The 144,179-nt window shown below is 40.0% G+C and overlaps 1 long non-coding RNA gene across 1 annotated transcript; it reads right to left on the reverse strand.

Moving 5' to 3' along the window:
* Positions 1-4,648: 4,648 nt before the first annotated feature.
* LOC120372338 lies at positions 4,649-99,712 on the reverse strand. Its single transcript, XR_005584905.1, has 3 exons — positions 99,585-99,712; positions 17,724-17,793; positions 4,649-4,774 (listed from the first exon to the last, which is right to left on the reverse strand). It is a non-coding gene; the product is annotated as an uncharacterized LOC120372338 (long non-coding RNA).
* Between the last annotated feature and the right edge of the window lie 44,467 nt (positions 99,713-144,179).

Genomic DNA, 144,179 nt, shown 5'->3' on the forward strand with positions numbered 1-144,179 from the left:
TTAAAAAAAACTTTGGGAAGAGAATGTAGAAAACTGAGGGATATCATGGCTATTTCCATATGAAATTGCAAATTATTTCCATTTGCCACAAATGTAACTCCCATTCTAGAAAGAAAGAAGCTATTTTAAAATTTCCACATACTTGCTTAACAAAAAAAGCAAGACCTCACAAGCTGTGATAGGTCTCTTAAATGAATGGATATCTGTGTCATGGATTTGGAGCTGCTTAATTTTTAAGTACTGTATATTGACTATATTATTCGGATGTTTACTATATGAATATATTGATTTAGTTTAGTAGGGGGCTATCAAGAAAAATGAGCAGGAAAGGAAAGAATAGCTCTTGATACCATATATCTTTGCAAATAGTTGAGGGTTGTTAAGAGACAATGCCAGGACGAGACGAGCCCCCCCCAACACAGGAGATCAAAAGCACCATGGCAAGTCAGAAAAGGAACACTCTCAAGAGAGAAGGGTAGTATTCAAAAGAATCTGGCTGAGATACAGGGACCTGATGAAGGTGTCTGAAAAAGCTAGGCCTGTGTAGGTTACCATCAGGGCATGGTATGCCTTTAGATCAGATTGACATGTAGGTGGACTGCTGTTTTTAAAAGATTTTTCCCTAATTGCTTTATTCCTACTATTAAAATAAACAATAATTTGTGTTCAGAAGGCTGTCTGGTCCCTGTGTACTACTGGTCACAGACTCACAAAGGGAAGAACCCATACTCCGTTGGACCTGCTGGGTACAAACCGTCAATACACAGGGTACTATTACCCGGGGCCTGGTCTAAGACTGGGGAAAATGCAGAATTCTACCCAAGGGAGATAAAGGTACAAGACTGACACCTGAGGGTGCACCTAGAGAGACAAAAAATGGGAAAGAGTTGCAGGCCTGTAACTGTGACAAATCTGTAAGATGACATTAAGGCATATTAATTCACTTACAATGTCATCATTCTTGGGTTTAACAAACAAAAAGGTTAAAACCCTTTGTATCTGATTCAATTAGTGATTTGTTTATTTTACAAAATGAATTGCACTTTAAATGTACCCTATATTTTGCTCAACATACTATTATTTGTGACCTGGTCCCTCTGATCTGGTAAGCTGCCATGCCATAATGTGTCTGAAGAAAAGCTTCATTTTTTAACCAGAAAGGCTGAGGGATAGATCTGCTCATCATCACTATTCAGAGACTGTTGAAAATTGTCTTTCCAGAAGAAAAACATAAATACTTGGAAGACTCATCATTTAGTCTTAACATAGGGAATAGTGTGGATGGTGTAAATAATTTAAAAGATCCACGTACTCTAGGGAGCAAGAGAAGGCATTCAACAACATTAAGATTCAATACATTATTCAGTCTTTCACTTCCTGTTTTATCATTCTTTTCATGTGGCTTTCAAATGTGCAGGCCCATATTCTTGTTCTCATTGAAAAGATGTTACTGTCGTGTCTCTATACTACCAGAACTGTAAAACTTAATGAAACCCTAGGATCACTTTTTAAGAGTATCATTTTCTATAGCCTTTCAATGGTGACCAATAAAGAACACTAGAGATTTGACTCTGGAATTTTTACAAAAAACTGTTAACACATTATGCCTATTAATGACAGTTCAGTGTTGGGACTAAATGCACATTTCAGTAAAATATTAATGTCTAACATAATGCGTTTCATTTAAAACCAATTTCACCTAAACTCTCAGACAGAGAATACAGTAATTAAGGTATCTGGGTGGGGAGGGGGGAACCCTTCATACTGATTTATCTTTGTTACTCTGATTTATAAGATTTACTCTGATTTATAAGAACCCCAAGAAAAGTCTCATTTTTAAAGCATATGATAATATTTACTTTAAATAGAGGAGACTAATTTACAAAATATATGGAACATCAGAAAGACTGGACAGTCTCTAAGGAAAAGGATAAATGGACACAAATCAGATATTAGGAATGGCAATATACAATGGATCCTGTGGGAGATGGTCCCAGCTAAAGCCCCTCCAACGCATCATCAGATCTACAAGGTGGCCATCCTGGACAATGATCCCACACTTTAGGCCTTGGGTGGCACCAGTCTTCCACAGAGAAACTGCCAACCTGAGCATATTCTCACCAGTAACTGCACACCGCACCATAGTAACTCAGCTCAGGATTAAACCAATCCATGCAACAAACCTCGATGCCAACTCTGCCCACATATCTACACCAGCAACACCATCACAGGACCTCATCCTCCAGATTGATCTAACCATCACCGGTTCATTCACCTGCACGTCCACCAATGTAATATATGCCATCATATGCCAGCAATGCCCTTCTACTATGTACATCTGCCAAACTGGACAGTCTCTAAGGAAAAGGATAAATGGACACAAATCAGATATTAGGAATGGCAATATACAGAACAAGACTAACACGGCTACCTCTCTGATACTTGACAATAATGCATATGGTAGTCCTAATGAAGCATTGACTGAATTTGAGTACAGCCAGAGAACTACTGTTCCATGATGGATGAGAATAGCCTCAAAGAGAAAAATCCATCCTGATGTAAGTCCAATGAAGTCAGTGGAGTGGTGCCTGCAGTGAATTGTCACCCCTCATCCCCAACATGCCCTAGTCCTATTGTTGCTCCCTTTCGGATGTACATTACATTGGTTTGAATTAAGAATGAACACTTATCTTCTCCTGTGGATGTAATCTCAGAGTTCGAACTATCGTGTCTAATCTGGACGCGATAGTTCGAACTCCAGAAGCACTGCGGTCGACTCCGGTACTCCACCACTGCAAACGGCGGTGGCAGAGTCGATTTTGGAGAGCGCGGACTTTCGTCCCGCGCGTCGATGGAAGGTAGTTCAGGAACTAGAATTCAGCTACGCTATTCACGTAGCTGAATTTGCGTACCCTAGTTCGACCCCGCTTCTTAGTGTGGACCAGCCCTTAGTTGGGAGTATGTGGAATTGTTACTTTAGAGTGCAGCTCTATTCTGAGAAATGACTATGTCAAAATGGTAACTTCTTACTCAGCAGATAAGCTCCTTGTGTGCATTAGTCAGAGCTACTTACTGAAGTAATAAAAATAAGTCTTTACTGTCTCTCTTTTTAGTTAATCCTGTTAGGGTCTGTCTACACTACATGTACTACAGTGGCACAACTGCAATTACACCACTTTAGTGTAGGAGTTTTTCCATCGTTTTGATAAATCCATCCCACTGAGAGGTGGAATCTAAGTTGACAGAAACTCTGATCACCTTAACTAGGTCACTCAGGGTTGTGAATTTTTCACTTTCCTGAGCAACATAGCTAGGTCAACCTAAGTTTTAGGTGTAGGCCAGGCCTCAGTCTTGCAGAACCAACACGACCAAGTGAGGGGTATATTCTTTTACATCTGACTCTTCCACAGAAATGTGTACAAAGTTCCATTCAGCTACAAACCCATTGTAAGCAAAGTGTCACCAATAGCATAATTTGGCCCACAGAACATTTTTTACTATATTGATGATACATGAGACAGAAAGAAGCTAGTTTGATTTTCAAATCCCAGCTTAAGTTTGCAGGTTTGGCAGCATGTTAGAAAGTAAATTGTCTGGCTAGTAAATCATTGACAGTGACATTAAACATGGAACCTCACAATATCATTGTTACAAAGTCACTTTATCAGAGTAGAGCCATGTTTTAATGCTCTGGGCATCCTCTGATTCACAGCAACAGGGTTTGTTTTTTTTTTTTTTTTTTTTTACTTCCCTGACTTTTTGATTCTTCTGCATCATAACTAGCTGCCCTTATGATGGTTGTTTACAAATAATAAGCTTATAAAAGAGGGGGCAAAGAGAATAACCAATCATATAAAACTGGGAAGAATGAAAAATACAGTTATTAATGAAAGCAACCCTAGCTTCAGCTTCTACAATTTCCATACGAACTAGGTATGGTATATTTTTGCTTATACAAACACCACAAGTATCAAAGAATGTTATACTGTGCTTATAAAAGGCAAAGCCACTCCAAAAAGACAGTACTTTACGGAACAGAAAACATATACTCTCTCATTAGCACTCACCCCCCAACATACACACAGCTCCTCTAAGATACATGCATACCACAAGGGATTAACTGATGCCCTGTGTCTTTTCATTGGTTCGCAGTTTACCTTGCCCCTTGGCAGCTGTAGGACTCATTTTCCCAGGTATTTCCCACATGGTCTTTGCCCCGGACCCTCATAAGAGATTTTCACAGCGAAGAAGGGAAAGTGAGTCAATTCATACCTGATGAAGCCCCTTAGACTGTGAAGATTGTCCATCCCATCCCGCTCCCACCATATATCTCGTACAGCACGGAGAGTCTGACCTGCAAGAGGTCACCATATAGGACCTTCCATGAGGTAGTATGGAAGCTGGAAAGCTGTCTTAGAGGTGTCAAGCCCCCATTCATTACCCATTCTCCCACCCAGAGGTTCTGTTAGATTCAGTGGGGATAATATGGCCTAACTCTTTTAGTGATTTATGCAACTCTGAGATGGTAGCTGGTATTTCTACCTCTTATTTTCATTCAAGCTAAGCAGTCCCATCTATCCCATCCAGGCACTCTAACTATCCAACAAAGAGCCCAAAGAACCTTTCCTTACTATTATTTTAATTATGACTTTTTTTCTTGATAGTTGGAAAATGACAAAAATATTTTCAATTAATTTTAAAGGTAGAAGATGAGTATTGAAGCTTCATTCTTAAACCATGACCCCGTCTCCTCTCCTTCCTGATGGAGAATCTTCTGTTGATTACAAAGGGAAAAATCATGAACATTGAAGAAGAGAAGAGATGAATTTATAAACTCTGGATTTATGTGGGAATACTCCTGGATAACATTTTGTAAACTGTATAGGAAAGGAAACTCATTGCCCATTACCAAATTGCTCATGTCACCAATAATCATTAAGATTATTAGTCTCATACAACTGAGGCACAAATGTAGGAAGAATATTAATCTTTTGGGAATAATCAGATTTATTTTTTCAAAAAGTAGAGCACATTATTTTCAAATAACCACTGAAAATAACTATTGCAGAAGGACAAAAACAGTAATGATTTTGAAATCAATGGCATAAAGGGGTCCATTTCAAATTGTATTATCAGCACTGAATTACAGTGGCAATCTCCTATACAATCAGATAGCAATTACTCCATCTTAATTGTTTCTGAATTTCTAGAGGTGACTGAAAGAGATAATACATAATACAGTAGGTGTCAACTTTTGGAATTTTGTGAGATTACTTCTAAAAAGTTTGAAATGGCAATATATAAAATCATAAATAAAGACTATAAAATAGCATATCAAAACTGTAAATAAAGAAAACAAAAAAGCTACAAGAAAACCAGTATAAAAACCCTTCAGCTCAACTGCTTTGAATGGATATTCTGAATTAATTTAATCCATTGTTGTAAATTGTGAGAAGCATGAGTTTTCAAGTTTCTACACAGCTCCCATGTAACCAAATGGTCAGTGGGAGTTACAAGTCCCCATCTGTGCCCAATCCAGAGGGTCTGTTAGAGCTGACAGCTTTCAAACTGGCTCTTTAGTTTAAACTGTAGACTCTCATGCTTTTTATCCCTGAAGGCACCTAGTTCAATCCCTGGTATCGGCCAAGATTCTGGTTATCACACCTAACATTTTTGATCCAGTTACTTACCGAGCCTCCCATAACCCCTTTATAGAATCATAGAATCGTAAGGCTGGAAGAGCCCTTGAGTGGTGATCTAGTCCAGTCCCCTGCACTCATGGCAGGATTAAGTATTATCTAGACCAGTGGCTCCCAAACTTGTTCCGTTGCTTGTGCAGGGAAAGCCCCTGGCGGTCCGGGCCGGTTTGTTTACCTGCCGCATCCGCGGAACAAGTTTGGGAAACACTGATCTACACCATCCCTGACAGGTGTTTGTCTAACCTGCTCTTAAAAATCTCCAATGATGGAGATTCCACAACCTCCCTGGGCAATTTATAGTGCTTAAACACTCTAACAATTAGGAAGTTTTTCCTAATGTCCAACCTAAACCTCTCTTGCTGCAAATTAAGACCATTACTTCTTGTCCTATCCGCAAAGGTTATGGAAGATAATTTTTCTCCCTCCTCCATATAACAACCTTTTATGTACTTGAAAACTGTTATATCCCTCCTCAGTCTTCTCTTCTCCAGATCAAACAAACCCAGTTTTTTCAATTTTCCCTCATAGGTCATGTTTTCTAGACCTTTATTCCTTTTTGTTGCTCTTCTCTGGAGTTTCTCCAATTTGTCCATGTATTTCCTGAAATGTGGCACCCAGAACTCCAATTGAGGCCTATTCAGCGCGGAGTAGAGCAGAAGAATTACTTCTCATGTCTTGTTTATAACACTCCTGCTAATACATCCCAGAATGATGTTTGCTTTTTTTGCAACAGTATAACACTGTTGACTCATATTTAGCTTGTGATCCTCTATGACCTCACAGATCACTTTCTGCAGTATTTCTTCTTAGGCAGTCATTTCTCATTTTTGGGGTGTGCAAGTGATCATTCTTTCCTAAAGTAGAATACTTTGCATTTGTCCTTATTGAATTTCATCCTGTCTTCTTCAGACCCTTTTTCCAGTTTGTCCAGATCATTTTGAATTTTAATACTATCATCTAAAGCACTTGCAATCCTGTGCAGCTTGTTATTGTCCACAAACGTTATAAGTGTACAAGTGTATGCCATTATCTAAATTATTGATGAAGATATTTAACAGAACCAGACGCTTAACAGATCCCTGCAGGACCCCAGTGTATATGTCCTTCCAGCTTGACTGTGAGCCACTGATAACTACTCTCTGGGAACAGTATTCCAATAAGTTAGGCACCCACCTTATAGTTGCTCCATCTAGTTTATATTTCCTTAGTTTGTATATTAGAAGGCCACGCAATACAGTATCAAAAGCCTTTCTAAAAGCAAGATATACCATATCTACTGTTTTTCCCCCCACCCACAAACTTGTTATCCTGTCAAAGAATGCTATTATATTGGTTTGACATGATTTGTTCTTGACAACTCCATGCTGACTGTTACTTATCTTATTATCTTCCAGGTATCTGCAAATTGATTGCTTAATTATTTGCTCCATTATCTTTCCAGGTACTGAAGTTAAGCTGACAGGTCTGTAATTCCCCAGGTTCTCTTTATTTTATTTTTATAGATGGGCTCTATATTTGACCATTATTGCCAATATTTGCAATATTGCTCCTCCTTATATCAGATGAGAGGTTGCCACTGGCAAGTTACCGGAGAAAGTACATGCCAACTCAAGCTTGCCACCGCATGATGACCTTTTTAAACCACCAGCTGCATGTTTGCCATCACGTTGCTCATTATGGTCTCATCTGCCATGCCAATATGTTAGGGCAGGCCAGAAACACTCTGGCTAGAGGAATGGATATCTGTTATCATCCTCAACCAGTCCCTTGTTGCTGATCCCATGATTTTCCTGCCTGGTTTGGACTGGCCCATCGCCAATGGTCCCTGTTGACAGGTTCTGGACCGGGCAAAGTGTCTGTGCAGCCAACCAGTATCGCTGGGGCCTTTGTGACAGCCCTTTGTGAAGCTGCGACACAACATTGTCAATGAATGCCTGCTGACTAGGTCCAGCCGTGGTCTAGAAGAACTGCATCACAACACTGAAGATGCCATCGCTTGACTAGATGACTATGCACAAGCTAAATAAATATTTGCCCTTTTCCAGTCCTCTGTAATCTCTCCACTAATGAAGCCAACCCCTTCATCTCCTCTACAACTCTCATGCTTTCTTAGATGATTTCCTCTTTATCTACCAAGTGCCTACTCCCACTTCATTCAAAATCCTCTTGAAGACTAACTTCTTCCACAAGGGTCACCAATCCCAGTCCATACTGGAAGATAAAGAAAAGAAACAAAGATCCCCGTAAGAAAGCATCATTACCTGGTTCTTGTGTGGTCTGTTTGTTTAGGTTCCTATACAGCAAATGGATCTGCATGATCAAATCAATGAGGCTCTGGATAGGCAAAAGAATCTGTCCATGTAGATCAAGTTGCACAGTTGATGTTTAAATCTATACACTTCTTAGGGCAAAGGTAATATCTTCCAATTAACATATTGTCACTACTTAACAAATAAACATATGTACAAAATATATGGCTTCTACACAAAAGCATATGCATATAAGTGCCAAAACTCCTTGCTGTAGATTATATTGTTTTGTATTGCAAACTGAATGATAGGTTTAAAAACCCCTCAGAGACCTTGTTAAGAAGAGAGAGATCTAATTTAAAAGAAGACATCTATTTGAGATGTGCCATTGAATCTAAAGACCATTTTCCCGGGTAAGCTGATGCAGTGTGTTTCAATAAAACAAAGATAAACCTCTACAGTTAAATATATGAGGGAAAAGAATGCCTCTTGAAAAATGTACATATATATTGTAGTTATTGTCAAAAGTATATCATCTTCTCTCCAAAGTACACACAATCCCATCAACATAGAGCAGGACTGAGAAACACAGTCCCTGAAATATGAACAAATATAGCAGACCAAATAGTATTCCATCATTGTAAAATATATACGTACACACACACACAAACAACACATATGTACACAGACACACTGTGTGTGTGTGTATATGTGTGTATATATATATATATGGTGATTTGCTTTATAAGGAACTCCAGTAACAGACTAATGGTGAGTGCTTTCAGGAAATCTGCCTGGTCATACCCTCTTTAAAAGAAAATCACCAACTTAGAGAAAGTTTAATTAAAGCCCAAAGAGAAATGAAAAGTAGAAAGATTATAGTAGGGGGGGGAAATAACCCCTGGATGAAGGGATACAAAAGAAGAGAAAAATACTTTTTTTTTTCATTATGCCTCAGACTTTCTTCTTAAACAGATACATCTCATTCTCTCTGTATATTAGCAGTGGAACATATACAGCTAAACACAGAAGCCTGGGTTTGGGTAGCAGTCAAATGTAGCAAGTAAATGGCTGGTGTAGTGGGTTTGGAAGACACCAAAACTGGAGAAATCGTGCTGTTTGGCTTCATTAGTGGAGAGATTCCAGAGGACTCAGAGGAGGAAAGAGCAAACTTGTAGTGGAGGATGGCTGCGTGTTCACTAGGCTTCCTCTAGTGGCATTCAGCAACAGGGGAGCAGAAACCAAGGAAGGAGATATTGGGTATGAGCAAACTTTGATACTATGCATGCTTTCCTTTAAGAGCAGTTCCTTAGAGAAGTTTTTTTATTTCTGTCATAAGAAATGAGCAGCAATCTCTTGCATCCATTATTAAGCTATGGTTGATGTTCCAGAAACTGCAAAAGATGTGAGAGCCTTTAATAGTTGCTATGGCTTTTAACTGTATCATCTGTAAATAAAATTGTTTTGTTCCCAACTAATAGTCCAAAGGAAGTAGGCTGGGGGATGCAACTTGATTGTGATATACAGGAGCACATGAATTGTAAGTACAGTATGAAGAAAAAATAGGAAATTGTAGCATTTGCAACTTCTTTCACAGTGAAATAAAATTCCTTTCAAATATCTGTAGTGGAGCGATCCCTTCCTCCAGACTGAGCTCAGTAAGAGTTTTAGACAAGTGAGGACCATAGAATTGGGTCCAAGGTGCCTAAACATAAGAATATGGAATTTGCCACATAAGCTCAGACCATTTGTCCATCAGTTCTGTGATGATGTTTCTTAGTGGCCAATAACTGATGCTTCTGAGGTAGGTGAATCTGCCCTGCCTCCTTTGGATATATAACTATCAAACTGCTACAGTATATATGGCAGGGCCAAGGGAAAGGATGTTTTCCTGACCCTTAAGGTGGTAAGTTCATGATCTGAAGCATGAGATTTGGTTACTCCTATGACAGCTTGCATAATTAGAAATGTTATTAGTGGCCATAAAAATTGTCCAGCCTGTTTTAAAATCCACTTACAGTATTTAACTCTGATCTGCTTTGAAGGTGAATTACACAGGATGACTATATCTGATGAGCCAGATTGCTACCTCAGTTACATCGATGCAAATCTGGAGTAATTTCACTGAACTCAACGACATTACACTGGTTTGAATCCAGAATAACTGAAATCAGAGTCTGGCTATATCCAAAAAAATAGTCATTAGGGCTGTGCAAAAATAGTGTGTGTACTTTAATAGGGGCAATACCAGTTCCAGTAGCTTTTTCTATACTGGAAAAAAGGCATTATGTTAACCCAGGGGGTCAGGACCCCATTTTAATGGGGTCACCAGGGCTGGTTTTAGACTTGCTGTTGCCCAGGCCCAAAGCCCAAGCCCAACCACTCGGGGTCGAAGCCTAAGCTTGAGGGCTTCAGGCCTGGGCAGTGGGGCTCAGGTTACAGGTCTGGGGCTAAAGCCCTTGGGCTTTGGTCCTCCCACCCGCCCAGGGTAGTGGAGCTCCAGTTTGGCTTTGGCTCCCCACCGGGAGTGGCAGGACTCCGGCAGGCTCAGGCTTCGGTCCCCCCTCCTGGGGTTGTGTGGTAATTTTTGTTGGCAAAAGGGGTCGCAGTGCAATGAAGTTTGAGAACCGCAGTGTTAACCAAATACATTTTAACTAATACAATGTTAAACATGATCTTGTCCTTAATGTGGACAGGTACAGTCAAGTTGTAAAACATGTTAGCTGATCTTGGTTTACATTTTTTCCCCTCAGTATAGATAAAGCTGCTTTATTTTACAAGTAAGCAAACAGTTTCCCCTCTCAATCGGCCACCTTTTTGCGTCCCTATCAGTAAAGTTGACTACCAAGTTCATATGAGAATTGTAGCTACAATAATCTACCCTTCCTTCCACCATTTGAATATGAAACTAGCTATTGTGATAGTCCAACACTGTTGTGTTTGCAATGTTGTTCTAGTCATGTTGGTCCCAGGATATTAGAGAGACAAGGTGGGTGAGGTAATATCTTTTATTGGGCCAACTTCTGTTGGTGAGAGAGACAAGCGTTCAAGCTACACAGAGACCAGAAGAAGAGCTCTGTGCAGCTCGAAAGCTTGTCTCTTTCGCCAACTGAAGCTGATCCAGTAAAACATTATTGCCTCACCCACCTGGTCTCTCCAACACTGGTATGGAGATTCTAGCATTTGTGTCTCTATAAAGTTCCACATAAAGCTGACAAACAAATGAAATTAAAACAAAATTGCAGATGACCCTGAGAAACATGAGGGTTTGGTATTTGCATCAGCTCTGTAAAATACTGGTCAAATGATGGACTATATGTCAGCAAGAGAACACAGAGCCATTTCCATTCAAATATCCCCTCTGTCACATCCCCCAAAATGGAGTATAATAAAACATGCAGCTGCAGCACTATATAACTAAACAAGTTAGAGGTGGCACCCCCAAAAAAAATATTCTGTACAATTGATGCTGTTTTGTCAAAGGCAGAAAAACTTGGCAGATCTGGAGCAGGAAAATAATTTATCGTAACACTGATGAAGGCAAGACGTTCCAAATCATCTGTACTCCAGTTACTCTACGTTCAAGTGATTTTTGGAACACTAGACGAACAGCTATAAATGAATATTTAAACATGCATCAGAAAGGCAAAGCATTGACATTCACTGGAACTGGAAGTCAACAGTAAAAACAGTCTACATGTTAGTTCTTTAACCTCTTTATACAAACTCATTTGGAAAGACAGGAAAATGCTGCAGTGCCACTGGCAGAAGTCATGATTTCCATGGTGATGCAGATCCCAGGTCTAACAGAGGAAACTATATTTGGAAATTTGTACTGCAAATGTAGATTTAGGCTGAGAACCAGTCTTGCATCCCCCTTGATAAGTGTTTGTGAAACAAAAAAAAGTTACTATGAAAAGACTAAATGTTAGGCGCCACCCATTCATGTGTAATTTTAAATCTGAAAAACTCTAGCTAAATGAATTGGCAGCTGGCACTTATGGTGTTGTCAGCTGCCAGCCATCGTACATTGTTTTAATTGTTTTAAATGATTGATTATGCAGCTGAGCTACTGAAAAAACAGAGGTAGCTGAACAATTTCATGACAACCCCAACACTAGCAATGCCATTCATTCTCAGATACATGGTGAGATGGACAAAACACTAGTGTTAAACGGTGCTATATTAGAAAAGCTATGTGCTGAGCTGTTATTTCCTCTGACTGAGACTTCCTGTTTGTTGGGTTTATCTGGCTGCATGTAGACGGAGTCAGTGGACAGCTTAAGCCCGATATCACCAACTGGAAAGCATTTAGAGTCGTCAGATATCTTTGTCATACATTTTATACCGCACACAATCACAGCTTTGCAGAATAATTAGGCTTCAACATATTAATGATAGAGACACTTGTAAAAATATGTTTTTGGGAGACTTTGGGATATAGCCATATTGAGTATTTAATGCTACTGGACACTGCTAAGGAGTTAAATTCTCATTAAAGGCAGCGAAGCAAAATTATTCTTAAATTAATAGGATCATGTTCTACTTGCCTCAACCATGCAAGGAACCTTGTTAAAAATCAATGGGAATAATCAAAGGAGTAAGGCAAGACAGATTTGGTCCATAAGAAATAAGAAAACTGTCGAATATTTTTATCTTTGAATGTCTTACAGAGTCTAGCACATCATGAGAATTGTCTGTTACAGATTTCATTTCCCTTCCTAACTCTGAGCGTATGCACAGTGTGCCCAACCATTTGATAGCATTGTCATCAGCCAGGCGAAGAGCCAGTAGCCCGCCGTTGAAGTAAGTCAGTGAGCAATCGTCAAGGATATGCGACATAATCTGAAATTGATCACTTTTAACATCACAGGTCATTAGAGAAATCCCATTTGAAGCTTGGCCACATACTTGCCCAGTCCTGTTCGAAACCAGTGCAGAGATGACCACAGGTGCCTTGGCAGATCAAAACCTGGTGGGCAGATGGTTGGGTCAGTGATGAGAGAGTGATTAATGACTGTCATCGCTGACCCATTGTTACACCAAGCAGATTACACTGTCATGTCCTGTGGTGGCATAAGTGACTATAAAGGGTGTCTAGAAGACAGGCGAACTGGCAGGTGGTTGAAGAGGTCTGAGTACAGAAGCAAGTTGCTGTTCTTATGGATCTTGGCCCGGAGCATGGTGGAGGCCCCCTCATGGTGAATATGGGGTGGTGCTATGTTACTAAGTATAGGTAGCCATGACAGCAGAGATGTATATAAAATCCCAGAAACAATGTGCATAGTTATATTAAGCTCTACATCAAGCAGCCTCCTGTGAGATGAGCGACACTAGACAGGAGCACAGTACTCTGCTGTTGAATAGCAGAGGGCAAGGACTGATGTTCTAAGCCTCTCACATCCCAGCTTGAGCCAGCCAGTTTTCTGAGCAAATGATTCTGAGTGCTAAATTTGACTGCTGTCTTCTTCAAGGGGTTGCAGTATGTCAATGATCTATCCAACATCACACCAAAGTAAACCAGGTTTGGCTCATGCTGCAGGGATTGGCCATTTAATAAAATATTTAACTGATGGCTTGCACTTGCATTATGCAGATGAAATACACTAGAAACCATCATGGAAAAGCTCATCAACCACAGTAGTCTGCCATGAGCTTTATACCATCATTCAGGACCTTGTCAATTTCTGAGGAGGACTGAGCTTGATAGCTGCAGCAGATGTTGTCAGCATAGATAAATTTGCTAGAGAGAGTGTTGCTGGCAAGTTGTTGGATGTACATGTTGAACAGTATTGGTGAAAGAACTGAACCTCGAGGAAGACCATTAATCTGACATTTCCAGGAACTATAACGGTTGTCCATGTCTATTCTGAATTGCCTATTTCAGAGGAAGAGCTTTACTACTTTGACCACCCAACATGGGGTAACTTGACAGAGTTTATACAGAAGGCCTCTGTGCCAAACTGTGTCATAAACAGCAGTCAAATCCTGTCTTTAGCTTTTGTTGAAAACCTTCCTAACAATAAACTATCTCAGCAGGTAGCAGGAGCTAAAACTAATTCAACAATCTTGTCATCTCAATTTTTCCTCATACTTAATATTTTGTTCCACACCTTGGCGAAGTCTCATCTCAGCAGCCCAGAGCCAAAAGCTAATGGTTTATTATAAAGCTCAGCCTCCAAAATGTCAAATATAAAGAACAGCATGAAAGAGAAAGTTGGCCACAGGCACTTCTGTTAGATGCAGGCTTACAGGCTAGGTTCTGTAGGAACTTCTCATTCATCAACCAAATCTGAGTCAGAGAGGCTTGCTGATATGATTTCTGCTGCTAGTGGTTCACTGTCCACCATCTGTGGGATATATCATGCATCAAAACAACAAGGACGCGATACATCAGGCTGTAAGTATGGCTGGCAGCTGGAGAAAAGTCAGTCGTATTACTGAAAAAGCTAATGGTGGCACTGTGAGCCTGTCCTTTCCTCTTCAAATCTCCCTCTAAGACTGAGACCAAAAGCTGCCACAGTAACACATTGAACGTGCCTCATGGGTACCATCCAGCTAAAACCCTTCGATAACTTACTTTGCACAAAACAAAGAGTCAAGAAGGAGAAGACAACAACACTAGGTTTAGTCAGGCAATTTTTGACGGTTTTTGCTGCTGGTTGGACAAGCTCTGATTGTTAATGTGAAGAGGTACATTATATATTACACACACACACACCTTACAGTGTAATTCTCAGGGAAAATGTCTTATGTTTTTTAAATTTAGCAGGACTCTGCATCTGACTTCAGAAATCCTAGTGCTTAGTTTATGAGCTTCCTTTCTTCTTGACTTTACTCTAAATGCATGTGCAGGACAGTGAACTGCAGACAGAAAAATAAGTAACTAAAAACCAACTTATTGAAAACATGCAAAGATCTTTAATATTTTTAAAAAGGAGGAGAGGTGATAAGGACATTTCCCTTGTTCCTTCACCCCAAGTTGTAGGATTATGTTTAAAAGAGATAAAGCTCACATTATTCATAGTAAAAATGAAAAATAAAGTTGTGATTTCATTTCAGTAACAAATCCATGGAAAATCCTACAGTCTCTCCAATACTGAAAGTAAACAAAAATGTTTTGGTTGGTTGGTTTTGTATGTGTTTTTCTGCATGAATCTACTGTCAAGTTAGGGGAATATTGGCACTGTAACATTCAACCACCCAAATCATCTGGGTTAAATGACCATGGGCTAAATGCTAGCCCAGCTGAAGTCAGTGGAAAAAATGCCCATTAATTTCAGTGTGACTGACATTTAGTCTTAAATATTTTGTTTTGGATGATTTCTAAATATTCAGTGGGGAAAATTTAATTTTGATTGATGAATAGTTTGTACTGCAAATTCTCATGATGATTAAACATTTTATAATACATTTTACTACCCTTCTTTCTCTGAGAAGATATAAAACTTCCCCTTGAACTTCAGAATAATTTCACACAGTGGAACCAAATTAATAAAAAGACTTCCGGATACCTTACTTTTTTAATTCCTGCACTAATTTTTAACCCTAAGTTTCCTAGTTCTTGTGTACTTTAGCACCATTAATATCATCTCTGTTTTTAACTCAGTATAATGTTAGCATCATTTCTTGTGTACATCTATAGCAATGTGTTAATACAGAGTTCAGCTACAGAGTGAATTTGCCATCAGCATATAGCATGTTTATTAAGGGCTAACGTGGGAGTTAGCTTTACAGCATTTCAAACAGTGCTGGCACTTGATGATAACAGGTTGTCCCTGTATTGCTACTTGGAACCCAAAAAGCTGCTGCCTTTGTCGCCGCATGCTACTAGACAAAGTGAATGATCCAGATCTGAATATGCCAAGATGAAAACCAATTTCAGAGCTCAAAACAATCATAATACTCTGCACTTACATACCATTTTTCAACCAAAGATGGCAAAGTGTTTCATTTAGATGAAAATGGGTTACTGCTGTTGTGCGGATAGAGAAACCAAAGCAGAGAGCAGCTGGATGAATTACACAAGGTCATGCAATGAGCCAGAACTAGAACCCTAGTCTCCTGAGACTTTCTCCTCACACTCTATCCACTACTAAACCATGCTGAAAGAACTATGGCACTTATACAATGTGGTTTGCGAAATATTCTGTTAAAACTTGAAGGTTGAAACTTAGGATTTGGGTTCTAATGGCCTGTATTGGTAGGAATTATTGTGCAGTAACCTTTTGAATCAACAAGTCATTCAGGGATGTAGTATACTTTTTAACTGATAACATTTTCTTAATAAAACTATACTCAGCCGAAACAATTCCATGCACTATTGTGAAGTAGGGCAAAGGATCTGATAGTGTAAAGGGAGAGGGACTGTATTGGGCTTGGCTCAAACCAAGAGTCTGCTGTAAAGAAAGATCAATAAATTAATTATGTTCTCTGTGCGCCCGTGTCTACAATTGCTCACTTTTTACACTGCATCCTGCTCATGTTTTTGTTGTTTTCCTCCATCGTAAAGTCACAGTGATGAATAGTAATGACACATTGTTTTGCCCTGCCCTTGGCAATCATTTCCAGGTAAACCATTTGAGTATGAAATACCTGGTTCCTTGTCTACCAGGCAATTAGTGGGCACAGCAGCCCTCACAAAGGTTAGTGGTAGCAGGATTTTGATTTCAACCCACCTCTATTTTTTCTTGGACTGAAAACTTCCCCTCTTGTGGGAATGTAAATTTGTAGGCGCGAGATGGAAACGGGAAGGAGCATGGGAAGAAAACATTTTGAGATTTCCCTTGCACATTTTCTCACAATTTTTCCAAAGGGTTCAGGCCCAAATCCTGTAGAGTTCAGGGGCCATGAGAGTCACAGAGCCCTCTATGCCAATTCCAGTATTCTCTGCCCTTCTTTCCCCCTCCCTCCAAACTCTGGTTCCCAAAATCTCTACTCCACAACTGTCCCCTTTAATTCCCATTGATTTAAATGGCAGTGTAAATGTTGAGTGAGAATGTTTGTCCCTAACCTTTTTGTAAACAATACTAGCCCATTCTGATTAAATAATACGAGCCCTGATTAAATAAGCCTTGTCTACATTACAAACATGTGTTGGTATAACTATGTCGCTCACACCTCTGAGCAACGCAGTTATACCTATACCTAAATCCCAGTGCAGACAGGGCTACGTCCATGGGAGGGCTTCTCCCATCAACATAGCGACCACCTCTCAGAAGTTCTCTGGTCGGCGAAGGTAGCATCTTCAGTAAGCGCTACAGCGGCGCATTGTGCCACTGCAGCACTGTAAGTGTAACAAGCCCCAAGTCTGTTGAAGCTAGTGAATTAAACCAGTTCAAAATTGTGGTAAGTGAAATTATATTTAGTCCTACTATGAGTGCAGGGACTGGACAAGATGACCTTTCGAGGTCCCTTCTAGTCCTATGATTCCATTGTTAGATTCAGCTCCCGTATCTTAACTTATATATTATGTATTGGTCAGAAATACGGGGACTAAATCCTGAGAGGTGGCGAGCATCCACTTTGAGGGAAACCTCATATTGCTCTAAAGCCAGTTAAGGTTCCAGGTGCTCAGCATCATTCAGGATTTAGTCTCTCTCTCAAGTCATTTTTATATTTCTGCTTCCCATCCTGACTAATCACAAAGGGCCTGATTTGCAGCTGATATAACTTCACTGACTTCAATGGAGGAGAAATGCCAATGTACACCACCTGAGAATCTGGCCCAATACATGATAAAGGTGCAAGCAAAGGAAAATAAAATTTTTCAAACCTCAGAGTCTTGGCTCAAAGTTGGGTCAAAGGTTTGGTTCAATTCATTCTTGGTTCAACCACTGCTGGCCCTGTGTAAATGAGAAAGCAGTTTAAGAACATGTGAGTGCAACCAAAGTTATATTTGTGCACTCTCTAATAAGATATGCATTTAAATAAAGGAACTGATTGATATTTTAAATACCATTAGCTCCTTGGTTTGCACATCTAGATCAATAAGAAGTGCAATTATCAGCACAGAATGACCTAAAGTACTGCTAATATAATAAATCTTAGTCATCTACCTCAGGAACAATAGTCAGAATTATGAAGAGAGAAAGTTTTTATGTCTGTGAATCAGTTCTAACAGTACATGGTCTGAAATGAGTGCCAGTTGAGATGCATCATGAAGTCTCATAAGCCCCCCATTTCGTTAGGAGTAGATAAACATTAAAACATTTGATTGGTCTTGGATAACCTGGTATACACAAATAGAGCAACTGCAGAAAATAAAATAACCCAGTATGCCTGGTACCCTAAAGTTATGCAACGGCCATTTGCTGGCTCAGAAATATAACCTGACGATGGAGACCAAGGGAGTAGATTCTCAGCTGTTATAGCTCCCTTGAAGTCAATATGGATTGTGTCTAACAAATTCCTCCCAAAGCACTGTAAATCTAAAAACAATATGTAGCATATTTTGTAGGTGGACCACTAGCAGCCTGGGCATACTGTATGTGGCACAAAGATGTATTTCTAGGTATCTTGGTAGTAGATAGAGGGGGTGTTTTGGTTTCATTTGTTTGTTTGTTTTGACTTTGGGGAAGCAGGTAGAGAAAAATCAATCACAGTTATTTCACCGGGGAAAAAAACCTGAGTAATATATACTGTTACTTTAAACAAACAATTAATTGCTGCATCTCTCTCTATCCTGTCTCAATCTCAGAGATAAAAGATAGAAGGCTAAGGTTATACATTGTAATATTTTACACTTGTATACTTTACATTTTACAAAAGGGCTGTACACATCTTAACTAATTAAGCAACACAACACATTTGGGTAGTAGTAATCTCCATTTTACCGATGTTGAAACTGAGGTACAGAGAAGATGACTTGGCTTATCACCAAGAAAGTCAATGGCACAACTAAGATTTCCTGATTCCCAGTTTTTGGCTCAGTCCATTCGTCCTTGATCTTTCTCTAGTATATATGATCTATTAAATAGTGCTTCTTTTAACAGACATTTAACAATTGCTGGATTGAAAAGGGGCTATGAATATCAAAGTTCCACCAACACAATTGCGGATACATACCTAGCAAAAATGTAGGAAATGGCTTTGCAGCATTTGAAAAGAAATAAGCATTATTCAACAGCTTTCATGACTGAAGATGACATTCCAGTTTCCAATCCACTAAAGGATTTTGTACTCATTTATTCTGACCTGGTGAATGTTGGCAAATGGGTAATTGCTAGAGGAATCTACAATCTGAAATGGGGAGACCAAGCCTTTGAGAATGATGTTAGCATGCTTTCAAGGAGGGAAAGAAGTTATGACCCACAGTAAGCATACTTAAAGGTATTCCCTTTGACTGATACTTGATCACATTTGCTAGAACTGTCCATTATTGAAATATTCTTCTTTATAAAAAGATGTTGGAAGATTAATTGCATCTGCTTTTTAGACTCATAAAACTAGTAATCTATCCAAAAGAAAAATGAAAGATATGTGAAAGTAAGTCAAAAGAACAACATAATCCTCTTTCTCTGGACAAAACTATAGATTACTCAAACAGCAAATTTAGTGCATCTCACTACAAATGTTATATGTACTCATATTATTTAAAACTCTGGAATTCCTAAATTCGACTATTGTCTCAGTAAACAACCTTATAGGTTTGTCTTGGTATAGTGCTTTGTCCATCTCATTTGCTTTCTTTTATTTTTTTCTTTTCCTTTAGCTGTGTCATCAGGCTAACAGTATACCCGTTAGGGTTTAGATTCAGTGAATATTCTGCCTGACTCTCACACTACAAAATACTGACTGTTTCTCCTGAAAAAAAACATTTTTTGTTTGATTTAAATGAACCATAATCATTGTGTTCTGATTTTCTTCTCTTCATTTCTCTTTTATTCTTCACAATTTTGCAATTCACTGAGTGTCATAAATTTGATTCTTAAAAAGGGGTGTTGTCATTTGGTTTTTACTCTTAAGAATCTTTCTAGGGCACTTCACAGCAGGTTTCCTTTATTAGATGAATTCATTATATCAATCTCCTTATAATGTAGTGTCCTTATTTTTCCTTTATTACTTCCTTTGATGGTTTGTGGGTCTTTTACTAGTATTAGGTATTTTAAGTACTCTGATAGTTCTCCACTCTAAAGGAGCTTAATCCTGATTTTAGATACACAGCCATATATGGTCCCAATCCTGCCAGATGCTGAGTGAAGTCAGTTCGAGACTGTACACCCTTCAAGACTGGAGTGACAAGCTTTTGAGCCACACAGAGCTCTTCTTCTGTTCTAGGAAAGGTACTCCAAGCATCACAGCTAAATGCAAAGTAGAACGGATTGTTTAGCATCAGCAGAAACAGTGCATATTCTAAAGGACCATTCAAGGTAGAAGAGTTAAGGTGCCACATCCTATGACTGCAGAGGTGTTAAGGAGCCAATCTACCTTGAATGGTCTCTTAGAACATGTACTAACTCTACTGATGCTAAACAATCTGTTCCACCTGGCATTTAGCCGTGACGCTTGGAGTACATTTCCCAGACTGGTAGAGCTCTGTGTGACTCGAAAGCTTGTCTCTCTCACCAGCTGAAATTGGGCCAGTAAAAGATATTATTTCACCCACCTTGTGTCTCTAATATCCTGGAACCAACTGGCTACAACTATGTAACTTACAGAATGATTGTCATTAGAGTAATTTCTACCCTATTACGTTCCCATAGAACACTCAAGGGTTTCATCACTAGACATTTTCATAAAGATAAAATCAGTCTGTGAATACTAGACATATTTGGTGAAAATTTTGCAAATATTGGACAATGCAATCAAAATAACTATTCACTGAAATATTCAGATGTTTTCTTTAATTAACCATTTTTGTTAACAATCCAGGGTACAGAGGTAGCAGCGTACATTTCTACTTAGCAAACTTCTTAACTCCTTGCACCACAAGCAGGTGTTGATTTCATTAAAAAACAAAACTAGCGCTAGCTGCTTTCCAAACAGAGGAAGATAGTCCCTTCCCAGAAGAGCACAGTTAAAGAAGTACTTCCTCTTCCTATGTGAAAGCAGAACCTTACTTTCCCAAAGCTGACAAAAATGGACCAAATTTTCTGTCAGTCTGACTCCACCACTGCTAGTATAATTTGGAACAATGATGATGATATACTTTATAACTAGGGCTAACAATTAATTGCAGTTAACTCACACAATTAACTCAAAAAAATAATGCAGTTAATCACAGTTTTAATCGCACTATTAAACAATAGAACACTAATCAACATTTATTAAATATTTTGGATATTTTTCGACATTTTCATACATATTTTAATGTATGCTGTAATTGAAATCAAAGTGTATATTTTTATTACAAATATTTGCACTGTAAAAATGATAAACAAAACAAACAGTATTTTTAATTCACCTCATACAAGTACTGTAGTGCAATCTTTGTTGTGAAAGTGCAACTTACAAATGCAGATTTTTTTTTTACATAACTGCACTCAAAAAAAAAATGTAAAATTTCAGAGCCTGCAAGTCCACTCAGTCCTACTTCTTGTACAGCCAATCTCTAAGACAAACAATCACTCAAACAAATGTATATTGTTTTATTGTTGAATGCAAGGGGTTTTGTACATAATTCTACATTTGTAAGTTCAACTTTCATAATAAAGAGATTCTACTACAGTACTTGTATTAGGTGAATGGAAAAGTATTATTTATTTTGTTTTTTTACAGTGCAAATACTTGTAATAAAAATAAATATAAAGTGAGCACTGTGCACTTTGTATTCTGTGTTATAATTGAAATCAATATATTTGAAAATGTAGAAAACATCAAAAATATTTAAATAAATGGTTTTCTATTACTGTTTAACAGTACAATTAATCATGATTAATTTTTTTAATCTCTTGACAGCCCTGTTTATAACTCAGCTTAACTTCAGAAAATTGCAGTTACAAATTGAAAAAAACATTGGTAACATTGCCAGCATTGTCTATAAAATATTAAGGGTCTACATTTTTAGAAATATGTGTGCATAAATTGTATGGACTATCACCCAGGGTGGGATCGTCAGTCTAATTCTCCTCCTGCTGAAGGGTATGTCCAAACTCCAATAGTGTGGTATGAATGCAGCTTGTGTAGACATACAAGAGCTAGTGTTAATCCAGCCAGCTCAGGTACCGAAGCAGTGAAGCTCTGGCAGCATGCACTTCAGCACAGCTGTTCAAGCCTGCCTGGAATTCTGGGTAATTACTCATGCAGCTAGCCCATGTGGAAGCATGAGATGTCATGGCTTCACTGCTACTCATACACAACCTATCTAGATTGTGGCAAATTGCCAGCACTATTATGATGAGTCTCGCGCTTTCTCTCCTTGGGGGGGGTGTTCAGGGCACCATTTCTTGCCCCTGAATTGGAATATTAATTGCTCCCCTAGTGTCCTTGAGGAGGGGAGTGGAGAGGGAGGGACCTGGGCCCGCCCTCTACTCCAGGTCCCAGCCCAGGGGCCCTGAGGATAGTAGTGAACCACTTGAACTGACGGTTCCTTCCCCTGGGCTACTTCCCTCTCCTGCCTTGTGTGGGGCTTCCTGCCCTCCCTCTGCACAAGCCAGGTGCCCCTTCCCTAGGGTCTTGGACTTCTTAGTCCACCGCAGCACTCCTCCAAACTTTCCTCTGCTTCTCTTCAAACTGTTCTCTGCTCCAACACCAATCTTCTCTGCTCCAACTCCTTCAAACTGTTCTCTGCTCCAATACCAATCCTTTCTGCTCCAACTCCCACATTGTCTGATTGAAGCAGGGGTTTTTATCATGTGACTGGCTTCAGATGCTCTAATTGGCTTCAGGTGCTCTAGTTAATCTATAGCAAACTTTCTTCCCCTTACAGGGAATAAGGCTCCCTTCTAACACTCTCCTGCTGCCCTCTGGCCATGTTGTATCACAAGATTAAACCTAACTTGCGTATCTGTACACGAGCTGCAATCACATCCCATGTATGTATGTAGTCATACCCAAAATCAATGGTAAAACTCACATGGGAGCAGACAGACCAATGCTAAGAACTTTTCAAAACCCCATGCTCCATGAATGCATGCAAGCCTGGTCTATACATTCTGAAAGGTATGTGTATGATTAAATCTTCAACTAGCAGTTGTCTGAGGTACTTTGTGCATACGAAACTGCACATATACTTATAAGTAGATCTGGGTAAAATTCTATATGAATACTTCTGTCAAAAAAATGTAGGTTCAGCAACGAGAACCTTTCATGAATTTGTGTTGGCAAAACTGTTTTGGTAAAAAAACCTGAACCAAGTTCAGAAAAAAATTAAAACATTGTTTCATTTCAAATATGTCAAAACAAAATGTTTTGTCATTTCAAAAGAACTTTTCATTTAAAAAATTTCTTTAATTTTATTGATCAAGCATTTTTAAATGGTTGAAATCAAAACAAAAAAATTTAGCTTGACTCAAAATTAGTTTTTTCGACTTTTTTTTTTATTTGCCAAACATTTTTAATTGTTTTTCAGTTACAACCAAAACTAACTTTTTTTTCCTCCAATTTTTCAGAATTGTCAGGGAACCAAACATATCTGTTATTCTCCCAGCTCTGCTTGTAAGATATCAGCCCTTAACTTCTTGCTAAATTTGTGACACTGAAACTAAAACTTCTTGGTTTAATTGGGTATTTTCTCTGCTAACTGACTCAAATACCTGAAACTACTTATTCTACCACTCTGAAGATTGAGTGACATGACAATACCTAACTTTTAATATCACTTGTGTGCCTTTCCCAACACTGGCTTATGCCTCTATCCAGAAATAAATCTTAAGAAAACCTAGATGAAAAGTTGTAAATTATAACAAATTAAAAAGCAAATTCAACACTAATGCATAGTACTCTAGTTTCTAGTCATATTACATTTATGTAAATCAGTATCTTAGAGAGGCTCAGAAAGTGCAACACTTTTAGCAATGTACAAAGTGGGAATAAGTTTTCTTATATTGGTACATTGAGTATTTTGCGAGTTGTGAAAAATCTGTTAGTGTAATGGAGAATTGTAGATGCAGTTATATGTCAACAGAATAGGCCCCTAAAGATATGAAAGCAAGCAAGGTGCAAATCAATTTTTTTCACAACACATCATGTGATTTAATATAAGCTAGATATCACCTAACACAATGAGATTTAATGTTATGCATCATAATTTCAACTGGATGCTTGAATGACTGGAAGCAGCAGGTTTAACCCATTCCAACTGCATAACAGCTTTTTTTAAAAATACATGTTTACTAGTAGAGACAAACTATTCATGGATAAAACTCAATAGCTGGTATTCTGTTGCTTCTTACATATTTTATTTTAGGCTCAGCAATTTGCCAGCTAACTGTACAATCTGTCTTAGAAATGTGTGCAGTTTAATAAAATTGTAGTTAATTCTGCTCCTTGAATTGTATAAAGGTCTTCTTATTCCATATGAATCCATTAAACCTCAGAGAATAGCATACATCATGGCTTATGATGACAATATCTATACACTATTCACTTAACAGAGATAGAAAATACAAATTTTTATTATTATAATTATTTTTTTTAAATGAGGGAAAAATTAAAGTAATTTTAGTAATGAAATTATTTAGGACGCTGTGCCAGGGCCTAATATTGATAAGTGCTGAGCTCTCAAAGCTTTACATTTAAGACAGTGATCTATTGCACTTCTCGGAATTTGCCTTAGTTTGACAAATATGAACTTTTTTCTGCTCATGGAATATCGTGATCAGATCATGGTTTCCCATAATGTATTTGTGATGTTTTCTCCCAATTCTATGGACTAAACTGTGGCACTAAGAACACCTGTATTCATGCCCTATATGCTATTGTAACAATCTTTGTATAAAGTATGCCTTGTGAGTTGCCATTTGAAAACTAATAACTTGTTGATCATTAATATTCTTGCATGATATAAGTACACAGTAGGTATTAAGAGTTATGAATATAAGCTGGAATTATGACTAAAGTGTGTGTAAACCAAGTACATTGGGGGGATTTAGTAAACAAGTCTTCCCAAGAAAAAGGAATAGGTTTTTCCAACCTGGGATTGACTCCAAAGTACTTTGAAAGACAATGAGAATGTATTATCACATAAACAGACCCATCAAGCTAACAAGGGGTGGAGACAAACATCATACTGTCAGCAAGGTATCTACACCCAGCAGGACAGAGAAGCGTGGTCAGAGCTTTGCATTTTCATATAATACACTGCAAAGGTTTACTGGTCTATGAAGATGGCAGTTGGAGAGGGCTGATTGAACCTCAAGTGATACGCAATTGAATCAACTGATTGTATACAATATTACTGTATTCTAAAAGTGTACACATTGCCGTCTTGGCTAAAAGTCAATGACACTCTGGTTATCATCATTGTGAAATGTACGTATTAACACAATATTAGGAAATATATGGATATATAAACTTAATGATACTATGTTTTAAAGTCTGTGGCCAAACAGGGAGAAACACTTTCCAGCCCTGGCAGGAGAGAAGGCAACTATTTAATATTATGAATCATTCACAACTACCTGTGTCCTATGTAAATTAAGTATGGTGGAATCAAAACAATGAAATCCCCATTCACATAAAGGGGGATGGGAAGCCCATGACCAGCATGAGGTCATTCTGCCTCTTGAAACAAAGTCATTGAACTTTGGACAATATAAGCAAATACCAAAACCATCTTTGGCCTCCATCAATAGACAGAAACAGGAGGCCAGAACTCTTGCAAGCTGAGAAAGATGGGTCCTTTCACCAAGGGGGTTGAAGTCTCTGGGAACTGAATTTAGGTGAGAGAAACATCTTAAAGCCTGCTTCTTGCTAGGTTAAGTTTTAGACTTTGAGATATGTGTTTTCATTTTTGCTTTACTCATAACCCTTTCTAACTTTATTCCTTTTACATGGCATCACTTAACCTATATCCTCTTATTTATGCATTTGTTTTATTCTTACTATAAACCAACTCAGTGCTGTGTTTAAATGGAAGTGTATATTTACCCCAGTTAATATGTTGTGATGTGTTTTTGTTTCTTTAGAGGAACAAAAGAACCATATTATTTCTCTGAACTATCCAGAAGAGGATCAAACATTGCAGAGCACATGAATTTGGAGAAATTCTGAACTGGGAGTGTGTTGGGGTCCCCTTGCTGTTTGTAACCAAGGCTGGTGGAAGCTGGAGCGGGGCTGTAGACAGGCTTCTGGGGTCAGAGAGGCTGAACCAGGACTGTCTAAGCACACAGACACCTGGGTGTGAACTGCATGCTTGTAGGCTAGTTATGAGTGTCCTAGATTGGGAGCTACAGCCAGGGCCAGCTCTAACTTTTTTGCTGCCCCAAGCAAAAAAGAAGAGTTCCGCCCCGCCCTACCCCCCCCGTGAGCGCTGCCCAAAGCCCCGCACCCGAGCGTCACACCGCCTGAAGCCCCGCCCCCTCAGAGCGCTGCGCCGCGCCAAGCCTCCGTCCCCCCGAGCACCGCGCTGTGCCAAGCCCCCACCCGCCTCCAAGCGCCATGCTGCTCTAAGCCCCCGCCTCCCCTCTGAGCGCTGCCCTAAGCCCCCGCCCCTCCTGAGCGATGCACCAAGCCCCCAGCTGCCCTCCGAGCGACACGCCAAGCCCCCACCCCGCTCCTCCAGTGCCGCCCCAAGCCCCACCCCCAGTGCCCTCCAAAGCCCCACCCCCTGAGTGCCCCGCACCGTGCAAGCACCGTCCCGCCCGAAGCCCCACCTCTCCGAGCGCTGGGCCGCAGAAACAAACCAAAAAAACCCCTCCAGCGCTGCCCTGAAGAACCAAAAAAAAAAAAAACCCCACCAGAACGCCGCTCTGCCCCAAGGTGCCGCCCCAAGCACATGCTTGGTCAGCTGGTGCCTGGAGCCGTCCCTGGCTGCAGCAGTGAGGCACTCCGAGACACTCCACAGGCGGTGACAACCCCTTACTTGTCTGGATTGTACCACAAACACCATCACATAAGCACAGACAGCTTTCTGAGAGTGTTCATTCTCTAAGTTTTGCTTGTTAATGAAAGTGGTCAGTTCCTTGGAGGGAGTTTCTGTTCTCTGATTAAAAGTGCATCTGTAGTCATCCAAAGAGCATTTGCCCCTGCTAATTTACTTTCCATATACTCTCACATGATTGGAGAGTGAAATTCACCACTGTGCAGAAGATCCACACAAAATGTATCTATGCTATTCTTTCCGCAAAAATTCATACCAATGAAAAATCACTCATTCCACTGTTCAGACAAAATGAACACAAAAGCCCCATAAACACAGCTAAAGCAAATTCATTTTAAAGTATTAATGGGGAATTTTTGTGACATTTGTTCAATCCTACCAAGAATATACATTCTCATATGTATGTGTGTGTGTGTGTGTGTGTGTGTGTGTGTGTGTGTGTGTATTTATTTAGAAAATAAATTGAAGTATTTTGCTTTCTTGCTCTAAAACTTTAGATGTAGCCTGGGATGCACATAGGTATATGGGTTATGCCTATACTGCAATCAGAGGGTGTGATTACAGCTTGAGCAGACTACAGCAGTGTGCACTTCAGTGAAGATTGTACAAGCTCATCTAGATCTGGATAATTACTCATGGAGCTGGCCCACAATGAAGCACACGTTGGTGCAGTTCCATAGCTCCAGAACCTGAGTTTGCTACATTAATACTGGCTTGAGTATGACTGCTCAAGCTGCATCACACACTGTGATTACAATATAGCCCTAACTTTGGAGATAGGGCACTAGACTGGGAATCAGGAGACTTGGGTTCTATTTCTAGTTTTACTATTGACTATGACCTTGGGCAAAATCACTCACGGCCTGATTCTTGAAGTGCTGTGAATCCTCAAAGCCATTAAATTCATTAATGACCAACATTTTCCTATGCTAGGTTAAATTCAAAGGGTACTGCCTTTTCATTGCCTGCGGTAGTTGCAGATTTTAAATTAATTACCGTGCTTACCAATAGCTGAAGTTTTGTTAACACATGCTGTCAACACTGATTTAGCCCTTCCCACGCTCACAACAGTCAAGTTGTTTTAATAAAAAGGCATATTTAAACAAGGAGCCTGAATACATTAGACTATAATAGCATAGCTGAGTGTAAATTGGAAATTTGTGTGATGTAGAACATCAAACTGCATTCCACCAAAAAGAAGAAGAAGAAGAAGAAAAAAAACACACCCGTTCAAGCTTCAAAACAGTGAATTTCAAATTTAATTGCAGTTTCATAGTAGTACATTCTTTTACAATATTTTGGAATTTTCCTATAAAGTACAGTACATAGAAAAATAGCAATATAATAGGCTTTTCTTCCATTCATGAAGGTGGGAATTATGCTTGTACATCAGGGCAAAATGTTAGCTTACTATACATAAGAATATAAAATCCATGATTGTGGATCATAATGTGATTATTAGTACAGTAAAGAATACATCTTCCATCATTCAGATGTAATGGAGAATAGTCACTGAATTATTTCAGAGAACTGAGGGAATTTTCAAAGTAATTAAGGGAACTTACAGTGCAGATATTGTGCGACAGTTTTCTTAGATAATAAAGGTTGTACTTAGAGCTGGTTGAAAGTTTTCTGACAGAACAAAATAAAAAACCCTCAAGAAATTAAAAGGAGTTTACGTCTTCCTACATCAAGATGCTTTAAAAAAAAAAAAAACTATCACCAAACCATAAATCAATTAGTATTGGCCATACCATTACTATTAATTAAACAACTCTTATCACATTATATTGCTTGTTTGTACCATCCTTATTTCATTAGTGCTAATTGGAAATAATTACAACTGATATGTGAAATACTTAATTAAAAGATTTATCTAGTACTGTTGCCATGATTCCTTGGAGTCATGTATTTCATTGCCAGGCACCTTGCTGGTATCTGTGAAGCTTTTGCAAGGTTTTTGACAAAATCCTGTGTTTTTTTTCCTCCTTAGGAGCCAGGCTATCATCATTCAGGAACTAATCTAAATCCTAGGACTCACCTTTGCTTCAAAAAAATCAACACACACAAGGCAAGCGCTGACATGGGTTTTAACATGGACTTTCACTATTTAGTAAATACATTGGGTACACTTGGACTTCTGCAGTATGAATATACACATTGGTTTCAATTGAACTATACAAGAGAATACAGTGCAGTTCAGCCAGTGAAAAGGCATTTTTTTTCTTATAAACATTCTGCTATAACTTATACTAACACATTGTAATGGTTCTTCCCCCTCTAGTTACTAGTCCACTTACAGAGACTGTCCCTAAGCTAACCAACCTGGGGTAGAATTTTGGCCCCATTCACAGCAATGGCAAAACTCCCATTAAATTCAATAGGGTCAGGATTTTCAGACCAAGCAACTCATGATCACTCCATACAGATGACTTGTCCAGGGATATTCACACACTCAATTCTGAACAAAAAATAAAAGTTGCTCAGGCCACTGGTGGAGATTAAAAATCCATCATCTAGAGAATAAAACTACATTTTCCACATATTCTTTTTGCTTTTTAAATTCTGCCAGGTGGAGACTCTCTCACTGCAACTATAGTCCCTTTCAAATAGGGCAAATAATGGATTGTTTTGTTAAGTGCCAATTAAAAAAAATAAATACCCAGCAGCAATCGGCTGTCAGTCAATGGAGCGTGACTTAGCCACCCCCTGTAAATGGTATGGTGGTCAAAGGGGAACACTGAACAGAGTTTTTCCATGCAGGTCTGCAGGGTTGGCATCCCAGATACAATGGATCGCTGGCCTCCATTTTTGTTATTCCCTCTCTCTGCCATTCTGAGCTGCACCTGATCCCATCGACTAGAGCTAGGGAAAGGGGTGCATTTAGTTGCCAGCTCTTGCAGAGCTGAGTTTATCACCTGGTTCCCCTTCCAAGTTTCCACCCAGAGAGTTAACTTTTCCTCATTTGGACTCATGTTACCTCAGACAGCAGCAGAAGGCATTACGTTTTGCTTGATTAAAAGGCCTACTGTCGGCACAAGGACTGCTGTGCTTCCCACATAAATGCCCTTCCAGCCATGATTTTTTTCATTAATGCATTCTGGTAATTACAATCACAATGATAAATGAAAGCCTGCTCTCCTCTTCTGTCCCCCCAACCTGTAATCACTAGCATTATTTACACTGAGAGCATTTTAAAGCTTTGGACCAGGTTTTTTTCACTGATATATTTCCAGCTCCTCTGAACCAAAACCGTTTCTCTCTGCTGAAACATATTGTCTAATCTGGTCACAAGGTTCTATTGAGGCTATATTCCGTTTCTGTCTCAGTTTCACAGTGATTGTCCTGAATTACAGAACACATCCATTTCAACACTGACATGTGTAAAATTCCTTTTTATACAAAATAGCAGGCTAAGATCATCCTAGCAATTGTCAAGCATTTTTTATATATTGCATCTCATCAGGCACTGTTCTAGGATACTAGCCAATTGGAAACTGGAATGTAACTCAAATTTATATATAAAAAGGAATATTCACAAACGGGAAAGTTAATTTTCACATACCTTGGAGAGACCTGTTCCTATATATACTGTAGGTTTTCTATCATCAACAAAATCCTCAAAGGAGAAAGAAGTTACTCGGGAATGATTTGTTCCTGATTTGTTTCTTGTTTGTCCAGAGTCACCGGATGTAGCCCATAGGGCTAACCTGCTGGCTTGCTTTATTATATTCTGCCTTTATCTATTAGTTTGCGTTATTAGATTTGGCTTGTATTTTTATATTGGATTATTTTATTAAGTTTGGCTGTAATACAAGGAACCTACAGGCCTGTATCCTGTATGATTACCTTAAGCAAGTTAGCCTAAGTATGATAAAGTAGGCTTGTGACCTTTGGCCCAGATAAATGGCCTAATGGTTACCCTTTTAGGTTTTGGGAAATGACACATATTTACTTAAGGAAGTCCTGACTGAACAGTAAGCACAGGGTACACCGCAGAAACATGGAAGTAAAAATCAAACCAGTTTGGGCAAGAAATAAGTCTGAAAATGAGATAGTTGGCATTAATATGTATGAATAAGCTAACCTATAGAATAAGTGTACCCTAATATTATGTGGGTGAGAAAGTTTGATTTGGACATGAAAGGTTGGGTATTATCATGAATATTCACATGTTGAGGCCCAATAAGAGGGCAAACCACCATGTGGAAGCAGCTTTTTCCATCATCTTCTTTAGCTTTTGGGTCTCTACGCTGTTTATTGTTAACTTAGCATTTGACCCTTCAGCTCTATTATTCACTATCCATCTCGAGAGCACTGAGGAACCTGGATCATTGGACACATTTGATGTGCCAGGGGCGAGGCTGATCCTTTGTCTCTTACTACCAGGTTACCAAGGAGGGGTGTGAGTATGTTATTCTAGGAAGCTTTTGTGAAGAATGATACCACATATACCTCCAGAACTGTATTATTCCTTTTTGGTTGTATGGTTTGGAGCTTTGATAGCTTTTCATTTATTTTAATAAAAGTCTCTAAGGCTGTGTTTTATCCTCAGCATGAGTGTTGTCGCCATACACTCCCAGGGTCCTTACAAGATATTGAACTCACTACATTTAATTCTGTGTAACCTGATTCCAGGACAAGAACTTTACTATCTTCTGGTCACATCAATTGGCAAGCCTCAATTATAATATTAACTTCTAAAAAATCAGGCAACACAGGGAACTGTTCAATGAAGTCTCCTGAAAAACAGTAGGCTTCCAGTATTGGTTTCCAATGTGAGAAAAACATAGGTACTGATGCCTATTCACTGGTTGTATAGCATTCCAAGGGACTGAAAAACACTCCTTATTGTTCAGGAAGTTTTTTTAATGCCTCACTTTTTTATGCTAGATATGGAAAACTTCCCAGATTAATGCAGTACAACCTACTAACACTCTGCTTAAGTGAATCAAACTGATAAGAGGAGACAGCAAGGATGATAAAGTTATCCAAGGCCTTTCTACTAGAGCTGGCCAGGAAAACAAGTTTGCCACTAAGATTTTCAAGTGTTCAGGAAAAGGTTTTGTCTTGAACTGAGACAAAAAAAGCAAAAACTGAAATCCTGCAATATTTTGTTTTGGGAACACTGAAATGTGCTGCTGCCAAAACAAAATAGGGTGCCCAAGATCTGGTCAGTTTCACCCCCGCTATACAGTGATGGGCAACAGTGAAACTAGCAAGATTTATCTCCATTTCACTCCACAGCTGCTGGGGTCCCTGGGTGACCTGTTCCATGGCAGCCAGCCTGGCAAGCTGCAGGGATCCCAAAGGCCCGGGAAGCCCTAAATCCTTGGTATTCCACCTGGGGGACTGAAGAAGAGTCCTGGGAATCATAAATAGTACTAATACTTTGTTATTTTAAAGCCACTTCCATCTTAGGATCTCAAAGTACTTTACAAACAGTAATGAATTAAGCCTTGAAACAATATTCTCAGCTTTCAGAGAGGGGATCTATGACAATGTGTCCAACATCACAATGCAAGTGTGTGGTAAAGCAGGAAACCGGACCCAGATCTCTTGATTCCTGTTCCTATCCTGCTGCTTCTTTTCACAGTGCAGCTGTATTAATGTGAACTCCTACACAGTCTGGCAAAAACTGAGAGGCATGAGGTGGGGATGATCAGTTTGGATTTGCACTGACAGCAACGAGATGTAGGTCTGATACCCACTCTCTAGGAATCCAGGGAAGAGGTGGGGGTAGGAAAGTACACAGGAAAATCTAACATCAAAGGGTGAAGGTCAAACTGTGTGTAACAGATAGTTCTGGGGTAGGGAAACTCTGAAAGATTTTGTGATTCTTGTTTAAAAGCCAACAATTCTTTCCTGGGTGTCTGGCTGGTGAGTCTTGCCCACATGCTCAGGGTTTAGCTGATCACCATATTTGGGGTCAGGAAGGAATTTTCCTCTATGGCAGATTGGCAGAGGCCCTGGGGGTTCTTCGCCTTCCTCTGGAGCATGGGACACGGGTACACTTGCTGGAGGATTCTCTGAACCTTGAAGTTTTTAAACCACAAATTGAGGACTTCAGTAGCTCAGACATAGGTCAAGGGTTTGTTACAGGAGTGGGTGGGTGAGATTGTGTGGCCTGCGTTGTGCAGGAGGTCAGACTAGAAGATCATAATGGTCCCTTCTGACCTTGAAGTCTATGAGTCTATGAATGCTGGCTCCCAACCTAAGTGGACTGCTTAGGAGCCAGGTGGGCAGTCAGGAAACAAGGCAGGTTTTCAATAGAAACATGCCTGACATCCATTGGAAGTTTGTCAAAATTGAAATGTTTCTTCAAAATGTTTTGAATTCAATAAATACGCAAATAAAAAATGTTTTGATGGAATTTTTCCAACCAGCTCTACTTTCTACACAGAGAAATTTCATGTGGGATCTGTGTGTCCTAATGAAAGCAGAGCATGTGGGATTTAGATTTCGTCTTTAAAGTTCATAATGATGCTTTTCACAAAAGTTGGTTGGGATTTTCAAAAGCACTCCACATTGGCTTTACTTCACTCTGAGTGAAGCCAATGGGGAGTTTTATATGCCAGAGGTCTAAAGCTTGTTTTTTATTATTTAATATAACTTTAATTAAATTAGCATCAGGTCACTATAATGCTCTGAATACTGAAGAGGATTAATAGCATCTATATGCTATAAGACAACTACATGGGTTCAGAGCTTGTTTAGCCAGTCAGATTACTATTCTGATGCAGTTCACTTTATAAATGGGAAATTATCTTTATTTACTAAGAAATTATCCTGCCAGGACTTATTAGCTAGTGTAATAATAATATTTGAAAAACTCACTAGAAAAGTTGTACAGAGCAAGTTTGTATCTAACTGAAGATAAATTAATATTGTCCAACCTGAATTTTTCATCACATAATGGAGTTCACAGAATGCAAGGAGGGAATGAATTAGCTGAGGAGAGAGGTTAAAATTAATCAAAAGCACATTAAAAATATTCATGTGTTTTGGGAAAGAACTTTTTATGTAAAGCTACCAAAAAAATGGAAAAAGTCAAGCGGGCAAATGTTAACTGATCAGAGTTTTATCCCATGCAAGAAATGATTTAATGGCAGATACATCCAGAAGACTCTGAGCTTGGCCTCATCAGACGTACAGAAAGAAAATTAAGTAATAGAAATATTTCTAAGAGAAAAATGTACCTACAGGACATTTGAAGGGACGGTGTGTGCATGCAAACCCACAAATATATTTACTCTACAGTACAAGTTCTTTGACTCAAAGATATAATGACCTACTTGACAGAATTTCAAACTCTAGTGAACACCTGTAATCTCAGGTGAAATATATAAGCTTCCTCTCCATTTCCCTAGTAATTTCACATGTGGATTGTTTTACTTTAATATTAAACTTTCAGATAGGCCCTTCTCCTGCATCTAGTCCAAACTTCTATTCTGATATTGCCTTGAAATGTTCTTGCTTTCAGTAACAACAGGGACTAGTGAGAAATTATTAAAAGAGATTCATTGAGAATGACTGAATGCTCCAGGGTACCACAATAGGAGGTTCAGACCTCAGAACAATTTTATTTAGCACACTGAGGCTGTTTAGAGTTGCAACGTCAAACTTTCTCCTGATTCTATGCTGCTTTGACACAACATCAAAGGAGAACCATCTTAAAGTGCCAGTGCAGAAGAAGCAGTAGCATTTTAAAAAAGAACTTAAGCATTGCCAAATAATTTATAACTGAGCCTAACACATTGGAAGTGGATTTTGTAGCATCTAATTGGCCCCAGTAAATTCTTTCAAATCCTTCAAGAGAGCTGCACCCAGAGACTATATAGTGTGAGCAAGTCTATTTTACAAGGGCAAGTTATTTTGGCCAAAATCTTCATAAAAATATGTTTGCAGCTGCATGTATTTTTTTTAAAGTGCACACTTGTGTTTGCCCAGTTTGTTTGCACACTTAATCATAGATTTCTTACACACATTTTTCTGAAAGCATTAGGGCTCTAGGTCCACACAATTAATTGTGGTCCACCAAATCCATCTAATGCAAATCCAATGTAATTCATGTCACCAAATTAAATAACTTTGTGCACCAAACAAACATCTGTATTTACCAACTGGCATATATATATTGGCCTTTTTGAGTGTTCTGTATGATTCTTATTGACCCAGGAGTAAGTCCTAGAACTATGTTGAATATTCAGCCAACACAGAGCAGAAGGTGACTGAGAACAAATAGTTGCCATGTGAGCTCACTTCCGATATTTTTATGGGTCACTCCAGGAAACTACCAAAAGCTAGTCAATTGCACATATGATCTAATTTGGTAGATTCTTACCAATATTCTTTGCTGAGCTGTATCATTAGTATTTTTCATTATGTTTCTTTTGGGAAGGAAGGGACATAGAGGAGTCTAATTATATCAGCTCTAATGGAAATGTAACTGGGAAGTGAATTGTATGTTCTTCTTGGGGTTTCAAATGCCATGTAAAATTCTCTTTATATTAATGCTAGTTGCTCTTTTGTTGGTGTTTTCTAAAGCTATTTTATTTTATCTCAGCCATAGCAGTAAATTAAAAAATATATATATTTTTTAAAAAGCTAGCTTGTTCATGGTCTGTCAGCTTTTATTATTTAAGTTATGCTCTCCTCCTAGCTTGTCTATTTCAATCTAATTAATTTCAGCATCTCTCTGGTATTTCTGCAGAGAGTTTTCATTCACCCCCAGTGATTTATGATGAAACTTTTGGTTTACAGTTTCCTTTTATGAGAGTCTTTTCCTCAGGCCATGGCAAAACTGCTTGCTTCCAAAATAGGTAGAAATTGTGCTCTGACATCCCCCGCACCATACAACCTCAATGGGACTGTGTGGGGTTTAAGTCAGGACAGAATTTGGTCCCTATGCCTTAAAACCAAAATGTTAAAAATCAGATACCCACCCATATATAGATAAAATGACCCATTATGACAGGTTGGAGAGGGAGGGATCAAGATCATACATTGTGGCTTATGCGATGCAAAGAAAACATTCTTTGCTTTTACCATAGCATCTGCAAAATCTCATACAGTAGAACTGCTTCTGGCTGGTTAAATCCAGCTGCCTCTACCTGGTTAGAGATTTCTTGCTGTGAAAATCTTTCATGATGCCATGAGAAAGATAAGCCTGCATATAAAATACTGAACCCAAAGTACGATCTTAGGAGGAAGACACCTTTTACTTTTACTCGCTTCTTTGCCTGCTTTGACTGCTGGTCTCAGGCTATGCAATGCAACCATGCCTGAGGAAGAGACCTTTGCTTTCTCCACCCTCCCAGCTGGCCACTGAATGGTAGGATTCCCACAACCTGGAACATCTAAGATTAAAGATCTGCCGTCAAGCAACCTCTAGCCAGTCAGCAAGTCGATAGGTACTAAACACCAGAGCCAAGAAGACCACCAACTAACCTTCTCAACCACATACCAGCTTCCTGAAGCTGAATGACACCACAAGAATTGTGACAATGACTCTGCAATCTTTTTGGTTTTGTTGTGGTTTCCAATCAGTAGATACAAGCTGCTACCTCAGCATTCCTACACTTGTTTTTACTTCAGCAGATGGCTGGTAGTGAGGATGTGTGCACGGGAGTTTTGCAAGGCTTGAACCCACAGAACTTATTTGAGAATGGTGCCTATAGAATAGTTCCTCAGATATCTAACACAGCCCTAGGTTAAACCACCAGACTATCTAAAAGATCATATATGCATATATTTCATGGAGTAGGAGTGGTATGCTTAATCTTGAAAAGTCCTGTTATTTTCACCTATGTTTGTCATTGAAATATTAAATAAAACTTCTTGAATTATATTGGAATGTTTCATTGAACCTCTATGTTTGGGGTGGGGAAAAAGAGAGAAAGAAGATTGGCCTGATACCAGCTATTTGGGCATACTGCCTTAACTGGCATCAGAACTGTAGTCACAACATTACCTCCAGGTTCAAGCTAATTTGACCCTCCCTGTAACAGCTATTGGGCTGGAACAAATATATTGATTGAGATTGATAATGCCCTTTTACTTTTGAGGTTGATGACTAAACAAGACTACTGCCTTCTCAAATTGTTATACAGAACTTATAAAGAATTGTAAAATAAACTATAGTTTAAATCATCCTGTTAATTACATTAATACAAACCCACTTGATTCTAATTTGAGTTGTTTCTACCTTATTTTATATGGTTCCCTAATTATGTAGTTTAATTAATAAAATATATACAATTGAAAAACTGTGTGGTTCAGATGTTTCTTCCCCAGACATTAGGATTCTGAACCTGAGGAGTCCCCAGAGTAAATACAAGAGAGTCAACTCTGGGACTCACCTAGTGGTGATCCATAGAATTGCCCTGTAACTGGTGCCTAAATATGAACACTTGGCTTTTGAGGAAAAGTTCACTTTTGTGTTGATCATTTCTTTCAATAAACAACATGGTTTCCAGAACCTTTGAGGGCCTGGTGCTGTAGATATGAGCCAGTCAACCTAAAGTCTGACCATTTTCCTATAATAAGTCTGTACTCTTCATAATACTTGGCAGATAAAACCACTCAGATATGGACTAAGCTACCTAGTAACATGGAAAACAGAAGAGCAAACTGAAGGGCAAATACTGAGTCTTCTCTGAGCGAGTTTCTGTCAGTGCTGCACATGCTTGCACAAATTTTCTGCTCACAGGCAAGTAGACGAATGGATTTAATTTTACATCCTGATCAAAAGTCACCAAAATTGTGATACATAAGGTTCAAGGTCAACACACATGCAATAGGGGTGCAGAAAATGCTAAAACATTGGGAGCATTTTTTTCTACAGGAATATTACATTCCTAACTCTGTTGTCTGAACTAGATGAATATCCCCTGTTCTAGTACGGGTATATCACACATCTCAAAGTACATACCCACATACAAAACAGAAATCTGCGACGATAAATTTAACTCCAAATTATGCTTCTTCAAAATGCACACTAACTTCTTGTTGGAAATTGACTAGCTGATCCTAAATTATGTAAATTATAAAATTTGATGCTTATGTCTATCCAGTAGTAGTGTTGCAACGGCTGACAGGAAACCCATTAAAAGATAACTCACCAATATACTTTACAAACATACAGATTTGCAATGGCTCAGATTTTCATCAACTTCCATCAAGGCAAAGTTTAATTGAGGGTTTCAGAAATAAAAAGATTCTTCCTTGCCTCCCCCAGCTCAGGAGAAGACAACTTGTGCTACTGTACTCTACATGCATGCTACTTCGACGTCTTTCCAAGATTGCACTAGATTAAATGCGACTACAAATTAGTTCCCAGGTTTTGACAACTGATATATATATTTTGATATATTGGGACTTTTGGGACTCTGCGCTGTCTGCTGCAAGCTATTGTAAGAAGCATTTAGGATTATCTGGACATTTTGAAATTTGTTCTCATCTTCTAACTGCATTTGAGTGAAATAGGCCGAGTGAGACTGATTGAAGGGAAAGCTCTTGGTGTTTGTTAGCTTCATTCTGAAGTTTAACTGGCAGAGTGAGACATTTCCCAGTATTTGTCACTTACGTTATGAAATCCTTTTGGTTTTGAGCTGCTAGCTGCAAATTTGCTGAAGCGCACAGGAGGAAAGTTGGTGAGAATCCTGCAGCTGAAGACTTACCGTGAGCTGACAAACTTTTGGTACACTGACCCACATTTGTTACAGGTTTCATATAACTGGAAGACATTTACTGAGTTATAAGGAACCATAATTCTGCAAGTGTAATCAGGAAAGCACAGTACATGCAGTTCTTGAGTTATGACATTACATTACATTTTTAAAGATATCTTTGTGGACTTCCATGGAGTATACATATACCACACACTATATAAAATGTTCTGTATTGCATGGATTTAGTGAGAAGGGAGGGAAAATGGCATTGTGTTTAAGGCACAGAAAGATCCCAGTCATTGAGGTTCTGTACCTAGTTCTGCTACAGACTTCCTGTGTATCCTTAGTCACAATCTCTTTGTGGTTGAGATTCCTCTTCTGAAAACTAGGGATAATAATCCTTGACATTAAAATACTATAATCTGTAGGATACATATACTGATCATTTGACTTCAGTCACTATATCATGACCGCTGTCCCCATATTATTGCAAGATCAGATACCACAGTGCTAAAATTGGAGAATAAAATATAAATACCAACAGAAGGCAACTAATCTTATGAAGCAGAAACAGGCTCAAGGTAAAGCATTTTTATCTGGATCTGGATTTTAAACAGCTCAAGGTTTGGGATTTGAAACTGCCCCTGCCACCACCACCTCCTCACCATACAAAAATAGAAGCCATTTTAAAATTCATGTAACTTTCCCTAACATGCACAGGAAAATGGAGGGGAAAGCCACAGAGCTTCTAAGGTCCAACACCCTAGAATTCAGAGTCAGGTTTTGAAGCTGCTGTGCTTTTTTGGCATGCAAACCATGGCTACATAACAGTGAAATTTCTTATTCTGTCAAAATTCTCAGTGGGGATTTTGCCTGTGTCAGGCCACAGTATTTGGTGCCACTTCTTTTTATACAACAAAAATGCAGTTAAAAGGTTTTGTTTTGGAGTTGTTGCTTTGATTTTGGTTTTTAAATATAATATTGATCTTAATGAAAAGTGCCACAGCAATGTATTCCCTTTCAACAGCTCTTTCTACAGACCTTAGCATTTCAAAACTGGACTTGAATTGCTCCTAAATTTCAACCTTATTTTCTTTACCTGATTCACTTCCAAGCATTCTGTCTAGAATAATATGATCTCTGTTTCTGACTGACCTACAGCTTGGAAAGTGCTACTGCATGTTTCTTTGCAACTTTATTTTTCCTTTAACATAGGCGATATGTAAAGATAAAGATATATAGTGGTGTGTCTGTTTCTGTGCCCCCTTACCTGGATTATGTGTCAGAACTGATTTAAAATAGATAATTAAATCCACTAAAAACTGAAAATACTTTTTTGCTGAATTTCTTTGTATCATGCCTTTTCCAGCAAAACTCTCTACTGATTTCAAAGGGGAGCTCTACTTAAAAGACTGAAATGACTCTTTGAAGGCAACGTTGTCGAAAGTGACTGCCGTTCATTTACTTTATTTTAATAAACAAGGGAGTAATGTTGAAAACCTTGTATGTTTAGAGAACCAATCCACCTCCCACTGAAGTCTGTCAAAAGACTCCAAATGACTTCAATAAGAGCTGCATTGGGACCTAGCCAATTACAATTTCCTTTAAATGTGATGCCCAAATGCATAATTATTAAGGATTATAAAATTAAACACAACAATACATATTTATCAAGCAAAATCCAGCAACAGATGACTCAGCTTGTAAGCTCTTTGGGGTGAGGACAGTCTTTTCGTTGTGCTGTACAGCACTTAGCACAATGGGGTCCTGATCCATGACGAGAGCTCCTAGGTGCGACAGTAATACTACTAATCAATAATAATTAAAAAGCTACAATTTATAGTTTAACAATGATGGCAAAATTAAACCATTGTTTCATTTTAAAAAGAACTCCAGTGGAAAGTTCTGCTCAAAGCTTCAGTGGCATAGCATAGCATAGCCCTGTGAGATGGCAACCTCACCTGTGATGCCCTCTTGCGGTAGGCTGCAGCACAACCAGTGTTTCCCTTTCTTGACAGAGTTCCCTGTAGCCCCATGCCATGGTTTTCCATATATAAATAGCTGTTAAGGGATGGTTTCTTACAGAAGTCCTCCAAACATAATCCAGAATTCCCCAGCATTCAACCTTTCCAGCAGTCCATCAACAGACCAAGTACAGCCTTGGCACCTCTCATCACCCCTCACCCCGTCCCCTCTAGCTGGGGTGCTTCTCTGTCCTGTTTCATCCTCAAGTCTGGTTCTAGCTCTTACCTGGAGAAATCAGCAGGCTGACCCCTCCATCATTCCCCAGCCTTCAGCCCTCTCTGGCCCTTTGGCTTCAGCTCTCCAGCTCAGAGCATCAGCAGGCACCTCCCTCTGCTGTTTTCAGACTTCAGCCCTCTCCAGACATGGCCCTCTGGCCTGAAGAAGTTTGTAGGTGACCCCTTGACTGTTTTCACCAGCCTGATCTGACTCCACTGCTCACTAGAGAATTCTCACCGCTTCCTTCTTTCAGGGGCATTCCCTTCCTGCTGTTCATCTGAGCTCTCTCTCTCTTTTTTGGTCTTTGGGGTCAGAACTTTCCCTTGCCTTTGGGCAGTCTCCCATTTATAACCCCCAGGGTAGCCCCATCCTCCTCATTATACCAAACTAGGGCATATCTGGACTGCAACAGGAGAGCTGGGCCACATTTCATTTAAGGTGCCAGCTACCCTGTTACCAGCCCCATGTTAATAATGGGATGTTAAATTAATAGTTTGGAACTTTTAGCATTAGAAAAATCAAATTCATTTATAAAGCCCCCCCTTTCTCCCTTATCCTGACAATGAATCACTTGGGACCATAGACAACACGTTAAACAACAAACAACATTTTTAAGAGCCAGATTCTGCCAGCCTTACTCAGGCTGAATAGTCTGTTACTCAACAAGTAGTCCCATTGAAATCAATAAGACTAGTCATGAAATAAGTTACTTCTCAACTAGAGTAAGACAATAGAATATGGCTCTTACTCATCATAAAATAAACCATACAAAAACAGAAAGACAAATAAATTAATTTAGGTTCTAAAATATCCACACCCCTGAGTGACGTAGTTAAGCCAACCTAATCCCTGGTGTAGACAGTGCTAGGCTGATTCTTCCATCAACCTAGCTACCACCTTTTGGGAAAGTAGATGACCAATGCCTACAGGAGAACTCTTCCTATCGGCATAGGTAGAGTCTACACTGAAGCACTACAGCTGCACTGCTGTAATGTTTCAAATGTAGACAAGCCCTAACTTTTCATACGTAGTATTAGGCTGAGCAGGATCCATGGTTTGTGTATAAGGAAGCAAGATAATCATCTGAGTGTTCATAGTCTCACTTAGCCTTTCACTGTCCTCCATATGAAAGCATTTGAACATAAATTATCGAAGTTCCACCATTAGGTAAATCAGCTGATTGCATAAAAGTTTTAAGCACACTATTAAACAATAGAATACCAATTGAAATGTATTAAATATTTTGGATACTTTTCTACATTTTCAAATATACTAATGTCTAGTACAACACAGAATACAAAGTGTACACTGCTCACTTTATATTATTTTTCATTACAAATATTTGCACTGTAAAAATGATAAACAAAATAAATTGTATTTTTTCAATCCACCTCATACAAGTACTGTAGTATAATCTCTTGATCCTGAGAGTGCAATTTACATTTTTTTTGTTTGTTACATAACTGCACTAAAAAAAAAAAACAATGTAAAACTTTAAAACCTACAAGTCCAGTCAGTCCTACTTCTTGTTCAACCAATCGCTAAGACAAACAAGTTTGTTTGCATTTACAGGAGATAATGCTGCCCACTTCTTATTCACCAGAAAGTGAGAACAGGCATTCGCATGGGACTTTTGTAGCCGGTATTGCAAGGTATTTACATGCCAGATATGCTAAACATTTGTACGTCCCTTCATGCTTCAGCCTCCATTCCAGAGGACAACTCACAACACCCTTGCATGTATAGTCCCCTTCCCCCACTGAAGGCTTGTCTACATTACCAGCTGGCAGAGATCGATCCAGAAGGGGTCGATTTATCACGTCTAGTCTAGATGCAATAAATCAACCGCCAAGCACTCTCCCATCGACTCCGATACTCCACCGGAGCGAGAAGCGGAGTCAACGGGGAAGCGTCAGCCATCAACTTACCACAGTGAAGACACGTAGCCGGAGTTGCTTAACTTAGATCGATCCCCAGTACAGACCAGGCCTGAGTTTTGGGTTATAAGTTTGGCAGGCAATGGGATAGTTCACAATTAAAGCAGCACGGTCCATAGACTGAGTACTCTCAGGGGAATGAAGTGAAGATTGTATGGAAGTTGGAGGGGCAATAACTGTCTGTCAGGGCAGCTTCTGACTGGTGTGTGAAGGCCTCAGGGCTGCCTGGAAAACAATTTTGACAATTGTTTCTGATCCAGTTCCAAAGAACCACCCAACCCTTTCAAAACCATGTGTGAAAAACCAGAGTACGACCCCAGAATAGCCAGAGTGGGAGACCCATTTCAACTCCTTGCCCTGCTTGATTCAGATTAGGGATCTGAACTTTGGTCTCACATCAGTGCTCTACATTTTTCACTTTGTATTCTCACAATGGACTTTAGCCTAAAAGTGAAAACCTGTTCATGTTCTCTTCATTAACCCATCTGTCTCTCTGTGTTCAACAGGTGTGTTATCAACTTTTTTTCCATTAAAGAATTTCTTTATTATTTTAACTCATATTTATGCAGCGGGCTTGGAAGGATTTGCTCCACAACTAAGGTAAGAGCTAGAGTCCAGATATTATTCAAACCTAGCTGGGTGGTGTGCAATCTGCTCCTCTACTATACATGAGCAGTGAACTCTCCTCCCTCCCCTCCAATTATCTCAGCTAGACTTTCAGTTATTGATGGGTCTGTTTAAATAGGATCGGACTGGGCTGTACAGTGAAAAGGGACAGAAAAATTAAAAGGCTACAATGTTGTCCTCTCTTTGGAACATCATTTGATCCTCCAAGTTCTTCAGCCATGACAGCCAGCACTTTCAGGGCTTAGATGTGTCCTAGAACCCTCACCCCTGGGAAAGACATACTTAGAAGACTGCTCTGTTTAGCCTCGGAGAAGATCTTGCCATGTATGAGCAAAAGGAAGTGCTGTCTAATGGATTTAGAACATGTAATGGGGAACTACTGTGACTGAGGGTGTTTCACACAGCAACAGGGAGAGAAACATTTAAAAAATAGGAAACATTTTGTTATGCAACATCTGCTCCTACATTCCACTGCCAATTTTTACAAAACTTTACACTCTGTTTTAAAATTGGCTGGAATTACTGTGTCCCTCTAAATCTGACAAAGCCACCTTCAATTCACAATAGATTGTCTCTATACTCTGAGAGTAAGGCAAGCTTGACGTAACATCAGCTTTAACTTTTGAATTTCTTGGCTTTCATTGATCTGTATCACAACCTCATCGTTATTTAAATGCAATATTTTTAAAACTGAATTTAGATCAGCACTGGCCATCCAGTCCAGGGTAAATTGATGGAACCTTGTTAGTCTATGTCAAAGGTGCAGTAATGGAAACTTGAGAAGGACTCAGTAATACTGTTCTGCTTGATAGACAAAGTCGGCACTCAAAGACAGTGCATGCCAGGGTATTTCTTTGGGACACTTGTTAAAATTATTTGTCTTAAGACGATTAAGAAAAAATATTTTTTAGCAAAGTTGCCATTTCGTGGGTGCCCCCTCATGACCAGGGGTGCATCTGCAGTGCCCTTATCCTATTTCTCCTCTTAGGGGCCCCTTAGGAACATCCCACAGTCTCTCACTTGGGACTACCACCAACCATCACTGGCGGCTGAGTTAATAGCTGAAAACAGTTCAAAACAGCACTCAAGTCCCCAAAATTAAATCCATTTCAACTCAAAACTTCATTCCCATTCCCAGTTCTTCTACCACACATGGAGCTCTTATTCTGACCCAGACTATCCTGCATGGAGCCACTGATTCAGTCATTCCTAGCACGAGTTCAGCCTTCTGACCCTGGGTACCATCCCCGTCAGCATGCTCCCTGTTCTGACAGAGAAGGCAGCATACATACTGGCCTTCTTTGGAGCTCTTCCTCTGATTGGTTGGGAGAGAGGAGAGTCCTGCCCCACTCTACACTATAGCATTCCTAGTCCCAGGCCCTTTAAGAGACAGTGTCCTGGTTTTTCTCATCCAACTACTAATTCCCCTCTTTTCCTGATATCTGGACATTTCCAGGGCCTGTATTTATTCCAACATCCCTGGAATGGGGTGTTCTGGTACCCTCTAGTCTTAAAAGGGCCAGTGTACCCCATTACAGATTTCCGCAAGCAAATCAGCAGCTGATATTCTAGCAGAAAATTAAAACACATTAATTAGTCAGGTAAATGGTCATGACTGCCAACTAAAACAGCCAGAAACATTCCTAAACTAGAAACTATAGCGTCAAAGTCTGTTGCCAAATCCTATGCTTCTGGTCAAGAGCAGATGATGTTTAATTAACATCAGAAATATTAAAATACATTTTTAGATGAAAACGAGTCAAAATCCCAGACAACCATCTGTAACAAAAATGGCCAGTTCCACACACTGTATTGGATTTGCCAAAAAAGGAGCTGCAGGTTCAGAATCCAAATGAATGACTTGAAAATAAATGACTGAGGTTTGGACCAAATATTAACTCATTAGCATCTCCAGTCTTACCGAGTTCAGATTTTTCATGAAAAATTATTGTCTTATGGGCTGGGATTTAATGTCCAAACACAAGCTAAGGGGAAGCAGTGCCAGTGGAGGTCACTTGTTCAGCCAGTGAATCAATGGTTTATTATAAGCTAGAAACTCCAGTAGATTTATATTTTAATACAACTTCCAAAAAATACTTCCCACCAAATGACAATTATCCCATTCCTCCTCTGCTTCTTGTCCCTCGCTATCCTGATGTTTCCTATTCCCCTATCAGGGCTGCCACCTTGATCTTCTTTCTACTCTACACCACACTGAGCCTCCAGATACAGCAATTTTCCTGTTTCCTTCTGTGCTCTGTCAGGGCAACTCATCATGCTGGTATATCCCAGGATCTTTGCTGCATGGCTCAGATAATCCACCCCTCTTTCTGATTTTCATTCACTGTACTCTGAGGTTGAATTTTGTATCATGCTCTTCTTTCTTCTCTGGAACCAGCCTTCACACCTCCTGATCTACTTGCATCAATCTCTTCTGCCCCTCTTCATTTGGAATCTTCTCCATCTTTGGGCTCTTATTTTTATTCTGTGCCCCCTTTAGATCTAGTAGCTCTCCTCCATCCTGCCGTGCTGTGTCTCCCACATTGAGATGGCCATTCTCTGCTCCAATATGTTCATAAAAAGACATCTTTCCAGATGTAAGAAACATGTTGGTTCTTTTAAGAGTGTGCAGCAGCAGCTATCATATTTGACTGCTCCTAGGGTATAAAGCCATCTAAATCCAGCACCGCATTAGAGATTAGCTTTTGCCAGATGTTTGGTGCCTGAAACCTGTTAGTTATCTGACCTTCCGGATAGAGTGGTTAAGGATGGATGTTAAATATGAGCTAATAGGTCAGGTATGCATGCACTTAAGTTGGGCATATGCAGCTCTGAAAATAGCCTGGATGACCCAAGACCTGTTTTACATATGTACAACTTTTACACTCCCTTGTCCTCTGTGAGTATGCAACCCCTTCTTTGGGCATACTCTTAACTCCCTTCTGATCACCTTACATCTGTGTACGCTTCTGAAAATGAAGCCTGGAACAAATACTTCTCATTAGTCCCTGTTTCAAAAGTTATATCAGCATCTGAAGGAGCAGCTGCATCATATTGATGAAAAATCTCCACTTGCGCCTCTAGGAATCAATTATTCAATATTTTCAGTATTCAGTCTTAAGCCCTGCCAAAGGCTCTACTTGTAGAAAGAAAATGACAGAATTTGGCATTTCACCAGTTCTTTTCTTTTCTTTTTTTTTTTAAAGTACACTACAACAACCACCCAAAAAACCTAAAGATAATTTGCTAACACAGTTCAAGAGTTTTGAGCATAATTACAAAGCACACTTTGCCAGGAAAACTTCCTGAAGTTTAAAAGGGACACTGCAGGTCAAACAGACAGAAATGTAGGTTTTAGAAAAAGTGGAAAAAAAGCTTATACAAAATCCATCCCTCCATATATATAAGTGCTCGCTCACAATGTTATCTAGGTGCTATCTAAAATGAAGGCTAACGTTCCCATGAATACTTTTTTAAAATGCCAGTGAGAACTACTTTAAAAAGAATTGACTGCACTGTTTGCAACCTCAATACTGTGGTATTACACGAGAGCAAAAGAACCCAAAAGGGAAACTGCTAGAAAACTATAAACAAAAGTTTAATGGATTAGCCTGTTTTCATGGTCCAAGCTGAAAGAAGTGCGATAAACAAACAAACTGTGTAAATGGTGAAAAGTAATTTCTATTTTTGTTAAGTTGTTTCAATTATAATAATCTAGAGTGTTTGAGATACAGGCCCAGATTTTTGAAAATATTTTGCTGTTGCTCTTCTGAGTGTTGCCCAACTGACTAAGTGAAGAGCTAGGATAGAGGCAGCCAGACCTAGTGATGAGGATGGAGTGATATGTTGGGTCCCCACACCAGGTTCAGAACTGGAGACCAGGAGCCAAGGTGAGGAATCAAAAATCAGAGACCAGGAATCAGGCCAAGTCAGGAAACCAGATGTTCAGGATCAGGAAACAAGAGCAGGTAGCACTGGGTGACCAGTCCAAAGCAGTGTGGAGCTCAGTTGTATCGGTAATTTTCCATTTCTCCTTCTGGTTTAAGTAGGTGGAGCAGGCCAAACAGGAGCTCCAGAGTTCCATCCATCAGAGCCCAGGGGTGGAGCGTTTATCTGAGCTGATCTTCAAGAAGTCTCAGTTCTAGCTGATGCCAGTTAGCCATCACGTGTAGGACAGGAGTGTGATGACCCCCGGGAACCCTGCAGATGTGGGTTTGAGACCCGGGGTGACACACTCAGGGAGTCTAAAGTAGTCACTTTCTTCACCAAGCAGCAAGACAGCAGAGCAATGCCTAAATTAAAATAAAAAAAAAAAACCCTCAGTCCCCATCTGAGTGAAATGAATAATATAGCACTTTCTTCTCCACAGGGTCTGTATATATATATATATAATAGAGAGAGGGTGAGCTCAATCAATGTCATGGAAGTCATGGAAGTAAGGATTATTAAATAGATACTTATTAAAAGTACATGCATTTCAGATCATCACTGTTTGTTGTTTAGTAACTTCTGTGTCATACTGGAGGATACTGGAGGCAGAGCCATTTACCTTACATTTTGGGTAGTTAGAGATTCTTGCCTTGTGCAGGCCTGCCTTTCTCCATGTCCATGCCATGTCCATGCTGGGATATAAGGAGACAGAAAAGGAAGGGCATTTTTGTGTGTGAGAAAGATGCAAAACGTTTTTGAAGAATCTGATGAATGATGAGATGAATGATGTAGAGTGTATGTGTGTCAATGTTCAGCACACCTCTTTTTTTTTTTTTTTTTACTTTTTTTTTTTTTCTTTTTTTTTTTTTCTTTCTTCTTTTGCTCCAGGATGTTGGGTGAAGTAATTTTCCTTTTTTGTTATTTCCTTCCCGCCTCAGGAGAAGCTGTCCATTCAAGATCTAGCCAAGATGGAATAACTGGCAAAAGCGTATGCAGCTCCTGCCCCATTAGAAAATCTGCTGGACTGTAGCCTTTAAGGCTCCAAGAGCTAGAACTTCGAGCCACCCTCTGATTTCAAAAGATAAGATAATTTCATCCCACATTCAGCTTCCCCATTGCTCGACAAGGAAGATGACTGGCAGTAATACTGCAAAGTTACATGTTATCTGAAAACATTTAGAAGTGCATGGAACAACTGGCATTCCATTGTTTAACGTGACTTGTCCTGTCATGATGCCTCAGTGGGTGAACATCACTGAACACTTTGTATCTTTGATAACCACGGGAAACAATACAGGTAAGAGTTTTGGTGACTTTCCACAGCTATAAAAGAAGTCAGCCACAAGACAGTAAACTGCATGATTTAGCTGAAGTCTACCTGGTCTTATTTTCTGCCAAGGGCAATCAAGTCAGACTGAAAGGATTAATGTCTCTGCGCAGCTAAACCTCTCTTTGGCATACTTGTCAGCCTTCCACCAGATCTTGCAATTGCTTCTTAAGTCCTGGCCATCAGACAGAGTATTTGGTGCTCTCTCTCACTCTCTCTGTCTTTGCATTTGAGATCCCCTTGTGACCCTCATATATCTTAGTCAGAAACTCCTGTCACATTGATAAGGGAATAGCCAGTCTATTTACCTTGATTATTGATCCTTGCAGTGCTGTCACTGCACCCACTGAATATTTGTCCTAAATTAGAACCACCTTCTAAGTCTGCCAATGTGTCCAGTTAATATGCTGTCTGTTTATATTATAAATGCCACGTTTTCTTCAGTGTTTCATTCAGTGTTGACTATATAGTTGACGCTTAGCAAATAAAATGACAATAGTGGCCTGAATCACATCCTCATGTGAAAAAGACCAGTAGAAAGAAAAATTCAGAAATTCCCTTTATGGCATTTCCTTCAAATACTTCTGTCAGTGTCAGGACTTTCCCTCCACAAGAAAGGAACAGGACCCCAAACCCAACAGATACGGAGAACCCAGGGCCATCTACTTGGTGTGGGAACACAGGGTCTCTGTTACCTCATCTCCTCACTGCTATAGAAATCCTGCCCCTGAGCTTCCTCTCCCGCTAGCTGCTCCATGACCATCATGAAGGGCATTCCAAAACACCAAAGGGTATCTTAAAAGTTAACACAGCCTTATGCTTTATTAAGTCTTTCACTGATACCTCACAGGGCTTGAAAGGAAAGAAACGTGTCTCCCAAGAACTCCTCGGCTGGGGATTGCTGATTATTGTGATTATTGGGTCTACCAATTTACTCTAATTGTAAGCTCAACTGTAAAAAGTTAGTGAAAGTTTAAAAAAATGTCACAATAACCTAGATGCAAAAAGGGAAATAGGAAGACTGAATAAGTCCAAACAAAAAGGCCTCCTGATATAACTCAAGGACTGTGTTCAAATCACAGCTGGTACACAAGAAAAGTGTGGGACCGTATATCAATGGATCAAAATTGGTGTGTCAGAAACTTGGCCTAGCTGGTGAACAAAATAATGAGGAGGAGGAGCTATTCTCCCCACCACTCCCTTTTAGGGTTCTTAAAAAGATTTGAGTGGGACATTGGGCATTGATGCTGGCTGACTAAAACAGCGGGAATGAGCGAGCTCTTCCATCATGGCCACCCCCCTGTTATCTCCTGGGACCCTAGGATCTTGCTTGCTACCACTGGGCCTTCTTCCTGATCCTAAGAGGTCCTGACTGTTAGTCTTTATTATTTCAGGATTTCAGGACCCTACTTCCAGAAGACTGCGGTGAGCTAACAGAAGTCTCCCAAAATTCCCTCAGTATAGCCCATCTAGCAGAGCTTATCCGAAATAATCAGAGACCACAACTTAAACAATCAATTCTTTATTAACTAGGGAATTAGAAATAGGATAGGCAAGAAGGGAATGGGGAGGAGGATTAATAATACTGAACAGATTGTATAACCCTGCACTCTTTCACACACGGATTACAAAAGGGTAAATGATGGCTGTTCTATACTGTGTCCAGATACTGCTGCTGCTGCCGAGACCAGGATTCAATGGATGACTCACCGGACCACAATCACCACTAGAACAGGACGGGACTACCACACCGGAGAATGACGGTGAGGAATCAGGTAAGAGGCCTAACTAACTTCCCACCCTAACCCCTTTTGCAACATCCTGTCTGTAAGAGCCCTAGCCACTTGAGGTAGAAACCCAGTGGATGGAGGTATGCTTCCCTTAAAACAATAAACCCAACAATAAACCAGATCATTTCCCACACCACTAGAGTTGAGCTGTTATCTAGGCAGATAAATGGTGTCAGATATCTTTCCAAGCCACAACTCTGGAAAGAACCTCCTCTCTTCTCTCCAAGGTAAGAGCAGAAGATCCACCCCTTCCCGCTCTTTTCCAGCCTATATGATCCCTCCCATTGCCTAGCAACAAGCCACTAGATTTCCCGCCTTTCTCTCCTAAGGGAATAAGAAGGCTGTCTAACATGGTGGACTACTTGTCCTTTACAAGCCAAAACGGCAGACAATAAACTAAACCATATTAAACACCATTACCAAGTATCATGTCATAATTTGATTGGGGTGGAACTCACATGACCAGGCCAAAGAGAGAGACTCAGATGACAACGCCACCTCCACCAGCTTTAGTTAAATCCCAAATACCACCTGGGATGTGAGACTTTTTGTCACCCCACTCACTCATGTGTCCTTTTCCTTCCCCAGCTTATCTCTTCTCTATCCCTCTTCTTTTGCCTTCTGTCTAATAAGAGTCTGGTGTAGCTGACCAAGTCTGTATATTTTGCAACATAGCTATAAGCCTGTGACCAGAGAGGCAGATAAAAGCAATGTCCTAAGCAGCCTGATGCTGATATGAGTTTACCAGGTCTCAGAATGGCTAATAAAACCATGTTCCACGACTGTGTTTTTCCAGGAGTAAAGTTGCAAGAGACAGAACACCAGAGACAGAAGCTGCATTTTTCTTTCTTTGCTATTCTCCCTTCCATGTGTTTTTTGTTTGGTCTTCTAGGAAACAGGATCAGACTTTAACAGCAGCAAAAATGACAGCTCCAGCCCATCTCAACTAATGTTTCCTCTTTTCCCCCAAGAGGACAGTTATTACTGTCTAAGAGACTGTCAAGCATGGAGGGGTTGGCCTTTAAAAACTCTCTCCAGCTAAAGGGAAAAGGAAGATGGGAGGTTGTTTAAATGAAAGCCTTACTTATAAATTTACATTTCAAATGCTTTATATTTAATAGAAAGTTGAAAAGATTTTTAAATCTTGCCAGAGTGCTAAGCAGGCTGAGGTCTCTGTACACCAAATCCTAAATACTGTTTAACACTGTTTAATGTTGGACAGCAGCAGGGTCACATTAACACCTTTGACCCTTTGGGCCCTTTATTCCATCTAAATTAATACAACACAACCCAGCAATGTTGTCTCGATAGAGGTCAGGGCAGGCTAGGATGGTGCTATAAGATGGCCAACCCCATCACCCATGAGTACAGAGTGAGACCCTTACGGTCACATGCTGATTTCAGGAAAGCTCTAGGGCATATTACTTCTGTTTGTATGAACACTCTGCACTTACACTTTTAACATTAATAAGCCATCATTTACCAACTGTTACCACATGGGGGTACCTAAGAAATTGTAGGATTTCCCTATATTTAGAACAGAAAATAGCTGCACTGTCTCAGACCCCACTGCAGAGTTGAAAGTATTGGAAAATTGTGATTTTCAATAGAAAACACTGAAATGTATGAGGCATCATATCTCAGACTCCCAAATAATTTTACAGCCATTAATTAAGTCTGACAGCACGTTTATCAGAGAGGTAGGTCAGTCACAGATATGTTAAGTTACTTGCTCACGGCCAGAAGGGGTGTCAGTGTCTTAAGACTATTAATATGTCTTTTATGGTAATGCTATCACCAATTTACAATATTAAAAGGATAATTAATTATATTCTTAGAATTCACATTAGAATTTAGGGAGGACAGCAGTTTGACTCTTGAAATTAGATGTTGATCCTTTAAAAATGACTTGGTTATTGATATCTCTCTATTTTCATGGGCCAAATTAGGATTATTCTTCAGAAATGTTAATAAACTTAAGAAAACTTGTATTTAACATTAGAATTCAAGATTTGGTTTAGTTTAAGTTAATAGTCATCTATGCCAAATATCAGTTTAAAACATATCATAATATATGGAACCTGCCTTGCATTTCTTCCATACCCAAGTCTCTCACAGAAGCAAGTAGTATTTGGGAGTCCATGCATTTTGTATTATGCAAGATCCAGAATAGTAACTGTAGCACAATTAACAAGAAATAATTAGATCCTAGTGTAAGCATGTCATTATTTCTCTAGAAGGCTTTAGTAGTACTTTTTCTTTTTTGTATTCTAAACAAAAACCTAAAAAGTGTACAGATTTCACTCACATTCAACTATAGTTTATGGATTATTTACTAATATTGTATGTTCTCTTATTCTTTAAGCTATAAAAAGTAAATAGTTGGTTATGACTCACTGGTCATACCAATGCAAATTCTGCCCTTTAAACATGGCATGATTAATTTAATAGTTCATTTAGGCTGCATGAAATTAAATGTTAGAAATAAACAAGTAGTTCAAGTCCAATGGAATTTAATATTGTTTTTATAAACAATTTACAGCAATGAAAGTTCTCAAAAACCGATTTTAGCAGTAATCACCATTTATTGCTATTAAAAATCTCCTAATTCTTAGTCAATTACAATACTATGTCATATTTCAAAGAAAACTATAACATTTTTGCATTTAGCCTGTAATTTTCCCCCTGTCCTTATGCTGTGATTTTATAAGTGACTAGGATTTTGACATTCATTTTAAAGGTTAGCAGGAAGTATGGAAATCAGGCAAATGTAAATAGAGGAAGAAATTGGCATGGGAAAAAATAAAAATAAATTAAAAACAAATACACAAGTAACAAGAGTGGAATCAGATACTTTGTTTAAATACCTGTCAGTGTTTTTTCTCTTGATATAATCTGAGCATGCAGCAGATGATTAATTATCTACAGTGAAAAAAGATAAACTAACATTTTGTTTGTTCATCTACAGAACCACGGATTTTATTTTCACAAATCTAAATTCCCACTTCTGGTTAAAATTACAGTGGTCAATATCAGCTGTATTAATTTATAGAATGGCAGGCTGCTGAATAGGAGAATTCAGATTTGTGATACAGTGCAGCAGAAGAAAGATATATAGGCCAAATTTGTCAGCCCTTACTCAGGACAAAAATGTGTTCCCATGTTTCATATCCACCATCCATTGGGGAATGAGGAGCTTGCCACCTCTTTCCTCCAGGACAGGGTATCATACTTCCTGGACTGTTGAATATGGCTTTGGGGTTCTACCATTTTCATCGGGTTTAAAAGAATGACTGCTGTAATCAGGATGGGGGAGGTGCTCCACAAGACAAACACTTCTTCTATTCACAACCACATACCATCTATATGGCTGCTACATGGAAAAGTAATGTTGGGAAAGAATTTAAGGTATTTTTTGCTATGTTGGAAAGCAATTTAGTAGTTGGGAATGAGGAGGAGACCCCCATCGTTTGATCATCTGGCTCTTCGTGAACCACATTTTGATATAGACTAAATATTCTGAAATACTATTCATGCAGAGATATTTAATGTAACAAACATTATTACTTCTGATTACATGTGCCCACAAACTGGAGATCTTGTTTCTTGATCAACAGAACCTGTTTATGGAAAGGTGGCCTCCATTAATGCACACACACACACACACACACACACACACACACACACACACACACACACACTTTATATAACTACTACCAGCACATACAGGTACCACATTACCATGAGATTATCAAGCTAAAGACAATTAACCCTGAAGAAGACACAAGAGAACAATACCACAGGCAAGCTACAACAGAATAAACACTTCAGCAAGAATCCCAAACAGTTACCCTCATTGCAAGTAAGAGAGAACATTCGATTTCCAAATAAAGTGGCTGGCAGCCAACCAAGGTAACAGGTATCCCATGCACACCATGCTCAGACATCATAGCTGCAGGGGAAACCGAACACATTTACACAAAGCCTAGGCTTTAGCTGGCTGGCTGTTTCTTGAGGGCACACAGAACACTTCTAGCACTGCTTGTGCACTGACAAAGTCACATGTGCCCACCCAGTTATAAAGCAGTAAAACAGACTCAAGAGGGCATGTCTACCTTAAAGGCTGAACAAGTCACTGCAGGAAGAAATGTTCTGAAAACAAGATGTGGCCATGTGTCAGAAACCTGTGTATGTTGTTCACAAATCTCTCTTATTGACAGCTGTCCAAGATGAGGCAGAAGAATTCACTCATCTGTTAGGGGGAATTCAGATTGGCTTCACTGATTCTTCTTCCTTGATGCCACTGTGCATTTTTTTTTATTGGCTCATTAATTTGTGGCTGCTGCTTTTGGCTGAAATTAAGTTTTATTTGATTTTCTTTTTAAACTAAAAGGGAAGACATAACAGCAGTCACTGGAGTCTGGATATCGACCCCTGCATGTGATAGAATATAAAGAAACAAAGTCAAGTTTCTTACTAGTACGCCTGTGTGCCATCTTTTGTCAAACGAACACTGGAAAAGAACAGAGCATGAGACTAGAGAAGAGAAAGGCAGGAGCAATTGAACTAGGCTCTGGTCTCACACCAACAAACATCAGGAGTAACTCCCTTAGGTCAGTAGTTACCCTGGAATTAAACCAGTGTGTGATCTCAGTCAAGCCCTACACATTTCCTTTGCAATGATCTTTTCCTAAATCTTAACTTTTCCCATGTAGATTAGTAACACAAAAACCAAAGGGACAGATTTTAATCTCAGATGCATAGCATGTACTGATGATCATTTCAAAAATAAATAAAAATGTCTGCTGTGTTTTCACATACATGCATAGCAGGGGATTTTCCAAGCCATGTAATGAGGTCTTCTACTCATCTAAGATTAGAATCTAGTCCAAAGTATACCATTTGCAGTGTATCTCTCAAAGTAAATTACCTTCATTCTCACTACTCAGAAGCCCAGGCAAACAGGAAAAAAAATATCCTTAATTAAATTCTTACAATAATCTCTTGTACTGAATCCAAAATTTCAGGAGCCATATTGAAAGCCAGATTTAATAGACTTCTGTACACTTTTAAATCATCCTAAATTCCACACTAGGCCCTCATGTATCACTCCTAGTATCTAGATTTCTGGAAAAAGTTTCCACAGAAAAGCAGCAAAAAACTCACCTGGTTTCAGGTTTCATTGCTAAGTTTATTCAGGGAAGAGGGAAATGCATAATAGGTCAAGTTTCCCAAAACGTTCAGGTTCTTGTGAACCCAAACAGAAGTATACCTGGACCCTGACAAATAAACTCCACTGGTTTTGGCTCAAGAAAGTCATGCGAACTGAAACCTAGTTGTATGAATATTTCAAACCACTTTGGACAAATATTTCAGTGACTCAGTTTCATGTGTACTAATGTCTGCAGAAAGCAGTCTTGGAATGTGGAAGCTCATAGCTAAGCTATTGTCACAAAAAGTGGAGTATTTTATATAGGATGCACTAGGTCACTTTTTAGCACAAGGAGAGGTGCTTAAAATCCCTCTCTGGAATTCCTGGCACAGAAGTCATTGAATTACAGTTCATCTTCTGACCACATCCTTGGCAAGTAGGACTACATACATGATTACTTTTTGTGACCGCAACAAGAAAAAAAAATCAATTTAAATTCTGCACCTACCCAATCAAACTTACAGTTTCCCGATACTTCTAAAAACAATGCCTCAGGCAACATGTGTGTGGCTCAGAAGGGAAAAGGTTTCAAATATTTTAAAAATTCCCTAATACCTCTACCTAAACTGTTACTGGTCCCTGGAAAATTCAAAGCCTTTGTGACTTCAGCCTCTTACTCTCTTGATTATGGACCTGATCCAAAGTCCATTGAAGTCAAAGACTTCCATTGGCTAAAAAGAGCTTTAGATCAGGTCCTGTAAGCATTATCACTCAACATTGCTCATCCAATCAAAGAACAAATAAGACTACTGTGCCAATTGTGTGCAGCTATGCAACATAGCTCAAATATGAAATATCATATATTGGGAAGTCAGAACTGGTTACCAGTATATTTAAACAGTTAAATCCTGGTGAACCATGGTGTAACTCAGGGGTAGGCAACCTATGGCACAGGTGCCGAAGGCGGAACACGAGCTGATTTTCAATGGCACTCACACTGCCCGGGTCCTGGCCACCGGTCTGGGGGACTCTGCATTTTAATTTAATTTTAAATGAAGCTTCTTAAACATTTTAAAAATCCTATTTACTTTACATCCAACAATAGTTTAGTTATATATTATAGACTTATAGAAAGAGACCTTCTAAAAATGTTAAATGTATTACTGGCACGCGAAATTGAAGACTTGGCACACCACTTCTGAAAGGTTGCTGACCCCTGGTGTAACTCAATAAGCATTCAGTGAACAATAACAAAAAATTCCTTGAGTAAAATATTTGTAGCTTTCCTACAGCTCTAGTTCCATCCCTCTCTGAATACCTTAATAGATACTGACCACAACAACAACAAAACACATATATGTACCCATTAAAACCAATCTGCAATATCCTCTGATTCCATTTCCAGAGCACTGCTACTCAGCAGCATTTTCTGAAGGTCTTCGCCTTACTCCAAGAAAAAACAAAAACAAATGTCAGACCACCTTTGTAGTAGGCAGCAATTCACAGGCAGCTGCATATTGCAAGTTGGATATTTCTCTCTCTCTCACAAACACACACACACACACACACACCCCTACTGGTATGGAGAGATTTCTCAATGGACCTTCACTTGCAGTTAATTTCTATACATTAGTCATTTTAAAAGTGCAATTTTTTTCTGGGGAAAATGAAGAATGAAAAATGCTCCTCCTAGCTAAAATGAATAGTTTACGAAAAGATTTTAACCCATTATTATGTCAGTATTATTAAAATATTTAATCCTTAACCAAATCAATTCTAGAACAGTCTTAATCAATAATATGGCTAGCATAGGTTTTCTTACCTCTCTTTGGGCATGCAAGGAAAAAGCCTGGGACGGGGGGACCAAAAACAACAACAACATGAAACTGGTTTTGTATTCTTGGGGTGTTAAGCAAAAACAGATTAGACGAAAAACAAAGCCATGAAATTGCTGTCCATACAATATTTTCCCTTGTTATTTTCAAAGGATCAAATTGTTTATTGATCTTCACACTGAAATCTCACTACTCAGTTGTAAAAAAATTAATTTACATATTTTCACTGTTCAGACAAAGTAACGTTTCAACACAAACAAGTTTTTAAAAGATTAATGCTATGTACATGTGCACATTATATGTTTGTAATTGTACATACACACTACTTATGTTGCACTGACAGTTATTTGATAAATACATTTAGCATGCAATTTTGACTACCTCATATGTATTCTGCCCAACAGTCCATTTCCATCTGGTCTGTTTTCAATATTCCAAATCTTTGACAGCTTCTAAAAGTGAAAAAACCCTGCTGAAGAAATGTTTACTTTTCCACTACCCTTATCTTATCCTGGTTTGAAGTGCAGGATATGCAATATTAAAATCCTGCCCCAGTGATAGATTAATTATTAGAGAAAATTCCTATAGAATTTAATAGGGATGACACCACTAAGGTCCTATAGAAACGTAATACATAGTTTTGAAATTACTCTGAAGTCTTATGGGCTAAATAGAAAGTAACTGTTCCATAGGATTGTGGAACTCTCTCATACAACATAAAAATACATACAAAATTTTAAGGCATTCCACTGGATGATGCAAAACATTTTTTACTGAAATCTATAAGATTCTAAAATATTGTCATTCTTCTGCAGGCTGTTGGGGTCACCTGCAGGGCAGCATATGTTGGGGTCATGCAAGTTAGCATTTCCTTTGGAAGGAGAAATCAGCGGCACACAATCTGGGTATTTTCTTATTATAGGTTTCAGAGTAGCAGTCGTGTTAGTCTGTATCTGCAAAAAGAACAGGGGTCCTTGTGGCACCTTAGAGACTAATACATTTATTTGAGCGTAAGCTTTCGTGGGCTACAGCCCACTTCATCGGACACATAGAATGGAACATATAGTGAGGAGATATATATACATACAGAGAACATGAAAAGGTGGGAGTTGCCCAACCAAGTCTAAGAGACTAATTAATTACGATGAACTGTTATCAGGAGAAAAAAAACTTTTGTAGTGATAATCACGATAGCCCATTTAAGACACACACACGTCTGCTAGTGTGAAACCGAGGTGGCCACAAAGAGCACGCTGCTAAAGACTTCTTTCAGGACCCTCAGCCCCAACACCAGTGCTCAGTTCCCAACAAGCAACTCTAGCTCCAGAATTAGAGAGAGACCTAAGCAGGAGAACAAAGTCTCCTGCTGTTTGCAACAGCTCCTCCAGTGAACCCACGTACAACAAACAAAACACAGCATTTCTTCAAAGAAAGTACCCTACTTACTCACTAGGGCTGTGTTTGCACTTCATGATAGGGGTGTGATTTCTAGGTTTATGTACAGATACTCACGCTAGCTCTCCTTGAGCTAGTGTGAGTAGAAATAGCATTGTAGCTCTGGTCGCACTGACAGCAGAAACAGAGACATGGCTGAGCTATGCCAAGTACAAACCTGCCTGAAACTGATAGGTATGTACTTGGCACAGCTCAGCTGTAACTCTGCTGTTGCTACCCCTGGTACTGTGGCTACATTACTATTTATACTTGTGCTAGCTTGATGAGAGGTAGCATGACTATGTGTATACAAGGAGGAGAATCACACCCCTTGCTTGTAATGTATGCATGGCCTTAGAAAATAACTAACAGGACTGTGTACCAGTGCTACCTGGGGATGCCTACCATAACAATATAGTAATCTACTAGACTGGAAACTGGATCCTTTTTATCATCAGCTAGGGAATATTTCTAATTTACCAATGGGGGACACAACACTCACTTCCAACCCTAGAATGTCCTAGGATATCAGAACATAAACTTGCTAAGCATTATGTACAGAAAAGCTATTACGAGGTTTCATACTAGTATTAGTTTTCATTGGTATTTAGTTCTCGGAAAACATCCACTCAATGTGCAGTGGCAGTCAAAAAAGCAAACAGAATATTGGGAATCATTAAGAAAGGGGTAGATAATAAGACAGAAAATATCATATTGCCGCTATATGCATCCATGCACGCCCACATCTTCAATCCTGCGTACACATGTGGTCGCCCCATCTCAAAAAAGATATATTGAAATTGGAAAAGGTTCAGAAAAGGGCAATATAAATGATTAGGGGTATAGAATAGCTTCTGTATGAGGAAAGATTAATAAAACTGGGACTTTTCAGCTTGGAAAAGAGATGACTAAGGGGGGGATATGATAGAGGTCTATAAAATCATGACTGGTGGGGAGGAAGTAAATAAGGAAGTGTTATTTACTCTTTCTCAGAACACACGAACAAGGGGTCACCAAATGAAATTAATAGGCATCAGGTTTAAAACAAACAAAAGGAACTATTTCTTCACACAACACACAGCCAACCTGTGGAACTCTTTGCCAGAGGATGTTGGGAAGGCCAAGACTATAACCGAGTTCAAAAAAGAACTAGATAAATTCCTGGAGGATAGGTCCATCAATGGCTATTACCCAGGGTGGGTAGGAATGGTATCCCTAGCCTCTGTTTGCCACAAGCTAAGAATGGGCAACCGGGAATGGATCACTTGATGATTACCTGTTCTGTTCATTCCCTCTGGGGCACCTGGCACTGGCCACTGTTGGAAGACAGGATGCTGGGCTAGATGGACCTTTGGCCTGACTCAGTATGAACATTCTTATGTTATGTTCTAATTTTTCTCCTGCTCTGAACCCTGAGCAGTTTGGATTAATGAAACTAAAGGACTTTGGTTTCTCGGGTAGATGAATATGAAAAAAACTCATCTTATTAAGAAATACATTGTTAAAATATTTCTTTAACAGCTACTTTGCAAAATATGACACATGCAGAGAATACAGTCTGGTATAATGGGAAAAAAAGGATTAACTGAGACTTATTTAGAGTGACCCTACTGAAGAAGGCATACCAAGATAATTCCAACAGATCCTTTATTCCAGTCCACCATGTATTCTCTATATAATCCCAACACGTGATCCAAAGTGAGAATTGTGAACATTATGGTTTCTGAGATTTTGCTGCCATCTTCTGATGGAAAAACAGTATATGGGGAGAAGTCATGCTGCTGGATTTAAAGCATCACCTTGTCCTTTATATTGCTCTCCCTTTCAGATGTGTTACAAAAAAGACAACTGTCCTTTTTTTTCCTTTTTGGATTCTTGTATTTGGTTATTTGCTGTAATTCAGAGGCATGATACTTTGTTACATTCCTACATGCACCCATCTCTTCTGGGGTCTTTTAGATTGTAAACTTTTCTAGGTAGAGCTTGTGTCTTCGTATGTGTGGTACAGAGCCAACCCCAATGGAGTCCAAACCTCTATTGGGGCCTATAAGTACTAACAAAATATAAATAACAGTGTTAGTATTGTGTGAAAAGCAAAGAATCTAACTTGGTTGTCAGAGGCCAATGTGAGCTTGGGGGGCTGGCAGTTACAAAGTGAATTTGTATATTGAGTAAATTTGCTATAGAATCACATGTCCATGGTAGTAATCTTAATTCTCAAAAACATTAAAGATGTTCTACAAATAACCCATTTCAACTGTTTTTACCTTGTAACTGTCTCTCTTCTCCTTTGACAGTGGGTAGATATTCATATAAAGGTCTAATTCAGTTGAACAGAACTTTAAATAGTAAGTAGGAATGACAGCATAAGAAAAAACATAATTCATGTTATGATAATATTGAACATCCATTCTGCATTACACAGATTTAAATCCTGAACAACACCACAGCCATCCACGGGGTTACTACATATTTACACCAGTGTAACTAGAGCAGAATTGGAGGCAAGACTCCATAACGGTTTTCCTTTAGTGTCTTTATCTGTAAAGCTTTTTCTGGATATCAGAAAGGATTTATGAATTTCCATGCCAGGGTATAACCGTTATCTTTCCATTTCTATTTTAGTTATATCTTTTTCAAGCCATTCCCTATTCTTCATTTCAGATGGAATCAAATGAAATAACCTTTTTAAAGCCACTTCCCTTTACTCAGACAAATATCACGTTCATAGTATTTCAGCATATGAGTAGGAGGTTTTGTAATTCATTTCACTTTGGATAAAACTTTAAATTCCTCTATGGATGCTTACAAATTATTATTATTTCTGAATCAGCACAGTGTCATGTGCAGTAGCCAAATAACTGAGCATTTGTTATCGACATTAAGGCTTTCACCACCACTCTCCAACCTATTCATAAATTTGATAACCACCTGCATATATCACCATATTTGTTTCAGGCTGCAACCCATGCAGGCCACCCCATATCCTGGCACTATAGTCACCCTACTCTTAGTTTCCCCTCTTTTTATTTAATCAACTCATATGCAACTAGGGGTTTTAATAATAGACCCTTCCCCACCCCATTGGGGTCTGCTTTATTAAGCCATTTTGATTCTAAAACATCAGCTTAGCACTCTCCCGCAGCGTGCCGCCCTGCTTGGGGTGGCGCAATTCTTAGAGCCACCCCTGCCAGTGCATTCCTTTTTTGTGAACTTTGCTCCCCCACTTTGCTCAGTCATCTGCTTACATGTGTATGCAATACTATACTCAGAGCACATCGTTCTCTGCTGAGTGATTAGTGTTTAATCCAGGCTCCTTTTGTGCACCTCTATTATGATGAATACTATAAAAATATACAATATCAAGTAGGAATTGTAAAAACATTTTCAATGTATCCGTTATCAACAGCAAAGTTTATTTAGTGCAAGCTCCTGGCCCCTTGTTCCAAGTACTTTGTACTGCTCTCTGAAGTAGAGCACTGCAATTCTCCGACACGTCATGCAGAATCAATACAAAAATATATTCTAGAGCGTGGCATGGTTTGGGAGCATACTTGCATTTAAATAAATAGGACTTTTCCTATGCTAATTAATACATTTGGCTTCTTGTATGATTTTCTAACCAGCTATTTTCTACAAGGTTTGATCAGAGATGTCCTAAATTAGGATAATCACCTGATAGAATAAATCACTCCTCATTCACTTCATCTTAATGAGCTCCACAAAATTCAGACGGTGGGAAAGATAGGAGTTCCATAATATCCGGAGATTATAACTGCAGTTTGTTTGCTTGGGAGAATCTAATACTATCTGATTAAGTTTTGCAATATTTACTGTTATACTCCGAGCTTGTTCAAACATCAGAAAATGAGGTTGACTTCAACAGAAAGTGATAAACAAATCAATGCAAATCAGTCAACTTAAAATGTGACAGACTGCATTGTTTATTACGGATGTGGATCTCAAATGTTATCAGGGTTCAGAGAATCACATTGTCACACAGCAGACATACCGCAAATAGGCCTACATTTTATCTAAAGTGGTTTAATTCAATATACTTATTCTCATGCAAAATGTATTACTGTTTCTTGTATATTTGCTACATTTTTAAGTAGAGTTTAATGGTTTGAGTTCATCTGTGCAGAATGGCTTTGGAAATCTTGATGTAATGAACCATGGACATACAAAGTCACCACCACCATCAGACCTAGGACATTCGCTACCAGAAGCACAAACTCTCACCTCTTAAGCTAAAGGCCACAGCTGACAGTAATTTACAGGGACCAACTGTTAGTTGCATCATCACATGCACTGTGGATTAAATTCAACCTTAGCAGAGGGCCAACTCAAAGCCCATGTTCCATTTAAGCCCCTTTATGGCTTAGATCTTATTCCAGTCTTCTATCCCAGGGTTCATTTCACTCTACACTACTTGTGATGTTCACAGTTTATGAATTCTGACTGATGCTATGAAGTTATTATAAACATTGTTATGTCATGGACTGACTCAGTGAATGTGGAATCCACGTGCTGACAAGGGCTGCGCCATGTCCTTCCACAGCAGAAACAATCATGGTTCATTAGAACTTAAGGTGGAAACACCTTGGGACAATGGATTAGCTGAAGCGTGTGAAATCTAGTTTTCTCCTATCTCTCTACAGGAGGCTTTAAGAGTGGAAAATTCTCAAATGCACAATAAAGAACCCAAGGGGTTGACACCAACCTTTAAAAACCACAGAGGCTGAGCGGGTCAGGGAAAGATTTACGGAGCCACACAGGAAGCTTCAGGCAGGACAGGAGAAGAAATGGGCAGGTTTTAGTAGCAGGGGGGGGGGGGGAAGGGAGGGTCAGGGAACGATATCTTGCAGACCAGCCAAGATTCTGGACAGCTCAAGGGGTTTTGGATAAAGAACTCTCCAGAGTGGTGAGAAACCTGAAGCAAGAAAATGCAGATAGGTATGTTTATTATTTTGTCTAGATTTACATATATCTTGTATTTCAGGGCCCAGACAATTGGACTGCAGGGTCCCCACTACCAAGAGGGTTGTCAGACACAAGGTCTGTACCTGGAGTGCACACCTACGACTCAAAACCAAGAACAGTGCCTAAACGCTGCCCAGGCTCAGCAAGCTGAGCGTATGTGGGATTCAGTGGTTGGACCACTCATAGCAGTCTTATGGGTGTCCAACAAGGGGAACTGTAACACCATATTACATCCCTGAACACACAAACTAATCCCAAGCATACAAGATCATAGGAGTTCAAGACCTATCTGTTACATCATTTAGTAATGGACTCACATCCAAATACATACAACCACTATGGTTATCACTGGCAATTGACTCTGGAAACTTAGAGCACCAAAAGTGTGACCCTCTACATCAGAGGTCTCAAACTCAATTTATCTTAGGGCCAGTGCCAGTCCTCAAATCCTCCCTGCGGGCCAATAATGTCACTAAAGACGGTGTTCAGAAAAGAAAACATTTATATTGTATTTTTTATTTCGCATTTCTTAAAAATAATAAAATTGTCATACAACTTTATACAATTCTTCATCTGGCAGAGAGTTTTTAATGTTTGCCAGACACCTAGCAACACTTCAGTTCTGTTGGTTTATTGATGTTTGGCCTCAGTGACTGAGCAGTTGAAACCTTCAGGATTGCAGCAAGGTGTGCATCAGATAGTTGTGTTCAGTATTTTGACTTGTTTATATTAATTGTGGAAATAAGTGATGCTGCTTCCATGGCTGACTCTGCCTGGCAACTAATGATGCTGCCTCCATGGCTGACTCTGCCGAGCAACTAATTATGGTATCTCTGTCCCTCTCCCCCAGCCAATGGGAGCTGTGGGGGATGGCACCCACAGCAGACATTGCAGGTAGTGTGGCTGCATGCGTCTCTCCTCCGTGAGCTACAGTGGGGGAGGTTCTCGGGCCACAGAGGGCTCACGGGCCGGGACTTAGAGATCCCTGCTCTACATGCAGAATTTGTACTATGCACTTACTATACTTGGTACGCAATATGGGAAATACTATCTATATAAGAAGGGCCCTACTGGGTGAGACCAAAGGTCCATCTAGCCCAGTATTCTGTCTTCCAACAGTGGACACTGCCAGGTGCCCCAGAGGGAATGAACAGAACAGGTAGTAATCAAGTGATCCATCCCCTGTCACTAATTCCCAGCTTCTGGCACACAGAGGCTACGGGCACCATTCCTACCCACCCTGGGTGATAGCCATTGATGGACCTATCATCCATGAATTTATCTAGTTCTTTTTTGAACCTTGTTATGGTCTTGGCCTTCACAACATCCTCTGGCAAGGAGTTCCACAGGTTGACTGTGCATTGTGTGAAGAAATATGTATTCTACTTCTGTTAATATTCCCTTTCCAAATGTAGTACTTCACTGCACTCATTCTCCACAGAACCTGAACCAGTTCAAAAGAGTTACTTTTCTGAAAATAGCACCTTTATTAAAATAAATCTACTTTTAAAAACATTATCTTTTTATAAACATCATTAATTCTTACTCCAGCTGGTGAGAAAGACTGGCACATCCTGAGAGGGGATGAATATTCACAAATTTTTATAAGCTCTGTTCCCAAGAAACCCATCTCTCTCTCTTCCCTTTTGACCTTTTCTTTCAATAGTGTCAATTTAGTTAATTCAGGTGTTCTTCTTAAGGAAGATCTCTTTTGTTCTTGAGCAAATGACAGTTAAAGTTCTGCCTGCCTTTCTTCCATCACAAGATATTTCAATCTCTGCCAGGGCTGTATCAAAATGAGGAGAAACTATCTTCATGCCTGCAAGGTCTCAAGAAACTTAAAAGCCAAATGAAAACTTCATTTAGATTTGCTGAAGAAAAATTGCATAGAGAACCACAACCTATTGCGCCTCATATGATGCATACTGAACTGTTCAGAGGAAATAGAAAGCAGGTTTATATTTTTAAAAATTAGATCAGGGTTCAGCCAAAAAAGAAGGAATGACTGATTACATCTTTTTGTAATAAAGGCTAATGAACAGATGATAAGCAGAATTGTTTGCTTCATTTCCTACAATGACGTCTATGAAGGAATCAATTGATTGTCAGGTCCCATGAAGAAACATATGGCTCCATCTTAATAATGTTAATGCCCATATTCTGAAGCAATTAAAAGGCCACCATTATTAAATGGAATGTAATTAATATATAATGTGTCTTGTATTTCCACCTAGGGCTTTGCTTTTAAAATCTGTTCATTGCTATTTTCCATAATGCCTGTTAGTTTAATCGGCAGTTGCTCTGAAAATATGTCCTTTTAACATTAGCAAAGCTCAGTGGAATTGCAAGACAAATCTTAGCCTTAAAACAGATTTTAAATGTACACTGTGCATTTCTAACTTTCACTTACTTCCTGGCTGCAGGCCTATACAAGCCAGCCGTGTCACCTGCAGCGCCCTTAGCGCTGAATGCACCTGTTGCACAAAGTTTATTTGGATCTGTCCCTCACCTCCTCCATCTTGATGCTCCTTTGATACACTTTATTAGGTCTTCTATTATCTGGGTTAAACCTTCTTATGAGTTGGGTTAAAGATCATTTAAACCAATGGGTGTGAACATGCCCTTTATTTAAGCTAGCTGTAGGAGACAGTTAAAGAACCCCTCCTAAAACAAGGTGCAGTGGAGGCTGCCCAGAAACTAGCACCATGTGGGCAGAGGGTTTGACTGGGGATTGTTTGTTTGTGTGTGAGAGGTTGGATTAAGTTGAAGTGCAGATAGATATTGAGAAAGACAGCCTTAACGAGTACAGTGTCTGATCCCAGAAGACGAGAGGGGACTTCTGGGCATGATGCTGGCCAATGAGGTTTGGGGCTATAAGCAAAGAAGCTCTCCCCTCCTTTTGTTTTTTAGGGTTTCCTCCAGCATTCAGAGAAGCAGGACTTTGATGCAATCTCATTTATTTACATACAAAGAAAATACCGGACTCCACATCAGTTTCTGCTCCCAACTAGAACACCCTCAGGGTCCTGAATTTTTACTAGCCACTCAGGTCAAAAAGGGTTAACAGATCTATGACCTGATCTATGATCTCTTTCCCCAGTGCCTGATGATCATGCGACCTCTTGCTGCCACAAACATGCTACACAAGTAAGTTCACATAGATCCAGATGTGTCACAGCTATAGCTCATGGCAGCCTGAAATAACCTGCACAAGCATATGCCAGCCAGAAAAGATCACCGTTCTCATAGGTTGCTGAAGAGCACAGTCTCCAGAACATACAAATGATGACCAGAACTCCATGGTGGAATAATGTGTTTTAGCCTTCTTATTCCCTTGAAATGCATTCATCAAGGGGCTTGTCAACATAAGCCCTTCCTCCATTGTACAGATATCTTTGTAACATCTGGACATAGAAAATATGAAATGAACAGCAACCAGGGGCCAATCAAGAACCAGCCAGTGTTGCCAGGCCCTGTAAAATTACCTTTAATGGTTGCATAGTTTCTAATCCCATTATCTCTATGACAGTGTAATGAACTATGATCCCATTTAATCGTCACAGGACCAGAAGAAGAGTGGTCATCCTTAGAAAAATTGTGAAGAGGGAAGGGGGAAATAGGAGTCTGAAATCTGGATAGTTTATTTAATCATTTGATGTTTTATATGCACATCTAAGACGTATCTCTTTTTGTTGTTTGCCCATCACTACTAGTTCAGACATAGCCCAGCTACCACTGTGATTGATGGTAGAACTCACATTGATTTTAGTAGAGACGGAGGTCAAATTGTTTAACTTCTTTATCTGTAAATCTAATATATTTAATCACTCTTTTCTACAACTACCTTTTAATACCAAAAAAAGTTAGTAAGACTTTACCACCTCAGTGTACTGCAGATGAATACCATTATTGTTCAAGTTCATTAGCATCAGTATTACAGCTACTTGAAATTTTTCAGTCAAAAAATGTTCCTGCCAAAAACTGGGGTTTTGCAAAAAAAAAATATTTAAAAAAACAAACAGGAAAATATCACTTTCTATTAATTATTTTTACAGCAAGTTACAAACAAAATTATTTTTTATTTTTGACTTCATATTGAAGTCTTCCATTACATTTCATTTCTTCTTTCAAAAAAAAAATAGTTTTGAATTTTTGCTTTTCCACTTTTCTCCCTCGCCCCCCACCCCCACGTGACACCGGATGCAATAGAATTGAAAGAATTGTATGATGGCTTTCCCCCCTACTTTTTCTTTTTTCACTCGCCTTTTCAAAACTTCCTTACTTTCGCAAAACTTATAGACCAGATAAATAAAAAAGTAGAAAGAAAAAAACGTGAGCATTATTCATATTATTGAACTCAGTGGCAAAAAAGGGGAAAATGTAAGAAACAGAAGATGATAAAGGTGGGAAAACAACATTTTGAAATATTTTGAAAAAAATCATAAAATTATGTAAAATGAAAATTGTTGCATTTCAAATCTGCAAAGAATTTTTGAAACTTCAATTTTTTTCCCATAAATTGTTTTTCCATATTTTGATAGTTTCCAACAAGTAATATACTGTATAACAAATTAAAGAGTCAATGACAATGTTCTTCCAATCTTGCATATTGTAATTACTGAGACAAATTTGATGTTTAATTATATTTGTGTACATCCAGGTTAACATCTTTAACATAATTGGAGTTATTCTGGATTTACACCAGAGGAGTGGAAAGCAAAACTTGGCCCACTGGTTTAAATGATGTTTGTATGGGTGCATTTGCAGTACATCTTTATTTTAGAAGACTATTCCTTAAATTACAATAGGCTCCCATTATATACTCTGTACCATTAACTTGGAGTATGGAATGTAAAATTATGAATATGTTATAAACCACAAGATGTGAAAGGATAATAATAATTTACTTATAACCTTTAAACTGCTGATCCAGAATGTTTCTGAATAACATCAGGGACAGATGTTCCCAAGTGTGTATGACAAAGATTTTAGAAAGTAAATTAATCCTTATTCGTGTTAGATGTTAAGGGCATATAAACTTTTTATGGATTTTCACAGATAATGAGGTGACAGGCACCAAGAAAAATTTGCATTTTTAGTTTGTGTTTGATGTATCGCTTTTCAGTATGTAGCATTAAAATGTAATTTTAATGTTAAAGTTTGTTTTCAAGATAAATCACTTTGTCTTGACATTTAAATGAAGATAAAATGAAGAGCTTTAGAATTAGGACTTTAATCTACTAATACAAAAATATTCATAATGGGCATATTTCAAAACAATAAAATTCATTAATAATTCGATCAAGGTGCAAAATCAGAATATAGGCTTCCTGCAGTAATGCTTTAAAATATATCCCATATATTACTACCTAAAATATAGAACAAGTTGAAGAGATATCAGAAATAAAGATACTAAAGTACCAATCTATAAACATCTGCATACTCATTTCTGCAGTCTTGTTTGAAGTTATGCTTTGATTAGCACTCCCCTTAATATTCTGTGTTCCTCCCCTTTTAAAACACAAAATGCTGAGTACTAAAAATGTATTTTTTAACAATTGATTGCCATTCTACAAGCAGGCGAATAATCAGTTGAATTAAAGAATCAGAGGTACTCTGGGTAACAAATCATATTATTTTAATGACAAATTATCATTGTCATTGCAAACACCAAAAGTGTGATAGATGCCTGTAACTAAATATTCTATTAGATTCCTCTTTAGTTATTAGGATAAAAGCAATAACACTGATGAAATTTTGGCTTGGCAACAAGGAAAATGGAGAAGAAGGAAAATTATTGAGATTAAAACCAGCTCTGGATCCCTAACAAAGCCAAGAAGGATAGAAGACAAATTCCTTCACTTTTATAACCAGTTATACGCAATATAAAAAAAAAAGACAGAGCTGATTAGACATCTTAGAAAACATAGGTCTCCCTACACTTCCTAAAGAAGGAGAATCATCTGAACTTTCCACTGAAATAACCAGAAAAGGGATATGTTGCATATTAAGATTCTAGACAACAGGATACTAATGGTTTAGCCATGGAAATTAAGAGAGAAAAAAAACTAGTGACAAACTAATTTTTAGAACATTTGCAATTAGGCATTAATATTTGGGAAATCTCACAAATACTATATATGAGACTATTATCGGTGTATCCCCTAAAATATAACCTACAGTACTTAAGGAATGTTGGCAACTTTCATCTCATCACTGTTCATATGACCTGATCCTGCAACCTTTGCTCAATCTTTAACAGAGCGAAAGGGATTATTCACACGAATAGGAATTTGAGCAATGGGCCACTTCAGGCCCGGTTCAACTCTCACAGAAGCCTGTAGAAAGACTCCCTTAGATTGCAATGAGTGTTAGATTAGGTTTTTAGTCATTATTGTAAATCTTGTCAAACCACTATCTAATAGAACGCAGACCATTATGAAGATTACTAATGAGGCTGATTTTATAGTGGGAGAATATGGTAGGATAAACTATACAAGTCCTTTTAAGTTCTCCTCTCGATCCATTGAAGGGACAATCCTAATGTTTAGCAGCCTCCATTGATTTTTAAGAAGTCCTTAAGCCAGATTTAAATGATTATATTTATTTCAGATCCTTTCATTCTGTTCCCTTGGTCTCTCATTGTGAACCTTCAATTCATCAACAAAGTCAAAGAAACATCTGATGATTCAAGACTGAGATTAAATGCCAGATCTGTGGCTTGTAAAACTACTACATTCTATGATGTTGTGTAGAATCAGCCCCTTGACAGATCTGTATCATGGATATGGCTGGGGAATGTAGCTTGCACTCCTCAGGCCAAGCTGAACACTGAGGGCTCAAACTAGGTTCAATCAGCCCAAATCAGGGGAAAATACTGCTCTGTAAGATGCAGCTGATTTTAAATGTCCCAGCTGTCCAACCAATGAGTAAAGATCATTTTAACATTTCACTCTAACCTATTACACTCAAGAAATACCTAGTTTAACATTTCTCTAGGTAGACAATCTGAATTGTTATGACAAAGAATGTGTCTCCAAGCTAAGCCAGCTCCTCATTCTACCTACCTAATTTCCTCAGGTTCTTGAGTTGAATAAGCTTTCTCCTGTATTCCTTGAACCTTACATTGTTGTGAGGGGTAGCTGGCAGCAGTACAAGATTACTGCCTTCCAGCCCAGATGTCACTGCATTTTTGTGGTTGGTAAAGTGATCTCTAGTAATCTGCAAGTGAAAAGTATTCTATAAAAATCAGTAAATAACAATTTGGTGATCCTAGCAAAATTATGCTCTTGCTATAATAGCAAATATAAGACAGACAATCTGTGCTGACTTGCCAGTGTCAGAGGAAGACACAAACTACTAGATAAGGGAGAATTAATTTTGCCAAATTTTGACTCTCCTCACAAATCATGAGTTCTAGAATTAAATGGAATTCACACTTCAGGAAGTTTTACTTCCATTTAGCTCTGCTGTGTCTTTTTATTTTGTTCCCTCAGTCGTCCTACAGGACCCAATACCGAAAAACATTTGGGATCAATGTTAAAAGTCAAATGGAGTGTAGGTGATGAGCAACCCCTCACAAAGAGCTCAGTACCTTGCAAAAGTATTTTCAGATGAGGCCAGGAATTACTTTCAGAACAGTACATATTTCATTACTGAAACAGATTTTGCAACAAGTGGCTTCTGCTTTGCCCCCTTTATTCTGTGTGGAGAAGTGGCATATCAAGAAGAGCAGGATCATATGCATTGCATATGAATATTCATGAAAATATTTGCTTGACTAGTTAATTAACCCATGACATTGCAAACATGATCAGCAATCAAAGAATTGATAAAGTTCATCCATTGGTTGCAAGGTGATACCTAAACAGATTTGTAAAGGTGGCTTGAAGATTTTTTGTACTGAAATGTTACAGTAAATTTTGTTTTCTGTCAATTTCCAATAAACAAATGGTACAGTTTAGCTAAAGTACAGATTTTAGTGAAATACATTTGAAAACATCAAACCATTTATGCATATGCAAATGGTCAGATATTTTAGGCTGTTGCTCATCATTGAGACCCTTCTCCAGCTCCGAGATGGGGTCATTTCTAAAGTGAAATCCCACACAGTTGTTTCTGAATCTACAGGAAATTGGTTGAATCAGTACTATATTATTTCTGGCCTCTTCCATGGAATAGGGATTTCACAGAACTCACAGAAACTAAAAAAATCCATATCCTTTTCCAGGTGCCACTACTATTTCTTACTATGCTGTATAAATTATATTCTAAGTGCTACATTACAGCTACTGAAAACAGTTTTATAAGAGGTAGGCCCTGCATAAAGGCTTAGAGATTCTCTATGTGTTACTTCTTTAAAGCTCAGAGGGGTAGCCGTGTTGCTGCTTTTACAGATCCAGACTAAGAGTCCTGTGGCACCTTATAGACTAACAGATGTTTTGGAGCATGAGCTTTCGTGGGTGAATACATCCAACGAAGTATTCACACACGAAAGCTCATGCTCCAAAACGTCTATTAGTCTATAAGGTGCCACAGGACTCTTTGCTGCTTTCTTTAAATCTGTGATCCAATACCACTATGCTCCTTCACTCATACCAAGCCCTACCTTGTTCCCTATATGTGTGGTTTGACCTGGTTCCCTGCCTGCCATTTCCTGTGCAGAATTGAACTGAAGTGGCAGCATCTTGTTCTGAAATAACCTCCCAACAGAAAGGTCTCAATTCACCCATCACCTTGCTGGAAGCGAGGAATGCTTCGCAGTGACACTGAAGCCAGCAATGGCAATGAAGAGCACTTTTTATTGCCCCGGTTTTGCAAGCGTTTGTAACAGGAAAAGTTTCCCTTTCAAAGGCAGGAACTTTTTGTGTAATTTCAATAGAGTGGCTGATAAATTCACAGGATGACAACAATTATGCTGGAGCCCAGCATTGTTTACACTGCAAAAGGTATAAGGAATATTGCTTCATTTTTCAGTTCTGCCTTAAAAGGCAAAATCAAGAGGGCTCACACAACTCTACTTATTCTACAACTGCTAAAAATAGCCTGCATGCCATTTGTCTGTTAAGCTTTACTTTTCTCTCATTCTCTCTGGCTGCATCTCCACTGCCAAAATTGAACCTCACAATTAGTAATGTGTCCATTTGTGCAGTTTCACTGGTGCTAGCAATGGTGGTTGCTATAATATGGATAGGGCTCAGGTTTGGCTTTGTCAGCATTTGTCATTGTGTGGCAGGGGATTAGAGGACACAGAGCCAAGTCTACACTACAGTTTCTGCTGTTGCTAGTGCACAGTCTGTCTTGTCTTTACAGGCCTTGTTGTAGCAAAGTGCATAAACATGATTAACTTTAAGCACATCAGCAGTCCAGTTGACCTCACTGAAACCGTGAATGTACTTAAATTAAATCATGTGCTTAAATGCTTTTCCTGGACCAAGGCCTTAGATTGTAATCTTGTCTGGGCAGGAATTATCTGTCAGTGTGGGCATGTACAGTGAATAGCACTAATAGGGCATCAGACTCAGTTGTGACTATCAGACACTGTTGTAATATAATTGATTAATAATAAACGAATGCAGCTACATTAGTGTTGAATTACAGGTGCCATTTTTGCCAGCACAAACCAGACTTTGACATTGCTAAATGATACTGTTAACTACCTTGCTGCAACTTTGTGCAACGACTTTTCACGCTGTTTCCTTGGAAAGCAAACAACTTAGCTTTCTCCTCATTTTTGTTTTTGGTACAAGTTACCCATTTATGCAGAAATTATTCTCACAAACGTGTATTTCTGACGTGTGTCTGGTGGGCTTTGTATAGCAAGTACCTAACCGTCTCTAGTTATGCTCTCAGCGAAAAGATGAAAGCAAAAGTTCAGCTCCTGATATAATTAAAATTGTTTCCTATGTTTGAAAGGTTGTGGAATGTTACACTGGATTGAGTTTGACAACACATCACTAAAGTGAATATCATTCACTGTGATCTTCTGCCATTTAGAACCAATGGCCCATTCATGTGTAAATGCACAAAGTTTAAAAAAAAAAACCCACACCATTCAGCACCACAAAGTAAGAATTGACTGTATCACCCTTGGTCTTTAAGCAATCAGCTTCTTTGTGTCTCTATGATAAAAGAGGATGTACATATTAAACAAAGGGATTAAACAGGTTTTATAGTTAAGGGGGTGTGTAAACCCTGTCACAAACTAGAGTTATAAAATGCAATTACAGGGTGTAACTTAAGTGTGTGCCTATATTTATATCCACACGATGCATACATTATAAATAAGTAATATGGATAGATTATATGGGCCCCAATTCACCATTCTCTACTGAATCAGTCAATATAATTACATATGTAGTGACAGAAAGTGAGTATGCATATAAGGAATAAATACATAAATGTAGATGACTCCCTATATTACTCACTTCAAACAGGTCTACTGGCTAGTTCCTTTTAAAAGGAAATACATTAGCAGAACCTGAGCACCCCACACTCATTCTTACATCTGAGATATCTTGGGTACTCTGGGAGATGATACCCTTGAGGTCCAGGAAGGGGAGGGGGCAGCCGTGTATTCTACAGTTGCATCCTGAACACAATGGCACCAATATAAATTTGCATACATGTCCTGCAAGACAGAAGGCGAGTTCATGATAACTCCAGGAGAAATAAAAAGTTCAGAGCATCGCAATGTGGTAGCCCCAGAATAAGATTTGGATTACTGGAGGACAGTGATCAGAACAAAATAAACAGGCTGTGGGCAAACACTTAACTGGCTGCCTGGGAGAAGGTCCCAATCCAAAACCGAACATAGCTACAGAATTTTTTAAACCCATCATAGATCCTGATTTATTTATACACATTGGGCATCACATTTTTAGTTACTGGACTCCCACCGAACTTCAGTGCCTCCAGGTACGAATAACCCGGAAATGTTTACTATAACACAAAACATTTTTCCGATACACTTTTTTAAAAACACAAGTCTAGCACAGCAGTTCTCAAACTGTGGTACTGGGCTGCAGTGAGGTAGTCTTTCCATTCACTTCAGTGGCCACTGGATCAGGTCCTAACAACTTTACAATGCAAACTCTTACTCATGTGAGCAGGCCCATTCAACTGTTTCTTCCCTTTAAACTAGAATGCATTTTCCAGTGGGGGAAAAAAATCAGGCTGGATATATATGGGCCTATTTTTTTTTCCATTTCTCCATCTTCTATTTCTCTCTCTCTCACCCTTCGTATTCTAGAACTGATTTCTAGGAACCTGATTCTTCTTTGCCTTTCACGTTGTACAGTCTTTTACACCTTTGTAAATGGCATGTAAAATGCTGCCACTGCTAAGAGTCCCTGGAGAATGCTGGTTTGGTGTCATTTTGCACTCTCTTTGCACAGTTGTAAATGACTACATGAAGCCACTAGGCAGTATAAAAGCAGGACCAATAATTCTCTTTGGAGACAATAGATCTGGTTCCCCTTTTACTTGTGTGGTTTTTATGTCTATTGAACTCTACTGAAATCAAATAAAATTGCACTGATTTAAAACTGGCATAAATGGAAGGCAATCAGGCTCAGTAGTTCCAATAAGTAACATCACCACTTCCTTATTGGAAGAAAAAACAGGAACATTAACCCTCCAATTAAATTCAGATTTTTAAGACCACTAGAATGTTGACACTACTTTCCTCAATTTTAGCATTTCAAGCAAAGCCTTGTAAATTCCCAAGGCTCAGTAGCAAAGTAGTAAAAATGAAAAACAAACATATAATCCCAAAACAATATTTGCAGAGGCAGCTGAAACTTATGCCCCTGAGCTATACAAAGCAGCCACCCAAACTTCCATTCAGCCTTTTGTCAAGCATTACTATCTACATCTCTTTTCATCTTTTTATGCTCCTTTTTCCAGAAGATGCCTTCAGCGTGTAAACAGACAATAGTGCTGTCCCTTAAGATTTAAAGTCTGGCTTTGGAAGATGCATCTTGGAATGAAAAAGATAAGAAAAGGTAGCTCATTAAAGCAGATGAAAACAAGCCAACCAAGCACCAAGCCACATTTACTCAGTTCAATATGAGTTTAAATAAAGTGATCTGCCAGAATAATGAGCATTCACTATTAGTAACTCACTTATCCAAGAACCAAAGGGTGCCAAGAGGTTGAAAAATACCCTAATGTGCAATTCTTTGTCCTTTAAACATTAAGGCTTCATTAAACCAAGCATCTGAGGGGGAAAGGAAGGATGGGATTGGATGTTTTGGTTTGTTTATTTTTGAATGTACTTGTGTTTTGCAAACTAAGTTTTCAGAAAAAAAAGTCTTTTTAGAAATCCCAAAATCATATTGTGCTCATGTGTCAAGTTGGGCTGACTGTCATATCGCATTATATGATTTAATATAAAGCAATTTGGTGGGCAAATGACACCACAACTACACTTCTATTTGTAGCATGCCAGCTTGATCTGAACTGGAGCTGGTCTACTTGAGCTGGAAATTACTCCTTTCAGCTTCAAATTAGGTATACCCTCAGGGTACATGCCAAGTAGGAAGTCTTCTGATCGAACTAGAGCTGGTTAGGAATTTTCCAACTCAACATTTTTTCATCAGAAAATATTAGTTCATCAAAACCAATAAGTTTTGTAGAAACCTATTGGCTTCAACGGACTTCCCGCTTACTGATGCTGGGGAGCCTGGACTTCCACATTCTGTGGTTCCAGGGTAGACCTACAATACTGGTTGCCTTGGATTCAAGGACCCCTAGGCTTCCAGACTGCTGTGGAACAGGGAACCTGAGTTCTGGTAGTCCTGGCTGTAGCAGCAGCTCTAGAGGCCAGGGTCCCATCTCTGAAGCAGGGAGTCTGCAAATTCTTAGAGTATGTCTACACAGCAACCAGACACCCGCGGCTGGCCTGTGCTGGAGAATGGTGCTGGAACTCTTTTTGTAGTGGGGGGTGCTGAAATCCAGTGTCAGGGTTCCCTCCCCACTCTGGGGTACAGATGTGGGGACCCGCATGAAAGACCCCATAAGCTTATTTCTACTAGCTTAGGCTAAAAACTTCCCCAAGGCACAAATCCTTCCTTGTCCTTGGATGAGTATTTCTGCCACCACCAAGTGAGTTAGACAAAGATTCAAGGAAAAGGACCACTTGGAATTCCTGTTCCCCCAAAAACCTCCCCCTAAGCCCCTTCACCCCCTTTCCTGGGAAGGCTTGAGAGTGACCAAGGTGAGCACAGACCAGACACTTAGGTTTTTAGGACACTAAAAACCCAATCAGATTCTTATAATAAAGTTCTGGTTTTTTTAAAGAAAAAGTAAAAGAAGCACCTCTGTAAAATCAGGATGGAAGGTAATTTACAGGGTAATCAGATTCAAAACACAGAGGATTTCCCCTCTAGGCAAAACTTTAAAGTTACAAAAACAGGGATAAACCTCCCTCTTAGCACAGGGAAAAGTCACAAGCTAAATCAAAAGATAATCTAATGCATTTCCTTGCTATTACTTACTATTTCTGTAATATTAGATGCTTAGTTCAGATATGGCTTAGGGAGATGTATTTTGCCTGCCCTGGTTCCTCGCTGACCCAGAGAGAACAAAGGAACACAAACAAAAACCTTCCCCCACAGATTGGAAAGTATCTTCTCCCCTTATTGGTCCTTTTGGTCAGGTGCCAACCAGGTTATCTGAGCTTCTTAACCCTTTACAGGTAAAGGAGGGATTAACTCTTTACAGAGTAAGGAGGGATTTTATGCTACCCTTAGCTGTATGTTTATGACAGCCGTCAAAACTATCCCCAAACTTTTTACTTTGTTCCATCCCTCCCCCTACCCCCCACCAGAGTATATAGGCCTGAAGCAGAGCCGTGTATCCAGGAGGAGGGGATGAGGACAGGGATAAGGGGAGCCAAGGCTGGGCCCACAGCTGGGGGCAGGTCAGGGCCAGTAGTGGAGCCTCGCATGTGGGACTAGCAGACAGGATCCCCAGGTACAGGGCCAGCAGCTGTGATGCGGGACCCTGCATATATGGCCAGGAGCGGGGCCAGCAGCTGGGACCGTGCATAAAACCTGGGGGTGCTGCAGCACTCCCCGCACCCCTGCTTCCCACGCCTCTAGTCCTAGCTGACTCAGACTCAGGCTGAGGGGCTGTATCATTCTTATGTAGACATCCGGACTCAGGCTGTGCAGTGGGCGTGTCCCAGAGCTGGGGCTCCAGCCTAAGCCCCGAAGTCTGCACAGCAATGAAACAGCTCCTTAGCCTGAGTTTGCTGGCATACGCCTGCCACAGGTTTTTCTTTGCTGTGCAAACATACCCTTAGAGCCTCAGCTTGAGCAAGTGCTCCCAGGGCTCTTGTGCTCCCTGCGCCTCGGGAGGGGACTCCAGGAGAACTCCCTGGGCTGCCCCCAACTCACCAAGAACAGCTAGGGAGCGCCCTAGGAAAATCCACTGGAGGCAAGGCAGTTCAGGGAGTCCCCTACAGGTGAGACAGCCAGATGCTCTGTTTCATTTATGAAAATATCAGACTAAAACAATTCAATTTTTCCAAAATGAAAAGTGTTCAGAATTTCCTTTTATACAAACCTGCCAGCCTGGTCACTGCTTCCCAGGATAGATTCCCCGCCCCCCCCCCCCAATCTTGTGAGTATGGCCTATGCTTTTGGTTTCTTCATGCATACATTTAGCCATATCAAAAACACATATTAGCCCCTTACACCCAGTTACCAAGCAATCCAGATTGCTCTGTATCAGTCTTCATTATTTTCCACTCCCTCAATTTTTGTGACATCTGCAATCTTTGTCAATGATGCTATTATGGTCTTCCTTCAGGTCATTGATAGTGTAGGGCCAAGAACCAATTCACATGGGACACCCCTAGAAAAACACCCACTTGATGATGATTCCCTATTTACAAATACATTTTGAGACCTATCAGCCAGTTTTTAATCCATTTAATGTGTGACATGCTAATTGTATATTGTTCTAGTTTTTTAATCAAAATTCTATGCGGTACCAAGTCAAACACCTAATGGAAGTTTAAATATGTTACATCAACACTATTATCTTTATCAACCAAATTTGTAATCTCATCAAAAAAATATATCAATTTAATTCGACAGGATCTATTTTGCATAAACCCATGTTGGTTTTCATTAATAACATTACCCTCACTTAATTCTTTATTAATCAAGTCCTGTATCAGCCCCTCCATTATCTTATCTGGGAACAATGACAAACTAATAGACCTACAATTACTCAGCTCATCCCATTTTCAGATTTTAAATATTGGCATAAATATTAACATCCTGCTGGAAAGAGTTATCATAGAACATGATTATATCTGTTTTTCCTAAATATAGAACAGAAATATTTATTGAACACTTCTGTCTTTTCTTCATTATCATTGATAATTCTACCATTTCTATCTAGTAATGGACCAATGCCATTGTTAGAATTCTTTTTGCTGCTAATATACTTTAAAAATACTCCTCCTCATTGTCCTTAACATTGCTGACCATAGATTTCTCCTTGTATCCCTTTGCTTCCCTTTTCAATTTTCTGCAATTCCTAGCTTCTCATTTTTTAATTTTAACTCCCTCTTTTTTTATTAATTGTATATTTTATAACTGCCTATACAACAGTGTATTGTGTGATCTGAAACTAACTGGATGTGCCATCAAGTCAAACTGTATGGTAGCGCTACCCTCTTCCAGTCAAGATTGGCTTTGATGAACTTAGAGAAAGATAAGAAAGGGTATTCATCAATACAACTACTGTTTCCAAAAATTTCATACATGTTAATAGCCAAAGAAGGTTTTTTTTTCTTTGATTGTTTTTATAAATAAAGGTTAAATCTAATTGTGTGGTGTTTGGGGACATTACACATATAGAGTGAGTTAGGGGGACAATCACAGACATGAGAGATGGCAAAGACCAGGGAGGCCATTTTACTCATTTTTCAAATGTTTTCACCTTTTAGCAGACAATAAACCTGGAAAAAGTTACCCTAAAAGGTGACTATTTGAGACTGTTATGAAAAACTCTTAGCTCATGAAACTTTTTCTATAGCAATTGCTGGCACTCATGCGAGGATACCACTATCCAGCAGTTATAACAATTCCCCAGTAAGTAACATTAATGATAAAGCTTTAATTGTGCCACAATCTAAAGGCCAGATAGCATACAATTTAAAGTTAGAAAGAACACTGATACTCTAATACAATGATACTGTAACGATTCACTTATTTATTATAAACCTAGATACCATCTGTGATCCGTATACCTACTTCTCAGCGGATGTATGAAATAGCAGACAACAGTTTCAGCACCAAAGATCCTAGAATGTGCAGAGTAGTTCAGTTTGGGTTAATCTGCATCTCTGTTATGTGCTAAGGGGAATAATAACATCAGCAGATTAGCTGTACAAATTGTTCAGAAGGGGTTGCTGACATAAGAAAGCTGTGGCTAGCAACTTAGATCAGGATGCTCTCTGCTAGCATTGAAGTCAATGAACTGAGGAAAATTGTATTTTCCACATGGACCTTGGAAATTGTCATGACATTCAAGTTTTGTTTGGATGCCTTCAACTAACAACGTTTAGAGTCACTCATAAAAATTCCTGAATGGTCCACCTGCTCGATCCTTAATCCCTCTCTCTCTCTCTCTTTGCCCCCTTTACATCTGATTAACTACATTTGCATCTTTCACATTGGCTACTTGGGAATAAAGTGTTTATAATACATGCTGAATGGAACTCTGCACTCACTAGATGGTGTACAATATAACATGCTTAACCTGGCCTGAAAATTAACATTGAAATGCTACTACAGTGAAAGAGAAAACAAAAGGCAGAAATACACCCAGCAGGATAATTATGCTAGTACACAAAGTTCACACTGGAAAAATTCTTAACAAGTCCTATCCTTTTAATAGCTTTGAGCATTTAAGGCACAGATTCTGCTAGCTTCATAGGAGCAGATCCCTGAGCCTAATCATAGCTCCGTTGACTTCAGTGGGGCTTTGCACTGGTAGTGTGCATACAACTGCAGATGAGGGCTGAAATTCCTTATTTGGGGGTGGTGAGGAGTAGCAATAAAATGATGGAAATATTTGGACACATAATATGGCATAAAATGCAGTAGCTGCATTCTTCAATTTGTCTATGGGTCAAATATGATGTACTGACTTCAGATGCTCTGAGTCATCATGAGCTCCATCACACGATCAGCCAAGTGGCCTGTAAGAAGAATCTTATATAAGATTGAAATTTTTCCTCATTAAGCAATCTACAAACTATAATCATTCATATTTTATTCAATTCCCTGGTCATCATGGGCTCCTTTGGCTGCTCTGTCTGATGCCGTGCAAAGTTATCATAATCACAGTAATTACATCCTGCTGAAACACATATTTTAAGTTCATTTTAGTGCCCAAGGAGACAGTTTTCTGCCTAATCACTGGCATCTTTTTAAAATACCCACTGCTTAACATATTAAAGTTGTTTTTTGAACTATTTAGGGCATTTTGGAGGAAATTTCACTGCTATGAAATTACCTTAAGTAAAGAGAAAAATGTTTTAGGAAGGAGATCCTGGGATAGATAGGTGGCTGCCTAATTGTGCTTGCCTCTGTCTTTAGGTAACAGGGGCACACTAATCATCAGCAATAGTGAACATGAAAGAGCTTTCTTTCCTCTTATGTTATGACTTGGGTGAAATCTTTTTGGGATTGAGACCGATGGATGCAAACTCACCCGTGTGTGTTAACCTGCCCAGGAGCTTTTGCTGTGTATTATTTTGGGTATGTGTTGGAAGAGGGAAAAGCACAAAGAAACTGAGAACAGATAAGAAAGACTGAGACATAGAGACAGCAAAAAGGAGCAGCTAAAAGCACTGTGGCTAACCTCAGAAGAAACCTGGGGAGAGATTTTGCGTTAGGGGTGCAGGATGAAGGCAGCTCTCTTGACACTGGCAGAAAAAGAATCTGTTTCCTGTTGTATGATTACTTTTGCATTCACAGACACAGGACTTTGTATTTTTTTCTAAACAAAAACAAAACTGCATCAAAGAAAGCTCATTTTTGCTGTCTCTCAGTCTCAGGCCTTGTCTACACTACCTAACTACCACCAATTTCTATCTCTAACTAGAACACCCACAGGGATAAAACTTCGACGAGCTGCTCAGTTCAAAAGGTCCAACAATATTATAACACTAAGTAGCATTCAAATAGCAAAATCACTAGATTAACTAAAAAAAGGTCTACTCTCTCTATTTTAAACAAACAAACAAGGACCCTCACTGAGTGGCTCTGATGGTCAGATTCTGCTGTCAGTTACAATAGACAGACTCCAGAAAAATGCCTTTGACATCTAGGAAGTTACTCCAGATTTTTACCAGTGTAAGAAAGGAGAATTTGGTCCAGAGTTCTTAATGAGCAAAGGCTCCAACTGAACTCTCCATGGAACGGAGGAGGAGAATTGAAGAGAGAGGTTTGCAAGTTTTTGTTTTAAACTAAGGTTACATTTGTATTAAAACCCATGGCTACAGGGCTCATCCTAAAAGGGATGAACTAACGTTTGAGCTGCTTACTCAGAGAGAACTTTCTAATCCTGGTAGCTGCAAATTCAAATCAGACTATAATTTTACATTATTTACATAATCAGATAAAATTATGATATAATTGGATTACAAGATAGCCTGGAAATTATTCTTTTTTTGTTTGTTTGTTGTGCTTATCTTTATTAAAATATATATAGATAAGTGGTTTGGGGCTTCTGCTCAATGGGGAAGGCAAGAGGAAGAGTAGGGTTGGGGGATGAGCTTATAAGAGCAAGAATATGGGGACAAGAAATAAGGGATAGGAATTGGACCACTGGTCCAATACAGTAGACATCTTATTCAGTATCCTACCACCAACAGTACTTAATACCAGATGCTTCAAATGTAGCTGCAAGAAATGCCAGGATGCATATTTATGGAATAACCTGCCTATAGGAGATGTTTCTTCCTAAATCCTGTCAGTTTCAGGCTAACTAATCCCTGAACCATAAAGGGTTATATTCTTTTTTCCCATTAAAAAAACCCCTACAATTCAAGTTGCTAAATCAAGCAAAATAATTATGAAATGGAAGAATTAAGTATGCTTGTACAACCTTAATTTGGCTCTGTTGTGCATAGGCCTTTTGATGCATGATCAAATTTAGTTTAATTACATGATCATATAATATTCTTTTCCACAGGACCCCTGCCTCTTTCAGTGCACAGGACAGGAGATGCTCACTGGATGAATGCCTATTGGATACTTTGTTTTAGCCTCATTGTTCAGTGTGTGGCCCTGTGCCTTCTTTACTGCACACTGTTCAAATCTTGATCTGAATACAGAATTACAAATTTCCTCATCGGTCTTTTTATGATGCTCATCACTGTGTTTTCTGAATGTTTCACAAAAAATAGTTTATTTTCACAACCCTCTTTTGATGTTAAGTGACATTATCACTCACCTTTTACAGAAAGATTAAGGTCAAAAGTGTCCACTAATTTGGAATTTCCAATACGAGATGCCTATGGCCCAATTTTTCCAAGTATGTAGCATTATGTAGCTCTTTGTGTGTTAAAAGCACAGCTACCATTGACTTCGGCTGCAACTGAAAGTGCTCAAATCAGACCTCAGTGTCTCAAATTTTTCCCCAATGCCTGGCCCCTTCTTCTCCATCCCCTCCAGCCTGTTCTTGTCCCAGTCCAGTTTCCTCCCTCTTCTCTGGCTCCATGTCCCAGTCCAAGTCTCCCTTCCCAGGGTCCACATCCAAGTCTCCTTGCCCAGCCTACCTCCTCCTCCAGTTCATCTTGTCTTCATCCCTTCTCTACGCAATCCCCAATCTCCACCCCCTGCCTACACTGGGTTCCTCATCCCAACCTCCTCCTCTTTTCCTATGTCCAACTTTGTCCCCTCTAAATTTGAGTTAGGCTGCTTCCTCCTCCAGATTACTTTGAAGGAGGAGCATAGAGAGCACAGGAGAGAGGCTTCCTGCCCTTAGTTCCAGTGCCCTCCTGCTGCAATTGTTCATCCTAACAGCTAAGTTTAGCTCAGCACTTTCTGCCCTGAGAAGAGGCATGCTCAGTCACTGTTGGGGTATAATGCATGCACCATCCAGTTAGAGATAGGAGCGGTGAGGGGATGCACCATTCCCAGTCTGATGGCATCTTTGGAGAACTGAGTGGCTAAACTCTAACAATGCTCTACTAAACATCTGCAAGCAGATTTTTCAAAGGCTTGTAATTTGACCAAATTTGGGTGGATTTTCACAGGGACAGGAAAAGGAATGTCCCTGGCACTAGGGCAACTCCCCTGCCAAAGGTCAAATCCCTATTTCAAAGCATGAAGGCACTAGAACTTCAACACAATAGCTAACAGCATAATTAACATGGGCAAAACAATATTTCTTTCCTTGCCATTGTTCTCAGAAAAAAAATGTCAGGTTTTTGGCTGACATTTTCTCAAACATCACCCTGAGGCAAACACCCATCATGGAAAATTTCAGCCCAAATGGTTGATGTTCAGTAAAATTATAAGCAACTGAAAACAGGGTCTTATAATGGGAAATGCTGGATATCTTTAGATGACTTTACCAGCTCCCCCGTAATAAAAATGGGCAAGAAAAAACTAAAGAGAAGACACAAGAAGAAAGAGAAAGAGGGGTATGGGATTAACAAGATTGAGAGGGGCATGATGGGTAGGCAGAGCATGGCCCAGCAGTAAGGGGAGTGTGGCAGAAAAAGAAGAAAACAAAGAAAGTGAGATTACTAATTAGAAAACCAAAGGTTCCACTGGGGGCAGAAAGCTTTCAGTGTTGTGACAGTAAAGCAGAGATGTACACTCTACTGAGCATGCTCACTGTAGCATGAGTGCCCAAATGTCTGCAGATCCCTTCTCCTACAGCTCTGCAGAAAGAAAGGGTTCACAAAAGCATTCATGTCCTATTATTGCTGCTCCTGTCTCGTGAGAGTGGAGGTGGTTTGAGGAGTAAAGTAAGAACTCTATAGGCCTAAGACTTTTATAGGGCTTTCCACAAGGCTTCCACCAAACAAAGTGCAAGAGGTGAGGAAGAGCCTGCTGGAATTAGTGTCCCAGGTAGCGTGGCAGCACTTCTCATGTAGCTTCTCACTGCCAGCCTTTGCACCCATGTTCTGCTCCCTTTGGGAGCTGCTCTTGACTAGTGAGTAAGGAGCAGTTCAGGAGAGTTAGGAGTCTGCAGCCTTTTCTTATCATTCTCAGCACATGAATACTGGCAATTTTCTGGCTTTAACTGCCTAGAACTGTTGATATTAGTATAACAATCTAGTTTATATATTTATGAACCATTAATAAATCATTAAATGCTAACTCTACTGCTTTTATTTCTCCATTAAAACTTTTCCTCTTGTTGATCTTTATTGTCTTGAACATTTTCACCCACAAACACACTGAAATAACTATTCCGTAAAGAATGGCTTCTAAATTATTAGTGAGACAAGGTCGGGCAGTAATATCTTGTAGTAGACCAACTTCTGTTGGTGAGAGGGACAGAAGAAGAGCTCTGTGTAAGCTCTAAAGTTTGTCTCCCTTACCAACAGAAGTTGGTCCTGTACAACGATATTGCCTCCCCCACCTTGTCTCTCTAATATTCTGGGACCAATACGGCTACAACAACACTGCATATAACAATTCTAAATTATTTACAGCCAGAAAATGGTCTTTGCCGTGTTATCAGACAGCATCATTTAACGAACCATTTTATATCAGTTGAGTAATCAAGAACATATATCACCACCATAGCAGCAACTGGAACGTTATTGATCACAATGCAGCTGATTGTTCCTTGTTAGTGCTGTAAACTGGACGGTCAGACCTTGTACCATAACTATTTATAGACAGATCTAGCTCTCTTTTACTCTTTTCTAGATATGCATTTTTTTAAAACTTTCAGAATGTGCAAGGTAGTCTGGTAAGAGAAGCTGCATTTTACTAAAAAAACAAAAACAAAAAAACAGCAGATCCTCTTCTGGTGTAAAGTAGCTCCATTGCCTCCTACTTTTATATCCAGACAACACAGTCATGCAGTACTTTGTACCCCGCTATCACAATGAGCCTCCATACTGTCCTTATCCACAGAACTAGATCTGCGATCCTGACTTCGTACTTAATACCTGCTGTTAGATTCTAGGCAGAAATTACATGGTTCTGCACTGTAATCTAGATGTTAGGATTCTACACTGAGGCTAATATTGATTCAATCTCATTTTTACTTTTCAATAGGTTTAAGCAAGAGAAGTTCTCGAGGAGCTAAAAAACGATCAGAGAAATGTGAAAAGAATGGAATTCATGTTTCTAATACTTCTTCAATTTTCAGCTGACCACGATTATCCCTTGTCTAAAAAATTCCAAACCCTTGTTAATAGTAGCAAGATACCCAGAGACCAAATTCTGCTCTAAGCTTCCCTTAGTTAAGTCTATGTAAAGCTGTAGCTCAAGGCACCATTTGGCCTCAACTTCATCCAGAAGAGGCCAAAACACTTAAGTTTCAAGCTGATTTTTACAAGTTCAGTATGTGCTATTGTTTTCTAAGTGACTTTGCTCTACCATTTATTACCGAAGAGAGCAGACTAGGGAAAAATGACAAGATTCTTTTAAATTTATTATACAAAAAGCTAATAAACATTACTGGGGATTTATTATTGAATATTTTTTCTTTCGGAAGGATACCAACCCTATCATTTTCCATAAACCCAAATGTGAACTGAAATGCAAACTACACAATGACTTCACGGTTGAATTAAGTACACAGAATTCTTTTTTACGAGCTTCAAAAATTGTGTGAATATATCTTTAATTTATTAGAGGGGCTTCTGGGAGTGCCGCTGTACTTAATGGCCTGTCAATGCTTTCTGTAGGAACCCCAATTTCCAGGGGGTTGTAACTCAGCCTAGTTTGAAACCATACTGAGTATGAAACTTGGTACTTACCTTGTCAGGTATAAAAACAAATGTTAACATCCCTCATACATAACCAATTTGCAGAGAGATGTGCTTTTATTGCAAACTTCTACATATATATAAAAAGAATTACTTTTATAAAGGGGAATTTTTACTCCTTTATGTGAGCCGGTGCCATTTGGTAGTAACAAGGTTTTGAAGTCACAATGTTTATACAGCATGTGCAATAGCTACAGGGCATATAAACTTGCTGCTTTTTCATAATAGTTTTACTAATACCGTATGAGCTTTTGGAATGTTTAAATATACATTTATAAACCCCATTTTTTAGGATGTGCTATCACACAATGACTTGTTATGCAAGTTGTAAGAGGAAATGAGCATTTTATATACTAAAAATCTGAACAATTTAGTTGACTTTAAACTTTTTGGGAGAGGCAGGGAGGTGGTTTAGTTGCAGTGTTTATAGCTTGATTTTTGAAAGCGCTCAGTGTCCCAGTTCAGGATAACGACAACTGTTCCCCCCCCCCCCTCCATGGTCCCTTGAGGGCATCCACTCTAACTCCTAGCTCCTCAGCCATCACCTTTCTTGAGCAGAGACTCATATCACTGTTCCTCCTGAGCAGGGTATAATTGGGTCTCTGTGGGTCACAACTAAGAATACCAAATTCAGGACAAACTTAGGCTTGTAGCAGTGATGGAATAAACTGCTAGCTTAAGTCAAGTCTCTGGTTGCTCCAAAATCATTGGAAGGTCCTCACTCCCTTGGTTAGAATGTTCCCCTTAGTATAAGTCCATAGTTTTGAGCAGAAAAGAGGCTTGAGCAGGAAAGAAGCCAGCAGTTTATTCAATCTCTGCTACAAGCCTGAACCAAGACCTTTGCAATTATTGTACGCATTTGATTCCTTTTAACCAATTTTAACTCTCACCTTTCTTTTTTTTTTATAAATAAACCTTTAGATACTAAAGGATTAGCAACAACGTGATTATTAGGTAAGATCTGTGATATATATTGACCTAGGTGTGTGGCTGGTCCTTTGGGATCAGAAGAACCCTTTGTTTGATAAAACTGGTTTTAATGTACCATTCACCTGCAAGTCTAGTGCCGGAGTCAGCAACCTTTGGCACACGGCCCATCACAGTAATCCGCTGGTGGGCCATGAGATGTTTTGTTTACGTTGACTGTCTGCAGGCACAGCCCCCCACAGCTCCCAGTCAGTGGCATAGCCAGGTGGAGGGAACAGGGGAGCAAAAAAAAAAAAAAAAAAAAGCGCCACCCACTGTGGCGCTTTTACTCATTCGGCAGCGCTCCGAGTCTTCGGCGGCGAGCCCTTCACTCACTCCGGGTGTCTTCGTCGGCAATCCCCTCACCAGAGATTATATACAATCCCAGGCCACAATAATACATAAACCACTCGTTTAATATAATGGACCTCAAAGAGACTTAAACGTAATTAAAGTCTTCCAAGGATATTGTAACACGTGTCACAATCAGAGCCCACAGCTGAGGTCAGGTTTTCTGCTTCGATTTGGGCACCAGATTAAATGGGCAGATTTCCCATGGAAGCTCTTTTGAAAATCTTGCCCCAGTTGTGGCTGCTGGGTACAGCTGAAAATCTGGTTTTTCAGATTTGAGAAAATGTCCATTGATCATGCAAGAAATCCTACTACACAATAGTACGACATTATTTTATAAACATTAGTCTTAATCATTTTAAAAACCTGATTTTTTTTTACAGTGTTATCTTAGGGACTGCTTTAATAAGGATCTTCAAGGTTTAGGCTTTTTTGAACAAGGAGGACACATTAGCACAGATTAATTCATCTGTGTTATAACTCCTCTTACTGACAGGTAGCTGGGGTTACACTCCCCAAAACACTATGGATGAGATTTTCTAATGATTTTCTAACGTACTAAATCATGGCCTAACACTGCTCCCATTGAAGTCAACGGGCATTTCTCCATCAACTTCTGTGGGGCTAGGATTTCAACCATTGACTTCATAGGAATTGGAGCAGAGTTAGGCCAATATGGAGTACTTTTGAAAATTCCACCTTAACTTGTCCTCAAAGTGATTAACTAGAACATTCCTGTACACTATCCTTTGTAATTTATGCAGAGAATGAGGAAAACTTGAAGGCAAGTGAACAACTAAAACTCTGTACAAATAATCAGAATCCCAAACTCTTCCTACCTGACGGGGGCCTAAATAAACAGCAAAAAAGTCTGGTTGGATTCAGTGATTTAGTCATATCTTAAATATTTTAGACTGCATTGATGTGGTCATGTCATGACTATTATATGTAGGTACATTAGTCACTCATGAGATCCCCATATTGTGCTAGGTGCTGTATATTTTAAAGGATTTACAAATATTCTTTCAGTTTTGTTGCTTTCCTCTCCTTGGCAAAGATCAGATGTTTCTTAATCTCCACTCATTTTAAAATTTCCTAGACTCAGCCCTCCAGAAACTCTTCACCCCCTCCCAGACTCTGCAGAGTTCTTCGTCACTATTGTACGGTGCTACCTCCCAGGCCTCTCTCCCTGGAGATCAAGCACCTCTCAAGTTGCTGAACATCAGGGCTTCTTCCCTGAAGTCTCTCTTCTCCCAGGTCTGCTTTAGAAGCCTTGTTCTCCCTTTCTCAGAGTGAGGAAACTCCTAGATACCTTCTTCCTGAGTTTCTCTCCCCATTGCCCTGCACTCTTTCCCTTTATACAAATCATCCTGTCTGGTTCTTGCCAGCTGGGTCTAATCCTTAATTACCTGTCTTCCCTCCAGGGGCCACAGAATGGGTTAATTAGACTCACTGGCTCCCCTTAACTCTATCAATGCCAGTGTGGTGTACAGACTCCCAATCACAATTATGATCTCAGCATATTTGGGCCCCAATTCAGGAAAGCATTTAAGCATGTGCTTAGTTCTCTCTCTGCTTAGGACATCACTTAAGCACATGCTTAATTCCCATTGAGAATGATGGGATTTAAGCACTTTCTTAAATGGTGTCTTGAGTTAAATAAAATGCCTGAGCACAGGCTAAGAGAAATCATGGTCAGAAATCATGCTTGCGCTCCTTTTCCTTCTCTTCTCATTAAAATTATTTTTAAAATGTGCATTTTCCCTTTATCCTACTCTGTTTAGTATTCACCATTAATGCATTGATTTATTGCATGACACCACTTCTAAATAAAGTCACAAGTCAGATGGAGATGGGGCAGTAAACTGAAGGTGACTTAAACCATGCTGGAAAGTTACAGATGTGACTTGGTTCCACAGGAGAAGCTCAGGAGACAAGGATATTTCTTAGTTTTAAAGACCTCTCTAATTGGATATTTGCTGGAGAGACTAACAAAATAGACAGTGTGCAGGAGCTAAGTTGAAACTATCGACACATTTCACTTAGGTTGCTGAAATGCCATCAAATACTACAGTAACTTTCACATGTAGCCAGTCTGGGCTAAATCTGAACCAGCAACCTATAGGTGAAAGGTTCTGTATCCAAGTCCAGGCCTGTGAACCATTCATTTCCATCAACCCATTTCCAGGGGTGCCCAACCTACGGCCCACCAGAACATTTCATAAGGCATATGGCCTGCTTTCACGCAATATACTAACAGGTGATTCATTAGCATTTTGGCATGTTTACATCATTTTAGTTTACACGTCTGTAAATAGACAATACTATACATAGAAACAACCTAGCTAAATACAAGCTGATCTTAAAATATAAATCAATACAAGTGACTTTAAATCTTATTAAAATATGTAGAATCTGTTTGGCCCACACAGGCTCGTGCTTAGGTTTATGTGGCCCTCCTGTGTAATAAGGTTAGGCACCACTGTCAGCAAAGTAGCAGATAAGATTAGCTGTAAGATGGAGTTTTCAGTGATAGAGCTATTTCTGCCTCCATTTCCAAGCATTTTTAAAATGAAAATATAATTTGCTGATTGACAAGATGCTTTGCACTGGTTAAAAATAAAGGCCCTTTCCATCCCCAAAACACACAATTTTCTGCTCATGTAGATCCCACCTTTAATTACCAGCTGCTGCAAAATGATCTTCTTATGATCATTAACTGCCAAACCTTGAAACAGTGCATCTCTTATTGCCCGCTGTATTCAAATAGTCCACCTGTTTCTAATTAGTCAAACTACCACAGCCTACCTACAGTAAGTCTATTTAGATGATATACTATATCTGCCAAATGCTTCAGTTGCTATAATGTCATCAAGGCAATCATATTGTTTTATTAAATGGCATCAACTGTCTTTACTACAACTGTGACTGAAATCAGCAATATTAACAATTCAGAGACGGTAAACATGAAACATTTCATTTCAGCACAGCCATTGCTAATGATGATTACTTGTACTGTATTTTGCAGTCAGTTTTAATGAAGGCTCACTAACATAGGATTTCCAGGAGTTCAACTTGTCTAAATTAGTCTTACCAAAATAATAAACAGGATTATATAGATGATTATGACACAACGCAGTGCAATTTTATTTATTTGCTTTGCTCAGTTGCTGGAATATGATGGTTCTGGTCTTCAATAAAAAAATTCAGCCTCTGCTACCAGTGTGAATTTAACATACCCTACTATCCATTATTTTAAGCAAACTTAACATTTTTTCTTTGGCAGTAAAATTACTTCTATTGCCCAGCATGAGAATAATGTAGTTTGTCAATAATTTGTCACATTGTTTCTTAGAGATGAACATGAATCCAAACCTCTAAATGTCCCTGGACTTTGGGGGCATTCAGGTCTGAACCAAATGGAGCTGTGGCTCAGGCCCATATCTATTCATTTTAAAGCACATATTGGTATTTCAGATTTATTTACAATGAACCCTGACAGATTATCACAGAAAAACCCAGACTGATAAAACTCATCTGATTTTAGAGAGGAGTAGAATTTGGCTCAGCAATTTATAGAGAGAGAGAGAGAGACCATCAAAAGTCAGCTGCTATCTTGTCTGGTATTTTAACAAGTATTATAAGCCAGATCTAGATGCTTTCTCTTTAGCATGAAAAGCCTCTTAGATCTCTCTCTAACATTACTCTTATTATGATAATACAGTATATAATCATTGTATGTACATTTGTTTATCTGAGTAATGACATGAGTTCACAGACCAAACTATGGTCAAAGAACATGAATCAAGTTTAATTTTCTTATGATCTGATGAACAAAATTGTGAAATGTTGCTGGTGCAAAAGTCTCTGAAAACAAACTGAGCAACAAAAATGTTCAATTTTACCAAACACTATCAGTCAGTCGGGCACATTTCTTAGAATGAGCCTGGTTCTAAATTTAACTACACCACTGTAAAATCAGGAATACTGCAACCAAACAGGTACTGAATTTAGCTCTAGTTACCAAAGAGAATCAAATGACTCATATAAAACATTGACACTAAAAGGGATTTCTAGATCTATTACTTTGTGCCTGCATACTTTTACGCTTATTAAATTTCTCCCAAAAGAATAAAATTTCACAATGAACTGTTTAGCATGTAGATTACCCCGCGATGAAACATAAAACATTTCACACCTTTCAAAGCTTTTGATTGCAGATACCAAGACAAGAATCGTGCAAATGAAACAAGATTTGGGGCCGGCAAACTGTAGATCAACATGTTTAATTTAAAGCTAAATTTGTACCAGCAAAGAATAGAAACTGTAACTTTTAGTGCTATACATAATTCATAACAACCTTAGGGCATTTTGCAACATCTGAAATTAAATAGGAAATGAATTATTCCCTGAAGGTAGCTAGGGTTGATGTTAGAAATGCATTTAAAAATAAGTACACAAATAGTTCATTCCCTTATTGTACACATTACTCAGCAGATCTCATTACAGATCCCTTGCCACATTTCCATTACCTCAAACCTCCTGAATGTAATACCTCCAGCATGCTCCTGGCCACACCTTAGAGAGGCATGCCTGCTCAGTGGCTCTCCTGACATAAATCTGTACACACACACAGTGCCTTATGATTGCTGAAGGCTGGGTTAAGTATAAAAAAAAGTGTCATCGGTTATAATTATGGGATTAAAAAAGAAGACACCCCTTTCTCATTGGTAATCCCAACCTAAAATTTTGGATGAGATTTTTCATACTTGCTAATACTTTCAAAGTCCACACTGAAATGAATGGAGAAAGTTCCATTTCATTTCAACAAGAAAAAGAGTAAGACAACTAAAGGTGCATGAAATGTCCACAACTACAGGGACAAATTCTGACTTCTAGCTCTGAGTTGGTAGCAACATAGCCCACTAGTCATCCCCCTGTCTTCAGTTAGATTATTTGTGGACTAACATGCTGGTCATTGTGATTAAGGAGATCAGTATCTGGCTCTAAATTTTAAGTGCTTGCTCCTTGAGCCTTTGGAGTGGGGGGGGCGGAGAGAATTTGGAGGAACTTTTTTTTTTGTTAACAACAATTATTTTGCAGGATCCTATTGATAGCCTGAAATGACCCTTGGGTCCACATAGTATATGTGAACACCCTAGGATGTCCACACTCATATGGTGATCTATAGTAAGTAAATTTCATTGTTACCCTCTCACATCCCTCTTTAACACACTGTCTTTTTGGTCTGGATGCATTTGCAATATAGATGCATAGTTCTGAATGCCTGACTGAAGAATTCCAGTGCAAAGGTGTACCTTAGTCACAACACTTCACACACACTTAGAATGCCCATATTGACCCGTTCATGCAGTGTACACAGGGCCGGCTCCAGGCACCAGCGGAGGAAGCACGTGCCTGATGAGGCACATGCTAAGGGGCGGCATAGTTCATGTGGCTTTTTTTTTTTTCCTTCAGCAATTCAGGTGCTGAATTCAGAGCAATTCAGAGCGCCTTTTTTTGCGCGCGCGCGCTTGGGGCAGCCAAAATGGTAGAGTGTACAGATGTGCAGACATAACATGGAACTTTTCTTGTAGTGTGGGGGAGATTTTTTTTCCCCCAAAAAATGCACCATGTTTCAAGGGATGCTCCCACGCCTTATTGCAAGTTGGGGACTAACTTCCTCTCCTCAGCTGATATCATTCTATTGTGCAAATCCTATTGATTCTGGCTTCACATTGCAGTTGAGCCCTGACTTCCATCTTTGCTCTTATCAATTTCCATCCAAGCTGACCACATTTGAGAGAGAACACTACTTCATGAGAATCTGCAGTGATCAATAACCTTGAACTTCACATTGTAAAATGGAGACTCCTGAGTGGCTATTCATGGTTCCTACTTCGATCATTTTGTGAGGTTTCATTGATCCAGAAGAGATTTATGTAAACTGAACTGAGCTTGTCATAATAAAACATCAATGTAAAACGCATCACATCATGATTAACTTCCAATGATGCACAAGTAAAATAATTAAATATAAGCAAATTTCAAGGCTAGAGAATCAGTTTTCTTTTATACCACTAAAATATTTTCTTTCCTAATCCACATTAATTGAATCTGAAATGTTAAAGTGTTCAAAAGCTATATTCAGGTAAAGTATCTGGCCTAATAATGACTGAAACATTGGTCATTACTTACTGCATACTATGTACAGCAAAGGCTTTTTAAAAAAGTCAATACCATTAACAGATTAATTCAATTTTAAGAATGGGGAAGGGAACCTATGAGAATCTCAGACACCATTGTGTCCAGATGTTTGTCAAATGCTGACTTTTTAATGGCAGCCATTCTGGTGCCATCATATCATATATTATTGGAAAATTATCCAATCAGATTATTAACCAGTTCAAGTAAAAATAGCGAGCGTTAAACTGAACTGGTGGGAACTGTTCATTGCAGCTCCCTTGGGGCAGATCAATAATGCCACTCCAGGAAGTAAGAGTGGGGACAGGAGAAGCTGACCCATGATGAACAAAAAAGAGAAAGTAAAATATAGATGCTAGTGACAATGTGTGGGGATGGCTAGGCATTTCAATTCAACTGGAAGATTTTTCTCCTTTATTGGATGAAGTATCTGAGAAGACTGATCCAAATGAGTCAGAGGGCAAATCAAGGTTGTGAGGAGCCCTGCCTGAGATGTTGAGGAGGCACCAGGAGAAATTACTCTAAATGATCACCCCATCTTAGTGCTATAAAATTCTGTTCAGTTTCTCAAAAGTTTCTGTGCCTGTATGTTTCCTCTGTTCAGAACCTGAGACACACACAGTATTTTGAACACAGGTTATGTGTCTTCCCTTATGTAAGAATTAAGGATTAAAACAAAAAAGAATGGGACCATGTGGGAAGTGCAAAGGAAACCAGGTAACATATAGGTAGGCAATGGGCTTGTCCAGAGATTCATGGTTGTAAAAACAAGTATAGTTGATTCAACTGGAAGTTAAGTGGCCCAGGAATGTTCTGCTATATATGACCCCTGAATAATACTGTCAAGATACTAAAAGAAGAGTCATGAAATAGCTGTCAGGCTTTGTTTCTCTTTTGCATTTCTTAAACTGTGTGCAGTTTTTTCTGGATACTAATAATTAGTTTTTCTGTATATGACAGTAGCACCTAGAAGCCCTAACCATAGATGGAACCTCAGTGTGCTTCCTGTGCATACAAACACCTACTAAGGGAAATTCTTTGCCTCTAACACACAGTTACCTATTTGATTCAGGTACCAATTACAGGTCTTGTACTTCAATACCTTCCATAGAGCCATTTTAATTCTAAGGACCTGAGCCACCTCTCATTTATATCAATGGCAAAACTTGCCTAGACCATAGTGGTGGGGGGAAAGGTCAGCCCTTAACAGGATTAGGGTGTTGATAATCTGGAAGCATTTAAGGAATTCCTTTATCTTGAGGTTTTCTGCCTCAGGGAGTCTCAGATTGTTCTTTCTTGATTGATTTTCTAACTCCTTTAGATATCTTGGGGGACATTAGTGGGGTTTTCAAAGTCAGGCATTAATTTAAAATAACTTAATTTAGCAATTCTAGTTGTTACTTTTGAAGGTCTTTTTTAATGGCATGAGCCTCCACAGAACCCATCAATCTTGTTACTTTCCCCGATTGCTCTCAAGATATCTTTGTCATTACATAAAGCCTCTTTCAAGAACATGTATTCATTCAAAAGACTCATATCTCATTATGAGTTAGCTGGGGAACATCTCATTGACTGGGGACACAGAGCTCAAATATCACTACAAACTTCCCTAATTTCAGTGACTTTTTCCCCTCACTGTTTCACATACAGATTTATTTGACATGAAACATGCTAAACGATAAAGTCTCAAACACACACAGAGACAGGGACTGTCATGTGAAAGCCCTGTTATTCAGTGTAACGGGTTTATTAATCAATCATTCCAACATTCAGTTGGTCCATTAATATGAAGACTGAAATTAAGTTAATTTTATTTTCTGGATGTTCCTCTGTAACCCTGAATTTTACTGATCCATTGATTGGCAACTGATCTCAAATACACAGATAAACCCCTGTCTACATACATTACCTCTTTCAAAATCCCAAGCTGCTGAATTCTGGTGTTATCAGTAACACACAGGAGATATTTCTTACACTAGACCGCATGTCCATCCGCTTTTATACAGTGAGGTTTTTGAGCACAACTTGGAAAAGGGACTTGTTTATAGACACACATTGAAAGGGCCTTAAGAGTAACTTGCCCTTTCAATGTAACCGAGTATAGTTTTAGTGGTGTCCTATATCTATCACAGCACTGGCTATTTCCCTGTCTGTTTGCCAGACTTATCACTTAATACAAAATAAGACACTAAATAAGTAAATAAATAAGTAAATCTGCTGCCAGAAATTCATAGCTCTAAGATGTGGCGTAAAGCAGTCATTTATTAGGAAATAAGGCTTTCAATGGCATGGCATGTGTGAACTAAACTGTTTTATCCTGCTTTCTAGTACCCACATGCTGGCATGTCCCAAAGTGATTATTTTAAGGCATATGTTTGTGTTTTGTTTCCCCAAGTTAGTTCTACTGTTCTTTGAGTTGTGCATTCCAGCATAAGTGCCTAAAAGTGTCAGGCTCACACAATAATCCCACTGTTTCTAAAGGCTTTTCTTTCCCACTCATCAGAGAGTGGAGGGAAGACAATCCTATAGCAGGATATCACCTTGGAGAGGAAAATGTCTATCTCCAACATTTTTAGAATATTAAAAAGATGTATTACCCCCAGCCCTCTTTTCAATGAAGATGGATATGTTCTTTAACAGAAGAGAACAATAGTGAATCTGATACTTCGATTTTTTATTCTGTCTACACAGCTGTCTGGATTTCAAAAATGTCATGGCTTTCCACATGCAGCCCTTATGACAAAAAAACAGTTACAAGATACAAGATTAGCATCAGGGTTCCAAGAAGCTATTTCTAAACTTTTTAAATTGGGAATTGTTTGAGAACACTGATTCCTCATTGCTACTGGCCCAGTGTGCAGGGATTTTCTACAGTGGAGATAGAGGGCAGCTCTGTTTACCTGGAGTTTGTGTCAGCCACCTAGAAGCCTGGGTTCAAGTGAAAACTGTTTCAATCAAGGCAACTGATGAAAGATTACAGTTATCATTCATTCTTTTCTGCCCTTACCAACTGCAGCTCTTGTTTGCTGAGAACTACAGAGCTGACAATAGGCCCTTCACTAGGGCTATCCTTTTCAGTGCTTATCTAGAATAAATCTGAGTTAGTTCATCTCTAAAACTGATCTCCTCTGCTCTGCCCTAGCTGTTCCTGGGCTTATTCCTTATGGCCTGCTACGGCGCCAACTCTTTTGTTGCTGTGTTGTTTGAAAATCTTGTATGTGCAAGGATGTGCCCTAAAGCACAGCTAGTTGTGCAGTCCTTGATACGCTTGCTTTTGTGCTATCCATTGTGCCAGTACCGACAGCTCTTATTGGCCCAACTCTTAATTTTCAGAAAATTTTGCCACTCTCCCCACCTTCTTTAAAAAAAAATTATGGGAACAACCAGGCAGCCAGAGATTTTGTCCTCTACCCACACACATCAGATATAATTGTATTGAGGCATCCTAAGGAGTACTGATCACACACAATTCCCATTGACATCAGTAGATGCTCACGTTTCGATCCCTTGTGAGTTTATGCATCATCTCAATATTAACCATTAATCTTTGTGAATTGCAGGGTCTCAAAACCTATGGACTTGACTGGCCCTAGTAGTACTACATTAATTAACTGGTTAATTCAGATAAACCCTCCAACCTGTGAGCAGCTTGCTATTTTCCTGCTTCACACAACAGCAGATATCAGCTTGTTAAAAATAAGTCATTCTTCAACATTCTGATTTAAGGCAATGTGTACATTATGTTGTGTCAGGTTGAATTTTGTCTGGATTTGCAAAGTAGGCTGTTGCAGCCCAGTGCACATATCAGGTTGCATCAGAGACATACAGAAATAGTGCTCCTAATAATGGAAGTAGAAAGTGGAAATTAAGCATACATCCTGAGTTTTGTTTCATCTGCAGATCAAAACAGATAGCTTACAGCCCACTATGAATATCACGTATTTAGTACCCAACAACCCAAAACTAAGATATAAACCTCACTAATCTGATACTTCTGAAAATTACTTATGAAATATGGCTGTTGAATTAGAACAACAAATTTAAGTTCCATAACAGTATCTGTCTCCTATTAGCAAAATAATGGAAAATAATGAAAATTCTGGGTGCTGGATTGCCATTGTATTGGCATCTTCATAAGGCCTACCAGCTATAGCATGGAGGTATTGAATGTGAAACAAGGTGGAAAAGAGTCTTTAGGTATTCATTTGTCAAAGTTACTATTACAATACAAAGTTGCTATAAGACAGGGCTTTAATATTAATGGCCATAAAAATGCATTAGTCTGCATCATGGAAAGGAATACAGAAGAAAATAAATGAATGCACCATGAGAAATATAAAGCATTAAATAGCTGTAGAAAAGATGCTGTATCAAAAATGTATGCACATTTCCTAAGGACTAGGATAATAAAAATCCACCTGAATGTTAAAAATATCATCTTGCACTGGTAACATTCATAAATCATAGCACAATTAGTTAATTCAATTCAAAACTCTGTCATAAAAAAGTCATTACTACAATAAACCCTTTGTACCAAAATCACAGCATTCATACAGTGTTATCAGAAGCAAAAGTTTATTGATACACAATCTAGGTGTTTTTTAAAAACTGTGTTTTGTTTCAACCTGATAATATCATTTCAAAAGGCAAAATGGGACACTCACCTTTTCTGTGTAAGGGAGTATCTAACAAGCTACAAAAATAACTACTTTGGCAAACAAAACACACAAAACCTCATGGCCCCTGAGGTGAATAATTAAACAAGGGGGAAACAGCTCACAGAAAGGGATGGTGCAGAAACATTAATTAGTAATAAAGAAAATTGGAAGAATTTGACAAGTAATGTGTGAAAGTGTCAGCTATTAATTGATACAGCAGTTAACACAATAATACTATAATTTGGATAGTATGCAAAAGTCCTGTTGAGAATACGGTCTCTCACACTGTATATCATGTGTTGGCTGCAATCATCCCCAAAAGGGCCATCTGGTGATTTGAGGATAATGTATAGTACAGATTTATATTAATTCTTATCCAACATCTTTGGACATTAGTTCAAATGACATCAGAAGCAGCAAAACACTGGTAATATCCCCTCTAGCTAAGATCTGACTCATGTTTGAAAAGCAAACAAACAAACAAAACCAATGAGCCTTATAAACAGGGAAAGGGAAAACTGGGGAGAAATGTAACAGGAAATAAGAATACTTACCAACTGAGAAACAGGAAGCTGAAGCAAGCAGTTTTCAGTTGCAAAATGGCCACTTTAGGGCCACAGCTGCTTCCGTCTGTCAAATTTAAAGGCTCAGCCCCAGATGGGCAAGCAGAGTAGTATTTTCCTACAGGGAGGCAATCCTGCAATCAGAAGGTTGCTAGTGACTCCTCATAAAGGGACTGTTTCTGCTGATGTTTTCAGCTGGGTGAACCTGACAATCCAAACTCTTCCCAACAATGAATGCTTCATTAAGGAAGTAGCGTAAGATGTTGGTATTTGCATACAAAGCTGATCTTGGTTTCAAATATTTCAAACACAAAAACTCAAAGTGAAATATCCAGGTTACAAATTCAAGCAATTCAAAACCAAAAGACAGGTAACTGTAACCAGTAATCTGGATCTGAACATACCTAAATATTAGTGCTTTTGCAGGGGGACAGAGCAGAAGATCAAATCTGGATCTAAATCTTTTGACTTGGGCCCATGTCTTCAAAATAAAGGTTTACACAAACTCCTGTAAACCAAAAGCTCCAGGTTTCATATCTCTGTCAGGCAACCAGCGGAGAAAATGCAAAGAGAGTCCCAATGGTGCTGAAGATTTGCTTACACTTCAACTCATTATTTATTTTAATTGCAGAGTACTTCTGATGAAAGATCCTCTTGTGAATTACTTCCCTTCCCTGATCTCACACCTTGCTTGATATAGCCACAGCACTTGGATACATGAGGAAAAAAATGATAGTAAGATAGTATCTTAATATACTAGGGCTAGATTTACAAAGGGATTTAGGTGGGCAGCTAACGTTTAGATGCTAAAAAGCCACTGGGGTTTACAAAGGTGGAGTTAGGTGCTCAGGCTTCCTTTACAATAAATGGAGAGAGATAGCTGCTTAAGAGTGGGATTCACAAAAGCCAACACACTGCCCAAGCTGGAGTTAGGCATGCTAGGAACATGTCTACCTTAGTGGATTCTGCAGGTGAGTTAGGTGGGTCAACACCTATCTTTCCCCGGCTTCATGCATTGCACTGGGGCTTAGGGGAGAGAGAGGCATCCAGACCCCTAGAGTGAGGCAGCAGTGTACATGCCTAGAGGCAGAAATATAGGGTATGTCTATGCTGCAATTAGACATTCATGGCTGGCCTGTACCAGCCATGGTACTGGAAGTATTGAATAGGATACCATCTGACTCAAGCTCACGGGGATCAGGCTAAGGAGCTGTTTAATTGCAATGTAGACATTTGGGCTTGGGCTGCACCCAAGCTCTAGCACCCTCCCAATTCACAGGGTTCTAGGGTCCAGGCTGCACTGCAGCTGGAAACTGAACGTCTACAATGCAATTAAACAGCCCCTTAGCCTGAGCCCCGCAAGCCTGAGTTAGCTGACATGACGCAGCTGCACCTTTTTAATTGCAGTGTGGGTATACCCATAGGCAGCTAGAGAACTTTTACATAAAAAACTTGAATGAGTTTAGGCATCTACAGGGTTTGGCAGCAGCTGAGTGGCAGTTTTGTGAATTCCAGTGATGCCTGATTCTGGGATTTAGGCACTAACAGTGGCAGTTAGGCATCTAAATCCCTTTGTTAATCTAGTTCTTAGGATAAATCCCTGTCCCTGCATTAATAATCAGGCCTAGCTTCTATATAGCATTTTTCATCAGTTTTACAAAGGAAGTAATATCAGTATCTCCCTTTGACAGATTGGGAAACTGAGGCACATAGCGGTGAAGTGACTTGCCCAAGGCCATCCAGCAAGCCAGTGGCAGAGCCAGGAATCAAATCTAGATCTCTTGAGTCCCAGTACAGTCATCTATCCATTAATTCACACTGCCTCCATGGGGCCCACTGGAAGGCAATGGGGCTCATAGCAAGCTCATAGGTTCATCCACATCATTCATGTGCACAAGGTGTAGGATCAGGGTCTAATACTGCACTTGCCCATGTAGTATCCCAAGAAAAATAAGGCAGCAGACACATGAATTTCTGTGACATATTACCCCCCCAAAAAGGACTTCAAAGGGAAAAAAGCATTTGCTATGTTTATACATCATAAAGAAGCAAAAGAAAGAAAGAAGAAAACACCAAATATTTTTCTCTCTCCCCTCACCCGCACCCCCAGGTATCTTTTAAGGAGACAAGATGAAAACAAACTAATGTTAATACACTTGGTACAGCTATTTTGTTACCTCACCAGTGCTGTTTGTTCCTCTCCCTGGATGTTGAATGGGGCTGCAGCAAGCAGTAAGCATCACTGTTCACATACTGACAGAAGCTTCACCACCGTGATAGAACCTGCTCTGTAGACCACGTGGGAATGAAAAGCTTTCAAAGCACTGATTCAGAAAGCTGCTGGGAGATTGCACATCAGCTAAACCCCACTACACAGATAAAGCATGTTAGCAGAAATAAAATATCTCTTTTAAATATGTATGGCTGTGATCCTGCAATGACTGTTTTGTGGGCAGACCTCTGAAGTCAATTGACCTGAGCAAGAGCACAGGTGTCTACTCACTCAGAGCTCATTGCGGGGTCGGGGCTGGATTATGATGAAGCATTACTGAAACGTACTTAACAGTTTATAGATGACCATCGCTGATTAATGTGTTCTCTAGATGCAAGTTCAGGAGAATCTCCCCAGCATGCTGCTAACCTTTCACAAAATGATAAATATCCTCCATTATCATACACTTGATTCATAGCGATAATTACCAATAAAACCCAAACAACTCTTCCGTATTTAATTCTAAGTTCAAACCTAATTACCTAAATTTTTATTTATGACATGCTCCTAAAACATGAGCTTTGTGGAATGTTATCTGAATTTTTGGCATTTTTTGATAAGAATAATGAATGTTTATTGAAAACACAGTACTTTACATGGTAATGGCGTAGAAAGCCTTATCGATAACGAGCAATACAAAGAGACATTCATTGGTTGATTTCCCACACTGGTTCATTTGTAAAGGATGCTAATTGAACACAAAAGTTAAAATGTGCATTAAAAAGTGTTTTGTAATTGTATTTTAATTAGAAACAGTAGGTTGCAGATGATTAACTGTAGTCAATTCACATATAAATACCCCATAATTCCAATGAAACCATGGCTCATAAAAATAAACAAACTTTATATTTTCTGTAAGACCATTCTCAATATTTTCTCTGAAGTGAGTGTGTGCTCACACACTCACCTCTACAGTACCTCTCTGTGAACAGGCACAGTAGGGCAGGGTCCTTTCAGTCTACCACCCCCCTTCAATTCTTCCGCTGTCAAGTCTGGTGTCTGTCGTTTTGTGTGGCCTAGCTCTCTGGCTAAGTCACTGCTTGTTCTATCCCCTTTTGTGGATAACAGAAAAGTCAAATACTATGGAACTCAAAGTAGTACCAAGTTTAAAATGGCACCAAAGGCACCGAGCCCATGCTTAGAAGGGGCCCTGGTGCCTGGACTGTGGCCTCCCCCCCCCACCGCTCGTTCCCCTCTGCCTCTCTCCCATTGTCCCCTGCTTGCTCCTCTCCACCCTCTACCTCCCTGTGCAAACAGTGGGCGGAGCCTTAGGGGAAGAGGCCGAGCGGGGGCAGGGACTCAGGGCTGGGCCACAGTCTGGGTGCCAGGACCCACAAAAGATTAATTCAGCCCTGACTCAAAGTTCAGCTGTCTTGGAGTCTCTCCTCCGGCCTCTGTTTAGTATTTGTAGTCCTCAGCAGTTTTCCTTCTGGCAGTGGCTCCTAAGCAGAGGGGACCAGGGAGTCTCCGCATGCCACTGCCCGCAGGCGCCGCCCCCGCAGCTCCTGGCCAATGGGAGCTGCAGAGCTGGTACTTGCAGCAGGGGCAATGCGCAGAGACCACCCCCCCCCACGCCCCACAGGGGCTGTAGGGACATGCCAGCCACTTCCAGGAGCGGAGCAGCATGGAGGGAGGGAAGCAGAGCAGGCAGGGAGCTGCCTTAGCCCTGCTGCACTGCTGCTGACATGTCTCTGAGCACCTCTGGGCCACTTCTGGGAGTGGCACAGGGCCACCAGCCACAGCATGCAGGCAGCCTACACAGCGCGTGCTTGGGGCAGCATGCCGCGGGGGCGCGCTCCGCCGGTCGCCGGGAGGTCCATGTCTGCAGGAGGTCCACCGGAGCCGCGGGACCGGTGACCGCCAGAGCGCCCCCTGTGGCGTGCTGCTGTACTTGGGGTGGCGAAATTGCTAGAGCCGCCCCTGAGCCTACATGCCTAAGCCCTGCTGAGTTGCTGCATTTTGGGGGCCCCACGCCACTGCATGGTGTGTTTAATGGTAAATCTGCTCCTGCACCCTACCCTCCTACTTTACAGCCCTTTTATCCTCACAGATGCTGTGGGACTGCCAATCAGCTCTGGCTGAGTGGGCAAGCAGTTTCTGTGTTAACCATTTGGCTGCCAAAGCAGCATGAGTTGCATAGACCTCAGGACAATGAGAGCCTGATCCTGGAAGCCATCCTCCCACAGATTTATGAAGACTTACAGCATTGTGCCCTAAGCATCCAACTGAGCAAGAATTAATGATGTAATGCATTTAGTACTATTGCCATTAGGATAGTATGAATAGTGGATAGTGGACATTGTGCATTGTAGACTAAGAGCATTTTACATAACTGTAGAAGCTAAAAATATAGTGGAGCTAAAATAATCAATAGATATATATCATTTTATCTAAATTAGGAATGTGGGACTCTTTGCTTTCTTCAGTAACATAATGTAATGCCTTTTCAAGAGCTACTTATAAAATAACTACACTAACAAAGTACATCACATCAAAGAGCACCAGAAAATTATTACAACTTTCCTTCATGTACTGTACCAAAAGATGTTATTTATACTAAGTGAAATGAACCTTGCACTGTTCATATCTCTAATATTTTGCTACCATTTTTCAAATGCATGTACCATGAAATCACTAAACTCAGTATTTGATCAATTCTTGCCTTTCATATCAAACTTCAGTTATTCTTAGTGGTTCCATTATCACCATGGTGTTATTAGCCTTCCCCTTAATTTCTGAGTGCATTAAAGAAGTTTAATTAGGCTAAAATAAAAAACAGCTAAAACTCAGATCCTTTCTGTTCCTAAATTAATTAGCAGTTATGCTTATATTAATGTAAATTGACTAATAATAAATTACATTTTTATTTGTCTTAATTATCAAATTCAGTTGTAGTCAGCAACACTGATAGACGATTACTTTGAAATAATGTAGGGCCAAATTCTGCTCTCAGTTATGCCAGTTTGAAACTGGAGTAACTCCATTGACAGCAGCAGAAATACTCTAAACTTACCTCAGTGCAACTGACATCAGAATTTGGTCCTTATTACTTAGAATGTTAACACAACGCTGCAGTTTGGACATTTGTTCAGTATCTCTGATTATTAGACATGCGGCATAGTCCCAGACTGGAGGCTCCCAGAGCCTTGTTTGACACAGTGATGGCATTCTATAGGAAATAGATTTATTTTAGGACTTTGTTAAACAAGCTCTTTGTAAAACAAGCAAACTGTAGCAGACTTAGTTTGCAGCATCTTGCTATCCATGGGCCAAAATCTGACTTCAGATAAACATGTCCAGCTCCCATTGGAAGCTGGGCACTGATGCACGGGCAAAATTAGACTCTGTGAGGCCTGATTCACCTCCAATTTTATACCAGTCTAATGCGATTACTCCTTATTTATATTCATAAAAAAATTGTTTGACATAAGGTAAGGTTTTTCTCATCAATAAACTAAACCATAAGAAACTCGAAAATACAAAAAACAGTTTTTAATGAAAACTCAGTTTCTGATTTTACTGTGAAACATCTGAGCATGCTGGAGGAGGGGAGAAGATTGCTGCAGAGCCTTTATGAATTTATAAGCCAATATAAGGACCTGTCCACACTATAAATACACCCAAATCAGGGTATCCAGTTACAAGAAGGGTGCAGTGTGTAGTGTGACCAGGACCTTAAATATGGTCTTGAACCAAGTTAAAGCTTTGGGCATATTGTAACTGGTTCCCTTGATGTGGTTGTATTTCTAATGTAGCCAGACCCTGAAACTTTAGAGTTGGTTATTTTTAGTTTTAAATTATTTAATTTTATTTTTTATCATTTAAAGAGACTTGACCCTTAAAAAAGTGCAAACACTCATATTTGCATAATTTTTTGGCTTTAAGTGTGCATTTACAGCCAGCTTCACTCAAAGAACCATTTTTGGTTTCCTGCCCAGAATACAGCAGTGTGGAAATCATACAAATCACCATCCAGTGCCTGCTTTTGTTACTATGAAATCTCTTTGAATTAAACCTATTTGTGAATAATGAGGAACCTGCTTCACCATTTCCTTCCTCACTCTCTCCTGTCTTCATAATTCCTATCTGTTCTGCTCTTCAGGTTTTATATTTTTAATCATATTGTTAGAGGGTTTGACTGCAGATGAGGAAATCTCAGAACTGACATTATTTATAGCCATGTATTAAGCGGGCCAATGTAAAAGCTCTGTCAGCACTTCTATCTTTAGGGGTTTGTAAACGAGAAGGGCAGGAAATAGTTTTCCTATCTTGTAAGAAGTGTCAAGATTTTGTAATTTTTTCCCCATCCCAAATAGGGATGATAAGTAGAAATCTCATCAAAGTTTGAGAACCAAAAATTGAAAAAAATTAGGCTGGGGTCAATTGAATTGTCATATTTTGATTATTTCAAAACAGTTCAATTTGGTTTTGACTTTTTTCTTGTTATTAATTAATTAAGGCATTTATTTTACATTTTTACTATCAATTAACTTAAATTACTAGACAACAATGTGTTTCAACCCCAAAAGGGGAACTTTTTTCTTTCTTAAAAAGTCAAAATGACACTTCCAAACCTTCTTTTTTTCTTCACAATTTCTTTTTTAAATTAGAGAAGGCATTGGAGGAGGGAATCTTGCCCCTTGGCAAATCCTTGAAAGAGGGCCTGCCTCCTCCCCTAATTGTCATTTTGTTTCAGGTAAAGGGTTAATGTTTATCCTGAATGGAGCTGTCACACAGGAATATCCCAACTACTTCATGTCATGTGGTCACTTTAAAAATCTTTCCCACCCAACTGAAGATTGATTAACCAGGTAAGAAACTGTTCTTACATTAAGGGACTGTGGGAGACATGCTCAGTATGTGTCCCAATGTTATTTTCCTGGGCCAAGTTACCATGTACAGCATGACACTCTCACTGGTTAGGAGTTTATGATTTATTGTGGGAGGTGGGTGGCCACTACTCTGATAGAAACACCTGTCAGAGTTGGGAGCAAAGTGTATATCCATGGATTATAAAATATATACCGGTATATTTTATATAATTTAAAGCCACATAAGACATTGCTATATTTAATGATGTTCATTGCTACAGAAGCTAGTTGTTACTGATATTCAGAGGTGGCTTTAGTGGAGGTAACTAGGTTCAATTGCACCCACAGAAATAATGAAACCACGGGTGCAAAAACACCCTGTGGGGAGCTATGTTCACTCTTTTGCAAGAGAAACCATGCATGGCTCCATACAGCTCCACCGAGCCAAATGCCGCCTCGAAACGGGCGCCCGCCTGCCGCTTGGCGCGCTAGAGGGCCCCTCCATAGCCCAGGCCCCATGCCATGGTGGCACTGTTCCCAGCCATGCCACTGCACAATGATGTCAGAATCATGTGCTGCTAGGGAGGCCTGAAGGGCAAAAATCTGCCAGAGGGAGTAACTGTGGAGAGGGGGTGGGGCAATGAGTATGCGTGTCCCGGTCGCTAAGCAACAAGGCCATGGGGGTGAGGCTCTGTGTTGATGCTGGGGCCTCTCCCCACTCTGAGCAGCTCAGACCAATTGCTGAGGCTGGGAATGGGCCATTGCATCCAAAGCTTTTATTGTATTATTCTCTCTTTGTAGCAATATTTTGTTTTGTTTCATATTGTGATTACTCTAGAATTAGTATAGTGCACCCACTGAATAGGGAGGCTACATCTGCCACTGCTGATAATGGTGTGTGGGTGTGGGGGGGAGTTGGACATGGTATGACAGTCAAAAGCAAATAGAGCAACAGATATGGAAGCAGGGAGAACAAAAGGGGAATAAGAAGAAAAAAGTGGCACACCTTCTACAGATGGGGGGATGGCATTTTAAACTGTGTTATTTTCTAAGCACGGCAATGATATGTTTCAGCAGGGACAGCAGAACCAGGTGAGGTAGTGGGGGCCTAACACCCCCACAATGGAAATACTGGGGGCTGATGTGTGTTTTGACCTCCACCTCCATGTTTTCCACACTCAACAATATCTTTCAGAGGTAAGAAAGGACATGGAGAGGGGCTGGATCGCCTGCTGTGGTGCGTAAGTTCAGACCAGCCATCAGGGAGCTGGGAGGAGCAGCTCTATTCTTCCAACCTTCCAGCTACTGCAGATCCTGGCAGAGACAGCCAGCCCAGAGGAGGGTCAGGAACATGTGTGCCAGCCACTGGGTGGGCTGCGCTGGGCATTGGCAAACAGGGCTCCAGCAACCAAGTGGGGAAAAACACTGAGTACGGGGCATAAGGTTGCCAACAGTCCCGTATTACAAGGGACATTCCTTATTTAAATAGAAAATTACCTGTCCCATACTAAATCAGTACAGGATGTCTTTTATCCTGTATTTCAACAGCAGGGGGCCGGTACTCACGAGGGACTCCCTTTGCTGATCCCGGTCATCCTTCAGTGCTGCACAGGGAAAGCAGACGGAGCCGCACTCAAGAGCCAGGGACGGGAGAGGAGTGCAAAGTTGCACCCGTGAGTATAGGCCCCCTGGTGGACAGGGCTCTCTGCTGACTCCAGCCCTTGAGCACAACCCGTCTGCTTTCCCTGTGCAGGCTTTGTCTGGCAGAACAAGTGGACGGGGCTGGATGCCCTGGAGTTACGCTGAGGGGTCAGGAAGGGGCTATGCAAGCGCAGGGAGGTCAGTACTCGCAGAGTGTAGCCTCCTTACTTGCACCATCTCTGACAACAACCCCACCACTGGGTGCCCAGTGCAGCAGCAAGCAAAAACCAGCAACTGCAGCCTCCAGCTCAGCTCCTGGCAGCCATGCAAAAGCTGAACAGGAATCACAGCCGCTGCTGGCCCAGCACCTGAGGCCCTGGGTTCTCTGCAGCATCCAGAACTGGAGAAAGAAAAACCCTGGGAAGCATAGAGGTGGGAGGAAAGGGACTTGCCCCCACAGGTTCAAGTCAAGATTGGGGACATCTGACGTTTGTCCTGTATTTCTTAAATACACGATTAGCAACCCTAACTGGGAACCAGCCACCAAAGAACAGCAGTAGGAACTGCCAGGAGACCCCTTCCAAGCCTGAAGCCATCTCTCTCCTCCACCCCGACACCCCTGCCACCGAGTCTCAGTAGCCCCCTTACTCACCCTCCTATCCCTCCACCACCCCCACCCCATTCACAGCAAGCTTCTGTCCAGGCCTCATGTTCCAGAAAGCACATTTCCCAAGAGTATCTATTATTTACTATACTAAAGATGTCAATAGAATTAGTGCACGGCACCCCGGCATGGAACAATACTGTTTGTGTAACATCCATTTGTTACTTTTAACAAAAAAAGAATGCTCCAAATCACAGTTTTAGAAGTAAAGGACATCTTTGTTGTTATGTCGTTAAGCTCTCCTATTTAAGTCATTTATTTTAGGAAGAGAATATCCATCACAAAGCATTATACCTATGAAATGATACAGTAATCTTTCAGTTTATATTAGTTCTAGATCATTGCTCTGTTACAGTCCTACTGCATTATGAGATATATACATTATTAATTCTCATTCTTGTGCATTGTATTTTAATAAAAAAAGATGTTAGCATGATACAACAGAGAAAGGAAATGTTTTGTACTAAGTGAGCTGGAATGGAGCATATAGCCATCTGGTCCTTGGTAGATCCTTATCTGAGCAAGGATTGTAGGAACATCTTCTCAGTCACACCAAGTATCCAGGGTCATAGGAAACTACCATTTTCATTTAACCTGTTTTGGAAAAGAAAACTTCACAGTTTGTCATGCAGGAAGTCCCAATTTATTATCAGTTTAGCATTCCTACATAATATTTCCTGATGGTTGTTCCGTCAGCAGGATCACTGTGGAATTTCCCAGCATCATACACCAATGCCTAGTTTTGTAGATTCATAGATTCTAAGGCCAGAAGGGACTGTTGTGATCATGTACTCTGACCTCCTGTATAACCCAGGTCATAGAACGTCCCCAAAATAATTCCTGGATCATATTTTCTAGAAAAAAATCCAATCTTGATTTAATAATTGTCAGTGATGATGAATCAACTACGATCCTTGGTAAATTGTTCCAATGATTAATTACTCTCACCATTAAAAAATTGTATCTTATTTCCAGTCTGAATTTGTCTAGCTTCAACTTCCTGCTATTGGACCATATTATACTTATCTCTGCTACATTGAAGAGGCCATTATTAAATATTTGTTCCCCATATAGGTATTTATAGACTGTAATCAAGTCACCCCTTAAACTTCTCCGAGTTAAACTAAGTAGATCGAGCTTCTTGAGTCTATCACCATAATGCATGTTTTCTAATCCTTAAATCATTCTCGTGGGTCTTCTCTGAACCCTCTCCAATTTACCAATATGAAGGCCACAATTCATAACCAAACACAACATGCTACACTGCTAGCAGTTGCATAGCAGCTATGAATTAAAAGCACCAAGGATGAAATCCTGGTGCCACTGAAATCTACAGCAAAACTCCCATTGATTTTAGTAGGGCCAGGATTTCACCTCAAGGTGTGAAGGAGCTTGCCAGCAGCAATTTCAATTTTGGTACATGGTGTATTTCACCCAGGGCTGTAAAGAGAAACCCTAGAGACAAGGAAGAGGAGGGAGATGCTTCTGATTTTCTAGCTAGTAGTGCACCCTTTCTGTGGTTACAGGTTAGCCCAGAATTTAGGTACTATTCTCATTTTTGCTATTATATTTTACAGTCTTGCAGCAATTTGCATTTTGACCTTTTTAATGTCCTGCTTTGTAGGGTCTTCACTGAAATGGGCACAGAAATGAATACTGTGGCTTTCCCTTTGTTCAGAGAGTGAAAAGATGTAATGAAGCTTGTTGAAGCATCCCTGACAATGTATGACAAATGTAGTCTGTTTTTTATGCAATTTAGTCTATTTCCAGTTGAAGTGAGAACCAATGAGGTCTCTCAAAAACACTGAACCTGTAGGATATAACAAAGGGGAGAAAATAACAAAAATATTATGATCAAGAGACTATTGTTTCAGAAAATTAGAGTTCAATCAGAAACAAATTTCACCTTTGTGCAGTGCTTGAGAGAGTGACTTCACCACTGGACAAAGTGCATGAGATGACCTATCATAGCTGCTGGCCAGAAGATAGGAACTGGGGTAGTGAGTGTGTGGCTGACTATTTCAGGCAGGGACTCATGCAAAGGTCTAAGGAAGTTGAGGAGGGATCATTTATTATGCACTAATACTATACTCATTGAAGCCATTGGAAGTCTTGATTGACAATGAAAATCACCTATGCAGTATAAAGCAACAAAGAGTCCTGTGGCACCTTATAGACTAACAGACGTATTGGAGCATGAGCTTTCATGGGTGAATACCCACTTCATCAGATGCATGTGTCTAGTGTATAAGGTGCCACAGGACTCTTTGTCGCTTTTTACAGATCCAAACTAACACGACTAGCCCGCTGATACCTAATCACTACCAACCTTCATTTTGGAAGTCTTGTTGAGCTCTAATGCTAACATAAGAACATAACATAAGAATGGCCATACTGGGTCAGACCAAAGGTCCATCTTGCCCAGTATCCTGTCTTCTGACAGTGGCCAATGTCAGGTGCCCCAGAGGGAATGAACAGAACAGGTAATCATCAATTTAGCCATTCCCTGGTGCCCATTCCCAGCTTCTGGCAAACAGAGGCTAGGGACACCATTTTGTTTATTGTATGTAAACCAACTATATATATGGATTATTGTAGTAAATAACAAGTTCCAATACTTACTTCATTTCTGTGATTGTTCAGAACTGGGAAATCAGTCTTTGACGTCACATTGTAATAGTTTGATAGATCAGCAACCCTGTATCCTTCAATTCAGACGATGGCTGCTTCAGTGCTGGTGAGAACAAGTTGCTTTGTCAAGACTCACAGCAATCAATTCAAAATTTGTTAATGTTAGCTGCCTTTACCATCTGACACATCTCCAGGGAAAGGCATTGTCAACAATAGTTGAAAAGTGGATATATGATATTTATTGTCACTCACCAGCCACCTCCCAATGACTGAAATTACTAAAGAACTTTGCAATGTTTCCTGAAGTTGAGCCACTGAATATCGTCAAGTATGTGGTCACAACATGGCTTAGCTTACAGAAGACTCTGAAGAGAGTGGAGGATATGTGGCTTGCTTTGATATAATATTTTCTTACTTGTGAGCAACAGATTGCCAAAGAAGAGCCCATTTGTCAGTGACTGTAGAGCCATGAATTGAAGATGGCATTCCTGTTCTTGATATATATCAGGGATCCTTGGCAGTAATTTAATTTGAAGTTATGAAACAGGGACAGTGAGATCATGACTGAACTGCACGATAGTAGCATGCTAAAGACCCAAGGTGAAACCTTGGTCTTATTGAAGTTAATAGCAAAACTCCCAGGCACTAATCCTCAAAGGTATTGAGGTGCTTTACTCTCATTGATTTTAGCTGGAGTTAGCCATCTAAACATATTTGAGAATCTGTGCCCCAGTGACTTCAGTAGAGCCAGCATTTCACGCAGAGCTGGATTCTGATCTCACTTTATTGTAACTTCATAGGACATAATTTGGATCTAACTCAGATACCAGTTCCACACAAATGTGACTCCATTGACCTCCCTGAATTACTTCTGGCTTGCACCACTGTGAGACTCAAGCACATTTACTTCAATTAACGTACACTATTATAAGATCAGAACCATCCCCAAATGTTCATTTTAGCTGGTTCAGACCTTTGAGCCTTATTCTCCACAACATTGCAGAAGTTTTATGCCAGTGGATCTCCATTGCCTTTAGTAGAACTTAACTGGTGTAGAATTGGAGAAATGCAGCCCAGAATCAGATCTTGTTTATGGGTTGTTGTTTTTTTCAGTTCTCAGATATTGTGTTATGATCATTCCTTCCAACTTGCTGCTATGAGCCTCAGGTTAGAAATTAAGATGGATCAGGAGGAAGAATGGGATGAAGATTTTAGGAGGGATCCAAACCTAGAACTAGACTTGAATTTCAACTTTATCTCTTTAAAAGGCTGAACCAAAAAAATCTCAGGACAACCCCAAATTCTGAATGGTTTGAAATCAAGCTGCAAACCCAGATGTTAATGGTTTCAGCCCATTTAAGTAAAGCTGTATATTGAGGATACTGATTGTGCTATTTTTTTCACAATCCTGTAGAGAAAGCTTCTAAACAAAAAAGAAGGAATTAAATGTAGTTACAGCACAGGACGCTACTCCCATCAACATAAAAGTAAAATTCCTAGCTCTGAGCCAATTTAATTGGTATAAAATTATTGTTTACATAGTAGGTTTCATGTTTAAAGTGTTGTTCAAATATTAATGAATGGATTAATCCTCACAGCACCCTGTGACATAGATAAGTAAGTATTTTTAGCTGTTTTACAGATGAGGACACTAAGGCATAGTAAGATTAAGCGGTTTACCAAAAACAACATAGCAAGTGTGACAAAGTTCCTCCTCTATCTTGGTGGATCCTGCACTTATTGAAAGATTTGTTAGCCTCAGAGATTCACCATGTGGGTCAGGAAAAAGCCCAGAGACCTTCCCTTCTGTCCACAGTCCAGGTCAATTCCTCCTGTGTCTGATCAGGAGTTGGGGGGCTTGAGGAGAACCCGGGCCTGCCCTCTACTCCAGGTTCCAGCCCAGGGCCCTGTGGACTGCAGCTGTCTAGAGTGCCTCCTGGAACAGCTGCATCTGATAATGCTTGTACTCTTCAATCCTCCAGCAATACACCTTCCCACTCTCAGCTCCTAGTGTCTCTTGCTCCCACCTCCTCACATGCACACTACAAACTGAAGTGAGGTCCTTTTCAAACTCAGGTGCCCCGATTAGCCAGCCTGTCCTAATTAATTCTAGCAGTCTCTTCTTAATTGGCTCCAGGTGTCCTAATTAGCCTGTCTGCCTTAATTGGTTCCAGCAAGTTCCTACTTGTTCTGGAACTGCCCCGTTACATTACCCAGGGAAAAGGGATCTACTTAATCTGGGATTAATATATCTGCCTTCGAACACTCTCCTGTATCCATCTGGCCTGACCCTGTTACACAAGTCAATGTCAGAGTTGGAATTAGAGGTCAGGCCCATGTCTAGATCCTACTAGCATATGCTATTTATTAAGATATATCATTAATATTGCTGAGCAGGAAGGAAATTCATCACAGTTTTTTAAATGAATGAAGAAAAATAAATTGCTTAATTCCCTGGCCTTTCTGTATGAACTAGAATAATATGAACATTAGGCCTGGGCTTTTTTTATGTCTAGCTGCTTGATTTTATTCACATGTACAGTGCATTTGAGATTGGACACACACAACCAAATTCTGGGCTCCCACACTGTGCGTGTGTCTCAAGCAACTCAACTGAGAGAGGAATTTACCATATAGCATTAGTATTGGTCTTGTTTTCATCTGGATAAATAAAAACTCTTGATGAGGGCTCAGTGTTTAAAGAACAATTTCCAGTTATCTAGAAAAGTCAAATATATGAATTATGATGCAAAGATTTCTGTCTAAATATCAAGGTTTATTATAGAGGATTGAGAATTTCAGGGAAGGAAAATTGGGCACAAATGAAACAAAATCGTACGAATCTTGGGCATGTTCAAATATATATGCTAAAATTATTTAAAATCAAAGACTTGTTTCTCTTTCAATGTGGAAAAGGAAGCCAAATGTCCTGAAAGTGCAATTAATACCACAGCATGAGTTGTCCTTCCTTTTAAAGGACTTGCTACTGGGAAATGTCATTTCTTGGCATCGTACATTTATGCCTTACTCCATTTGCATATCTAAATATGAATGTATTCCAGGCAACACTTATAAAAACAACAAAATGCCAGTTGGCATTTTGCAATAAAAGTAACAGCTCTGTCTTGATCCCCCATAGGATACAAGTGAATATATATAATTGCAAAAAGTGTAATTAATCATCATTAGGTTTGTCATATTTTCAAAAGGCTATATAAGAAACAAGAGCTTATGACACCCAACTGATCTCATTTTTATGGCAGTAACTAGTAGCATCTCTATAGTTTATGGCCTATCAGTGTTTCCCTTATAAAACACAATTTTTCAGAGGTTTTTATAACACAATAGATAAAATCTTGTTGAAAACTTAAAGTTGGTTGACATCATACTGGTCAGTTCCCTCCTAAAATGGGCCTTCACCTAGGATTTTCTATTGCATTTTGTTATGGTTTGCTTGTTCTAAGACTCCACTAGAGCACTTTTCAAGTGAGATTTTCAAAAGTGCTCCATGTGTGCTAAGCTTTGCTGCCATTTTAGTCAATGGGAGTTTTACCATTCAATTCACTGGGAGCAGAGTTAAACCAACAGTGAGACATTTGGAAAATTCCATCTTTGAGGTTCAGATGGAGCCTTTAGTAGCTAGAGATATGATGGATGCAACGCCAGGCCCCTCACTCTTATGGGGGTGGACATGACAAGTGTCTAGAACTCTGAAGTACACAATGCCTCCTGGGCTTGGGCCATGCATAATATTTTTTGACCATGGGGACAAGCAATTTAGTGGAGAACAAAAGTGTCCATCTTCTGTGTGGTTTTGGAAATGTAACTGATTTGTATTTGAGACAAATATGACCTGGGGCTGATATTAATTTGCCCCAAAATATTGTTTTGCACATGTTCCAGTATAATTCTATCCAAATGTAAAATACAGCTTGTATTATTCACTAACTGGGAAACAATGGCTTTGTTACAGGGGCAAGGAGTAAGACAGAAGATCATTAAGAAAATACAAAGGAATAATGATCATAAAAAGGTTCATGTCCAGCAACCCACATATAACAAAAACCTAACAGCCGTTTGTCCAACACTTTAGGTGAGGTGCAGTTCATAGCCTGCAACGAAGCACCTAGACAATTTTTCTATTTTGTCACTTATTTTTTAATGCTGGGGAACTGGAGTAGCTGTAATTTGCAGCCACATATTATTTAATACTGGCACTGTCTGAAACAATGTTAAATAGAATTTATTTAACAACTTATATGTAACATATAAAACCTAAACAGCTAGATTTTGGGTCAATGGATATAATAATCAAACCATTGGTCCATCTATATTTTCCAGTTAGCCAAATACCACTGGTGGTTTTTCAGGGAGAGAAATATATCACACACTCAGGGTAGGTCTATACTTACCTGCTGGGTCGACGCGTAGCATTCGACTTCTCGGAGTTCGAACTATCGCGTCTAATCTAGACGCGATAGCTCGAACTTCGAATGCGCTCCCGTCGACTCCGGAACTCCACCACCACGAACAGCGGTGGCGGAGTCGACGGGGGAGCCGCGGACTTCGATCCCGCGGCGTCTGGACAGGTAAGAAGTTCGAACTAAGGTAGTTGGACTTCAGCTATGCTATTTGCGTAGCTGTAGTTTTATATGTTACATATAAGTTGTTATTTGCGTAGCTGAAGTCGCGTACCTTAGTTCGACCCCCCCACCCTAGTGTAGACCAGGACTCAGAAGTGTCCCTGGCACAGCCATGGTGTCTGCTGTTATTTTGTGTGTTAGCGAGGTGTAGTATAATGGGATTCTACCCTTGCAGTTCCTATTACTTCTTTGGCTTTGAATTTTCTTCAACTGTTTCTGCTTTTTCTTCTAAATACGGAATAAGCCACTATCTCTGCTGCCTTATCTGTCCCTTCCCGCACCCCACCAAGCTGGGCTTGGAATATAACACCTGAATGGGTAATGTAGAAGCTGAACCTAATCCTGTAAAATGCTGCTCAACTTTTGGGAGATGCAGAGATCCATCAACTCCCATTGAAGAAGAGTCTACGAGTATTGAGGGCACTCAGCACCTACCATAATTATGCACATACTCTAGTGAAATATTTATAATGTCCTTTGAGTCTGAGGGAGTCCTTCAACTTGCTCTGCCCCTATTATTGTTTATATAGCATTGCCAAATCTAGTGTCTTAAAGCACTTGGCAGCCATATTTAACTTGAAGCAAATTAATGTAAAAAGTGATGTATTTCCACCTTTTTATGAAACAGGTTACAGATAAAAATATTGATTATATAAAATATTTTTTTTTATTTTAATTTTATTTAATTTTATTTTTTTCCATGTGCCCAGTTCTGGTTACAATTAGAGTTTAAAATAATCCATACTCCCCCATTTCAAATGCAACAATAAATCTGCCAAACTAGTAGTAAATAGTATCAGAGGGGTAGCCGTGTTAGTCTGGATCTGTAAAAGCAGCAAAGAATCCTGTGGCACCTTATAGACTAACAGACGTTTTGCAGCATGAGCTTTCGTGGGTGAATACCCACTTCGTCGGATGCAAGTAGTGGAAATTTCCAGGGGCAGGTATATATATGCAAGCAAGAAGCAAGCTAGAGATAACGAGGGTTAGTTCAATCAGGGAGGATGAGACCCTGTTCTAGCAGGTGAGGTGTGAAAACCAAGGGAGGAGAAACTGGTTCTGTAGTTGGCAAGCCATTCACAGTCTTTGTTTAATCCTGAGCTGATGGTGTCAAATTTGCAGATGAACTGAAGCTCAGCAGTTTCTCTTTGAAGTCTGGTCATGAAGTTTTTTTTGCTGCAGGATGGCCACCTTAAGATCTGCTATTGTGTGGCCAGGGAGGTTGAAGTGTTCTCCTACAGGTTTTTGTATATTGCCATTCCTAATATATGATTTGTGTCCATTTATCCTTTTCCGTAGAGACTGTCCAGTTTGGCCGATGTACATAGCAGAGGGGCATTGATGGCATATGATGGTGTATATTACATTGGTGGACGTGCAGGTGAATGAACCGGTGATGGTGTGGCTGATCTGGTTAGGTCCTGTGATGGTGTCGCTGGTGTAGATATGTGGGCAGAGTTGGCATCGAGGTTTGTACATATCTACCCCAGCGACACCATCACAGGACCTAACCAGATCAGCCACATATTATAGACTTGTAGAAAGAGACCTTCTAAAAACATTAAAGTGTATTACTGGCACGCGAAACCTTAAATTAGAGTGAATAAATGAAGACTCAGCACACACTTCTGAAAGGTTGCCGACCCCTGGTCTAATCAAAGATCGGACTAAGTAGTCTAGCCTACAGGGATCTATTGTGAATAAAACTACAACTACAATAGGTCTTACATTAACTAAAGACAAGGAAAATTACATTTTTATATGGAGTCCTGTTGCTATCTTAGACCTGCTTACCATTCTGATATATAGCTACTGGCAGTGGCATTATAAATAATGGCGCATTGATGTTTGTGAAAAGATTAACCTGTACAATAAATAGTGCTTTGAGATACAGACTTGCTAAAAATTTCATATGGAAGTGCTAGAAAATTTCTATATGACTCTTTCATTTCCTAATGAATATTTCTACAACCTGGTCCAATCCCCATCCGGACAGTCACCAGTCCAGTGCAAGTGGACCCAATCACTGAGTCCAATGTGATTCTAAGCCAACTGGGACTGGGCTGAGTCTAGTCACTCTTCATAGCTCTAGGACTCAGGCTCAGACCTCTCATCTAAGTGCTTCCCTGGGACATGGGATTCTGCAGCTGAGCCACTTCAGACCATGGAATCAGTGCCTCAGACCTCCCGAGCCCCCAAGTTGCTTAGATGCATGGCCCCAGAGTTCCACCTGACTGTGGGAGCTCTTATTTCTAGTATAACCCCTTCAGGGACAACATGGCCAGAAAGCAGGGAAGATAGGCTTAGCAAAGGAGTTCACAGTCACTCTGCTCTTAAAAAGCACTAGAAAGTTATTGAACTTGGCAAAATAACAAAAGTCCTGAAACGCAGACACCCCAATCCATCCTTCTAATTTGATCTCACCCCTTTTGCAAGTCTGATGTCTTGTCAGCATTTCAGTTGTGTCAGGCCGTGAGAGCTGATGACTCCAGATTGCTCTGTCATGGCTTCTCAGTCATAGTCATTCATCTATGTGTCGAGCAAGACAGGATAACTTTGTGTGGGGCCAGGTTAGCCATAAGCCATGAGTTCAGCACATAGCTCAAAATAGATGTCCTAGAATACAAAATGAAGGTTACTATATAAAACAAAGTTCATAGTTTGATTTAGACATATCCTACTCCGCCACAGGTATAAAGTGGCAAGATAAAATGCCCAGACAACAGTTTTTAGAGCACATTGGTTTCATCAGAGTACAGGCAATGCTGATAAAGATTCATTTTACAAATCCAGCTGGTCTGGAGGCAAATTAGCCTAACAAAATGCATATATAACTGCAGTGTATTCAGAAATTCCAACAGGCCATCAAATTGTGAAATACCATATAAACTGGCTAAGCTGATTGAGTGGTTTTACTAAGAATATTGGCCAAGAATTTCAAAATTGGAGACATATTTTCAGTGCTTTGGATACCTAATTTCTATTAAAATTAATGAGAACTGAGTCCGCAAATTCCCCAAACAGTTTTGAAAATCTCAGTCTGGGTGTCTAAACTTAGACTTCTAAATCCATGTTTAGTATATTGACACAAAAATGAGAATTTCAGTCTTACAGCATTTGATTTTGTCCCAAATCAGGATAAAAAGTCAAAATATCAAATGTTTCTATGGAATGAAAATATATGAAAAAAAATCAATTTTGAAATATCAATATGTTTCACTTTGAGTCAGTGTGACAATAAACTGCATCTGCCTAATGTGTGGCGATGCCCCTTGGGAGTTGAAATGTGGGTACCTCATGCCCTCATTCTTCCCTATGGACTGGGCTTCCTGACTGCACCACATTGGTCATAATTCTCCGCAGTCACTTTCAGGATGCACTATGCATCCCAGTCAGGGGATAGACTGCAGTGCATCATGAAAGATATAGTTCACCCCCAAGAAGCCTGACCCAGAAGAAAGAATGGGAGTATGAAACACCCACACTGCTACACGCAGGAGGTACTGTGGCACCTTAGGCAGATGCAGTTGAATGTCTAATTGGCTTGAAACAAAACGGTACAGGTCAGTTCAACAAACCAAACTATTTCCTTTTGGGTTGAACCAGCCTAACATGAAACATTTGTTTTGATTTTCCTGGTGGAAAATTCTGAGGAAAATTTTGATTTTGCAGAAACTGCATTTTTATCAAAAAAATCATTTCAGTGGAAAAGTCTCAACCAGCAATAATATTAGGGCACCTAAATTAGGAATGTTAATCAAAGTGCTGTGCACCCAGTAACTTCCAGGCCACTTATTTAGTTTTTGTAATACAAATGTAGAAGAACTAACTTTTGAAAATATCAGCTATTAAGTTTGACATTTATCAAGAGATCAGTTTAAAATTCTTCACCCCCTTAATTAAACCACCTACTCAGCATGCACACATTTGACATTTACTGGAAGTTCCATTGTTTCTTCAGTGAGGCATTAGCACAAACAATCTACATTCTCACTACCATGCTATGTGAGGACCCCATGATAATAGCGTACACTCTTTATCTAAAGAACAGAGTGTTTTAGGGAATGCACACACTGAACTGGCTTCCTCTGAGCTTTTATGGTTTCATCCCAGTAGCATTTTGTTTGCTGTCAATTAACACCACATATTTTCTGGAAGCTGTTAAATTGAGTCAATTTTTTCCTTCTAACTTTGATGGACTTTGTTCAATAAAGTTACTCATTGAATACAAGCATTGGTAGATGATACAACACAGCCTTTGCCTTACACACACTGTATTAATGTCAGTGAAATATGCCAGACAGTCAAGCTATTTCAATAAATCCTTAGTAATACCATTAAAAATGACACAATCCCGAATGAAAGTTTCCCCATGCAAAGTACACTATTTGGGATTCCTGGCAAAGGTTTCATTCTTGTTATGCAAATGACAGATGTTTCATACACTCTTTTAAAAAAGAGTGTTATGGACAGGAAATCAGCATAGTTGGTAGCCTGTTCCTGCAGCTATGACTGCAGCTATGACTGCCATGGTGGCTTCCTACACACACACACACACACACACACACTCACAGTTCCCTCAAATCAATTATACTAATGAAAAAAGCAATTATTGGTACAATGCCACATCATTAAGAAAGGCTTAAAAATATTTTCCTTATTATTAAAGTCTCTTTCTCACCATTGTAATGTCTCTTTTAAAGCCAGAAATTCTGTTTATTACAGTCTTTTTCCACCTTCCCATCAGAAGCAAGTAGAATTGTGACCACCAGAACCACATGTTGGACGCAGGGGTGATTCTGGGGAGCCCTGACAGACTCTGCTCCCATACCCACCCCTGAAGAGCTGGGAAAGCTCCTAATATATATGGTTGCACCTTAGGAGGGAATGGGCTACGGAGGCTATGTACGAGGTTCAGTGGTACATTATTCATGGAGAGCTAGGTCCACTGCCCACTCCCACACTCTGGCAAGTGCCAGACCTCTCAGTACACTGTGTGCTGCTGCTATTTGGCAGTGCTATGGACCCATAGTGCCAAACTATTCTGAGGACTACAAACAAGAGACAGGACATGGTGATTTACAATTTTATATCTCAGTCAAACATGGAAGGAATTTCACAGGACAAGCAAAAGGCATGTCTCGAGCCCCAGGACTTTGTCCATGTTGAGTTTCAGAGGCCTTCTAAAAACAATGGCGATGTCAGAGAAATTCCAACCCCCCCCCTCCCCCAAAATCACAAGCACGCTTTATAATGGAAAGTGTTAGGTAACCTAAATAGAGGGGTTGCTGTCAACTCCTCCTTTGTTCCCGACACAGACGTATATACACTCATCCACTTGTTTTAAAAATATGTTAATTGTTATTATCTTCCATTTTTAATACAAAACTGGGCCAGTTTTGAACTTTTTTTTTAATGTATTTGGAATATTGTTGATCACACATATTGCACATGAGAAACATGACTGGCTGGATGGGTGAGGAGTTCTGTATTGCAGTGAATGAATTGTACACCTTTATTGGCTCAGCCTCAGGCATTCCCATCTGTAGCAGAAAATATTTCATCTGAAGTAGGCTTTCGATTGTGTTTAGATAATAAGGGATTATACTGAAAAGGTTTGTCAGCAAATATCACTAAAAAGCCTATTTCATTTGCCTGTACTGCAGTGACTGCAGCTGGTCCAATACAGAGAAACAGGGATATCAAACCCCTCTGCTGCAGCAACTATTGCCGAGTCACTCATTTAAGTAGTCTGAGCAGTATTTATTTATTTAAACCAGCTCTGCATTTATCAGACATATAATGTTAAGTCCCTTTGTAATTCTAATCATCGTGGTTGTACTTGGCAGCATATTGAAATAAAAAAGTTGCATTGGTTTATGTTTTAAGGACCCTATTTAACATTCCTCACTCATACAAGATTCCCATTGATTGCAATGGGTATGGGCCAAAAACAATTTAACATGAAGCTAAACCCCTGCATTGAAGAGGCCTATCTTTGGATCCCTGGGGGCTGGAACAATGGAAAGCATAGTTCCAAGCCTGCAAGGTTCTGCAAAGGTGGATCAGTGAAACCCACACACCTCCTGGGTGTGCTGTTCTGTCTCATCTAGTGGCACCAAGACCACTTAGAAAGCAATTAATGAGTCTGCTCTACAGCCTTAGCTAACAGCCAGTTGGGCTTTAGCTCATGCACTAAAGTCCAGAGATCCCCAATTCGATCCTGCCCACCGACAACAGGGGGAGGCTGTTAGCTAATTTTATCTCTCTCTTTAAGTGGTCTCGGTGCCACTAGATGGGACAGAACACCACACCCAGAAGGTGTGTGGGTTACACCTGCACCCATGCCGAACTCATTGAAGGATTGATCCCTATGTCATCTGCAGAAGGCAGTTGGGGTCCAATCCAACTCCTACTGAAGTCACTGGAAAAATTCCCACCAGGACATCAACAGAAATTGAATCAGGCCCTTGACTTCCAAAGGGATAATCCAACCATCTGCATCCATCTATAATCACCAACTTCCTGCTATTAATTAGAGTAGAATATACAGCAGCCTCAGAGTGCAGATGGGAAAGTGAAAAATCAGAAAAAGATAAAAGGGGAAAATTTAGTAGTCCCCAGGTGACATTTTCCCTGTACTAACCACTGGAGTGAGCAAGAGCCCCGCCAACAAAAAAAAGATGAATAAAAGAGTTGAAAATCCTTTTCATAGTGGAGCTGATCTATATAAATGTAGCATTTAATCAGACTGAAAAAAGTTCCCACTCGTATGTGAATTGGTCCCAAGAAGAGGGATGATGCTATTGCTGCTATTTTAATTCCTCTGAGGGGAAAAAAAAAAGAAGCCGTACTGTAATTCATCATCCTTATCAGGGTGACAAATAAACAAAGGTGTATGTTTATTGTTTACTGTCCCACTTTCCAAATGCTGATGGAATTTCCTTTTGAAGGTGAAGAACAGAGCATTATTCAATTATCTTCTCAGTGAACTCTCAGAATCAGTGCTCGCACTGTAATTTTGGTATATAGTTTTTCTGACTGGGGTAGACACCATTTCAACAGGAGTCATAGCTAATGTGATGAAAGTGTCAAGTTCACACATACTGATCTATTGCATACAAGTGCAGCATGCAATTGATAAAAGTGGTCTGTCAGAGCGAGACTGATGAGAATGTATTTCATTTCAAACCTTATCCCTGGCTAATGATAAGAAACAAGGAAAACAGAAAGAACATAACTCATGGTTCTGGGGAAGGGGGGAATTAATTTCAAGTCATTATATCAAAAAATGCCATTTTCATTAAACCCAAATGTGCAGGTTTCATTCCTAGCTATCAGAAAAGATTATAACATTTCCTTAAGAGTAAAATGAGAAAAAGTTAAAGATACATCTTGCCACCACTTATGCAGCACTTGCCCAGATCTCCATGTAATCTACATGACTTAGACCAATATTATGGCTGTGTCATACAGTGTATAGAACGTGGTATTCTTATAAATGTAACTGATTTTCAGGAGACCATTAACCCTTTTTTAAAATGCAATCTTTTAAATGTATTCTCAAAATTGAAATGTAAAACTTGGCAAAGTTTGCTTACATGCATGAATAACTGTCAAATAACTTTTGTTAACACACTGATAGGACTGTAGAGGACACTTTAAGCCGCCTATGAGATGTTAACAGAGATTATTCTCCAGCAAGGGGGATGGCACAATAAGCACGTTATTAACAACTGTGATTGTCAAAAGTATCCTGCAGAGATTGAAGTAAAATGTTTTTTTCTAAACTAAACATTTGACTCTTTTCATTGGTTATTGGTAATTTACTAGAAATTGTCTGCATGTATTTTGCAGGCAGACATTCTTGTGGAAGTGAGTATTCTTTCAGGTTTAATTAAGTAAATCATGCACTCAGGCTATTTTTCTCAGTATCTATTGTTCATAGGTTTAGAAAGGTCTTTCTTCTCTCTCTGTGTGTGTGCACACAAAACTCATTTCTATTACCATTAGTTATATATAAACCATTTTGTGCTTTTCACACAGGAAAACGCATCTTTTCTGTACTAATTGCTATTGTATTAATCCTTTTGTCTGGTGAATTTGGTTTCCTGGACCAGAAAAATCACTCATCCATGTTGTTACTGCAAGTTCTAGTAAATCAAAAACCCAAATGAGTGAGAAAGAGAGAGAGAGAAGAAAAGTCAGTGAGATTGTTCTTTTATACTGCGTCATGTCAAAATACTGTAAGGTAGCACATTCTATCGATTTAAGATTCCATTCACAAGCCACTGAGATACTTTTGTATTCATTATATTCTTTAATGGAGAAGGACATTTTTCTAAAGATGATTGGCAACTACCTAACGCTTTATCATTTATTTCAGTTCTTTGATTCAATCTCAACTAAAAAGAGCAGAACATACCCAATTTTGGTTGTGGTTATTACTGTAATGCCAATTGATTATATCCAAGAAATTATTTTCTGGAGAAATACTTTTATCCCTTAAGCTACATACCAGCAACATTAATGTCATTTCTGTTTCTCTGTTGTAAGAGGTAATGTAATCTGTAGATCACTGTCTGTGTCATATAAACTGCAAATCAGGTCGGTCTAATTCCTTCTTCTCCCCACCCCCATTTTGTAGATTTTATCACTCTGTATAAATGTTAAGTTTCCACATTGTATGTCAAGGTGGAATGTTAAGGAGACTTGATTACATTTCCATATTCATGGTCAGCTTTCTGTTGCAAGTAAAAAGACTTTTTTTCTGACAATTTTACTCTTTCATTCATTTTGTATTTTGTCTTCTAAAAATTATAAAATAGCCAACAGAGATCTGTAGCCAGTTTCAAAAGTAGAAGATAAACGTGTGATTAAAATGAGTGTGAGCACTTGGGAGATTTAAGTCAATTTTCCCGAGCATAATTTCATGTTATTTTATGAAGAAAAGAGTTTTTTGGTAAATATTATTTTAAGTTTTCGATGTGACAGTCAGCTATTAAAACAGATGCTTTAAAGAAAATGTTGGTCAAGTTCTCAGCTAAATTAACATAGCGCCACTTGCTTAAATGGGATGAGAGTATGATGCAACAATTATATCCTTAATCCTCAACACACTGAGAAGAGAATAGAGATCCAGTCATGCAAAACCTTACTCACTTAATCTAATTAGGGACTTCACATGTGAGTAAGGGCAGTAGGTCCAGGTCAGTCAGTGAAGACATGTCTGTCTATGCAAATTGTCCTGTTTTCTATTGTAGTACCCTGTGGGCTGAAGTATCCATACATGCTTCCCAATAATTTCTGCAGTGGGATGCATGGATGTACACTACTGAATGCAGAATTGGTCCCCGTATTACAATGTTCAGTGTAATTTTTGTCACAAAGAAAGCTCTTGTGAGTCTTTTTGGTTTCAGAAGAAAAAAATCTAGGGTAAAAGTTCTCTTCCCTTTAATAAGTTATTACTTTTTTAAAAAGTACAATAAATGGGAACAAGTTTCTAAGCAAATCCACACAATTGTGCCTTAGTTATTGTGTACAAGGGGAATACACTACACACTGAGTTTTTGCACACAAACTGGTACATATTAGATAGTCTGCAATGATTGTGTACACACAATCAACTGTTTACTGTTTCAATCCATATCATTGTATCTACATGACATATTTATATTAAACACATCGTATTCTGGGTGGGTATCCCACATGCTCTGCCTCGCTGCTGCACTCCGTGCATTTTGGGATTTATCTCAATGCCCATTGTGAGATACATAGTGAAAGCCAGGCAGGTCTGCTAAGGCTTCTGGACCTTTTAGAAGACCTAAGTCAAGTTTCAGGCAGACCTAGACCAGTTTATGGCTTCACATGGAAATCATGCAAAACATTTTTAATACAACCAAATCTCAGAGGTTATGAACCCACATGAATCAAAAGGAAAATTTCCTGTGGACCTCTGCCTTGTGGCAGGCAGGGTGTATCTATTTGTTCTTCTAACTCATCTCTATCTATGTTACAATATAGAGTGCAATGGACTGTGTTAACTGTGTAGAATAAAACAGTCCTGAGAATGAATGAGGAACTCTGATCAGGGAGATTCCTTTGAAGCAGTGGCTGAGCTAATAGAGGGGAGAGCAGACAACCATCCCACCAGCTGTGTTTAGGTGTATGTGTGGCACCTTTTCAAGCATATTATGCAATAGAAAATAGGAGCCGTACGACGTGAATTTTCACACAGCTCTGGACAGCGAGCTCACGCTGCACTCATCCAGCAGTGATGGCTCTTGTCCCACAAGACTGGGCCCAGCTCCCCACTTTGGCCATTGCGGCATGGCTCAGGGGGTCACCTGGTGCTGTGACCCAGGTGCCATGTCACAATGCCATTCACTCACATTTGGCCCAGCTGCCTCTCTGTCATGACAGAGGAGAAGCCAGGCCAAACCCGAATGGTGCTGGGACCCTGTGCACCAGGTTGGAACACCCAGTTGAATCCTGTGGGACAAAAGCCACCACTGCTGGGTGAGTGTGGGGTGGACTTGCTCTCCAGTCTACCAACAATGGCCCATTGACCCCCAGTTGCAAATCCTGGCTCCACCGCTGCATTGAAGGCAGTTGCAGTGCCATCCCATTCATTCACAGATTAACAGGATCTAGCCCTAAAAGATATTAACTGTTGTTTCCTTTGCTTCTATTTCTAATCTATTCTATTTCTAATCTCTCTCTGTTCCCCCCCATCACCATCCAGTGGTGCAAATCTATGTCTCTCTTTCTCTACATCGAGATCCTTGCCTCCACCTTTATTTTCTGTCTAGTTTCCCTGCCTCTTTGTCTCCTGGGCTGTTTCTCTTGTAACTTCCACTTCCTTTATCTACCCTCACGTTCCTCTGTCACGTGTCTCCTCCTCCACATTCTCTTCTCTAAGCACTGCCTCCACTTCTCTGTGCTGGACCTTTCTACCAACCCCCACTGTATTTTCTTTTCTCTTCCTCAGGAGAGTTAGGATAATCTCTAGTCATCCTGTTTTGAGACACAGCATAATCTTTACCTTTGCCATAAACTGGTACTGAACATACTTTTATGGATCAGCACAGCCTACTCACTTTCTGATATCACCAGCTCTTATGGGTTTCTTCTGTCCATTCCTTGATGGTTCTTTGTGCTGATGACTGCAACAGGGCAGTATCCCACTTTAGAGGGGCCAGGGAGCAGCCAGTTCTGTCCTGGAGAGGAGCTCAGCAAGCAGGTGCTGGGAATCATCTGACCTAGCTGGAGAACATTTAGTGATTGGGGTTGATGATTCCCAGCCAGGGGATATAAAGGAGGCCCCAACTCCATGAGAGAGGCTAGGATTGGGATACTGTAGAGAACACACTCCTCTGTGGCTGCAGAAGAAAGCAGCAAGAGGTCAGACAAGCCCTGCAGACCCTCCTAAGCTGGGGGAAGGTCCAGCACATTAAGCTCTCAGAGGCAAGAGGGCCTCACAATCTTAGCTGAAGAACAGGACTGTTGCTTTTTGTGCTTGTTCCAGGTTCCTTTTTATGTTTCTGTATGAAAGAATAAACTGTGCCCTGAGGCTGATTGGGTCCACCAGCCTACAGTGACTTTTGCTGACTTTAATATAGCATAATCACCTTCAACCAAAGTGCCGTCACTGCCAAAATTATCAAGAAGTTACTCTATGTCCATGGAATATGTAACCCTTTTACATTCCATGTAGTTTCATGAGCTTTCAAATCCTTGAAGTCTGAGTTTTAATTGTCTGATATCCTCCCTCATTTTAAGTTAACAGAAAAAAGAGTTCCTTTTTTACTGGTAATTGACTTGTCAGTTTCCAAAAAGACTTTCTATATTAATATCATTGCATTTGATTAAAACTATGATATTGTGTGGCACTTAGCCATGGATAACGCAGTATCTCTGATTGATGGTTATGGGTCATGTGTATGTTCACTGCTTTTTTTTTTATGTTCACTGACCATGTTGGCTACTATTTGTGGATGAAGGAGAAAAGAAATGTCTTACGGGTAGGATTAAATTTTCTTTATCTCCTTCTGTTGGATATGTTTATTCTAGCTGCAGAATAAGCTTTGAGCAAACAGAGAAGTATGTACAAGTATGCACAGGTGCTACATTTATGATGAGTTCCATATTACCATATGAATCTGTTCTCAGAAACTCATTTAATTGCAAATCTAATTATTCAACTTTCAATAAATGGAATGCTAGTCCTAATATTGTAACCAGTGTAATATCCCATAGAAATGATAGCAATAACATTTTGTTAGTTTCTGTTGTTCTTTTTCTACAGACTCCATGGGAACACAATTGAAAAGTTTATTTTGATTTATAAGAAACATTAACAACTAATCTCTATCTGTTCACATACAGATTATATTTTGTAATCTGTAGGTCAGTGCCGCTAACAAGACTAGAAAGCATCACCAGCCTGACTCAAGGATTTGTTGATCAACCTTGCGGTATTCTGCTAAAAGTATGCAGAAAAGTCATTCCTTTTTCCAACAGCTTCTGCCCTAGGAAAAAAATTAATATTCATTAGAACTGGCACCCGTTGTCTAGTGAAATTAATCAGTACATCATAATTAGCCAGGGCTTTGCACATTTTAGCACACATCTTAATAATACTTAGAGAGTGACCAGAAGAATTTAGGGACCAAGGAAAAAAAAGCAAGACAATAGTTTTCTGTTTGTTTATCTGTGGAATATATAAACCATCCAAAATACAATTAAAATAAAAATATTGATGATTTGATTATCGAAGTTGTTCCTTTTATTAATCACTATATTTAAAGATTATGCAGCTTAAACAAGTAATATCCCTGTCTTTCTTTCTCTTAATCAGTTAATAGTGTTCAGCCAGTCTTGGTGAAGACTAAAGAAAACAGTACAATATATCAATGGTGAATTGTGAAGATTCTTTGCAACCATAAAGATTAGAAAACTCTTAGCATCTGAAGATAGATACAGCAAAATGCATGCAAAATCCCAGGTTCTTTTTATTTTCCACCTGCATAATTTTTCCTTTTTCCTGGCAGTACCTTTAATTGCGTCTACTTGTTAATCTTACTATCTCATCTGTATAGAATTAAGAAACAGACCCAAAATCCATTGAAATAAATGGGACTCTTCCATTGGCTTCAAAGGGTATTGGATCTGGACCTAAATGAGCCACTTCTGACTATACATCTAATCCACTGCATTCTATATTTTACTATTTTCCTTTTATTTTATGACTCCACTGCTCAGCTTGGTGGTAGTTGGAAATTTAGCCTCTTGAGATGTCTTTCGGCAGTGACATAATATCTGCCAAATAAATGTTTTCTCCAGTAGGGACATCTTTCTGAGTAACTTCCTCTATTAACTTAGGGTTGCCATACATCTGGGTTTTCCTGGACATTGCCTCTTTTTTGGGTCTCCATCCTCTGTCCAGGCAGATGGGTCTGCTTTCCAGTTGGTCCATCCACTGCATCTGCTGATGATTGGTCCATTCCCTTGCAGCCAAAGCTGCCAGATCCAGCCCACCCAGGCCCCTGCTCCCAACCCTGGAGAGCAGGTCCCTCAGGGAGGCGCTGACTGACTGCCGTTCTTGCAACCTGGGCTTGCACCAGATACCATGCCAGGGAGCCCCCACCTCCAGTGAGCACTCCTGATGCAGGTACCCCCTCCAGCACTCCCAACTGTACCTCCCCTCCTCTCTCCAGCTCCCGCTCCCCTCTCGTCTCCCCTTCCCCCTGCAGTGTCCTCTTTTTAGCAACCTGAAATAAGGTAACCATATATTAACTAGAATAGTTTCCTTTTTCTCCCTCCTCTGTTTCATTTTTGTATCTAAGCCAAATGTTGAGCCATTTCAATATTTGTATTTATACCATATTATATATGTCTATTGAGATACAGAAATGCAGACATAGCTCCACTGCTACAATGAACACCTGCCACAACACACCTTTCAAAATCCATGGATCCTACACATGCCTATCACAAGATGTGGTATACCTGATCCAGTGCACTAAATGCCCAAATAACAGCTGTGTGTGAACCCAGACAATCACTATGCTCATGAATAATCTCATACAGGAAAATGATAAAAGAAAAAAACACCATATCACCCGTGGGTGAACACTTTTCACAAAGCGATCACTCCATATCTGACTTTCTGACCTCCGTCCAGGTCTCCACATCAAATATGATGAAAATTTCTGTAAATCTTATTTCATCATGTAAAATAAAAGGTTCTACCAATCCCAAAGGATCGGACACATTACCTCCCAGTTAATGAATGGTTCAGATCTTACCCAAATACACACTACAGCCAATTCTTATTAAGAAAACTAAACTTTATTAAAAAAACGAGAGAGAGAGAGTATGGTTAAAAGATCAATATACATACAGACATGAGTTTAGTTAATTTAGGTGCAGATTCATAGCAGAGATGGTGAGCTTTTGTAGTTGCAAAGAGTTCTTTCAGAAATAGTTCATCAGTTATAGTCCAATATCCAAATATCATATTCAGGGCATACAGGGGCGGCTCCAGGCCCCAACACGCCAAGCGCGTGCTTGGGGTGGCATGCCGCTGGGGGCGCTCTGCCGGTTGCCGGGAGGCGGCAGGCGGCTCTGGTGGACCTCCCGCAGGCGTGTCTGCAGAGGGTCCGCTGGCCCTGCGGCTCCGGTGGACCTCCCACAGGTGTGCCTGCGGGAGGTCCAACAAAGCCGCGGGACCTGCGGACCGTGGGGCCAGCGGATCCTCCGCAGGCATGCCTGTGGGAGGTCCACCGGAGCCGCCTGCCGCCCTCCCGGTGACTGGGAGAGCGCCCCCAGCGGCATGCCGCCGTGCTTGGGGCTGCAAAATGTCTAGACACACCCCTGAGGGCATACCAGCATAACTGGGACCTCAGTCTTGTGACTCAAACTTCCCCTGATAAAGCCTAAGCAGATCTGAAATGACAGAATCAGGACCCAAGGATCTTTTATACGAATTAACAAAAGGCCATTTGCTTGTTCCTCCACCATTCACAGTACATTTCAAAGAGAGATGAATACCGAGATATCCCATGTTTACAATTCATTTAAATGCTAGGATCTTCTTTTGACCTCTGAATTATCAAAATACAGCAGTGTTTCTCAAACTGGGGTCGCCGCTTGTGTATGGAAAGCACCTGGCAGGCCAGGCCGGTTTTTTTACCTGTCCCGTCCGCAGGTCCGGCCGATCGCAGCTCCCACTGGCCGCGGTTCACCACTGCAGGCCAATGGGAGCTGCTGGAAGCGGCGGCCAGTAAGTCCCTCAGCCTGCGCCGCTTCCAGCAGCTCCCATTGGCCTGGAGCGGCGAACCATGGCCAGTGGGAGCCGCGATTGGCCGGACCTGCGGACAGGGCAGGTAAACAAACCGGCCCGGCCCACCAGGTGCCTTCCCTACACAAGCGGCGACCCCAGTTTGAGAAACACTGGAATACAGCATAAACAGGGACCATTGATTACATTTTTGACCCAATGCATACATATGTAAATACACAAAAAACACAAACATTATCTCCCCACATGTCTTTTGAGGGTTATTTATTCCGCAGGATGTTTAACCCTTTCTAGCCATGCATCACAGGTTCATTATGATTGTTTGTAACCCACTAGCCTCCCCTTTTGTCCTATAACTACAGAGTTGTTAATGCGCCACTCTGTCTTGAATGGTCCCTTAGAAAATGTGCTAACTACTTATGCTAAACAATCTGTTCCAGCTTTAACAAGAGTGAGAGTACCTTTCCCAGGCCTGAAGAAGAGCTCTGCATGGCTCAAAACTTGTCTCTCTCGCCAACAGAAGTTGGTCCAATAAAAAATATTACCTCACCCACCTTGTCTCTCTAATATCCTGGGACCGGCGTGGCTACAACTGCACTGCATACAGGAAATACACAGACAGGGTCAAAATCATCCTAAAGCAAACCCTGCAGTAGGCTAGGGCAACTCCCAGATAGGATCCAGATTTTCAGTAGTGCTCAGCACTATGCAGCCACTTCCATTGTGACCCTAAAGTTTACATACCTAGAACTTTTGGAAACCTGGCCATTGGGATACACACTCCTTTTACTTTCCAACAGGTTGCTCTTCATGCTACAGCTCCAATCTGCCCCACTGCCATGCAAGTTACATGGCTGTTACACACCCACTGATTGCCAAACACAGAAATAAAGATATGGTGTCAGTATTCAGAGCCTGGTGTTAACTTCACCATATTTTAGGGTGTTTTCAAGGAACTGGAAGAGATAATTACACATATACAAGTTACCACTCCCATTCACTTTATTTCTGATGTGTAACTTACAGCACTGTTTACATCACCTCAGAGTACGGTATAATTGACAGTAATACTTCAGTTATTCAACAATTCAATTAAACTGTGACAGTACAATTCTCTCATTCTCATGCCTCCCACATTGTGTTTCTCTTTCCTTTTCCTCAGGGTCCTAACTCATGATCGAATAATGCCATAAACAATATAATTATCCTACCACAGAACAATACAGTATTTTCTGACCAATTAATCTTGCATGATAGACTATAACATGGTTCCTTGAAATCCAGGTAAATTATGTCTGCTTTTACCAGTTTCATAATATTGTGCTCATAATATACTGTGCATCTGTTTTCCCTGTTTTTTTTTTATAAAAAGTCTTTCCAAATGCTTTGCTGTCATACCTTTTCATGTTGTCTCCATTAATTCTCCCTGCCCCCATGCCCACAAATTATGTCAGCCTTGAAAGTCTAACATCCATTGTTTCCAAAAGCTACATTAATTGATCATCTCACCAGTACTAATTCATCCGTATTCTCTGCCTTCCCCTTGGCTTTTAAATATCTCATTCTCCCATCCTACTTCATTCCGAATTTTGGAATGTCAGTCATCTGCCTTGGACAATTTGCCAACTTTAATAGTTTGTAATTGGATCATTATCTGTTGTGATTGGCTCCATGACTGTAAAGGAAAAGTCAATGCATGATTTATACAATTTCCAGATGGATTTTCCTAGGAAATCTAGATAAAGGGTCATCACACTACTCAGTCATTCCACTTGTGTCATCCTTTCTCCCTTCCTCCAATTGCCTACCACTATTTCTCCTTTGGGGAAGAAAGTGCAAACTTTTCCACTTCTTTGGGTACATGCTGAAATCTTCTGGCTTGCTGCAGAGGAGGTACACCTATTTTGGTGCGGTACACCTGAAAATATGGAGTAAAGCATTTCCATTGTGGTAGAGCACTAATTCAAATGTAGTTTGATTCCTTCCATTCTTTTCCCCCTTTTAGATTATTCAGGAATCTGGGGGATATTTTCAATAAAAAAAACACCAAATTAAAGATGAAAATAACACAGAAGCTTTCCCCTAGTGGCTGCAGGAGAGAGAAGGGAATGGATGATAATTAGCTGGATAAGACAGAGCCTGGATAAAATGGGAGTGATGTATATTTGATGAAGAAAAGGATAAAGGAGTAAGGGTGTCTGTAAAGTTCAGGGGTGCTGAATTGATAAACACTAGTGTAACCCTTCTGCCCATCAGAGTTGGCAGCAACAAGAGCCGGGTTCAGTATCTAGGGGTTCCATTTCAATAACACAATGCAAAACCAGCTTCAGACCCCACCCAGTGAGTTGGGACAATTACATACCACCACCCCCTGGGCGCCTCTAGGAGGCAATAATTCCCCTCTCGCAAGCACGAAGTCTGAGTGTAGCAAAAGCCTTTTAATAAATGAGGGAAACAATGGGGCATTATGTTGGGGAAACACCACAAACAGGATTCATAACACAAACCATGAGCAAAAGACCCACCCCCAAGTAAGTTTGGCAGTGTCCTTTTCCCCTCAGGGTCTTAAGTCCAGCAACCCAAAAGTCACCCTTCCCACAGTTTCTGTCCTTGGTCAGTGCAGCCCCCAGAGTTCAGAAGTCCATACAATCATAGAATATCAGGGTTGGAAGGGCCCTCAGGAGGTCATCTAATCCAACCCCCTGCTCAAAGCAGGACCAATCCCCAGCCAGATTTTTGCCCCAGATCCCTAAATGGCCCTCAAGGATTGAACTCACAACCCTGGGTTTAGCAGGCCAATGCTCAAACCACTGAGAGCTATCTCCTCCCCCTGGAGTTTACCTCCTTGCCTGGGTGGAAGTGAGGGGGACGGTATGGGGGCATCTTACATGCTCCACTGCTCGGGTCGACGGCCAATTGTCACACTTCTCCACAGGGTTCTGCTGCAGTCTTCACCACCAGCTGCGCCTCTGCACCAGCTGTCCTGATGGCCGGCCCTCTCCGCTAATCATCCTCTAGTCGTGGCTCTCCACTAACCATCCCGCTAACCGTGCCTCTCCATGCCTCTCCACCAGCCGTCCTGCTAGCTGCGCCTCTCCGCTAGCTGCTCACCAATACGTCTTCAGCCCCACTTAACACAGCTCTCAGTAACTTCAGCTCTTTAGTGACTTCAGCTTTCAGTAGGGGGGGCCCAGTGCTGGCACATGCAGAACCACAAGCCCAAAGTAGGTCTAATGCTTAGACCTAGGAATCAGTGATTTCAGCTCTGCAGCATGTAACATGACTCCAAATGGAATCAAAATTTACTCTGTTATTACACAGTGGAGAGAGGAGGGATCAAAGTTGTATTTAGGGCCCTCAGAAGGGAACTACATTACTAGATACAAATGCATGCCCTCCGTCTCTCTCAGTTCACTGGGCTTTGGAACCCATGTTCCTTGCCTAGCGAGTGCTACTTAATTGAGGGCGAGTCCATCTGTCATAAAATGCCAAGTACAGTTCTACTGTCCTTGATTCCATAACCAGGATAACAACACTTTATTACTCCTTCCCCGATAACAAAGAGACTGGGGGTCCCAGAGCAGCCAAAGTGACCATTTGGGCAAGCAGTCCCTTCATGCTAGGCAGGGTGGGTGTGCCCATGCAAATGAGATCAGCCCCTGAAGTCCTTTTCCACAACTCACCACCAGATGTCAGGGTAGAACTCATTCTTTCTCTGCTTACATCAGCACTGCTTGTCAGCTGACAGCAGCAGGAACAGAAGAGGCAGCTGATGTTCTGCTTTTCCCCCAGCCTTTGTCCAGTAAAGCATGTTCCGTGGTCAAAATGAGAAGAGTCATCACACTCTTGCCTGCTGCATCAGCCCCTGCTTCATCTACATCAAAAGGCAATTTTTCACGCCTCTCTCATAAACCTTAAATCTCCTGAGATGTTCTCAAAAGGCTTTGGGCCCAAGTGGTGGCTATTTCACAAGAACTGCTGATCCGGTGAGATTTTTGCCAGTAAAAGCCATCTCATCCTCATCACTCATTTTAATTACAACCCTGAACCAAAGATAACACAGTGAATTTAGACCCAGCGCCCTGAATCTGATCCTGGGATAGAGGTGAGCACTGACAGAATTAAAAACACAGAAATAAAGATATGGTGTCAGTATTCAGAGCCTGGTGTTAACCTTACCATATATATATATATATATATATATATATATATATATATATATATATATATATATATATATATATTCAAACCACATATATGTTCCAATTTTTGCTGTGTATTCAAAGAACTGGAAGAGATAATTACACATATACAATATTTACTAATATGCATAAGCAAGAACTATCTGTAAACTACTGTTATTTGCTGTCATTATGAATACAGTTTGTAGATATATTCTGCAAATTGTGGCTTTTTGAGTCAACCAGATGGCATAAGTTGACAGGACCCCTTTGAAGTCAGTGGAGCTATGCTGATTTACACAAGCTGAGGATCTGGACCTTGGTGAGGATCTGACCTATTGCTATTGATACTAAAGCTATGTCTACTCTTCAATTAAAAACCCACAGCTGGCCTGTAGCAGCTGACTCAGGCTCACAAGGGCTGTTTCACTGCAGTGTAGATGATTGGGCTTGGGCTGCAACTCAGTCTCTAGGACCCTGCGAGGTGGGAGCATCCCAAACATCAAAACCACAATTAAACAGTCCATTAGCCTGAGCCCCATGAACCTGAGTCTGTTACAGTGTTGCCAACTCTCATGATTTTGTCATGAGTCTCATGATAATTATTGTTTTCTTAAAGCCCCACCTCCTGGAGTCAGGAAGATATGTGATGATTTCAGCCTTCATTCTTAAAGAAAAAGTAAGTTTCTAGCCCCCATGCCTGTGGAGAAAGCTTCAAAATGTGACCCCAGTGCCCTCTAAAGGCTCAAAAGGCAAATAAATAGAACACCAAATCTATTATTTTTACATAATCTCATGATTTTAACAGAATCTAATGATTTTTGGAGACTTTTTTGGAGATTTGGGTTGGCAATACTGTAGTCAGCTGGCATGTGCCAGCCCCTGGTGTCAAACTGCAGTGTAGACATACCTAAGGGTACATCTTCACAGCCAAAAAAACTCACGAATGACAGCGAGTCTGAGCCCAGGTCAGCTGATGTGGGCTCATGGAGGTGGTGCTCTGGGGATAAAAATAGTCGGGTAGGCGTTCCCACTTGGGCTGGAACGCAGTTTCTGAAACCTGGCAAGGGAGGAGCACCTCAGATCCCTGGCTCCAGCCTGAGCAGGAACAGCTATACTGCTGTTTTAGTCCCTTAGTGCAAGCCACACATGCCTAAGTCAGTTGACCCAGGCTCTGCAAGGTTTTTTTGTCTGTCTAGACGTACTCATAGCCTCCTGCCCCATTAAAGTGTATTTCAGTTTCTGGTATATTATCTTTTTCTTCCTTTGTGAATACTGAGAGAACCAAAGAAATCATACGAGCTGTTTGTTAGTGACAGCAATCTCACACATCATTAACTTTCCATGTTTTGACCTACTGTCTCCTTAACTCTTTGCCTTACTTAAGTACTATCATCAATACTTAAAGAAATTCTTGTTTATCTTTACTTACTGTGATTTAGGCCAACATTTTCAAACGTGTCCATTTATTAGCAGGAACCCAATTTGCAGTGTCCGGGGTTTGATTTTCAGAAGTGCTGCACTCCCACAACTCTCACTGAAGTCAGTGCCACTGGAAACTAGGCTCTAAATGTTGCAATTTGGACGCCCAGAAAAATTAAGCCTAGCACTTTCAGCAGGTTCTCAGACCACCTCCAGAGTTATGGTATTGGAGCATCCCCCACCCAAGCTGAGGAGGGTTTGATGTGACTTCCCCTGGAGCCAATCAACTGGCCAGAGTTGCTAGAAATTAGCAGCAGACACTTTTTCCTTTAAGGGATTAATGCCCTGCCTCACCTGAAACGGTGAAACATGTCTATAGATGAAGAATAAGCCTAGGATAAGCAGAGCCAACCTATTGACAATCCCCTGGATGCCCCTATTTTAAATGCTGATAGCTTGGTCCTCTTTAGATCATTCTTCACAAATGGAGAGGGGAGGATTTTAAGTCCCAGCATCGGTCTCTAACCTCAGCACTTCCTCTTGACTTGGCAAAGTACAGTTTCAAAATCTACACTCTTTTTTGCCATCACCGAGGCTCACTGTGCAACTGGATGTTTCCATATGTCTTTTAATAAGAGGTGCAAAATCTGTGGCTATGCAAACAGATGGAACTGGAGGGTAAAGTGAGCTGAGGCCTTGTTTAAGTATGACTGTAAGATACTGGCGTGTTTTTGACACCCATGACAAATAAATTATTTCGTTAATTAACATCAGCTTAGAACATTCCATTCCATCTACTATTTACTTTTCAGTTGGAGTTGACATGGAGCCCCATAATCTGGGTGTTGCTGAGCCTTTCTGAAATTGTTTCACTTGACTGTTTGAGGCTGGATTTGCACATCATAAATATTTAGTGACTTTTTACTTTGTATTTTAGTTCTCCAGAGTCCTGTTTAACTGAGAGACTGATAGCTACTGAGAGCCACAGTGTCAGCCCCGCATCCTGTGGAATCACAGCAGCCTTAACCTTTCCAGAAGGAACCAAAACCCTTGTCTAGCCTGTCCAGTGCTGTCTGTCTGACTCACAGCATTTGCCCTCGTCCCAGGCCCTTCAGCTCTTTCTGTCACAAAACTAAGGGAGTTCTCACTAATCAGAATCACCTTTGGTTAAACTCTCTCAGATGCAATTTAAAAATGAGCAATCCATGACCATGATTAAAACCCCATCAGCAAGGCACTTTTTTTTCTTTAACCCCCTTTGGTTAGGCTTTGATTTAAACCTCTCTGTTCCTAGCTAATGGTGTTGGTGCTACCCTGCTCTGTTCTTTCTGAGATATAAGTGGAAATAACAAAATATTCACCTCGCTCCTAGAACCCAATCAGGATTTTTCACATGCAATTAATCTAATTGCTGCCAAGTTTAATACATTTCTTCATTATGGCTGCAAACACTTAAAACTAAAGAAAAACACAAGCCTAAACCTCTGTTTTAAACAAAAATCCCTAATGAAACTGAACAAGGTTAGCGTATAAGGGTCAAATCCTGCTCCTTTTGAAGGGGATTTTGTTATTAACGCCAATGGAATTAGGGTTTTGGCTATAATTAGATTAAAATGGGGCAATCATACAACAAAATACTCAGACACGGAATACTATTGCATGGGCTACTCTACTGTTCCCAAGACAGTAGCTTGAGGCTGTTTCCCATTTTAATGCTGATGAACAATATTATCATGAAAGTTTCACCATTTGACCCTGCTTTGAATGATCCTGCTGCAAACTACAGATACAGCAGTCCCCTAGAGTCTGTGCACGGCTTATATGAACAAATATAAAACTATTTTATATGTACCTTGTATTGCAGTACAGGTTTATTATCCTCAAGGGATTGTGGGGGTCTACTGCTACACGGGGCCCAGTCCTCAACTGATGTAAATCACTGCAGCTCTGCTGATGTCAATGGAGATACGCTGCTTTACAACAGCTAAGGGGCTGGCCCACAGAGTGCTAAGTATAGCTAATGAATTTTAATATATTGCAAGACGTACATGCCCTTTCCACACAGCATACTTTATAGTCTAAACCTGCTTCTACCATAAAAATGAAACAATTCAGAGTTAGTGTGGTACTGGAAGATGGCAATGCAAACATTTTACAACATGTTTTGTTAGGGATAGAAAGCACATTACAGATGCTTATTGCCACATGCTACAACCTGCAGTCATCCAGTGGAGGGATATGAATTGTTGTAACTAACAATTTAAAGCACCTTGTGGCACTGTTTATTTTGCCATTTGCAACCGAATGCCAGAATTCTCTCACTGCTGCTATGGTCCATTTCCTCCCCAGGCAGGGGTTCATGCCCTGAAGAATGCAGTTCCTCAGACAATGCCCAATATGCTTTCCTTAGTTTTGATTCTGGAACCTGCAGCAAGACAATGCTGTACACTCAGTGAGCAAAGAAATCCTCCCTGCATCATAGCCAATTCGACAGCACTAGACTTGTTTCTGTAGACACAGGACCAGATGCTGGTCTCCTCATTGTCACTTTGGTGGTGTGCAGAGACCATAAAAGACCTATAACAGCCCTGCGGAGTGCTGCACAACTGTCTCCCACAGCCTCCAGTGTATGTCCATGCTGGGGGTGGGGCCAGCAGCGGAGGGCCATGCCAGGAGAAAAAAGGGATGTGATCACAGTACTTAGTTCTACAGCTGCTTTGGACTGCGGAGGAAACCATAGGCAGCCATGGGGACCTTACCAGAAATTTGAGCAATCCTGGGGCTGCTCTAACTTATGCCAGAGACCATACCAACTCCAGAAACAGGTACATTTGAGCCTTGTTTGTCCCGCATCCCCACCCACCTGATCTTCTTTGCTGCTTCTAAGGGAGGTAGCAGAAAATGACCCCAAATTTGTATTTTGACATGCTCAGTAATAATGAGATATTGCAATTCTTTCCTCTTTTCAATCTTTTTGCCTTTATGAGTGTCTCAGAGGCAGAGGGTATTAGGTTACTGAAGACATCTTGAGGTGCTGCAGGGATTTGTTCTCTTGTTTCAAAGCGACAATGTTCTGCCATATCTTTTTAATATCACTCCTGTCACAGCCATCAGGGATCTCTAGATGTTTTTCTCCTTTTCAGAAACACCGATAATTTAAACTGCTAAACTTTCAGCTACTCTTTCAAACTAACAGCAGAGGAACCTCTAAAAGTCTGGTGGTTTGTTTCAGAGAAGTACCAGAAAGTAAAACTTAACTGGACCTCTTGAGTCTGCATCATTGGGTTGGAAATCTCAAAGACCTGTCAATTCATGGATGTTAATGGAGCCAGCATTTTGCCCCTTAAGAACAAAGCATTATGTAACTTCCATGGAAGTGAGAAGTTGAACAAAAAAGAAAAATGACGGGGGAAAAAAGTGAACTAGCATTCAATGCAGTTGTCTGGGGTCAAATCAAGTTCTGGACACAAGTTCAGGTAGTTCCTAATTTTTCCAAACAAATTCGCTCTTATTCCTAAAACCTTGTTAATAGAGATAGGCCTAAATTATACCTCCACTTCTCAGCTGCCCCAAATTTTGATGTGTCCTATCTGACATGAGTTTTGTAGACTCAATCCTGTACCCAGATGACAAGTGTCCACATAACAAAATTGACTACTATAATTGCCACTAATTAGTAATGTGCTGGCAATCTCAGTACAAGGGCCAAGGCATGATTTGGGCACTGAGAATAAACTAACCTCTGACTCCTTGCTTGTGAGGGTCCAGGCTCATGGCCAGGGAAGCATGGGGAAGCTTATCTTATTGGTGACTGTGCTGTATAATACCTGTCCACCTGATAAATAAAGGATTTCTGTCTCCAGATACCAAGTCTACTCACCCACAAAAAAAAAAAAAAAGAAAAAAAAAATCTGGAAACCCTTCAAGATATTAAAAACCAAAAAGGCAAAGATGGCATCAAAGTTCACAGGAAAGTAAATGACTGTATCAGCAATTACATAATTATGGAATAAAATGGTGTCAATTAGTTCAGGAGGGAGATGGGTTTATAGCTCGAGGAGGGAATAAGCAGATAGTAGAGCAATTCCCCAGATGTTTCATTACAAACTTCTTGGGCTAGCAGGACAAATCTTAGTGAAATATGTTAATCTTCTCCAGTTGTGTAAGTCTCAGTTTTCACATTATTCAGCAGATTTGTGAATATGAAAAAGGTCCCATAAGTATATTATTGTAATTTTCTTCCCTAAAGATCCTAAAGTGCTTTACAAATTATACACATGGGGTCACTTCTGCTACTGAAACGGAGCAGCAATTCAAAAATTCCACAAAGTATATTACAACAACAGGGGGAATTAAGGAGGTCATGATGTAATTGTGTGAGTTGGAATTTGGATTAAAAAGTTTGGGTGAACATACCTGTTCTGGAACAAAAAAAATCCACAGTATCTTTAAAGAGCACAAGGGTTCAGAACTTTAGTTCCACTTCTCACTTGAAATGTAGCACCTCTCTGGGACAGTGCCCCTACTTCCTGCTTGCATTTGATTTGGCTTAAAGGGAGATGTACCCCTACTACCAACTGAATTACTCACCTGACTTACTGACACCCTGAGTTGTTCCTTGGAGATCACCCATTCAACTCCAGACACAACCCAATCCTCGCATGGGAAACATGGAAGTTGCATGGCTGCAGACACAAGGAAATGACATCTATATTGAAATTCTGCTCTTTTTCTTAGCAAACCATTATGAAAACGAGCAATTTGGAATGTTTCTGACACCACAAAGTTTGCTAATAGGACCCGAGCTACAATGTTGCCAGACAATTGTATAATTTTGTTGTGAAATGGCTAAATGACATTCTCAGCCTAGTGATAGGGTAATATCTAGCCTAAAAAGCATGACTCTGAGATGGAAAAAAAAAGCTGGAAGAGTCAGATACGTTGCTAGAAAATTCAGGATCAGAGGAAAAGTTAAATGCATAGCTAGCTTCACAGCATGCACTGCATGTAGCTACATCTGCGAATGACTCAGTAATTCAACCTCAGGCAGGGACTCTGGACAGCAAACAGTGAAGGGACATAGAAATACAGCAGGGGTAGCTATTTTTTCATTTGCAAGAACGTATGTATTTTTAAATACTAATGGAGAGACACAGCAATGTCAGCACTTCTGGATATTTTGGTGAGTGCACATTAACCCAAGCACAGATGCTAACAGGGAGCTTTGGGTAAAGGACAAGTACCTTTCTGGGATAAAATTAACTTCTTGAGACAAGGTGATTATAAGGTGAGCACTCAGACACCAAAGGACATATCCGATGTGCTACTGAACAGTGAGGCAATAACAGGCTTGAATTAGACAGTGGGCCAAATCCCACTGAAAAACTGGTGTAAATCTGGTGTATGAGATGTACCCTGGATTTGTTCCACTGTAAATGAGTGCCAGATCTGACCCAGTGTATTGAACGCAATCTGGTTTACGCAAGGGAGGGCAGCTCCTCAGCTGGTGTCAACTGTCATAGCACCTTTGAATTCAGTGATGTAAATTTCACAGCAATTGTCAATGGAGCTATGACAATTGACACCAGATGAGGATCTGCTCCCTTTTTTGCTTGTTTATTGAATTTGATGCCAGTAACCTAAAAAGATTCCCCCCTCCAAACACCCCGACTCCCAGGCAACATTTTTTTGAATTCAGTGATGTAAATTTCACAGCAATTGTCAATGGAGCTATGACAATTGACACCAGATGAGGATCTGCTCCCTTTTTTGCTTGTTTATTGAATTTGATGCCAGTAACCTAAAAAGATTCCCCCCTCCAAACACCCCGACTCCCAGGCAACATTTTTTTTTCAACCTAGAAGAGCAGAAAGGGTTAATCTTTGATTTGCCATAGCTGTTCACTTTCTTCAGAGTGAGTTTAACCTTGGCAGGGAAAATAATGGTGCTATTAAACATATGCCATTAATTAAATCAATGATATTCATGACTTTGTTTTGTGTTGAGAACTTTGAAACACACTGCCTGGCATATGTTTTATTATTTCATCTCCATTATGCCTTGATATAAAAATCCTGAATAATTTACAAATGTTAATAAAAAAATATTTTCAGCATTTTTGTTAAGTTACTGCAGAGCTCAAATCTGTGATAGTTAATAGGTTTGCCTGAGACTATGTCTACAACACAATCCTTGATTCTGCTTCTTTATTTAAAAAAAGCAGCAAAGAGTCCTGTGGCACCTTATAGACTAACAAACGTATTGGAGCATGAGCTTTCATGGGCAGGGCCAGCTCCAGACCCCAGCGCGGCAAGCACGCGCATGGGGCGGCCCTTTCCCGGGGGGGCGGCAGGCTGGGCCGGTGGACCTGCCGCAGTCATGCCTGCAGGAGGTCCACCGGAGCCCCGGGACGACCGGACCTGCTGCAGGCATGACTGCGGACGGTTCGCTGGTCCCGCGGCTGGGCTGGACCCAGGGGCGGCTCTACAAAGTAGGCTGCCCCAAGCAGCGCGGAGCGCTGCGCCGCCCTTCCCCAGTCCCGCGGCGGGTCCTCTCTTCCCGCGGCTCCGGCATCCTGGGGAGGGCGGCATTTGGCTCTGGTGGAGCTCCCGCCGGCATGCCGGCGGCAGGTCCACCGGAGCCCGGGACGAGCGGACCTGCCGCAGTCATGCCTGCGGGAGCTCAACCGGAGCCGCGGGAAGACGGGACCCGCCGCAGGCATGACTGCGGCAGGTCCGCTCGTCCCGGGCTCCGGTGGACCTGCCGCAGGCATGCCGGCGGGAGCTCCACCGGGGCCAAATGCCGCCCTCCCCAGGATGCCGCCCCAAGCGGGCGCTTGGCCCGCTGGTGCCTAGAGCCGCCCCTGGCTGGACCTCCCGCAGGCATGACTGCGGCAGCTCAAGCGGAGCCGCCGGACCTGCGAACCGTCCGCAGCCGCGGGAGGTCCAGCCGAGCCGCGCGACCAGCGGACCCTCTGCAGTCATGCCCGCGGGAGGTCCGCTGCTCCCGGGGCTCCGG

The sequence above is a fragment of the Mauremys reevesii genome, linkage group 9 (assembly GCF_016161935.1).
Source record: "Mauremys reevesii isolate NIE-2019 linkage group 9, ASM1616193v1, whole genome shotgun sequence".
NCBI classification, from domain to species: Eukaryota; Metazoa; Chordata; order Testudines; family Geoemydidae; genus Mauremys; species Mauremys reevesii.